Below are 121,526 nucleotides of genomic sequence, written 5' to 3'. Positions count from 1 at the left end.
AAAAAAACAGTTCTGCTTAAATCCAGCTTAGGAAATTAGACAGTTGACTAAAATTAATTGTAGAATTTCAGATGAAGGGTTACTTATAGGACCATGATAACACAAATACAGCTCTACTTCCAAGACTGTATATTATAAAACTACATTTCTGTTACATGCAGAAACCTCTATGAAACTCTTTTCTCTTCTTTGAAATGTTTATTGTTTTTATACCCTTCTCTGACAGATGTTCTCAACCTGTGAGCCATGAACACTCTAGAATAGTTGTGTATTAGATATCCTGCATATCAGCTATTTACATTTCAATTCATATCACTAACCAAATTGCAGGGATAAATTGTCTAGGTAATATTTTTATGTTTATAACTCTTCACTACAATATGAACAACTTTATTAAAGGCTCATAGCATTAGTGAAGTTTTTAACCACTATTCTGTGGGGTATTGTGTATCATATTTTAGAAGTTCCCAGGACCTATTAAGTTTTTATTACTTCTTATGTTTTATAAGCCTTACTTCTCCCTCCAGAATGCCTTCATTTCCACAGCTATAGGGTATCATTTATTCTCCAATACTTCTAATTTAATTTAATCAAGAGGTAAAATGATCCATATTTTTTAATAGAACATTTTTGCAAGGTGTGTGACAATAATCAATTTCTTTAAGTACATTAATCTAGTGGTGAGTGTCTATGAATATATATATATATATACATATATATATATATCAGTTGTTATATCTACCTTTCTGCTTATCATCTATAAAGACACTAAGTTGTCCTTAGAGTATTTAAAATAATCATTGTAGTCATCTTTTGTTACAGAGATGTATGCCTACAAATACACAATATATGTTAGACTTATCTACATCCTCAGGAAAAAAGAAACAATTTCTATTACTATGTCTCCTATAGGTTATGTTTATATCTTATTTTACAGTTTTTATGTATCTTGCAGAAAAAAGAAAGCAAAAGAAAATGAAGACTTGGAGAGGGAAAATAAGGAAAGCAGAGAAAGGGGCTGGAGAGACAGCTCTGCTGTTAAGAGCATTGGCTACCCTTCCAGAGGTCCTGAGTTAAATTCTTAGCAACTATGTGGTAGCTATTAACCATCTGTAGTGGGATCTGAGGCCTTTTCTGTATTTCTAAAAGTCTATAAACAACAACAGTGTTCTCATATACATAAAATCAATGAATCTTTAAAAAGATGTAGTTAATCTGTGAAAGGACAGAGAGAGAGAGAGAGAGAAAGACAGAGAGAGAGAGAGAGAGAGAGAGAGAGAGAGAGAGAGAGAATAGCTTCTTATTAGGCTTCTTCCTCTTTGAAATCTTTTCAAAACTGAATATGAGCCTCACAAAGAAGGGCAGACAACAAGGGGAATATGCCAGTCACCATACTTGTTTGAAGACACAACACACAAACATTAATCTATTTAAAAATATTTGCTTGTTGTAATTAGCAAAGTATCAGACAACTAGTCCTTTGTGAGTGGTTAACTATTAAAGCTAATTTTAAAGTTATACATGTTTGTGTCTGACACAATATGAAGTAGAGAAGATGACCTTAAATCCAAACTTATATAAGATTAGAGAGGCCTTTAAAGAGGAAATTAATAAACATCTTTCAAAATACAAGAAAATACACTTAAACAGGTAAAGGAAATGAACAAACCTCTCCAAGAACTAAGAATGAAAATAGTAATGATAAAGAAAACACAAACTGAAGCAATCCTGAAGATGGAAAACATAGAAAAGAAATCAGGAACTATAGACAAGAGTATAACCAACAAAATACAAGAGATGAAAGATAGAATCTCAAGCATAGAAGATACAATAGAATAAATTGATACAACAGTAAAACAAATTGCTAGATTAAAATGTTCATGACACAGAACATCCAAGAAATTTGGGACACTATGAAAAGACCTAACATAAAAATGATAGGAATAGAAGAAGATTCCCAGCTCAAAGGCCCAGAAAATGTATTCAAAATACCATAAAAAATTCTCTAATCCAATATAAGAGATAAACAAGCTGACACCACAGCTGCTGTATGGTGGGAAAAACTTTGAAACACTATGTGATTCAAAAACATGCTAGTGCCCTGAGCATACTTCTTCACTCAAGAATAATTTCATGATTGTAAATAAGAGCTAGCAACTCTATGGGCCTTTACTTTTTTTCTGATGCTTCTGAGTAAACTGTATTTTTCTGATAGTATTAGTTTAGAAAAGAAATTGGCACATAGAACTTTTTTATTGATAGTCAAGCACGGTTAGTGAGACATGCATGAAGGATAGAAGTCTAATAGCTCCATGTTCTTCCATTCTTGGTGGTGCTATGGAAAAGTCTGGAAATCACCTCCCCTTTGAGTTATTGGAAGTTGATTTCATGCTTTTGACCTTGATCAAATGCTTGCTTACAATATGTATCATTGAAATACAACTATCTTAATGTTTTAGATTTTCCAGTTGTAACTATTCCTAAACTGATGGCAACATATTAAAAGTGACTCTCTTGAAGTACCCTGCCAATTGCTGGCTGCTAACATTGGATGTGCTAGTCAGGGCAGTGCTGGAGAGCTCTTCCTGGTGGTGTGGGTGCAGGATAGTTGGTACATTGAATGGCTGGCTCACCTATATCCAGGCCCAGATCCAAGGTTTAGAGTTGGCCCACCTCAGCATCTACCCTAAGAAATGCTGGAGACTGTGAATGAATTCGTCTTACAGACCTAAAGCTATAAGGTCTCAAAGGCATAGGACAAAAGCAAGATATTCAAGATGATTCTCTAGGAGGATCCAGTATAGGTAGTGTAGTAGAAGCCAGAGGTCTATAAATAGACCAATGTTTACTTGCTTGAACATTTCCAAGTAAGGATGCATGGACAAAAGGGTATACTGTGAGACATACTCTGAGACACTACAGCTTTCATGGCGAAATTTCTTCTTATTTTTTATTCCATCCTATTTTATTTTTTCTTGGAGGGTGGCAAAGTTGCAAGGACAGAGGGCAGATTGAGAAGGGAAGGAGAGATAATTAGGATTGGGGTACACAATGAAAAATTCACAAAGATTCAAAAAGTTTAAAAAAATGTGTCACTCTCCTAAAACAATAAAATCTACTACCACTATCCATGACTGTTTCCCAGAAATCAAAGATAATTTTTTTTTTTGTGAGCCCAACTCATATGTAGGCACTAGGCATTCAGAGAATCAAGTTGAAGCTGATATAGCAGGTGTCTTCCTGAGTAACAGCTTTTCTAGTCTTCTAATATATATGTACACTGCCAAGTGAGAAAAACAATCAATAATCCCACCTACCAAGTTGTAATATGGGTAAATTATGAATTATGATACTGAGCACCCTAGCAAGATATGGCCAATGATACAGCATTGACATTTTTATCATGGAGAAAACTGTCTAATTAGACTTAGGATCCCTTAGTAATAGGAATACAAACCTGATAATATAAACCTGATGACATCTTTGAGTTTAAATGGCTTTTGGCAAAAAATATTAATGGAAATTTCATGAAGATATTATTTTATAAACAATAGGTTATTCAAATATTGATTTCTGCAGTACAAAACATTTGTCATTTGAATAATCACATTATTGCAGAATATACCATTATACTTAATGCAATACAGAAAAACAAACCTATTTTTAAGTTATAGAAATTTATAAGCAGTAAAATAGAACAGGATCAAAATTAATATTATTAATATCATTATTTCCAAAAAATTACAATATATGCTCTCATGGTTGCACATATCATGTTAGCAGAAGGAACATATATTTTTTCAGGTGTGCATAGAAAGATCACATGATTAGGTCAACAGCCCTCTAAATGCCTCTTATTTATTGTGTATTGATTAGACTCTTTTCTAAGTTTTCTTTTATTAGATTAATTGACAATCTTATGTAATGACTTAAGAGAAATTCATCTACCATATTAAAAATCATGTATATGAAATATCTCCTGATTGTCTGAGTTTTAATGACTATATTTCAATTAGCATAATTGTCTTACTGTAAGTAATGTCTTTACAGAAAACATATAAATATTATGATTCCCAGCATTATGATGTCATAACACCTATAAATACCGGGGAAGAGAAATATATCCTCTTAAAATTAAGAGTTTATAGTTCTCTTGTGGATATCTTCCAGTTGAAGATGGGTATCCATATTTCTTCTTTGACTGCATAAAATCAAAATCTAAGATTTCTAGAAGGTATAAGAAAAACTCTCAGATATCTGAATCCCATGATCAGCAGTCTGGTCTAACTTTGTGTGTCAAATGACTATTAGAAAATAAAGATTATGCTAAAAGATAATACCTCAATGACATAATCTCAACTGGGTTTTTACTAATACCATATTTGAAATTAAAATTGAGTATTTATATAAGTCAATAATGCCACAATAATGGGGTCTGAAGAAAGGATTATAACATTAGAGATGATAATATTCCCCTGATTTAGAAGAAATAATATTCTTTGTCCTAAGAAAATCATTGAGGAAAAAATCCTATGTTTGGTGGATAATCACTCTTTGTATTTCCTAGGAGTTGTTGATATTTACTGGATTTTTTCTTAACATTACTATTTATGATATCTATCTTTTTGAAATGTCATATTAATAATCTAAATCTTCAAGTATTAAATAAATCAATATCATGGATTTTTATATAGTACTTCACTCTAATTTGTATATGAATATATGTTAGTTATGTACAATCCATAAGAAACCTTGTCTTCACGTTTACCAGTTCCATTTCATGAGTGATTCATAGATGTTGAGCTATTGAATAGCTATTGAATAGTAACAAACTGTGTTGGCAGCTGTTTATTAACTGTTAGTCAAAGGTCAGTAGATTACCTTATGTTACATATAATGAAACCTTGCTTCAGGTTGTCACATATTAAATATATGAAACAGCTAATTCTAAACTCAGTGCTTTTAGTTTTCTGTAGAATATAATTAAAATATAACCTTAACAAAATTGTAAAGTCTAGTGAAAGATAAAATTGCTGCTTTGCTAGCCACATAAAAGTTTACACAATAACTGAGTGTCCATAAAATTATAAAATATGACAATTAAAGGTTTCTGATTGGACTTAGGGTTTCTCAATATGAAACACACATGGCTGGCATTGTAAACTTTCCCAACAACTTGAGGTTGAGGATCTCTCAGTCTCCAGGAATGATTCTATGACTATGATCCTGCTAAATGCACACTGTCTCAAACTCCCCTAAACTTACATCTCTACAACCACAGATTACTGTAAATTTCAGATGTCATCAGGTGTGTTGTGTGCAGTGCATAATGGTTAATGTAGGAATTCACAGCAGATAAGATGGAGAGATTAAGTCTCCGGTGACTGCTCAGCCACAAATGGAATGCCTATAACTTTCCTACCTGCTTTAAAAGCCTCTGGGATCATAGAGGAAGACATAATGGGAAAACTGTGAGATCTAAGTATATGGGAGGATCAGAACAAAGTATTATATTCTGAATATTATGAGAGTAATACACTCATAAACTCACAACGACTATTGCTGCCTGGATGTGATCAAGACAGTCATCACTCTAACAGAAGCTTGAAAGACTTTTGTGAGCAACCCACTCCTGAATAGCTCTCTGCATTGTTGCTGGTTTATGAGGGAGACAAAGTTAGTTCTCTACAGTTCCATGCCACAGTGAGCAGCATCACAGTCATGAGTATTTGCACATTGCAGATTGATAGGGATGGGTTATTGGGGTGGGGGGAGAACAAAAGTTTGAAGAAGGTGAGGTGAGAAGTAGGTATTAGAGGAAGAGTGGTAGGTGGAGGTGATAAAACATGTAAACAGAGATTCTCCAAGTATTAAACAATAATGACAGTTTTGAATGAGATTTCTTTTCAGTTTTATTTTTTTCTTTTATGGTTATATAACTGCATCTATTTTAAAGTATACAGTTCTTATATGTACCTGGAAAGTATCAGCTAGGAAAGTATACCTGCAAAGAATGAAGCCAGCAGTTCCTCTAATGTTTACATACACTATGTACAAGGGGAGATGGCACTTATTCACATATGGACCTGTCCCTAGGTTGTATTCCTAAGTTTAGTTGACTTAGGATATGCATCTAGAAGAAAATTGCAAGAGTGTGAATGCATGTATGTGTGGAGTCTCTGAAGTGAGAATTTCGATACAATAATCTGAGAGAAACTATCACAGGCTAAGTAAGTCTCAAGATATGTACTTGCTGGGACATAATGCAAAATAATATAACATAGCATTCATCTCTTACTCTTCAAATGAGAATTAAATCTGCATCCAGTGGTTTTTTTTTTTTAGTGTGTGTATGTGTACGTGTCCATTTATGTGTGCACAAATATGCAAGTGTCAAAGGATGAGTGGAAGCCCAAATCTAAAATCAATTGTCTTCCTCCATCACATGTCAATTATTTGTTGTTCTAAGGTCTCTGGTTGAGCATGAAGCTCATCATTTCCAGATGGCCAGCTTACCAGCTTGTCTTGTCTCTGATTCCAGAATGATGACATTACAGGGAAATGCCACAGCTACCAGGCTTTCATGTGATATTTAGGGATCCAAACTCTATTCTTTGAGTTAATATCCATGGAGGTACCTAACCATCCCTGATTCTGTGCTTTTTCTTTAATATGTATTTAATTTTATGTGTATGTCTCTGTGAGAGTGTATATACACACACACACATACACACACCATATTCAGACAGTGTCCCAAGGACATCAAGAAAGGTGTCTAGTCCTCTGCCTCTATACTTAGAGAAGGTTTTTGAGCTCCCATGTTGATACTGGTTATAAAACCTGGCTTCCCTACCAGAGTAGCATGTGCTCCTAAACACTTGGTTATCTCTCTCTAGACCTCATTCAGTATTGTATGTGTGTGTGTGTGTGTGTGTGTGTGTGTGTGTGTGTGTGTGTGTGTGAATAAAACATCTTGCAATAAACAGTTCTGGGTTCCTGTGGAGCAAATCAAAATTTTCCATGGGAAATTGACATTGTAACTTATGGGAAAGACAACTAACTGAATAGTAAATTTTATTATTCTGGAGCAAATGCAATAGTGCCACATTATAGCATTCTTTTTCTTGAAGCAATATTTTAACAAAGTAATTAAGCCTGATTTCGATAACTTAATCTGAAATTTCATCTCTCCATGTCAGTATTGAATTCAGTTACATTCCTGATCCCTTTGACACTTACCAGAAAAACAAAACAAAATAAAATGAGTTTAAATAAATTTCAAGAAATCAGACTTCCTTCTACCTCACCCTGTGTCTTCTGGGCTCATGGAAAACTGCTAGGCTTGTCTGGGCTGTACAGAATTTATGACGATTAGTTCATTTTTCATCCCCAAGTATGTTATTGTGTGAATTGTGCTCTGTTGGCTACAACTACCTGTTGGATCATGCTTGCATGTTGTACTAGAGCATTAAGTCATTACTTTGTGACAGACAGTAGACTCATCTGTTGCTTATCCTCTTGGTTCTTGGAAAACCTCCATACAGGGGCTCTTGGGTAGGCCCCAAGGATCATAACACCATCAGGCTACATATTTGTGAGGCACTGGCTGAAAGTTTTTCCTCTGTTTTGTAGTTGCTAACCTTTCTTTTGCCCCTGGCCACATCAGCTGCCTGTGAGTAGAGGGACTTTGTCAGATTTCACCCTCTATCCTGCTGTCAGTGGCTCCCTAAATAGCAAGTGTTTCTGAGGCACTTGAATGACTCAGTAGTTAATGATTATAGATTATCAATAAGATTTATGAGATAAAGAACTGTAATGGCAAACCCTCACTGGACTTGATTTCTATCCTTAGACTGCTTTTTCTAAGGCTTATTATTGTGTTGTGTTCCACTCATTTTACTTTTATAATAATTATTTTAGAGTTAGTTCTTAATACTGTCATAAAAAATCTTTGCAAAGTCACTCAGCTACTTTTTCTTGCCTAACACAAAAACACAACACAACACACACACACACACACACACACACACACACATTTCATTCTTGGGTAACTTAAAACAACCAAAACCACAAATGTTTCTTTTCAAAAATTATATTAACATCCCCTTCTCCCAAAAAAAACACATCTTAACAATTTGTGAAATACTTGAAATGCACTGAAGGGGAAAATTCAGCCTCAGCCCCCATTGAGTTCCCTCATCTCCAGAACTGTGCACTTTCTGCCTGTGAGCTTAGCTTTGCTTCTCTTGACAAGCCTCTGTGAAACGATGGGAAGAATAAGAACTTTTAAGATGCTGATACCTGAATTCAAATTCTACTCCACCTCTGCAGCCTCCAAGCCAGCTGGTCCTGACCACCTATCTTCTCTTTATTTTCTTTATGTGTAGGCTGAGAGATAAGGATAGAAAAATGAAGAATATGCCTGCATGATTATAAGATCTTACTAAAGATCACCGATTATAACGTATCACACATTTGAAAATTATCTAAAATATTTGGCAAGTTGTTTTAACAAAAGATAACAAAGTGCTATGTTTAAGCAATATGGAGGGGGGGTCTGCCGATGTAAAAAGATTAACACCTTAGAATTACTTTGACTCCTTTCTAGCATTTTTGCCATTCTCTCTGTTAACCAAATGTGCTGTTCCAGTGTCTGCTTCCATTCTTCCACTGATGAGTGAACAAAGACTAAAGTAGCACATACTTAATCACTTTATAGATAAGTGATAAAAGGAATCAGAACATGTCTTGTCATAAACATCAGGTTAGCCAGACACTGTTTATGTGACCTTTTCTAGCAACAAAAGCTATTATACTCAGCTGGAAGGTCACAGGACTATCCCAAATTTTGTTAGAGGAAGGATGGCTCTTGTCAGGCAATTAGCACTTTGCTTCGCTTATTTTATTACTGGTTCTATTCACTGTTTTATCACATTAATTGACAAAAAATAGCTTTGACCTAAAAGTTAGTCTTTCTTACTGTAGTATTCCTATCCTCTGTGTCCTTACTGGAGTTATGATTTGCGTGATATTTTCTTTATGTTATATGTTATGAATGTTGGCTTTACCAATAGTCAAAGACTTAAAGTAAATGGACTTAACTATTCTTAGAAAAGTTTTACACCAGTACACCTGATATAGGTCTGCCTCCGGACAATGTAATTGGCAGTAATCTGTATGTGTTGCACTTCTTAAAATAATGAGGAAACTACAGCTAATGAGCTCTCTTTAATGAATCACCACATTAATTTTTCCACTCAACAAACGAAGGAAAGAAAAATGAAATTAAAAACAAGAAAACAATTGCAGCTCAAATAATTCTTAAAGGTTCTGTCCTTCTTTTATGATTTTTAGCTTATTTTTAAATTCTAAAATGTACTTTGATAATTTGACACATATACAAAATTAATTACAATCTTATAATATTATCTACCTCTATTTTTTACCCCTTCAAATTTGATATGTTTTATTTTCTTTTAATTGAATGAGTCCACTCTGTGCCTTTCATGTACACATGAAAATGGACCCTCTTCTGGATTGTTCATGACAGATCAGAGACCACAGTCCTAATAGAAAGCTGACTTTCTCTCTCTTAGCTTCCATCTTCTCCAGTTTCTCCTCAGCTCTGAGTTGTTTCACCAGAACCCACAGTGCATAATGGAATTTTGGCTTAATTTTCTATAGGTCTTGTATACTAATAATGATATCTGTTGTGAATTATGAGAACAGAGAATTTTTGTTGAAAAGACACTTTTGAGATATAATCAGTTTTCTTGTGAGAATATGACTCATTCCTGAGTGTTGACTGGATTGCTGGTGATTTTTCCTTCTTATTTCATAGTGTCTTCCTCTTTTTTTTTTTTTTTTTGTAGGGAGACAATTTATCACAGTCTTATATTTAATATGATTATAGTTTATAAATATGTCTGATTTCAGATATTTTTTTCAAATCAGTTGCCTATAGAAAATTCATTTCCTACGACTTGAATGTACAGAAAAGTTTTGCAGCAATATCTATTTTAATCTTTATTTATCTTCATATATAAGTATAATATAATATCACTTATTTAGCTTTTTTAAAAATTCTTTTCAATCATTTTTTCTGTATTCTCCATTGTTAAAATATATATGCATCTATAACTTTAGCACTTTTGGAAGGAGACTAGTGAGATAAAGGAGCCCTCTGATTAGGCCGCTATCCCAAATACAGAGTACATGTTCAGTGACATGAGTTGTCTCAACAAACAAACAAACAACAACAACAACAACAATAAAATAAAAAACAAGGTCAAGAATGACTGTGATAGAGGCATGATATTGATCTCTTGCCTTCTCATGTACCTCTACATACGCAAAGAGAACTATATCCATGTGTGTGTATACAAATAAACATCACAAAACATACACAAACATACATACACACCAATATGATATGGTTCATTTGATCCAAATTCTGACTGTTTTTTATAGTAGAAATAATTTTATAATAATAATATAAAAGTTATATTATTTGTCTATCGATATCCTAAACCATTCTTGTAGCTTTCTGGATTTTGTCACATTCACAGAAAATCTCTTAAAGTACAGAAAATTGTATTACTTTCAGTCAAATTAAAAACAAACAAACCAACGAAAAACAAAACACAAACTTTCAGTCTAGAATGATCTCTTAGTGGGTATGAATGCAAACTGACCAACCAGAGGACATGAAGTCAGTTCACAGCACCAACATCAGATATTTCTAAATCACATGTAAATCCAGATGCAGGTACCCTGATGCCTCTGCCTCCCTAAAACTTTGCGCTGATATGCAAATAAACAACACCATGTGTATGCATATAATAAAAAAATAGGATAAATATTTCCTGTTGGTCCATGCATATATGTAACAGAGATCTGCCTTGTCTGGAATCAGTGGGTGAGAATGCACCTAATCCTACACTAGGGAGGGGGACGCTGCCAGGGGTGAGTGGGGAATGTGTGAATGAACAGAGGAACAGAGGAATGCTCTCTCAGATGCAAAGAAGTGGGAGGATGGACTGAAGAAATCAGGGAGGGGAGCTGGAAAGGGAGCCAACATTAGCAATGTAAATAAATAAAATAATTTTTTAAAAAAAGGAAAAAATGCACTTGCATAGGTTCACTTCACACACATGACTTCTGAATGAAAATTGAATAGAATTGCTAACTATAGAAAAATTTAACATTTTTTTAGACTACTGAAACTACAGGGTAAGTTTCAGTCTGGCTTGCATTCATAACCTTCTACAGGCAAATAATGATTAGTATTATTAATTTGCTGAGCACATCTGTCAGAAGAAATGTGACAAAATTTGCCGAATTTTGTTACTTTGTGTTTTCATGTATACTGAAACAACTATATATCTTTTTAATTTTTTTTTAGCTTGTACTGGGATAAATAATATAATTGGATTAAGTGTCTCAATATTGCATAGCCAAAATATGTTTTCATTAAATTACATAATGCAGTTATATATGTTAATCAAATTTAATGTGATTTTGACAACCTTTTATGTTGGATTAGGAAATGATGTTTTCTTTTTGTTTTATTTTCTTTGTTTGTTTTTGTAGATACTTTCACCTGCAATATATTTCATGTGATATCATATTAATTCTGTACTCATAGAATGAGCTCAGTAGTTCTCAATTTTCTGGAAAAATTAGAATCACTAATATTATCCTTAAAGAATTAATAAAGTCTCACAGTAAAATTTTGTCAGGCCACAGTATTAATCATCAATTAATGACTTCTAAAAGGAGAGATTCAGGCTTTTGCAGTGATGAGTCCTCTGACTGGTTAGTCAAAAAGTACACATATGAGAAACACTTAACCGACACAGCAGGTTATATGTTCATTTTTTATTTTTACACACACACATATTGGCACATACACACACACACACTATATATATATGTATATATATGTATACTAATTTATATATACATATATACATGTATATATATGTATACATATATACGTGTGTGTTATGTGTATATATTTAATATGTATATATGTATAATAAAGAAGAGGTCATACAGCTGCAATGATGTATTGGTATGAACAAGAGAAATTTCAATAGCTACTATAGACTGAAAATAATGCATGTACAGTACTCATATAAAAAAATTTCAGAAGTATAAAAACCTTTTACAGTAGTCATAATTATAAATACCTTACAAAGGGCATTCTTAGGCATTATAAAAAGACAGGGGGATAGAGTATGGAAAGATAAGGTTTGAAAGAAAATGCCCCCCATAGGCCCATAGGGAATGACACTATTAGGAAGTATGTCCTTATCTTATAGATTTGGCATTGTTGGAAAAAGGAAAACACTGGGAGTAGGCTTTGAAGTCTTAGATATTCAACCCATGTACAATGTGGAAGTCATGTCCTGGTGCCTGCGAATCCAGATGTAGAACTTTCAGCTTCTACTCCTTCACACACACACACTATATATATATATATATATATATATATATATGTATGTATATATATGTGTGTGTATGCTATGTGTATATATTTAATATGTATATATATTTAATTTTTCAGCACCATGTCTTTCTGTATGTCTCCATGTTTCCTGTCATGATGATAATGAACTAAATCTCTGAACTCTAAGTCAGACCCAGTTAAATGTTTTCCTTTATAATAGTTGCCAAGGTCATGATATATCTTTACAGGAATAAAGCACTAGCTAAGGAAGCAGCTAAAACTAGATAGGTCTCTTTCTAAAACTGAAAAAAAAAAGATAGCAAGATATAACTTCTAGGTCATTTGAAACTTGGTGGGGGAGCTGGCAGAAGAACTGGAGGAGTGGAGGGGAATTGCAACCCTATTGGAAGAACAACATAGGCTAGCCTGACAATCCAGTTCTCCCAGAAATTAGACCACCAACCAAGGAGTATACCTGTAGGGATCCATGGCTCCAGATACATATGTAGCAGTGGGTGGCCTTGCCTGACAGCAATGGGAGGGAAGGCCCTTGGTCCCAGAGAGGTTTGATGCCCCAGTGTAGGGGAATACTGGAGTGGTGGGGTAGGAGACTGTGGGTTCCTGGTGAGTACCCTTATACAGGCAAAAGGGAGGGGGAAGGCAGATGTGGGATAAGGGGTTGGTGGAAGGGTAGTGGGATATCATTCTAGATATAAATGAATGGAATATTAATAAAAAAGCAGGTAAAGTCAAGTTGGAAAAAAACATGCATAAACAAATCATTAGAACTGTCTTGCAAACTTATAAAGGAATTCATTTTATTTATTTATCTACTCACATCCCGGCCATTGCCCCCTTCTGGATTTCCCCTTCCACAGGTCCTCATTCCATTCCTCCTCCTCCTTGCCTCAGAGGGGGTGCTCCCCCTCTCCTCTTACCACCAGGCATCCCTCTTCCCTGGGGCTTCAACTCTCTCTAGGATTAGGTGCATCTCCCTCCACTGAGTCATCTTCTGCTATATATGTGCCATGGACAAGTCTGTGTATGCTGCCTGGATGGTGGCTCGTCTCTGGGAGTTACCAACAGTCCAGGATAGATGAGACTGCTAGACATCCTATAGAGTCACCCTCTCCTTCAGCTTCTACAATCCTTTCCCTAATTCAACCATAGGGGTCCTGGATTTCAGTCCATAGTTGGGTGTTAGGATCTGCATCTTCAGTCATCTGTTGGTAGGGCCTCTCAGAGGACAGCCATGCCAGGATCCTGTCTGTAAGCACATCATAGCATCAGTAATAGTGTCAGGTCCTCGTGCCCCACCCATAGAGATAGATCCCAAATTGGGCCAGTCACTGGACTGCCTGTCCTTCAGTTACTCCTCTAAATTTATTCCTGTGGTTCCTTTAGACAGGACCAGTTCTGGGCAAGAAATATTGACTGTGAGTTAGTAATCCTGTCCCTCATAGGAAATTTTTAAAGTAACCCAAAGAAAAATAAAGCTGTCCACAAAGATTCTCTCTTTTTATAGAAGCTGGCTTGAGAAAATTCGGTGAGATCTTTATGATTTTTTATTCATAATTTATTGAAAGTTTATATGATCAGAGAAAGTGAATCAGTAAGAAATTGAAGCTAGTTTTTTATAAGAACATTACCAGGGTTGTATTCTAAGAGACTAGGTAAAAATCATTTAAGGGATTATAGTTTAAGTATTATTCTTGTTGTGCTTTAAAATATCTACATTGTTCATACAGTACACATATTCTTTCAAAAGCATACTGTTTCAAATTAAAAAGTAACAGAAATGGAATTAATTGTTAAATATGAGTATCTTAAGACAGTCCATGGTTTCACAGTCTCCAAATTCCATTCAAAACATTTGTATTTTCTATTTCCATCTGTGTTTACCAAGTTTGAAAATCACATAACTTTGCTGTTTAATTATATGTATAGTCACACTTTAAATTATGAAATGCATAATGAATACATGAAATATGTATGTACTGTGGAGTAACTTGCATGCATCATTTACTACATAGTGAAGCAGATGCACTTTTAATTAAACTTTATGATGTACAATATATGAGTAGAAGAATTATGATTGGATAGCCAGTTCTATAATCAGCAATGTAGTAGACATAAATGTCCATATATAATTCATTATTTAACCTCTACAGGAAACAAAAGAGATATGTGATTTTAACATTTATTTTACAGTGCAATTTTATGTTTTTACAAAGAAATCAAATAATGTGCAAACCTTGAAGATAAATAAAAAGACACGAGTAAGCAAGGTCTTATCTACTGGCTACCACACTGGTCCTTGCAGGATGATGTGTAAGCATAAAAACTGAGAGAAATATTTTAGTCATAGATGGAAGTATTAGAAAGAGCTTCATCTGCACAGTTGTGTAGGACATCTGCTATTGGCACATTCTTGAAGAGCTACACACTCATTTCCAGGTGAGAGACAAGATGTCAACCATCAAGGCAGACTGTAGATGTTTAGCAGAACATTTTCAACCAGGAAATATATAATGACTATTCAGATTCTGCTTCAGCATGAGAACACTCCATATGAAGCTGTGAATGTTATCAGGCCAGTACGTTGATTACCGTATAAATGAAAGGTTGGCTCCGAGAGCTTATGCAAAGTTCATACTACAATGATCCACTCAGTCCCGCAACAGCAGCAAGAAGACTGAGAGGAGGTGTGAGGTAGCTCTTACGCCTCTATCTTTTCATGTGCTGCTTCTGAAAGGAAAAGTGTGCACAGCTTATGAAGGAAAATATAAGGTTCTTTATTTCGTTATAAATGTATATGTCTCGTTGCAATTTTATTTAGGAAATGCAATTGATTTCCCTTAAGCATTTACTCTCTTTATCTTTTTAGGTTCTATCATTCTCATAATAGTTCTTCAATCCAGTGAACATCATGAGTTTATTCTCAGTTTTTCCTAAGTTGTTGCTTCAAGTACATTACATACAACATCGGGGATTGTATTTTTCCAATGCAGCCCAGGTTTTTGGAGACATTTCCAAGTATTTGAATGTATATCAACGTATGTGATTTGTTATTGCAAAACCCTAGCCTGTGATATGAATGTGCTATTATTTAACAATTTATTCTACAGAAAACATATTTTTTACAGGTTTTAACTTTTGTGACTAGACTACCAAAGTAAATTTCTCAACAATGTGTCAGGTTTTTAACGAAATTGCCAACACCTTTCTAAAACAGGTGTGCAATTTGACATTTCTCCAGCAATATATGAATTTGCCAGGCATTCCATATCCTAATTTAGAATTAGAGATTTTCAGTGTGTTTCGGTCATTATTATAAGCCTGTAATGCTATTTCATTGTCCTTGCCATGATCATTTATTTGATATTGCTTATGGTAAAGGTTTATGTGTACTTGGCTTTCGTCTGTATTTCATTTTTAGTGACGTGATATTTTATGTAATTTTCTCATCTCTCTTTGGATTTTATTTGTGTTTTCTAATAACTGTAGATCATTTAATTTTGATATTAGAATTATATTTGGATATAAGAAGTATAAGTATTTTCTTTTGGTTTATAACTAATCTTTATTATATTATTTCCATGACATTTACAAAGTTATAATTCCTGATATTGTCAATACCTATTTTAGAAATCTTTAATCTTACCTGTGATGCTACTATTGCAAAGAATTCATTGTATAGGTTGAGACATTGAAAATTTTCATCTTTATTTTAATTGAAAGTTTGTTATTTAAAAAATTACTTGTAAGTCATTAATTGTTTCTTAGATAGTTTTTAACATAAAATGTAAGAGACCGTTAAGGTTTATATTTTTGAATTTCACTTATGCAAACATTGGTTGTTTATAATGACATTTTTTAAAAGGCTATGTAATCTTTTAATGATAAATCTGCATACTTGTCAAAAATAATATACTTACCTGACAAGAGTTTTTGCAGGTGATGTATGCTTCTCATTACACTGTGTATGTATTTAAGCTTCCTCTATTAATCTGTGATGATTAGGTCCATTAAAACATCTAGATAATAATATTGTACCGTATTGTTTTCTTTAAATCATATTCACGTGACATAGTAAGTGATACATCTAAGATATTCAATTTTACTTGTATTCATGTATTTTTAATTTTATGTATTCTATGATCATCTGAATATTTCTTAGTCTTTTATTTTAATATTTTATTTGTATTTTACTGCATGTATTCATTCAGTGATCAGGGTATTATATTTTATATAAATAAAGTCTTTTATTCTCCTGTCTTTGGTTTAATAAAATTTCAAACAATTCAATAGAATGAAGAGACATTTTTGCATTTTTTATTATTTTTGATTAAATGCCTGTTTATAAAACTGAACATTTATAATAGCATAAGCATCATTATAAAATTTGTTTTATTCATAAAAATAATTTAGTAACTTCAATAGAAGAACGTATACCCTATATCCCCATTAATTTGGCCTAACATGTTTTTTTTCCTCCAATTGTTGTTCTTTCACTATTCTATCTTATCTATATAGCTTCTTATCCCATATTTTACAAGATTTTTTGTTTCTCCCTCAAAATAGCCTTAATTTCTCTTCATTGCCAAAATATATAATAACCACAGCTAGTATGTTCAATCATTGCTTGAAAATAGACTCATTTCTTCATCACTATTCTTGCTCATAAAAAAATATTTGCCAGTTTAATTATTTCCTCCATATATTTCTAGAGGACACTTTCACGATTCTTTCCCTTTTGTTGGATTTTTTTAAAAGTTTAATTATGGTATGTTTTAACATACCATCTCTTATGTTACAATGTTCATATTCCTAAGGTCTATTAGGGCCTTGATCAACTAATTAAAACCATGGGCGTAGGATCTTATGCTTAAAGTTTCAGTTATTATTTCAAATAGCTTCTGGGTTCTACTGAACCTCTTTTGTCTCTCAGGGAACCAAAGGTAAAACTATTAGTGTATCTTTGATCATAGCATCACGTCTCCCTGAGGTTCCGGTTATTAGGCTATTCAGAGTGTATTTTTGACATTTTTGATGTTGATTATTGCATTTTGTATAGTTTATTTCTGATGTTATTTCATGTAATTACTATTGTACTACCCTCCATTATATTGGTCGTTTGTCCTGTCTTTTCTGTTTTTTACTTATGTTTTATGCATCTTTTCATTTTTAGCACAAAATTCTAATATACATATGTGTATATATATAAATACACACACACATATATATGATAATATCTATGTTTTGTTCCTTTTCATATCATTAAGGTCACATATATAATCAGTTACTCATAGTAATATTTTCTGAAGCCTATTTGAATATATTTGTCAGATAAGTTTCATATCTTCACAATGTCCAACAATATAGCACACTTTTTATTTATAACTGATGCCTGGGATGGGAGACACTTGTTTGAAATCCTTGTGATTAAAATTAAATGAATTTAATTTTAGCCTCATAAAGTTCCCATTTGGATATTATATTGTGACTGGGCTATGACCATGGTAGTCTTGTCCATGGTATATCATTTATAAGGAAGAAGTTCTCATATCAAAGATTTAAAATTATTTAAAATTATCAGTCTTATTTCTATGTCATTTGCTAGAGAAGACAATTAATGACTAATGTCTGAATGTTCTATGTTGGCATGTCCAGGTTAGTAGATAAAATTCAGGACATATAAGGTACAAAGCAACACATGATTGTGTTGTATTTTATGACCCTTGCTCCTCAGCTTTTCAGTAGTTCTTTCTATAGAGCTTTTAAAAATTTTCATAAGTTTATTTTTTATGTGACATCTTTTTTCTTGTCATATATAGAAGAAAAATTATGGTCAAATGCATCTATTTAGATGTATATACTTTGAGCTTGACTGTGGAATTTTTTTCCAGTTATTCAATTTACAAAATCAACCTAAGTATCTCAAAATCTACACTTAAGGAAAGGGTAAATTAGGTGTCCTTGTCTGAGGCTATAAGAAAGTTGTAAAATTTTTTATCATATTACCCAAACTTACTGTCGCTTATGATCACCAAATTATGTTTTTATTGTACAACCATTGCTCTGGTTGCTGTCAAGTACAATAGAGGCCTTAAGCAGTCTCACTGAAACAATCCATTCTATGATGAAACACACACTAACTAATACAGTCTAAATCTTTATGTATATAAAAATATTTCACATGCTATGAACATATACAATTTTGAGAACTTATTAAACTTAATTTAAATAAAGTTGATAAAAATCAAAAGAATTTAGAAAAGTATTAAGGCATGATTTTTTACTTACAAAGAATTTACAAAATTTTCTTTAAATTTGAGTACCATAGTAATGTCTAGGAGAAAAAAATGTTTTACTCTGAGCACAGAAACTAATATTAAATTAAAATTAAAAGGTGGTAGAAAGAAGAAGGGACAATTATATGGTTTGAGTAACTACTTATGAATTATATAGAAAAAAACAAAACCAAACAAAAAATTGCTGTGACCTTAAATGTCCCATGCTTCTCAGAAGACCCCTAATACCTTCAGCTCTCTAGTCAAATTAAGAAAGCCAAGATCAGAATCTGTCTTTTGCTTATACTAATATATAGTGCTTTTATATATTATCTTCTATTTTATATCTTGCCTTAGTATTAGGGCACAAGAAGACAAAAAGCCATTGATCATCATTCTCCTTAACAGTTTGTCTCTGTACTGAAGCCCACTGAATCCTTTTAACTATGATTTAATTTCAGTCAGTTTGATAATTCTGGGATAAATCAACTTCCTTGATCCCAATCAAATTGCTTTTATTTCTCCAATGTCTTGCTAGAAGGCCATTGAGATGTTCCATATTATTCTACAAATTGTAAGGGCCACAATAATTCACATTAGCTATTCTTCATAGCTATGTTTTTTCATGGAAATGTGTGTTTATCTATTAAGGGGAACTGTCAAGCACAAACTTTGAAAAGAATATTGTTCACAATTGATCTTACTTGTTAATGCTGAAACTGCTGACAAATTGATCAAAATTGACCATAATAATTGAATAGCATAATTTTTCTGAGTAAAATATTTTCAAATACAGACTACAGCCTATGATAATCTTAAAAGACGTATAATAATGGGTGTTAAGGAATATAATAAAATGATACTTAGTGAGATTATTTGACTCATCTCCACATACATTTTTCATGAAAACTTATTGATGTAAAAGTTCACATTTAATGTAATCTAAAACAAATCAATTTCTAGGAGAATTATGTTTCCTAAAATGAATCACCAGGACTCATGCATTTACAACTTTCCATCACTAGTATAATGTATCTGAGATCTGGTTATCTCCAAGATATTAATAGTATTATTTCATAATTATATATAACTTATAAAACCAGTTGTTATTCTTATTCAAGATGTACATGTGAGGACTACTGATCATTCTGCCCCCAGAATCCTGTTTAAACTTGTCTTACACTGTAAGAACTGGTAAGAGGCCTCCAGTTCACTTCTAAGCACTGGGATCTTACACTTAAGTCCTAGGAGGCAACCAAGATCAATGAGAAATTATTATTTTGTGGGTCTTGTAGATTCCCTGACTAACAATTCAAGGGGGACCATTATATATCCTAAAATTTACACTTCATTTTCTCATTGATAGTTTATGGCCTCTGAACAGAATAATTCTGTAGCTAAACACACTGCCATGTATGATAATTTCAATTAAATATACTTCTTGTATGAATTTTAGCAAAGCTTATAATATAGTAGGTTCTTGGGTATAATCAAAGGTAATTTAAGGCATGTTCAATAGGATGGAACTTATGACTGGTATTGTATCCTTACCAAGAACACATGATAAAATAGCAGAGACTGAGTAACTTTGGAATGTCTATCACAAATTAAGACACCAATAATACAACTTCTACACCCAAACTTCAGAGAAGATCTAAGAAGAGGAGGCAAAAAAATGTAAAAGCCAAAGGACTGGGTAAAATGCTGTAAAGTATGTCTTCTGTGTAGAACAGAAACGATATACTCATGAACACTCAACAGAAATGGTTTGCTCTAGATAACCTGTACTATATAATGCCAGTCAAGAGTCTGCCATAACCCCACCCCTATTGGCAAAGCCACTGGTGATCAACCACTTCTTAGTGAGTGTAAATAAACTTTTTTCAAGGACCATAAGTTGCCAATCATTATATACAGAAAACACTAAAGATGATCTAAATGTGAGAAGTGAAAAGAGTGGGTAGAAATGTAAGGAATTGAAGGAGGAAAGGAGAGGTGCGTATGGACAAATACATTTAATTCATGTATAAAGTTGTCAAAAACACATAGAAGATTTAAAAAAATAAAGCCCTAAAAATGAATGAAAATAGCTCATTGATGTTTATGTCTAAATAAACTCACCAAAAAGAGAGGAAATAACTCACCAAATTCTCAGAGTAATTTTTCATGGCTCTGAAGAAATATGGCTCAATTATTTTTTATTTTTTAATTGTTTGTCACTTATTTACTTTACGAGGCTGGAGAGATAGCTCAGCAGTTAAGAGTACTGAGTGCTCTTCCAGAGGTACTGAGTTCAGTGCCCAACAACCACATGATGTCTCACAAACATCTGTAATGGGATCCAATGCCCTCTATTGGTATGTTTGATGACACACATACTTAAAATAAATAAATAAATCTTTCAAAAATAAGAAAAAAAAAAGAACTTATTCACTTTACTTCCTGCTCATTGACCCCCTCCTGATAACTCCCTCCCAAAATATTTTCATCATGGCCCTCCTCAGAACTGATGGGTCACCCCTAGGTATCACCTGACCCTAGTACTTAAAATCTCTTTGAAGCTAGGTGCTTTCTCTCACACTGAGACAGGACAAAGCTAGAAGAACAAACAGGCCATAGCTTTTAGTAGAGGATTGCAAATTCGATCATCAATAGGAGGAGAGGACCTCTGCCCTGTGAAGGTTCTGTGCCCCACTGTAGGGGAATACCAGGGCCAGAAAGTGGGAGAGGGAGGGGTGGCAGGCATGGAGAAGGGGGAGGCAACAGGGGTTTGTTTTTGTTGTTTTTGTTTGTTTCTTTGTTTTTTGGAGGGGAAACTGGGAATGGAGAAATTTACATGTAAATAAAGAAAATATCTAAAAAAAAAAAAAAAAGAAGAAGAACAAACAGGCCATAGCTTTTGACATAGTGTCCATTCTGACCCACATGAAGTCCAAACTACACTTCTGCTACTTATGTGCAGAGAAGCCTAGATCCACCTCATGTATGTGTTTTTGGTTGGTGACTCAGTCTCTGAGATTGCAAGGGTCCAGGATAATTGGCATTTATAGTCTTTCTTTGGAGTCCCTATCACCTAAGGGGCTACAATCCTTCTCCTATTCTACCATAAGAGTCCCTAAGCTCTATCACTGTTTGGCTGTGGGTGTCTGCATATGTCTGAGTCAGGTGCTGAATGGAGCCTCTCAGAGGACAGCAATGCTAGGCTTCTGCCTGCAAGCATAACAGAGTATAACTAATAGTATCAGGGATTGGTGCCCATGGGATGGGTCTTAAATTGTTTGGCCCTTGCATGAATCTCTGCTCCATCCCCAGTGCCTATCTTTCTAGTACACAAGATAAATTTTGGGTTAAATGTTTGTGGGTAGGTTGGTGTCTCTCTCATTCCACTTGGTTTCCTGCCTGACTACAGGAAGTAGCCACTTCAGGTTCCATATTCCTAATGCTGTGAGTCATAGGTAAGGACACTCCCATTGATTCTTGGGTGCCTCCCTTATCTGAGCTCTCTCTCTCTCATCCTGAAGATGCCCCACACCTCTCCACACCTTTCAGTTGCAAATTTCCATTCATTCTCATGCTTATCTGTCAATTTCTTCTGTCCCTCTTCATACTTGAAACTGCCCCCTCCCCCATCCTTCCTTTGACCCTCTCCCTTCTAGTTGCTTTCCTGCATTTGCCTCTTATGGCTATTGTGTTCCTACTTCTAAGTGAGATTCAAGCAACCTCTCTTGTACCTTCCTTCTTGATTAGCTTCTTTGGGCCTGGGGAATGTAGCATGGGTATTCTCTATTTTATGACTAAAATATTCTTGTAAGTGAATACATACCATACATATCTTTTGGGGGGAACTGGCTTAACTCAATCAGAATGATTTCTAAAGTTTCATCCATTTGCCTGGAAAATGCATGATGTTTTTGTTTTAAATAGGTGAATAGTATTCCACTGTGTAGATGTACCTCATTTTTTTTTTTACCTTTCATTTGAGGGACATCTAGGTTCTTTGAAGTTTCTGAGTTTTACTAATAAAGCTGATATACACAAAATTGAGCAAATGTCTTTGTATGATGATAGAGCATCTTTTGTGTATATACCCAGGAGTGGTATAACTAGGTCCTGAGGTAGAACTATTCCCAAGTTTCTGAAAAACTACTAAATTGATTTCTAAAGACTCAAAAATAATAAACACTTCAGACTGATTTTTATTATATACATTGATGAAAAAAATATTCAATAAAATACTTGCTAACAAAATCCAGGAACACATCAAAGATATTATGTATCATGCTCAAGTAGGCTTCATCCCAGTGATATATCAATAATTCAATATAAAAACATCCATCAATTTAATCTACCATAAAAACAAAATGAAAGAAAAAAATCACATGATTATTTCATTAGATGCTGAAAAAACCTTTGGCAAAATTTAACACCCCTTCGTGTTAGAAGTATTAGAGAGATCAAAGATACAAAGCATAAATATATACTTAATCAGAGCTAGATACACCAAACCAAAAGCTAACATCAATGGATAAGATAAGGTTGCCCATTCTCTACTTATCTATTCAGTATAGAAATGAAGTTCTAGCCAGAGCAGTAGACAACTAATGTAGATCAAGGGGATGCCAATCTGAAAGGAAGAAGTCAAAGTACCATTATTGTAGATGACTTGATAGTATACATAGTGACCTCAAAAATTCTACAAGAGAAATTCAGTAGTTGATAAAGACCTTCAGTAAGTTTCAGTTCTTAAAGAAATGAGAATGATTAGTAATAGAGCAGCTCTATGGATAAAATAGAAATGTCTATTAAGTGGCAACTTCCAGTAGAGTGATATCTAGGGATCTTCCCTCTTGGTAAATTTCATCTCATATCATATGAGATATGGTAGAAAGAGATATAGTAAAAAGAAAACATAAACATATGTTTTATATAGTATAAGTAGAGGAAAAATAGGTTCCTTAATTATCCTTTGAAAGCTTACAAGACAAAAAATTTTTCAGACCTTCCATTAGAGTAGTACCAAGCATAGTTTCTACACACATCAATGTGTAGACACAAACACAAGACATATACAAAGAATATTGTGGCTGCCTGCAGCCACACACAAACGGGTCTTCTGGAATGGAATGGAAATAAGAGCCTGTGAAAAATTAAGAGAACCAGAATGCGGGAGGCAGTTAAAAAATGAGACCGAGGTATGGTGTGCTTTCAGTCTTCCATCATTATTGAACTCTCTTTGTTACAAGACTGTAGGTAGAGAAAAACCCCTCCCCTAAGTCCATCAGCAACTCATGGCCCAATCAGCATCTTCATCTTCAGTCTCTGGAGACAGGACTTCCAGCATAACAGGAATTTGGAGAGAGGTGTGGCTATTAGCAGGAGGTTGGAGAGAGGTGTGGCTATTTGCAGGAATTTAGAGAAAAGTGTGGCTATTTGTGGCAAGGCAAGGTCTGAAAGAACCAGTTCTTAGCTAGAGGAGGGTCACAAAATGTACTCACTCACCCATGAATAATGAACAAAAAACAGTTCTAAGTACAAATATAACCAAAGTCTAATTTGGTGAGCCAATATATTTTATTGTGGTTACTTATAAGAATATAGATGTGGAGTTGCTTATAGAAGCAGAAATGACTCAGTTATATCAAACAGAGCAAAATTTAATTCTAGCATGGGTGACAGTTCAGTTAAGCTGGAATTCTGGATGTACTACATCTAAACTCACAGGTAGCTGAACAGGTTAATTATTTTCTCTTTGACTATGACCATTCTCTCTGAGGTTTCCATTCTTGTGTGTTCTTGAAAAAATAAAAACTCTAGTGAATATGCTTAGTGTCAGGGACTTCCTAAGTAGTTCATGCTGTTTGCTTTCTGAGGTTGTTTGTTTGTTTGTTTGTTTGTTTTGGTTTTTTGAGACAGGGTTTCTCTGTATAGCACTGGCTGTCCTGGAACTCACTCTGTAGACCAAGCTGGCCTCAAACTCAGAAATCTACCTGTCTCTGCCTCCCAAGTGCTAGGATTAAAGGCATGCGCCACCACTGCCCAGCTGAGTTTTTCTACAGGATAGAACACAGAATGGTTTTACAAGTTTCAATAATAAATACAATATTATACATTCCCTTAGTGTTTTCTACTCTTTAAATATTTCTAGCACCCTGTATCTTAAATAGATTCCCTCCAAAATCAAACAAGTTTAGAGGGAACTACTACACAGCCTTCATCCCTGGTCTTATTCTGGAATATATAAATTATAGTCGTGTATACCTCTGGCATTTCTAAGGTTAGAGAAGATAGTTGCCTGCAGGACAAAAGTAATAAATTAAAAATGACCAGAGAAATCAAAAATTCATAATAATTCCCCTCATAGATAATGATTTATATATGCATTTTATAATAAAGCTTTATTAGGCCGCCAAAAAAATCCACCAAAGCCCCTTAGTAAAATTTAGACATGGCAAGGTATCTGCAACCAAAGAACTGGCACATATTAGATTCAAGCCAGTACTTTGCTATTTTATCCTAAGAGATCTGACCTGAGATAGGCAGGAATTTAGGCTTAAGTAGAGAAAATAGTGGATAGATCGTTGTAAATCTGAATGAAAAAGTGACTATCAACTATTTTTTAATGCAGGAAGAAATCAGAACTTAAGTTAAAGAAACTTAGTTTCTATCCATATGCTACTATTAGTATATTATTTAACTTAATTTTTATTAATTTAAAGTTATTTGTCTGGAAAATGTGGAGGTTAATACATCATGACTAGGTTGGAATGTATTTTTAATAATTATTACGTTACATTGCTCTGTTTTTCTGTGTGTCAAAGAAAATCCATGGAAGCATAAAGTTTCCATGACAGTGAAATTATGGGCAAAGTTATGAGTAAATAAGTTCAAAGGTCCAGGGGATAGTTAATTCAGAACTAAAATTGCATTCTTCACTTCTGATATAGTGGACTACTTGGAATTCTTCTCACAACTCTTACTCTTTTACAGCCTGTTTCCTATATTGTGAATGTCCTCTGTTCCCCAACCATTTGATTTTAGCTGTATCTAACACTGATTCATTCTTCACATTGATCCTTTAGTCTCAGTTTAAAATACTTTTATATATTTCTGTGGTATTGGAGCATAACTCCATCAGAGCAATCTCCCCAAGCTTTGTTGTAAATGGTAATCCATTTTGATTTTACACTAAACACTGCTGTGTCCCTTCTAGTGCATCTCCCACATCTAATCCAGAATGTTTTATTGCATTGACTTAGTGGAAAATAAATTTGTCCTGTCAGAAACAAATCTTTCTGTGGAACTGACCTGGGATTATTCTCCTTCATCTATACCTACAATCAGAAAATTTACCCTTTTTTTTTCTGTACTATTCCACAATTCATGAGAATTTCTATATCTTTATTGAAATAAGTTTTCAATACCTGAGTTGTCTTAGTGTTTTCATTCATCTATGTTTTGGTACCTGACACTGGTAAAATGTCCAAAAGGCCATGGTTGGATAGGTCATGGGCCTAGGGAAAAACTGAATATTATTATTCTGCTAAAGTAAGTGAGATAAAATGATTCTTAAACAAAGTATTCGAAACCAATATATCAATGCCTCACTCAGTCATCTTCTTGCAATAGGTAGTGACTAACTCAGAAACTAAAGCGAGACAATGTGTAGAGAGTGAGAGAATTTAGACCACTGAGTCTTAAATGGAATATCTTCTTCAAACACTCCCAGGGCTCAATGACCTATGTGGAAGAAGAGACAAAAAGATTGAGAGACAGAGATGATGAATGACTCTAAGGAAACTGTGTCCTAGAGACACACATGACCTCACAAAGACTGTGGAAGCACAATGGATCTGCACAGGTTCAAGTGATATGGAGTCCTAGCACTGAGAGGTGGAGATGGACATGAACTCCTAACACTTAACTACTTACAAAAGAAACATGAGTTTTCTCCGATTGAGTCTTACGGGGTATATTAACTGCACTTCAGGGTAGGTCCAATGTTTACGAAAACCTACTTAACACAAATTTAATGGTATTTTTTTTCAAAATGCCTTGTTTGGGAATGTTTTTGTGTTATTGTTTTTTTGTTGTTGTTGTTATTGTTGTTGTTATGTTGTTTTGGTTATTTTGCCAGTATGCTTTGTTTTCAGATTTTATGCTTTTCAGGGTACTCCTGTGAGGAATTTATTTTTTTCTTAATTAAACAAATTGAAATCGGAAGACTCACTTTTATCTTGGATCTTCTGAGGTAGGAAGCTCTGAAACCATACCTACTGGCAGCCTATATAAATGACATGGGAGAAAGAAGTTTGATGTCTTTTCTGTCTTGCTCTCTGTGGTGGCTTGAATATGCTTGCACCATAGGACGTGACACTGTTAGGAGATGTGGCCATGTTAGAGTAGGTGTGGCCTAGGAAGTATGGCACTGTAAAGATGGGCTTTGAGTTCTCCTCATTTGCTCAGGCTCAGCTCAGTGCAGAAGAAACTATCCTCCTGGCTGCCTATGGAAGAGAGTCTCCTGTTGCCTTTAGATGAAAATGTAGAACTCTTCACTCTTCCATGTCAGCCTGAACATTGTCATACTTTATGCCATAAAAGAATGAATTAAAACCCTGAATCTAAAGCTAGACTCAATTAAACATTTTTCTTTATAAGAGATACTTTGGTCATGGTACACAAAAATGGAAATCCTAAGACACTCTCCCTTTTGCTGGTAAGTCCATTACTTCACTCGCATTAAAGCATAACTTTTGGGGAGTTAGCATATACTGAAGACAAGCTGAGACCACCAGCCCTGTGAATTGTATAATTACCAGATCTTCAGAATTCCATCACAGAAATCCATTGTTGGACTTCTGTGGCCAGAGCATATAATCCACTCTAATAAATTATAATTAAATATTTCAGTCTGTTCCTGTCGAGAATCCTAACACAGCTACTCAGTATTGTTTGGTATCAGAGAAAGTGGATGGTTTTAATTAATTAACTACTATGTGAATGAGAAAAATGGTTGGATCTTCTACGGCTGCTACATAATATCTGCTACCTGATCTATGCATGGGATTATGTAAATAGCATGGGTGGGCTGGGATCTTGGGCACACATTCCAGAGTAAGATGCTATATAGGCTATGCAACTGAGGCTAGGCCTAAGGGTTGGGAATAATGCAAATAATTTTCTAGAGATCTGAAAGGTTGAGCAAGTTCATAAGTGTGCATTATAATCTAGGCATAGATGTTAAAAATAGGACATGTTGGGTAGGTTCCTTGGAATTCATCAGAGCAGACCAATGCACAGGAATTATGACCTAGACTAGGAATGTTGTATATGGTATGGTGGGCTATTGTCCAGAAGCCTTACTAGGCTGGGGTGATGCATAGATTTCGTGACTATGGTTAAGCCTCAAGGTAAAAAACAGCACAATAGGGACTCCCTTATTTCATACATTCAGGAATCTAAGGCTAGGTCTGGCAACTGCTAAAAATGCATCAGGTGGAAGCTTAAGTTAGGGAAATTCACCAGACTAGACTAAGGAATACAATGTACAACCTAGGATAGTCCTCCTCATGGGATATGGTACAGGCAGTGTAAAGTAAGTTTGGCTATTGCACAGAAACTTGAGCTAAGCATGGATTTTAAAAATACTACAGCAGGGCTCAAAGATTGAACCAAGTCATGGAATATGCTACCAAGATTAAGCCTGCTAGTTATCTCTATCTAATCAATTTGTAAGATGGTGTCTTATTATGTATTCCTCACTGGCCTCTAACTCATAATCCTTATACCTCATATTTCAGGTGCTGACATAATAGGGTTGTAGCATCATAAATGTTTGGAGTACTTGGAAGTAGTAAAAAATTTCTAAAATATATGAAGAATGTTAGCAAAATAGACATGTAATTATAAAAATTTACTAAATTTATGAACTATATATCTTAATGAGTATAGAATATAATTCAATAAAATAATCCAGTAAGTATTTCTAACTTGCCATTTAATCTCATATAAGGTCCAAAATTTAACTCAACATTTTAAATTGGGTACTAATAAGCAACTAGTCTTCAGAATCATATTATAATTCAATCAGCACCATGAAGAATTAGCTTTCAATTTTCCTATTTCTGAAATAAAAATATTAAAAAGCAACATTATTTTCTTCATAGCTTTCACCCAACCCATTGAGAGCTTGTTGCTAAATTTATTGTTGTAGTTGTTGTTTTGAAACTCTGGTGCAAACAGCCAACTCGGCCCTATCATTTATAATGCTATCACTTTCTGCTTTGGGCTCCCTATAGTTGTTTACTAATAGAGTAACAAAATAAACTTTTCAAATATATATCACAATATATAGTTCATGTCTCATAGCTGCAATCTCTGAACTGTGGCAATGGAAGAGGTAGAGTCAGCCTCAGATACACAGTATCTGAGGAATACTCTGAGCTCTGTCAAAGTCTGCCTGTTTCAGTGAAGAACAGAGAAAACCCTATCATATTACACATATTTTCTCCCATAAACCATCCATTGATATCTGTTTAAATAAATCAAGGAGAGAAAAGGAACGCATGCCGTACCTCCCACCCCCACATCCTACCTCCCACTCTTCGATTTTGTTTTTTACTTTGTTGACCACGAGCCCTATTCAGATACAAACAAATGCCTCTATGTTCAGATTTGTATGGATATTACTTTTTCATAAGACACCCTGAATGCACATAGTAGGGTCTCAATGACAGATTGTCAAAATGACAAGCAGATAAATATGTATTTTCCATATCACTTCTTTCATTGCTTTGCATCCAGAAGCATCATGGTCTCCCAGGAGTTATTCCAACTCAAACAGCAGCTTTGCAAGCATCAGTTGCTTTTTCAAACTAATTAGCATTACTTACAAAGGAAATGTAGAGCAGCCCAGTGCAAGTGTAAAGAAAACATTAATCAACTTGAGTGCAAAGCTTATAAAGCAGAGAGTAACAGAATCTATTTCCCTACTCCTTTAATTATTCTGGCAGCCACAAACAGAACAAAATGATGAGAAAGAACTGAACTGCTCAAGAGAGCACCACTGTGATTATGTCCCAAAGAAGTCATACATTCTCCCATTTCATCCAAGTTTTTGGCACCTCCACCTTACAGAGTTCCTCCAACTCCATATTCATCTACGTTTATAGTTCTACATCTTTGAGAAGTGAACACAATATCTCTGGAGGGGAACATGCCTGCATACTAACATTTAACAGCCTGACTTATTTCAATTAAATGAAAATAAAATTGTATTCAGTGTTTTTCAGGGAAAGAAGGCAACAAAACTGAGACAAAACAATGTAATAACTCACCTTAAAGCTTAAATTTTTTATCATCTGTCCTTCCAGTTTTTAGCATTACTGGTTGTCTACTTTCAGAGAGAGATGCATGTATTATTTCTATATAAATACAATGTGAAAACTAGTCAAGCATTTTACCCAATGTGTCCATTAAAGAAAAAAACTCAATAGATTTTTAAAATAGTGCAAAATAGAGTTTAATTCCAGACATTTGTATTCTCTCCAGGACAAAACCATTTGACTCCTGTGAGCAAGGATCATTTGCATTGTTGTAACACAAATGTTTCTACAGGTTGACTTTTATTTCAGTCATTGTTCAACTGCTAATCAAAGACAAATTTGCACAACCCAATTGACTCACATAACCCCTAGAGGACCTATTATACAATGGTAATTGTTTAGCCCATTTCCAAGTAATGGGCAATTTTTCCTGATGTTAAAAATAAAGAAATTAACACACTGAACTATAACTATGCAAGTTGAATTGGAAATGCTTTGAGCATGATAATAATTTGTACATCTATTTGATGACAGAGACTATCCCTGTAGAGGGGATCAGCCATTTAGTACCTTCTAAACCTCTACACTCCTAAAAGAAGCACCAGCATAGGGTATGGACGTGTGCTATGAGTAAGACCCAAATCAGGAACTTAGATTCTATATATAATTTCACTTATCAGCTGAATTCAAAGACTTACCTTTCAAACTCAAAGACTCTTTAAACTCAATGAACCCTCCCCTCCAAAGTCTATAAATGAAAGGGAGTCCCCTTGTTAGGAGGGTGGCTCTTTGTCTCTATCATATCCCATCTTATTCTGCTACATTTCTAAAGAGCCTGATTATCTGGAATACTTCTCACTAACTATACCATACCAACACTACTTCCAGGTTTTCCTTTCTTACTTAACAGCATTTTTATGATGCATAAAAACAAAAACAAAACAAAAACAAAACAATGTTATATATTTTCCTCTGGGTTTTTCTTTCACTAGGCTTTTTAAAAATTTACTCTCTAGGGGCACTCTTTTTTTTTTTTTTAAGTAAAACCATTTTGGTCTCTATTGTTGCTTTGAAACTACCATTTATCATCAGTCTTGACTGCAGAAATGGTGAAAAAGCAACAGGAAAAGCACCACAGTAATGTCTTATTTACATTTATTGTTTTCCATTTTTCATTTTCTTGTGTCTAAATCCTGAGTGTTCTGCTAGCAAAGAGAAACTGTCTTTCCTATTTGGCAAAGTGAACTCATTGAACAATGCCATATACATCGAGTGCTACTGTTCTTGCTGTTGCACTAAAACGTATAAACATAAATCTCTGCATTCTCAGGAGATTGCTCTTTCAATATTTTACATGCTGCTTGGCTTCCCAGTGAACATTTGGATTTTACAGTTCTTTATGTTTGCAAATTAAGACATTTTTAGAATTGCAAATATACATTCTTCCTAATGGCTTACAGAATACCTTTCTTTAACCACAAATTGTATAAAAATTTTAATTAAGTAGGAATATATATTAAGTATTACTTGTAAGCAAATTGAAAATAAAAGGTAATAAATCCTGAAATAAGTTTTGGGCATCACTATTTTTTGTTCAGTTTCTTTTTTCATCAGGCTAACTTTAACTTGCCGTCATTCCATGTCACAATGCACCAGGGACAAATTTTCAGGTGCTTTTATCCAAAAAGAAAATATTCTTAGGGCATATAAGTACACATGGCAATTCAGCCCTCAAAGAGACTGACAGATAATTTATTCTGGTGCCAAGTATGAGAGATCATGTTTTTTAATCATAGATTCATATTACCAATACTCTATTTTCTAAAGTTAAAATTGTTTTCTCAGATTTTTATAGTTATAAAATGAAAGTCATATATCAGGGCTCTTTACAAATATCTTGCTAAAAACCAGTAGATATGTTACAGAAAAACAGGGGATTCTCTGCTATTGGGTTTTGATGTTGTCTGCCTATCATCTTAGCTTTGGGGTTGATGGAAGGAAGCTGTCCTCTAATACACTTCATCTGGGAGTCAAAAGCATGTTAGGGCAAACACAGAGATGGGCCACTGATAGCTGTTAAGGATACAAAGAATGTACAAGACAAAGGTTCTTTGTCTTCAGTATTCTGGCTCTCTAAAATCACAAAGTACTAAGGAGTCAATTGGTTTCATAGGATCCTTAGGATATCATGTTTTCTCTATAAACTTCAGTTGAAAGATATCAAATTCTTCCATGATATTTTCTTATACATTCAAACAATTTAAAATGTTAGATCAAACAAATAAAAATGTTAGATGATGCCAGGTGGTGGGGGCACATGCCTTTAATCCTAGCACTTGGGAAACAGAGGCAGGAAGATTTCTGAGTTCAAGGCCAGCCTAGTCTACAGAGTGAGTTCCAGGACAGCCAGGGCTACACAGAGAAACCCTGTCTCAAACAAAACAAAACAAAACAAAAGTTAGATTATACTCCATAAGGACATAGATTCAAAACACCTACACTAGGGTCAAAAGTCATCTCTAATTGAGGCTCACATCATTTATCCCCTTTTAATTATATCTAACTCTGTTTATTTTATATTTAGTTCTTAATTGTATACTTTGTATTCAGTTCTTATGATATAATTACTGTTTCAATTTGATCCAGATAGATGTTTTTGTGTCACCGAGTAAACAGCGCATGCATTACTCCTTATTTCTTTATACACCAATAGTAGAAGATGATAATGTTGTATTTGTATCTGCAAAAGCATACTTTAAAAGTTATGGATGATAATATATACATGTTCTAGTGCAAGTAAATACAAGTGTCCTCAAAATAATAAAGCATTCCAGCTGTGAAATCTGCTGATTGCAATGTCTATGCTACATTTCCACTCTTCTATATCAAAATAACTTAAAATATTAATGACTAAATCTAAACATAAAAGAGCAATAAAATAACATACTATGCTTGACAAAGAAACCAAAACCATACAATACAGAGGGGAGAGCATCTTCAACAAATGGTGCCCAAGTAACTGGATGTCTGCTCATAGAAGAACATAAATAGATCCATATCCATCACAGTGCATAAAATTGAAGTCCACATGGATCAAAGACCTCAACATAAAACCGGACATACTGAATCTAATAGAACGGAAAGTGGGGAATAGTCTTGAACTCATCAATAGAGGAGACAATATCCTAGACAGAACTCCAATAGTTCAGGCACTAAGGTCAAGAATTCTTAAATGGGATCTCATAAAACTAAAAAGCTTCTGTATGTAAAATGACACCATCATTGTGACAAAAGGACAGCCCACAGAATGGAAAAGAGATCCTTATTAACTCTATATCGGACAGGCCTAATATCCAAAATATATAAAGAACTCAAGAAGTCAGACACTGGCTAGACAAATAACTCAATTAAAAGTGGGGTAGAGAGTTAAACAGAGAATCCTCAATAAAGGAAGCTCAAAGGGTTGAGAAGCAGCTAAAGACATTTTTTTAACATCCTTAGTTATCAGGAAAATGCAAATCAAAACTACATTGAGATTTTGCCTTATACCCATCATAATGGATAGAATTAACTATTTAAAGGATAGCACATGCTAGCAATGTTACTGAGCAAGAGAAAGCTTCCGCCAGTGCTGGTGGTAGTACTGTATACAAGTATACTACTTGTATAACCACTCTGAAATTTAGTGGTTTCACAGAAGTTTGTGAATAGTTCTACATCAAAACTAAGCTATACCATTCCTGGGCAGATATACCCTAACAACATTCCACTATCCCACCAGAAAACTTGTTCAATTATGTTCATAGCAACTCTGTTTATAGTAGCCAAAAACTAGGTATAACATAGAGGTCTCTAAACTGAAGAATGGATACAGAAACTATTGTATAGCTACACAATGGGATAGTACTTAGCCATTAAAAATAAAGACACCATGAATTTTTCAGACAAATGAATAGAACTAGAAAATATCATCCTGAGTGTGGCAACCCAGATCCAAAAGATATGCATGCTATGTACTCACTCATAAGTGGATATTAGTGTAAAGTACAGGATAACCATGCTGAAATTAAAGGTGTTTGTCAACAAGCTAGGATCTAAACTTAGACCTTTCCCCAAGGTCACCACTCTCTTAGTTCAATTTATTATCCTTGAACACAGGATTCAGCTCCTTTTCACTTCTTGTTCCCTTTTAATATTCGAACAATATGTTGTAAACTTTTCCTTTCTAAGCTTTCTACATTTTTTTAAAATGCTCTTCATGAGACTTAACTGGAGATTAAAGTCTATGATGGGCATTTCTGAGATTTTCTTTGTCAATTCAATTAATATAATTATATTCACTTTAGCCTCTGGTAGACTCTAAAGACAAGGGCCAAGTGCAGCCAAATTCTTCACCGATAGGCCACAGAAAAACAGTCTCTAAACCACTTACTGAAATTCTTCTCCTCTGAAGCCTCTTGGGACAGATCTGCACAGTTCAAATCATTCTCAGCAACTAATTCCTCCATATTGCAACTAAACTAGCCTATTAAGCTCCACATAAAGCATTCCACTGATTTCCAGATCATCGGTCCCCAAATCCATATTTTTCCAAACAAAAGTATGGTCAGTCCTATCACAGCAATGCCCCAAACCTGGAAAGGTTTTATGTAGGGAGACCAGAGGAGAAATTGGTTAGTGGGGGTGCCTTGTCTAGGACTGTCTAGAGATCTGGGATGGTGAGAGGCCCAGAAGGTCTAAGGGGGTGACTGTAGCTGAGATTACTAGCAGTGTGGTATATGGATCCTAAACTGGCCTCTTCCTTTGAAAAGATACAGACAGTAGCCACTCACATAGCCTTTGCCCAAAATATGTTATGCCTACAAGGTGTGCAGGGACACAAGTAAAGCAGAGACTGACAGACTGGCCAATCAATAACTGGTCCAACTTAAGACTCATCCCATAGGCAAGAACCAATCAATGACACTATTCATAATACTCAGTTATGTTTGCAGACAGAAACCTACCATAACTGTCCTATGAGAGGCTCCACCCAACAAGCAATGTAAAAATGGAAAGATTCACACCCAAACAGTATATGGGGCACAATAAGTCTTACAGAAAAGTTAGGAGAAAGACTGAGGGACCTGAAGAGTACTGGGATTCCAGAGGAAAACCAGCAGCTAACTCGAACCTTTGGGGCCTCCCTGAGACTGAATCACCCACCAACAAGCAAGCTCAGACTGGACCTAGACTCCCTATACATATGTAGCAGATGAACAGCTTGGATTTCATGCGGATTCCCCAAACAACTGAAACAGGGACTTTCCCTGCACCTGTTGCCTGCCTGCCTGCCTGCCTATGAATCACACATCCATAAGTGGATACCTTTTCTGGTTTTAGTGGTAGAAGATGTGCCTAGTCGTGCAGTGATTTTATGTGAGGGACTGGCCGGAGTTTAGTATTGGGGTTGCTATTTGGGGTAACACCCAGATGGTGGTATGAAGGGAGGAGGACTTGCATGAGTTGGTACTGGGAAGAAAGGGGGGCTGCTATTGGGTTGTAAAGTGAATAAATAAAATATTTTAAAAAAGGAAAAACAAAAAAAGAGAACCAAAAAATTAATACTTAGTTGTTAGAATTCCCACCCCTAAAAGATATTCTTAGAATGTAGATGGACCTGGAAAACATCATTATAGTGATAGAAAGGAGCTTACGAGGTCCCAAAGAGGCAAATACTCTATGTTCTTTCTCAGATGTGGAACTAAGCATGTTACTGTTGAATATTCATGTCAAGTTGGGAGTAATTTGGGTAAAGGCCAAGAAAAAAATCTATATGCATAGAGGGAAAGGGCTGTAAGGGGTTAATGTGGGCAAAAGAAATGAAAGTGGAGAATACCAGGTGACATAAAGTGTAATAGCAATGAAAGTGGCAGGAAGGTGACTTAGAGTAAGGAAGAACCAACTAAAATGATATACATAGGAAAATCCTATAGGAAAACATATAAGCTAATTACAAAGAATGAAAATAGAATGCTTAAATAAATAATAGTAACCAAAGGACTAATGAATAGCTAATTCTCAAAGGAAGAAGTACAAAAGGCTGATGGATATTTGAAAAAATATTCAAAGTCCATAGTCATCAAAGAAAAATGAACTAAAATGACTTTGATATTCTATTGAGTATGAGTAGAAATAACATCAAGAAAAAAGTAATAAATATAGGCAAATTTACAAAGAAAAGGTCATCTTCATACACACTGATGGGAATGTAACTGAAGAGAAAAAAATATGCAAATGATTATGTTTGTACAACAAAAACTTAACTGTAACATACACAATCCAACTACATTTAGGACACATCCAGCTAATGTTAAGTTGGTATAATATAGAGATACTTGCACTCTATTATTATTCATTATTACAACTTTTACAATAGCCTCAATAGGGAAGCAGTCTACCTGTCCATCAGTAGATGATCAGGCAAAGAAAATATGATATGCTTAAAAATGCAACTTTATCCAGAAGTAAAGGTGAGTAAAATTATGGCATTTGCAGAAAATTGAATGAGGCTGGGTTGCAGGACATGTGATAACACTATGAAACCTGGGATTATATTATTTTCTAACAACAAAAACAAACAAAAAAAAATAACTTGTTTCTACTTGTGGTGTGGCTCATCCTTAGCACACACCTTTAATTCCTCTAGCTAGAATATAGCCATGCCCTCAGCACACACCTGTAATCCCAATAAATGACAGTAAAGTTAGTTTGTAGAAGAAACCACCCATGTTTGAAGGTGATGTGTAATTGTATGGTAGACAAAGTGAAGAGTCAGAGAAAGATTTGAAAGGATAGGATAAGCCTAACTCTGAAGGCATTTGATAGGAAAAGTAAGCTACTTGAGAGAGAGTGGGGAGCAGGGTGGGAGAGAGAGAAAAACAGAGGGGGGCGAGGGAGACAGGAAAGAAGCAGTTTTAATAGAATCGCTCCACAGATTCAGTTTCAAGAGAGAACTAGGGCTGGTGAGATGGCTCAGCTTGTAAGAGCACCTATTGTTCTTCCAAAGGTCCTGAGTTCAAACCCTAGCAACCACATGGTGGCTCACAACCACCTGTAATGAGATCTGATGCCCTTTTCTGGTGTGTCTGAAGACAGCTACAGTGTACTTATTATAATAATAAATAAATCTTGGCCTGAGCAAGCGGGGTTGACCAGAGCAAGTGGGCTTGACCTGAGAGAGCAGGAGGGGTCCTAAAAGTTAATTCTCAACAACCAGATGAAGGCTCACAACTATCTGTACAGCTATAGTGTGTACTCCTATACATAAAATAAATAAATATTTTAAAAAAAGTAAAGAGAACTAGGCAGACATAGGTTAAGACAGAATGAGCTAGAACATGAGAAGGAGTCAGATTAGCACACATTGCCAGTCCCTTTAAAGCCAAGGAGAGTAATTCAGGAGAAGCCAAGAAAAGTCAAATAGACTTAGTTAGCTTGGAGAGGACTTTGAGTCAGAACAGCCAAGTTGAACTAGCCAGCTGAGGATTAGAAAGAACTAGAAAGGGTGGACTTATTCAATAGTAAGCCTCAGGCTGAAAACACTCTAGGCCTAGATTAGATTGTATGGGGCAAGTAGCTTCCAGGACTAGGTCTAGGTTAGCAGATGGAGGCAGTAAGCCTCAGAGATGACAATTAGCAATATGAGAATAAAAGACACTTGTACATAGATGAATATCATGCTAAGCAAACTAAATCCAGAATCAGGAAAACAAGTGTCATAGCCATACTTTCACAGAAACCTACCTATAAGTTTATAAACACTAATACACATGTAGGGCATGAAAGAGGAAGGAGACTATGAAAGCAGAGGAAGAGTTCTGAAACTAAGATGAAATAGGAGACAAAGGAGAGTAAAAGAAGGTATGTGCCATGAGAGCACTGTGGGGGACCATTAAGGAATAGGAAGTGGATCAGAGAGAAGTGGGGAGCACTACAGGAGAGAAATGTGTGTGAAAATGGTATGGTTAAATCCACCTCTCCCAATGACATCAAACATTACTTGAAAAGAAAAAGTTATAAGGTATTAAAAACATACTTTGACTGCCTGGAAATGGTTGAGTTAGTAAAGTGCTTTCTATAAAAGCTTGAAGACCTGATTTTGATCTCTAGTAGCGATGTGCAAAAGCTTAACACTTTGGCTCACTCCTGTAAGACCAGACCCCTGTGAGGCAGAAAAAGGCAGATTTCAGGAGTCTGATTACCCAGCAGTCAAGCTGAATGAGAGAGCTTCTGGTATAGTGGAAGACCTTGTCTGGAAAACAAAGTGGGAAACTTAGGAAAATAAGAGATGAAAGTCTCTGCTGTTCATGTTTACAAAACCGTAGATATATGTGTGCATGCATACCCACACACATGTGCACCACATGCACACACACACAAACACATATAAACACACAGGCACATACACGCAATTTACACACAAATACTAAAATTTTCTGTTAGTATAGTTAATCTTGTCTAGGTTCCTGCGCTTCATTATAACTAGTAGAAAGAGAAGTTATCACTGTCATTAATTAGAGCAAATCGAAAAGGTAAGCTCCTTTTAATTAATTATGTTTTATAAGAGGTTTCATTTTGAGGAATGAAATGTAATATTTTCCAGGAGTAATCAACTAGTTTCACTTTTGAAATAAGTAACCAATATATTATGATATCTCCATAACATGATCAAATTAAGTTAAAATGCCGCTTTTTTATGTTTGGTAGCTTTATGATTTAATTAATGAACTGACAACTGAAAGTATGTCATCATTAATGCTCCTATAGCTATTTTCATATTTATTTAAATGTTAATATAAATTGAACTGTAAAACTCAATGGGAATAGTTTTAATTGAATTTGTTTATTTGTCCTGAGATTGACCATTCTGTTTTCTGCTGTCTCCATTGAAATATTCCTAAAAAATAAAGTGAAATATAAGGGAAACTTAATAAGTACCCTGTGCAGAATTTGAATCAATGAACTTATACTTACTTCAATATTATTTAAAATTAATGTAATAGAGAAAAATCATTTGAATGACTTAATATAAAAATTTCTAAGTATGAATAATTGTATAAGAACAACAAATTTCAATAAACTAAAATTACTTAGTACAATGAATTATTTTTCTCTGAAACCAATTTACTTAACATTAGAAATAAACAAATCTTGAAGTAGAGATTTGTACTGATACATTGGTAGAATAAGAACAAATATATATATTTATGAAGATACACTGCAACAATTATTATTAATATGTTAAAATGTACTTGTTAATTCAAGATAATTATGATTTAACTCTAGTCAATCTTTGTGGAGAAATTTTCCATGACTAATTTTAACATAATTACCAAACTGAAGGTAGCTACTTTACTTCTTATTTTAATAAATAGATACCTAATTCTATTATTAATAAAATAATAGTTAAAAATCTATTCCTTTTGTAATGACCACAATATTTATTGCCCATAAATTTTCACAAGTTACCAATAATGTAATCAATTTATAAGTAGAATAACAATGCAAATTGAGTTAAAATGTTAATAATTAATTTTACCTTGCCTCTTCTAGATGATATTATGCTTCAATATTTAAATAGTTTTACAGATTTAGCTAGACAATTACATAATTTTTTGGTTATACATTCATAAAATAACAGTAATTATCAAATTAGCTGCTATGTAAGTAATTATCACTGGTGATTAGTGTTGATTCTAGTAACTGAAACTTGCACTCTCATTGGCACTCACCAAATATTGTCAATATTGAATAGTTAGTTTTGAATCACTAATGACTGAGGTGTGTATCTTGTATGCAGCAAAATGCTGAATCCTGTTTCCATATCCAGTTTGTTAGCCTGTGTCTTTTTATTGACAACTTGAGTCCATTGATACTTAAAGATATCAAAGACAGATGGTTGTTAGTTCCTGTTATTTCTGTTGCTAGAAGTAGTATTGTGTGTGTATGATTCTCTTATTTTGGTTTGTTGTGAAATAAATATTTTTATTGAGTTTTCTTGGGTGTAGTTACTCACCTTGTATTTGAGATTTCATTCTAATATGCTCTGTAGGGCTGGATTAGTAGAAAGATAGTGTTTAAATTAGGTTTTGTTGTGGAATATCTCGGTTTCTTCATCTATGGTGATTGAACTTTTTAGTGTGTTTACTATCCAGGGCTGGCCTTTGCGTTCTCTTAGGGTTAGCATGATTGCATCTTCTGCCTTTAGAGTCTGTTGAGAATAATTCTGATAGGTCTGCCTTTAGATGTTACTTCCCCTTATAGGTTTTAATGTTCTTTCTTTATTCTGTGCATTTAGTGTTTTGATTATCATGTGATTAGAGGATTTTTTTTTCTGGTCCAATCTATTTGGTGTTCTGTGGACTTCTTACACATTTACGGCTATCTCTTCCTCTAGGTTATGGAAGTTTTTTCCTATGATTTTTTGAAACATCCTAAGATGTTTCCTGGCCCTATGAACTGGGAATACTTCACCCTCTTCTATTCCTTTTAGCCTAGTATTGATATTTTCATTGTGTCTTGAATTTCCTGGATGTTTTTGGTTAGGAGCTTTTTTTATTCTTTGTAATTTTTCGAGGGATGTGTCAATATTTTCTATGGTATCTTCTACATCTGAGATTCTCTATTCTATCTCTTGTATTCTGTTGGTGATGCTTGTATCTGTAGCTCCTGATCTCTTTCCTAAGTTGTCCATTTCCATGGTTGCCTCACTTTGTGTTTTCTATATTGTTTCTATTTTCATCTTTAGTACTTGGACCATGTTGTTCAATTCCCTCACCTGCTTGATTGTATTTTTCTGTGTTTCTTTAAGGAATCTACTTGCTTCCCCTTTAAGGACTTTTACTTGTTTAACTGTGTTTTTCTGTGTTTCTTTAAGGGAGTTCTTTATATCCTCCTTAAAGGCCTCTATTATGTTTATGAGGTGGGATTTTAGGTCATTATCTTGCTTTTCAGACATTTTGGGTTATCTGGGGCTTACTGTTATGGGAGAACTGGGTTCAGGTGGTGCTGGATGGCATAGGGTATTGTCGATTATAATCTTGTGCTTACCTCTGGTCATCTGATTATCTCTGCTATTAACTTGCCTAAATGTGTCTGATTATAGCCAGCCTCCTTGGAGGCAGGCAGAGCCTGTCTCCTTGGAGGCAAGCAGTGCTGTTTCTTGTTAGGGTGGGCCTTTTGTGTATCTGGTTACAGCAGGCAACCTGGCAGACCTCCTGGGAGACAGACAGACTGTAGGATGTGAAAGGGTATTAGGCATGCTAATCTGTTACAGGTAGAGAAGTGTACCAAAAGGATGGTAGAGCTGCCAGGGTATTGGGGCCCTGTGTCATCTAGGTCCTGTGTTTTTGGTTATTGCATGTTGTAATGTGTGGGTAGATATCAAGCTGCTGATATGTCCCAGGTGGGGAATGGGACCAGAAGAAAAATGGAGCTCAGGGGGTGGAGGGGAGGATGGGTACCACATTATCTGGGCTCCATGTTTGTACCAGCTGGCATGGGTATTTTGGTAAGATTCTCACCTGTGTCTTTGAATACTGTGGATGCCCTGGGAGACATGCAGGCTACAGGTGTGGACAGCTGATATAATAGTTGACATAATAATACTTTTTATATGTCTTTTTCTTTATATGTTCAGACTTTCATCTACATTATGATGATGAAATTAATTCATAAATAAATATTTTTCTCATAATTTCACTTGAATTTCAAAAAAAAATAGGCACAAATTACTTCCTTTACTAAAAATTCTGAGAATACAACTTTGTATTTTATATATTATCCTTGAGTTTATATTGTTTTAAAATTTGGATCCTAAATATGGCTGATACTAGCTTGCAGTGTTGGTTTTGTCCATGACATGACACCACTGAAAGGTGGTGGAGGAAATGATGCCTCATTATAGTCATTGGGAGAATAGTGTTTATGGGGCCTATAGGGCCTTGGGCTTTTCTTATCCTAAACATAGAGTGAAATGCTTGCATTCATAAGCTGTAAAGGAATTTTAATCCAGCAGCATGGCTGCTCTGAAAGACAACATATCCAAAGACATTCTAGGTTTATGTGATCTTGGTAGAATGCAGATACATCCTTGATTACACTGGAATCTGGCTAGGATACAGACACACCCTTAGTACACACTTTTAGTCCCAAACAATGTAAGAAAGGATAGTTAGTAGGAGGAAGTTATCTTTGAAAGGAGTAGTAGGCATAATTATCTTTGAAAAAGATGTCTTATTGGAGCGTAGTTCAGTTTGTGGAGTTCAGATGCAGTTTTTACCTGGAGAGATTCACAGGGGAGGATTGAAGAGAGAACAAGCTAGATACAGGTGAAGACAGAACAAGGAAGAGAATGAGAAAGAACCAGAAGATGAGAACATATTGATAGAGCTAATTTGAGGCCAAGCAGAGCAAAAATTCAGAAGCTGAGGGAAGCCAGGTTGAATCAGTCAGCTCAGAGAGGTATTTGAACCAGAATAGCTGAGTTGAATCAACGAAGCAGAATTCAGAAAGAGTTATAAATGATGAGCTTATCCAGCAGTAAACTTTCAAGACAACAATTTCATCAAGAGAATAAAATTTACTTTTAAAATTTTGCTCCTGCTGTGATAATATATACTGTCTTCGCAAAGCCAAAAAGAAAAAGGGCCAGTCAAGTCCAAATGTGTCAACCTCAGATGAATTAGATTTACTGCTTCTGCTGGAGCTGCTACTTCTGTTGTTGTTGTTCTGGTTGGTAATCAGAAAGATGTCTTTCTAAAATTCTGTATCTAAGTGAAGAACAAAATGCTGACTTTGAGACTGAAATTGATATCTGAGTCATCTCTTTGCACCAGTGAGCACCACTTTTGTCATTCTCTAATAAAGTTAAGAGATAAAATATATCAACCAACATAGCTAAGGTTGATATTATCAGACATATGGACAAATATTACAGCAATTCTTTGTGTGAAGTCTTTCAAAGAGCTAAGTAACTTGAGTCACTTTGATACTACACATACTTTTTCATAAAATTCTGCCTTATAAACACAGTATATTGTTAAATCTATATAATAATTTTACCAGTCATCAATTAAGGAGAAGATAATTGTCATGCTGAGGAGAGTGCCCACATTTGGTCTTTTCCCATGTCAGCAGCAACTTGGTATCAAGCAATGTACAGTAGCTCTTACATGCATATGTTTCAAAGCATATTAAATGTGTTTATCTATGGATTGCTGTTGTTTAACTCTGAAACTTTAAACAATAGAATGTATAGTATCTTGATCTTGTGTATGGTTTTTATCCAGGCTCCAAATTTATTTTGAACATTATCTGAGTAAGTACTTCAAAAGCATATAAGACAGTGCCCATTTTTAATAAGCACTTTATAAAGTTCTCTCTTGTATTTGTGATTTGTCAACACCTTTCCTTATTTTCTCATTTTACACACACACACACACACACACATATATATATATGTATATGTATATATACAAATACAGTTTACTTAGAATTTTCAAATAGAAATTATTATTAACTGGTACTAGTCATACCACAAACATTTTTCACAGGTTTTACTGCCAAGAATCTGAGTCAAACCATTATTTCTTATTTGAATCATAAAAGTAATTTCTATCTTACTATTTTCATGACAGGCTACAGCAATTTCTTAATGTGATAGTTTCAACAATATTCGATGAATTATCATATTATTTGGAATGATATCCCAGTATTTGTAGGAGAAAGCATGAACTTTGTAATTACCTCTGGGGCTGAAGGGTTCTAGACAGAGAGAAGTACAGAGGAGACAGAATGCATGTTTGAAACAAAGTTTCTGTTAAATGATTATGAATAATGGGTGGAATGGAGACCATGTTAGCAGATGAGACTGTAGGTGCTGAAACAGTGAGCATCTGGGATAGTGCTTACATAGAAGTACAACATGACATAATCTCTAAAAGAAAGACCTATACATCTTTACTTAATCAAAAATTTAAAATCTACTATGTGGAAGACAGTGTAAACAGATCAATCAGGCTTTGAGAGAAAAAATCTCTCTACTGAGTAAAAAGAAGGAGTGCCAAGACAGAAACTGTTAAAAATTAAAGACTTTCTACAATTGAATGAAAATTAATGTGCAACACATGTAATCTTATGGGACACATGAATGTAGCTTGGAAAGACAAGTTCATAATAATGAGGGCCTAGATAAAATTATACAAAAATATATTGCTTAAGGAGAACTCCCAAAAGCTTTGAAACAAAAAGGAAAATTCACCAAAGGAGTAAATGACAAGAAATAATTTTGCTTTTTGATCATGGTGCTTTGCAGCATGCAAGAGAAACCCTAACTGAGAAAACAATTCAACAAAGAGTTATAGACCAATATTTCTTATGAATGTAGATGTAAACAATACTCAATGAAATAGTTTCAAAACAAATCCAGGAACATATCCAGAAAAATTTTCAACATTATTAATTGGGCATCATTTCAGTGACACCAGGATACTTCAACATATAAAAATGGAGAAATGTAATCATTCCGCAATATATAAACAAACTGAAAGGCAAAAAAACACATGATCACCTCATTAGATGCAGGAAAGGCTTTTGAAAAAATCCAACACCCCTTTATGATAAAAGTACTGGAGAATTTAGGGATGTAAAGGACATAGCTAAACATAATAAAGTCAATTTACATTGAGCATATAGTCAACATCAAATTAAATGTGAGAAACTCAAAGGAATTCCTTTAAAATCAAGAACAAGTGGTTTTTCACTGTCTCCCTACTTACTACATATAGTATTTTCAATGGAGGGGTGATTACAGAGATACAATTGGAAGGAGAAAAGCCCAAACATCTTTATTCGTATGTGGTATGATAGTCACCATAGGTGACTCAAAAATTCCTCCAGGAAGTTCCTGCAGCCGATAAGCACTTTTAGCAAAGTAGCTAAATAAAAAATAAGCTCACAAAATTAGATTCTAGTCTTGACATGGAAGCTTGCTCAGTAAAATAAAAGAAAAGAAAATGAACCAAATGACTAATAAAGTTTGTTTGAATAGTTGGCTGAAGCATTTGCTAAAGATAATTTCCTAAAATGAAATTGAGGAAGTTTGATAGCCTTTGCCTTAGTGTTGACAAAGAGATTTGCAATCAAGAAAATTGCAATGCTGTAGTAGCTTTACTGTATACAACGGAAAAGCACAGGTTGCATGGCCTTCACTGATCCTGTAACGGTGAAGCAGGCGTCAGCAACCTTGAAGAGCTTAGTTACCTTTTCCTTGTGCTATATATTAGAGTCTGAGCAGCTGCTGCTCACTTGGAGAAATTAAATGCAGTGGGTTTGATCGAGCTCTCAGATAGCAGGAACCACTATGCTGTTGGGCAGCACAGACAGAGCAATGCCCATAATAGCTTCAGTCATCATGGGAAGCACAGGCAAAAGGAGGTAACAGAAAAGTTTGTATTTGTATTAGGATTCATTAAGTTCAGTTTTCATTGAAGTGGAATTTATTTTACCAATGTACTACTTCTATACATCATTCATTGGAAATTTGGAAGAATTTTGTTATTTAACTCTGTATTGAATGCTTGAAAGAGAATGCGACTTCCAAATGACCACCTGAAAGTTGTGTATATATTCATTCCTTTTATTATATTTGGAAAATTACTACTATGTCATATAAATCAACTTTATCAACATAAAATATTATTTCTACTAATATTCTTCTCTATACCTTTTGAACATACTAATGAATATATCAGAGTCTAAGTACAGCCAATGCTTTTTCAGAGAAGGGCAATGGGAATAATTGGAGAATTCATCAGCAAAGGGAAGTTTTATCTATGTATATCAACTCTATTTAAACTCCACATATACTTGTGATTCTGTCTTATATTGATATATAAACATGGTTCATATATGTACATTTGTATACATACATAATAATATACTGCAACATTCATAAGAAAGAAGTTTAACACTAGAAATGCCAAAACAACAGCAAAAATTTGGATAATTTATGACTTTTATGAAGCCTGGGAAAGTAGAACAAGTGAAAATATACAGGAAGGAAAACCTCCTAATGGTCCTTTTAAATTCTGAAGTGGTTCTAATTCATAGTTTTGCATGTCTTTATACTAAAATAGAATGAAGAAACCAAACTACAATCCCAAAACAAATATTCTAACAGAAGAGAATATGCTTGATTTTTATGCTGATCTTCTTAAAATATTTTCTGGTACTTTAATCATCATGCTGATTACTTCTTTTTTTAAAAAGGATGTGCATACTTCTGCAATATTTAATGTTATGGTCTTTCTGTTATATTGTACTTATCCTTATAGGACTTACCGTACACTTTTATTAGAATGACTATGATTTTTGCTTCAGGCTCCTGCCTTGAATTCCAGTGTTGTTTTCTTTTTGTGATAGACTTTAAACTGTAACATGAAATAAACCCATCCCTCTTTTCCTCCCCAAGTTGCTTCTGTTTGTGATACAGCAGACTGGGAAAGCATGTAAATTGGACCTCTGGGTAAGCAGGATAGTACATATTATCCCAGAATTGTTTTTTTCTGAGATACATGGGAGAAGTAACTTAATGAGGTTATTAGTATAATCGTTTCAAACATCACTTTATCAGGTTATTAACCAAGGTGTACAGTGTTCAACTTCAGACAGCATTCTTATATGTCATTTACTTATTAAGCATATTGTTTATTAGGCTAAATATAAAATAGGAGAGTAAACTAGAGGAAACATTTGCTATAATATGTTGAGTGTTGATATTCCCATTGGGTATGAGAGGTCTACAGATATATAGATAGTCTCTCTTTCTCTCCTTCTTTTCATTCTCCCCTCTGTGTGCATGTGTGTGAATGTGTATGTGAGTGTGTGTATGTGTGTATGTGTGTGTGTGTTTGTGTGTGTATTTGTGTCTGTTTATGTGTGTGTTTGTGTGTATGTGTGTATGTTATTATGTCACACTGTGTAGGTGATTGTTAAAAAGAAACTAATAATAAGGCTAAGACACTGCCTCTTACACAGAAATGATGAGAAAAGAAAGAAATATCTTTGCTTTCAATAAGCAGATTCATGCAACATAATTTTGAACTTCTATGAAAAGCAATTTCTGTGAAAATTTGCTACCAATCTGTAGACAAAATAATATCTCAATTAGCACATTTAAAATTAGCTCCTTATATGAAAACTATGTTAAATTTTAGCAGCTTTCCAAATTAATTAATGCCACAACACTCTATAGTATAAGAAAATGAACATCAATAAAGAAATAATTTGGAAGAATGGATATTCTGTTTTTATGTGCTTTCTAGCTCTTTTTTCGTTTCACTGAAAAAGTTTAACATTATTAAATAGTTATTCTTTTTTATTATATTACTATATGTAATGAGTTTCAATGTGACATTTTAATACATGTAATAATACATTTTGATTCCATTTATCTTTTACCCTCTCTTATCATCTCAATGACTCTGTAAATCACGGGGATTAAACTTGGTTCCTGAGGCTTGGTAGCAACCACCTCTACCCAATGAACCATCTCACTAGCCACAGATATCTCTTAATTTGCAAAGCTCATGTCAGAGAAACTGAAATGCACAGGACCCACATGGGTGTTTCATGGGTCCTCTGCCTGTGTACCATAGCATCTAGGTTAGTTATTTATGGGATTCACGGTTGTATGAATGAGTGATTCTCAAATTCTTTTTATTTCACGACATTTTTGTTTACTCTTTGGGAAGTTCACATCATGAACCCTGATCACACTCACTTTCAGGTCCTCCCCTATTCTCCCTGCCATACACACACCAAAAAAAAAGGGGGGGGAAGGTTAAATTTGTGTTACCCATATTCTTACTGAAACATTATCAAACACCTGATAGATAGCTCCTTTTTTTTTTCTATTTTTACATTAGATGTTTTCTTTATTTACAATATCTCCTTTCCCAGGTTCCCCTCCAAAAAAAGAAAAAAAATTAAATAAAAAAACCCAAAAATAAAACAGTGCCCTGTTCCCTCCCTCATCCCGCTGCTCACCATCCAACCCCCTCCTTCTTACTGGCACTGGCATTCCCCTACAGTGGGGCATAGAACCTTCACCAGGCCAAAGTCCTCTTCTTTCATTGATGACCAACTTGGGCATCCTCTGCTATATGGATGCTGCTGGATCCATGAGTCCCACCATGTGTACTCTTTGGTTGGTAGTTTAGTCCCTGGGAGCTCTGAGAGCACTAGTTAGTTCATATTGTTGTTGGTCCTAATGGGTTGCAAACTCTTCAGCTCTTTGGGTCCTTTCTCTAGCTCCTTCATTGGGGACCCTGTACTTAGTCCAATGGATGGCTGTGAGCCTCTACTTCTGTATTAGTCGGGTACTGTCCAAGCCTCTCAGGAGACAGCTATATCAGGCTCCTGTCATCCAGGACTTGTTGGCATCCACAATAGTGTCTGGGTTTTATGATTGAACATGTAAGGATTCCCAGGTGGAGCAGTCTCTGAATTGTCCTTCCTTTAGTCTCTGCTCCATAGTTAGTCTCTAAAACTCCTTCCATGGGTATTTTGTTCCCCCTTTTAAGAAGGAACAAAGTATCCACACTTGGGTTGTTCAACATCCTTAGTCATCAGGGAAATGCAAATCAAAACAACTCTGAGATTCCACCTGACTCCAGTCAGAATGGCTAGGATAAAAAAACTCAGGTGACAGCAGATGGTGGCAAGGTTGTGGAGAAAGAGGAACACTCCTTCAATGCTGGTGGGATTGCAAGCTGGTACAACCACTCTGGAAATCTGTTTGGAGGTTCCTCCGGAAATTGGACATAGTTCTACCAGAGGACCCAGCTATACCACTCCTGGGCATATAACCAGAAGATGCTCCAAGATGTAATCAGGACACATGCTTCACTATGTTCATAACAGCCTTATCTATAATAGCCAGAAACTGGAAACAACCCAGATGTCCCTCAACAGATGGATGGATATAGAAGTTGTGGTACATCTACACAATGGAGTACTACTTAGCTATTAAAAACAATGAATTTATGAAATTCTTGGGGAAATGGATAAACCTGGAGAATATCATCCTGAGTGAGGTAACCCAATCACAAAAGAACACACATGGTATGCATTCTCTGATAAGTGGATATTAGCCTAGAAAATCAGAATACACAAAGATAGATAGGTCCTTAAAGAAAATTGTTTTTTCTTCTCTAGTATTTTTTCTTCTGTTGGTTTATCTAATCTAAACTCATTATTACAATTGTTTTTTATCTTACTATATTTTGTTACATCTTTAAAGTATGAATAATAAATAACAGTGAAAACCAAGCCGCCAAGACAAAGGTTAAGAACTCAATGCTCACTAAGTACCTCCTGAGAAAGGGAAAATCAATTTTCTATCACAGGGTGACACTGGGTATACGAAACCATAAATGGACTTCTACAAAACAAACAAACAAACAAACAAAATATCTTCCATTTTTTGTATTTTGTTTTGTTGGATTTTATTGTTTTGTTCTGTTGTTTTTGATTTTTTGGTATCTATGTGTTTTTAGTTTGTTTTCCTTTATGGGAGTAGAGGCTGGATCTTTTTTATTTGATTAGTAAGAAGATAAGTATGTGTGGTTAAGGAGGTGGAGACTATTTGGAAGGATTTGGTGGAAGGATCTCATCAAAATATACATTTAAAATAAAAACTTGCTTTAAATTATAAAAAGGGTTCTAGAATCTCCATTCACTGAACCCCTAACAATAAACTCAGCCTAATCCTGCTTTATGTTCCTTCCACTACTACCCTATACAGTTCAATTTCATTCCCATACATACTTCCCATGCTTTTATTTAAATAAATTAGCAAGCTCAGAATACCACATCATGAAATACAGTTTCCTTCTCTCATCTAGGAATTGTGTGTACAGATTTTGAGCAAAATTTTTTGTGGACCCAGAATTTCATCACTATGGTTTTTCTAGCCATCTTCTTCAAGGAATGTCATTGTTGATTTGCACACAGGAAAGAAGTGCAAGGAGTGCCAGGAGAATGAATGGAAATAAGTATCAGGGGGTGGCAAGGAACTTGGGGAATCACTAGAAAGTCCCAATTGCCAAGGATGAGAGAGCTTCCCAGGATCCAGTGAAGATCACATAAGCAGAAATGCCCAACAGCATGAAGAACCTAAAGAGACCATCTTCAGTAGAGAGACCTGGTCCCCAGGGAAAGGCTGGAGCCATCCACCCATCTCAAATTTTTTAACCCAGAATTGTCCCTGTCTAAAGAAAATCAGGGACAAATGCAGGGAGCAGAGGACAAAGGAAAGACCATCCAGAGACTGCCCCAACAGTGGGATCCATTCCATGCACAGACACTATTGCTGATGCCAAATGTGCTTGCAGACAGGAGCTTTGTATGGCTGTCCTCTGAGAGACTCTGCCAGCCCCTGACTAAGACAGATGCAGATACTCACAGCCAACCACTGGACTGAACCCTAGGACCTCAATGGAAGACTTACGGGAAGGACTGAAGGAGCTGAAGGAGATTGCAACCCCGTAGGGAGAAAAACACTATCAACCATCCAGACCCCTCAGAGCTCCCAGGGATTAAATCACCAATCAAAGAGTATCCATGGGTGAGTTCATAGCTTCTGCTACATATGTAGCAGAGGACTGCCTCATCTGACATCAGTGGGAGGGGAGGTGCTTGGTCCTGTGGAGGCTTGATGCCCTTAGAGGAGGATGGTAGAGTAGTAAGGCTGATGGGTGGGCAGGTAGAGGAGCACCCTCTTGGAGGCAGCTTTGTACGGATAGTGTTGTTAATACATTGTCTTGAGAGGATGGACAGATTATTTCCTCAGGTGAGATAAACCATTGAGATAGTCCTCAGCTGAATTATCCTTGTAGTTTCTCTAGTCTTATAATAATGGCTTCAGTTTGATTATGTTAAAATTGAGTTCTGTAGCTACTGGAGAGAAGATTCCTCTCCAGGGCACACTTAGAAATTTCTAGACTGTTTCTGTGCATCTGAGGCTGGTCAGTTTTAGCACAAAGTTAATTGTAGCCCTTCTGAGATGCTAGAAGCTAAATTTCTCATGGAGGGCATCTTTCCTTATCAAGTTATCCAGAGCTGCTAGGAGCAATGAGGCAATATCATTATTTTCTACAAATTTTCAAAATTGTATTAGAGTCACCAAGTTTGTTGCTTGTCATCATTGAATTGTGAATCATACTAACTACATGCATTTGTCTCCATAAGCTTGTGAAATAGTTGTCACAATGGAATTTTTAAAATCTCTGAGCATTTTTTGGTTTCAGTAACTGTAAATATTAGCGACTTGACCACATATTCTAAATACCTAAACATTTCATCCTGTTACTTAAGTTGCTCTAGAAATAATTTTGGCACCCAAAATCTTTATTATTCATGGTTCTCTAGAGGAAGAACTGAGTGCAACTATATAGATATAAAATAGGAATTTAATTTTAGAGTGGAATATAGGTTGTGGTTCCACTAGTCTAATAATGTTTGTCTACTAGGGCAAAGTCCAATAATCTAATAGTTGTTCAGCCCACAAGGACAGATGTCTCATTCTGTCCTTACTAAGTCCAAAAATCCCAAGGAAATAAGCTCTAATGCCAGTGAAAGAGTGGATTGGCAGTGAGAGTGAGGGCAAGCAGAAACAATAAAAGTCTTCTTCTTCCTTGACCTCTATACAGGTTGTTATCAGAGGGTAGACCCACACTTAACATGAATATTTTCACCTCAACAGATCCAAATTGAAAGTAGATCTTTGCTCTTCAAATTATTTAATTAAGAAAAAAACTCCCTCACAGGTGTACCCACATGCTTGTGTTTAGTTGCAAATGTGGTAAGGTGACAGTCAAGAATAGACATCACACATTTGTTCTGGAAAACCAAACTCAGGTCTTAATGATTGCAGAGCAATAGATTCATACAAGGAGCCCTTTCTGAACCCCCTAATTAATATTGGGTTGGCTTCATGTAAAAATGTTTCTGTAACTTTATAAAATGTGGAAGTTGATTTAGGTCTACTCATCCAAAGCATTCAAAGATATAATTACTAGATTGAAAGTTTAAATTGGCTTTTGTTGTTATCGTTGTTATTGTTGTTGTTGTTGTTGTTGTTATTGTTATGTAGGAAATCATGGTTAAGCCAATCTTAAGAGTGCCCCACAGCAGCATGAGAACAATAGCTTTTCTTTTGTTGCCAATTTATAAGTTTATTATAATAAATTCTGTCTCTCTTAAGAACAAATTATCTGAATTAGATTTCACTAATGACAATGATCTAATTTCATTATAAAAACATGAAAATATGTTATATTTATTTCCTACTAGTACTATTCTTTATGTTTATGCATATGGATGCATTTTTGGTTTTCATAAAACACTAAGGAGTTTACTGATCTCCTCAGGCTCCCACAGGTTCCTGCAATGACAGAAACCATGACCTTAAGCCCTTGCCATTTAAAAATAAATTAGACTCCTACTATATTGCTTTGGAGAAATTTTATGAGGCTCAATCTACTATGTTTACAATAAAATCAGACTGAAGTGAAGCACTTGAAATTATGTTTAAGGAATACAGAAAATGAATGTATATTTTAAACAAAACTCAGATATTCAAGGTCTGCACTTTAGCTGGGTGATCTAGTTAGTTATTTAAATCTTTATCTACTATCTACTATCTACTATCTACTTTCACTTTCTGATTTTAAGAAAAACACTTTTACAACTAAAATAATATTATTAGTTATAAACATTGAGCATAATGAATTATATTGAAATGCTTTGGTGTTTTTTATTTATTTACAAATAGAAGTACACTGGAACCTATGGAAAATGTAAATGTAGTTTTCAGTATTAAACAATACATAAAAATAAGAAGAAATTGGAGAAGAGAGGTCATCACAAATGTATATGGGCATACACACACTTGCATTTGTGAATTTGTGTGCTTGTGTGTGTGTGTGTATATATGTGCGTGTGTATGTGTGTGTGTGTATAGGAATGGATTAAGGCATTTACGGTACTTAAGAAGAATAAAATACAATGATGGAAGCCTTGATCTCAGTAAATTATGTTTTATTTTACTTATAAGCCACTTGAATTTATTCTTTCTTTCTTATTACAAAGGGGTAAACTATGTGTTAAACATACTCTTTCTATGGCTTTTTCATGATATTCACATTCAACTATTAATTATTCTTGCTTCTTTTACAAATTTGGAAAACACAATAAATGATTTTATTTTTGGATCATCTCTTCTGGAAAATTTTTAATTCACTAATCTCAAGTAGTCCTAGTGTTCCTTTTGTTTGCTTTAAGTCACTTTTCACATGCAGATAATTTATATCAATCATATTCACCTCTAATCATCTCCCTATATCTTCCATATCTGCCCTCACATCTCCATGCTCCTGAGCTCTTTGTCCTCTTTTAATTATCATTGACTTGAGAATTCATAATTTCTGCTTCCCAAATAGCTACAGATGTAGAAGCGCTCACTGGAGGTTGACTCTTTTACCATCAGCTATATCCTTGAAAATATGTCATTACCTTCTTCAGAAATGATTCACACTGAATGTTTCTTCAGTAAGGTGTAGTAAGTACATGTTGGCCTTTCCTCATACTATGTTGGCTGACTTGATCTCAACCAAGTGTTGTGCAGTGGACCACTGGGCATCCGTTCATGTCAGAACTCAGTACCTCAGTTCTGTTTTTTGTAAATTTTTCATTTTCAAATATTTTGCCCAGTCTTCTGGAATGGTTACTTAGATATTCAGGCAAGGAATGGTATAGTGTCCTATTTATGGCTAAATATACTACAAACACTTATTCTTTGAATAATGGCTAAATTTGTGTGTTTTCTCCCCTTGAATGCTGGCACTGCACAAACTAAGCTGATGAGGTCTGAGAACAGAAGTAATGTATGAGTATATAGAATTGCATTTAGGAAACAATTTGTAACTATGTCCACATTGCAAATTAATAGTTATAGGTTCACTTTCGAATGCTATGAGCTCCCCAATCATACATTAGTTCTTGAGTAGATTCACTGCCCTAAGCATATATTTTTTACTTATTTCTTTTATTTTGAAATCATTTTATTTTTAAAAATATGATAGGACAATATTTGGAATGCAAATAAGCAAAACAGGTTAAAAAAAAAAAACTATCCCATGGAGCACTGAGAGGTTTCCGACTAGGCTCATAAAATGTATTTCAAGAAAATAAAAACACTGATAGAAAAATATGTTCTATGAAATGTCAAGTACCATTTAATTTATTTTAGAGGAACATCGATAGTAAATTATTTAGCATGTATCTATTATATATCTATGTATTTCCCCAGTACATATTAACTGTCTTTTTTAATATATGATTTTTTTCCTTTCATGAATGTTATATTGGTTTTGTTCTCAAATGCTTTTTTAATGTTTTTTTATTGGATATTCTCTTTATTTACATTTCAAAGGTTATGCCTTTTCCCAGTTCCCTTCCTCTTCTCCTCCGAAAACCCCATCTCCTTCCAACAGCTTTTATGAGGGTGTTCCCCCACCCACCCACTCCTGCCTCCCCATCCTCACATTTCCCTAAACTGTTAAGTAGGATCCAATCAGAAAGATTTTGTTATTTTTATAGCATTATGAGACTATCCTAACCATGGGCACTATTTGATTGCATTGCATTCTTTGAACATACAATCTGAAAGACAATTATGCAGTAAATATATTGGTCCCTTAACAGATGTTTATTTTGTATTCGATTGATGGGTTGTATTTAGTGTAATTTTTTATTTATAATAAATGAGAACTAGTATTAAATGCATGTTAAACATTTGCACATAAATGATATCTTAAATGTAATTAAATATTTAAACTCGCTGAAAATTAACTTGGTGATATTTTCTTATAGAAAACTACTACTTTTGGGAGATAAAGTCTTTCTATATAACCCCAGCTACCTCACAATTACTGTGATCCTCCTGCCTTGGTGTCTTGATTGTTTAGATTGTAGGTGAAACAGCATAACCATTAGCCCTGATTGAAATATTATTTTTACTAGAATTTATTTTACAGTAACAATAAACTATTTATTAAGATATGTATTAAATATAAAATGAATCTTATAGTGTTACTGTTATTTTTTTACCTGACCATACAGTTTGCTCATCTCTAAAGCCTTATGGAGGTTATAGTCACCCAGCTCCACAATAGGAAAGTGAAAATGAATTAAATAATCATCTTTTTGACTATATTCTGATATCTGTGAGGAGAATGTAAGTTGAAAGACACATGGCATTTTTTATAGTCAAGTAGAGTGACACTTTATTAGTAAAACACATGAAACAGTTTCTCAAAGTTTTATACAATTAATGAATGAATATTCAACGATTTAACAGATACAAAAACTGAGTTATTCTGTGAAGGTGAAGATAAAATTAAAGTGAATATTTGAGAATATTGGATGTGTCAAAATCACAAGATAAATCATAAAATAAGAATAAGCTTGAACCAAACAGTAGAATATTCTCAGGAGGAAAATATTCTTATAGTCCTGCTGAAAGAACTACAAGACAAATGGAAAGTTCTCAGAGCCTAAACGATTCTAAGAGAATATCTTGACATCTGGCAAGTAGCAGCAAGATAGAGTGTTTGTTCAACTTGGCTATGGTTTTGCTTTGGTTCAACAATTTCTCCTCTACCCACTTTCCCCTTTGCCATGGAGGTATGTATTCTGGGTCTTGATATATTGGAAGTTTGTAGCTCCTTCCTTTATTTAATAACAATACAATAGTTAAGGCAATCAGAATCGCCTTATGTTTGAGATGAGACAAGGACTTGAACATCTGAAGTATTAGAACTATTAAAACCTATAGGGACATTTGAAGCTGTAGTACATATAGTTTGCATTTTATATGATCATGAACATAGAGGGTGAAAGATTATGAATCAAATTAATATATTTAGTATGGGATTATCGTGGTGTATAAATGTGATGGTTAAATTTGATTACCATAGGCATGAGACTTAATTCGTCAAAGAAACAAATCTCTGCATATGACTTTGAGGGTGTTTCTCAAATTGGTTATATGAGTTAAGGATATCCCACATGAATGTAAGTGGCACCTTTTTATTATCTGTGCTGTTGTCCTGAATAAAATTAGAATAGTAGTTGAGCAGAATATCTAACTGATCCCTGACAATGTATGAAATGTTTTTCTCTTATTTAAGATCTTCCTGTTATGACATACACTCTTTTATTTTTTTTCTTTTATTGGATATTTTCTTATTTTAGATTTCAAATCTTATTCTCTTTCCAGGTCTCTCTTCTGGAAACCAGTTATCCCTTCCCATTCCCCTTGCCTCTATGAGGGTGCTCCACCAGTCACCTGCTCCTGCCTTCCCATCCAGGCATTCCCCTACATTCGGGCATCGAACCCCCTCAGGCCCAAGTTTCACTCCTTCCACTGATGTCCAACAAGTCCATGACTTACATTTCTACATCCTATGATGGATACTATCTTCAAACTACAACCCAAAACAAACAATTGTCTCTCCTTCTTCTTCTTCTTCTTCTTCTTCTTCTTCTTCTTCTTCTTCTTCTTCTTCTTCTTCTTCTTCTTCTTCTTCTTCTTCTTCTTCTTTTTCTTCTTCTTCTTCTTCTTCTTCTTCTTCTTCTTCTTCTTCTTCTTCTTCTTCTTCTTCTTCTTCTTCTTCTTCTTCTTTTCAAGACAGGCTTTCTCTGTATAGCCCTGGCTGTCCTGGAACTCACTCTATAGACCAGGCTGGTCTAGCACTCAGAAATCCACCTGTCTCTGCCTCCCAAGTGCTGGTATTAAAGGCATGTGCCACCACTGCCTAGCAACAACTGTCTCTTCTTAAATTGCTTTGGTCATGTATTTTGTTCCAACAATGTGTACAGTAATTACATAGTATTGCAATTATTCAATAAAAAAAATCTAAACCCCACTTTACCATGCAAGTACTGAAGAAGACATATTAATATAGTCATTTTTATCACCTGATAAAGTATAGGAAACCAAGATTAAACTCCTGCATATAAAACAGTACTGGAGCCTTATTAAAAGGCAGATCATTTGCATGTATGAGATCCTTCAAAGTCTTCCTCCTTAATGACCTTGAAATACATAACTAATCACTAATCACATTGTCTATAGATGTCTCTTCATTTCAGAGCAGTTAAGATGCAGACAAAGCTAATATTTCATTGACAAATGAATGTGTTTAAGAAATACATGTCCTGGATTTCCAAGGATGTTTTGGGTTAGGAACTTTTTGCATTTTGCATTTTCTTTGACTATTATGTCAATGTATTCTATGATATCTTCTGCACATGGAGCAGAGACTGAAGGAAGGACAATCCAGAGACTGCTCCACCTGGGAATCCTTCCCATATTCAATCATCAAACCCAGACACTATTGTGGATGCCAGCAAGTGCTGGCTGACAGGAGGCTGATAGAGCTGGCTCCTGAGAGGCTCTGACAGTGCCCAACTAATACAGAAGGAGAGGCTCACAGCCATCCATTGGACTAAGTACAGGGTCCCCAATGAAGGAGCTAGAGAAAGGACCCAAAGAGCTGAAGAGTTTGCAACCCATTAGGACGAACAACAATATGAACTAACTAGTGCTCTCAGAGCTCCGAGGGACTAAACTATCAACCAAAGAGTACACATGGTGGGACTCATGGCTCCAGCAGCATGTATATAGCCGAGGATAGCCTGTCATCAATGGGAGGAGAGGCCCTTGGCTCTGTGAAGGTTCTATTCCCCAGTGGGAGATGATGGGTCAGTGAGCAGGGGAAGTGGGGAGGGAACAGGGTTTATTTTTGTTTTTGTTTTTGTTTTTATTTTATTTTACTTTTTTTTTTTGGAGGGGAAACTGGGAAAGGAGATATCATATGACATGTAAATAAAGAAAATATCTAATAAGAATTTAATTATTTACACACACACACAAAAAGAAATATATGGCATGCGTAGTATGACATAATTTAGTCATAAGAATGAATGAGACCTTGTCATTTGAAACTGGATATAACTGAAAAATCTTATATTAAGTGAAATTAGCTACTCACAAAAGGAAAGTGTTCTATGATCTCCATCACAACCAATGCACTTTGAATAATTTTGCAATGTAAGGTCTTTGTTTGTAATGAGATGTATGATTTAATGCCCCTTGTCTAGGGATCACACCTTAAGGAATAAGGGATTCAAACATGGGCTGTTAAAAACAGTTCTGCTTTTATAGGTACCACCTAGCTCTCAGGAAAATCCCTAGCCTCCCTTAAAATCATCCATTTGAAGGATGCTTAGACATTATGGGTAGAGGAAGGAATTGCAGAAAGCAAAGCTCTCATTTTTCCTTTCTCTGTAAGTAACAAGAAACTTCTCAGATTGTTGTGGGGGTAATATTCCACGATCTGTTATTCATGGATGGATGGCAGTGTGTTAGTTGGCAAAAGTTTTGCCTATAATTTTCCCACGCTGTGAAGACGTGCCAACATAAAGAAAATAAAACCACTCACAATGGATTGTTTGACTTACTAATACACAAAATATCTAAAGATATACTTTAGTCTTTTGGAATGCTAAAGGCTTATTTACAAATAATTTATACACAAAATAATAGTTATATTTCAGATTTGTCAGGTGTTTATCATGGATTTTTTTTTTCCACATGGATGAAATGGATTACCTAGCAAATAAATTCTAGTATGCTTGTTTGCTTTGCATGTGAATGCTCTTTTTCCACTTAAGGTACAAGGATGCACTAAAATACACCACTTCAAAGAGAACCTTATAAAAACATTTGATTTCAAATGATATTTTAATAAAACAGTCTTCCCTGTGGTATTTGTATAACCTGAATCCTAAATCCTTGAAATTAGATGTAGCCATAGGAATGTGGCCTTCCTTTTTAGCTCTTAGAAGACCAAAGCATGGTGAATCCTATTTTTCCTCTTATTCACTATGATGAAAGAATTATATTTTATTTTAAACTTTGGAAGAATAACTCAGAAAAACAGAATAATTTATAAGCCTTTATTATTAACTACAGTAGAAATAGCAGATTAAAAACTACAAAAGTTTAAAAAAACAGCAAAATAAAAAAATCATGTAGATTGAATTGTCTCTACGTGAATATTTCTACTACAAGTGTTTGTACATGGTCGCACAACTAAAATTTAAGTAATTAGTAAATTACTAATTTACAGTGTAATTTCTACTGTTAAATGAACTTACAAAAAATAGTATGTATACTATAATCAGTATTAGTACTATGATAGAATTAAGAAATTTTAAGAACAACACATCACAGTGAAACCCAGTGATACTTGAAATAAATAGAGGCTTAGACATACATTTTCACAGGAAATTATTTTCTTTTTTCTTTTTTGACCAAAAAATGAGTCTTTATTATTGTCCTCTGCTACCCAGAGGAGTTGGTGGCACCAATACAGGGCCGGCCATGCTTCTCTGCTTGTAGGTGATGGAGAACTCGCCCAGGTAGTGGCCGTGCATCTCTGGTTTGATCTCCACCTGACTGAATGTCTTGTCATTGTACACACCCACCATGCTGCCCACCATCTCGGGCAGAATGATCATGTCCCTCAGGTGCATCTTCACTACCTTGGACTTTTTTTTTTAATTAAATATTTTCTTTATTTACATGTTATACAATATCTCCTTTCCCAGTTTCCCCTCCAAAACAAAACAAAGCAAAACAAAACAACAACAACAAAACAAAAAAACAAAACAAAACAAAACAAAAACCAAAAAACAAAATACAAAAAACAACAAGAAGAACAAACTCCTGTTCCCTCCTCTCTCACCCTTCCCTTGGCCCGCCAACCCACCTTCTCCTGCTTTACCTTGGACTTCTAAATGAAGGTGCCTCCTTCTTGGCCCTTCCCAAGCGCTTGAGCAGTGAGTGCTACTTCCACCACTGGCCACATTTCAGGCATCGCTTCTGGCAGGCGCTGGACAAACTGCGTCAGCTGCTCACAGGATATGTCAGAGCAACTGGTCGAGGTCTACACCCTGGTAGGTTAACTGGCAGAAGGTCTACTTCTTCTGCTCCACGTCAGCCATCTTGGCAGTTGCTTGGAAAAAGAAGCAGGAAATCATTTTCTTAAACTTGATCAAGAACTATTTTTTTTTTTTTTAGAATTTAACGCATGAATATTGTATTTACATTATTTTCATCCCTTCAATCCTTTATGTCATTCCCTCTAAAATTCATAACCTTTTCTCTGTATCTCAGCAGTCGTGCCTTTATGATAGGTCTTTTAACGTGGGGTACAGACTTGTAAAGCTTTTCCTGTCCACCATGTGGAAACAGATATTCTAATTATCCTGGTCTTCTTGAGACTGTAGATTACAGCTTCAAACACATATATAAAATACGCTCTTGCAATAATCTTCTTGCCCCATCTTCTATAATGTTATCTGAGCCTCAGATGCAGGACTCTAGTATAGATACATAGCTGTGTTCACAGACCACAGTTATTCTCTCTCTTATTTGATTGTTTTTTTCCATTTGTAGATTTCTGTAATGCCTTATGTGTTACATACAACAATGGATTTTATTATTTGTTTCATTTAATTATTAGCTAAAACCACAATGTATGTAAGCACTCTATCACTGAGATTGATCTCTGACTCTTATTATTTTAAAGCACTAACAAATGTTGAAGTTTTTGAATTCAGATTTGTATAGGAATGTACATCCAAACTAGTCTTATTTTCACAAACTTAATTTTTTTCCATAACGTACACAATTCTGGTGTGATGAGAATGAAAAATGAGAATAAGGTACAGAGCCTGACAAATACAGAGGCAGATGCTTGCAGCCAACCTTGGAACTGATCACAGAGTCCCCAGTGGAGGAGTTAGAGAAAGGACTGAATGAGTTGAAGGGGTTTGCAACCTCCATAGGAAGAACAATATCAACCAACCAGAGCTCCCAGGGTTTAATCTACCAACCAAGGAATACACATGGAGGGACCCATGGTTCCAGTTGTATATGTAGCAGAGGATGGCCTTGTCAGGCATCAATGGGAGAAGAGGCCCTTGGTCCTGTGAAAGGTCAATGCCCCAGTGTAGGGGAATGGGATGGCCAGGAGGCCTGAGTGAGTGAGTGAGTGATTGAGTGAGTGAGTGAGTGAGTGAGTGAGTGAGTGAATGAGTGAGTGAGAAGCACCCCTATAGAAGTAGGGGGAAGTAGGATGGGATAGAGAGTTTCTGGGGGAGGGGAATTGGAAAAGGGGATAATATTTGAAATGTAAATAAATAAAATATCCAATATAAAATGACTAAGCATTAAACAAAAAGTGTGATCAAATTGCTTAGTTGGGTGTGATGGCACACACTAGCAAAACTACTATGTGGGAGGCTGAGGCAGGAGAGAAAGTGAGAAATTGAAGAGGAAGAGAGGAAGAAGCAGAGATTGTTGGGTAAATTTAAGCTCTTAAACACTTTTGAAGTAACAAAAAAATTAGTCTTTGTCCAAATAACATGGGTAAATTTTACCATTAACCATCTTCATTAGAATTTATTTTAAAGGGGCCATTAACACAGACAATGTGTTGTAATCAGATTTTGAGGGAAGCTGAATTTTAATATTATAAAGAAAGAAACATGGGTTGGAGAGATGGCTCAGTGGTTAAGAGCACTGATTGCTCTTCAAGAGGTCCTGAGTTCAATTCTTAGCAAGCATATGGTGGCTCACGACCATCTGTAATGGGATCTGATGCCCTCTTCTGGTGTATCTGAAGACCATACAATGCACCCATAAATACAATAAACAAATCTTTAAAAAGAAAAAACGAAAAGAAAAGATGAGAAAAAAGTAATATAGAGAAGGAGAATACGGTATGAGGAGTGATTTAATGGGTAAGAAATAGCAAGTGATGAAGAAAAGATCTCTAAGAATTTACAAGACTGTTACAGTGTAGAAATGGCCCAGATAACTGAGTTTTCCATAATAGTGGACAACGTACACCTGGCTGTCTAACAAACCAATTTAAAGTATGCTTTTCAATTGAATTGTTTAATTTTGTGAGCTTTTTCTATAATCGAACATGTAAATAAACCAGTTTTAAAATACAAAAAAAAAAAAGAATAAGAAAATTCTGAATGTAACTAATTGTTAACTTTTCAAATAATATGTCTATTGAAGGTTTTAACAATATAGTCTCTTGTTGCAGGAAATATCTAGAGCTAGCCCCTGAGCCAGGTGATCTCAATTGCTAGGTCTCTAGGCCAGACAACTTGCCAGCCCTGCTAGGCCACATGACTCCCACCAGGCCATCTCTTGGTCAGGGCTCCCTGAGTTCCTCTTACTTTCATGCAACACCCCACACACCCCTGGTTAGCCATCTCAACACCTAATTACCCAGTAGAATAGACTCTTAATGCTTAATTGGCCAATCAGATTTATGTATTAATAGTAACACAATTTCCAAGATGCCAATAGAATAATTTCAGAGCCAAATGATAATGATAAAGCTTTATCACAATTTTTCTAACCTTTTGATAACACCACCATCAACATCCATTTTGGTTCTCCCTCTCCTCCTCAGACCTCTCTCTCTGTTTGTCTATCTCTGTCAGTCTCTGTCTCTGTCACTCTATCTCTCTGTCTCTGTCTCTCCCTCTCCTTCTCCCCTCCTCTCTGTCTCTGTCTCTGTCTGTCTATGTCTCTGTCTCTCTCTCTCCCTCCCTCTCTCTGTCTTCTCAACTGCTGCTCCCCCTCCCTTCTCCTATCCCTAATGTCTCCCTCTGCCCTAATGTGATTGGACAGAGAAAATCATGAGAAAGTCTCTACTTTTCCATATTGATGTTCTTTAAAGTGCTGAATTGGATAAATGTTTTAAATAGTCCCATTGTGTATTCAGAAAGATTGCTAGTAGATTAGGATTGAAGTTCCTGATCCTAAAATTGTGAATTTAGTTTTTGTAAAGCTGACTCAGATACACAAGTATAGTTTTTTGCCTTGTATTACATTACAGCCAGTTATTGTAAATGGCTGGACAAAATTCTTATGACAGATCCAGAGATAGCATTATGATTAATAATCTCATATTAACCATCATGATCATCATCATCTTGTTCAGAACTGAGATAGTTAGAGTTGGTCATGTAGTTATGACCATAATTTTTCAATTCCATTCATAATAGTGTAACTGAATGTTCTATAAAAGACAAGGAGACGCTGACCTCCATGCTCTTTTCTATCAGAAAATATCTAACAACTCACAAGTATTACAGTGACTTAATTGTAGGGAAATAATTCATTCCTTGACAGTTTTCATAGCAAGTTATTGGTCATCCTTTATTCCATACACTGTCCTCGCATAAAACTACCTTATTTTACTCTCACTACTGAAGAAGAATGTCAGAGTAACACATGTTCTTATTGTTAATACAGTATTTCCTTTTAAAGGGATATCATTTTGTAACACATCTTAAATTACAACATTAATGTCAGTGAGTGTGAATATGGATTTGTGCTGTTGACTGCATAATGAGTGTAGAAGAGGAAAAGATTCAGGGAAAATTTGAATACATAAGAGTTTTGTCCCAGTTTTTTGTTAAAGAATATAAAATATATTCAGTATTCTGTTGCTTCACAATCAATTTGTTCTCTGCATTAGTTCTCCAATTACATATGGAGTACTGCTGTTTCTTTAAAGTCTCTTTTGTTAAATCAGCCTCTCACCTCCCTATTCAATTCTGGAGATATATCGCTGAGAGAGCACTTTAAAAGTTTTAAAGCATAAGCCTATATGTTGAAGTAAATATCAATATATTAATCATATAATACTTCAAAATGGAAAAACCAAAGTGTGACATTTTGTTATTTAAAGAAAATAATAACAAATACAAATTCTCAATCTATAAAGAACATACTTTTAAGAATATTTTGAAAAAGTATCTGTTATAACCACTAACATTGAATACTACTAGTAAGCTAATCTCTTCCCTTTTTTATAGTAGCACACATGCATATGCATATATACATATATAACATATTATGACTTTGATGTCTAGTATTCACTGGATTATGTTTTATCCTACTTAGTTCCACTATGAAATAGCTATACATATCTATATCTATAAAGATATTGACAGATATAGAAAGATATAGGTAGATGATACAGTAATAATTTAAGCAATATTTGTACATTACAAAACAGAATGAACCAAAATGTATTATTAGTAAATTCAACCAGCCATCTAAGGTAAAAATTATTTCCAATTCTCCATAGTAGAGAACAGAATAAATTGTCTCAAACATATTAGTTGAAACTAAACATACATTTTCCCTCTTATTTAAAAAATAAGTGCTTGAAATATGTGTCTTTTGTTTAAGATTTATTTATTATTATATATAATTACTCTGTAGCTGTCTTCAGATGCACCAGAAGAGGGTGTCAGATCTCATTACGGGTGGTTGTGGTTTCAGGGATTTGAACTCAGGACCTTCGGAAGAGCAGTCAGTGGTCTTATCCACTGAGCCATCTCACCAGCCACTGTGAAATACTTCTTAACCACTGTATTGCTTACTGAAAAACCATGGGGACGGTTGGATCCCACAGCTCATGTGTGAAAGCATGCTTCTTGAAAACACCTGTAACTCTAGCTCTGATGAATCTGACACCTTGTTCTTTCCAGCTCTGAGTTGGACACACAGGCATGCACAGCCACACATACACATGTACATACAAACATTGGTGTAGACATGTCCATTAATAAAATATGTTGAAAATACAAAAAAGAAAGCTATAACCTAGCATCTTTCACAAATGTCTTAACAAAATATTAGTAAGTAGATTTCCCCAAGGTATAAAATGAATTATATAACAGAACAAGTGAGATTATTCCAAATGGCCCAGGTTGATCTCACTTCTAAAAATACTAGTGTAATTTTATTACATGATAAAAACTTTGTAAAACTAAAAGTAAAATTCCAATTTCTCATTTTTATAAAGCATTCCACAAAAAACTCTAGCTAATATCATAATTAGTTGGTGAAACTCTAATGTTTCATATTAAGGCTAGGTAAAATATAAAGGTGATAATTCTCACATTATATAAAAGTTTTATATGAATAAAATGACAGTACTTGGTTAGAAAATAATAATGAAGAGTTAAGAAAATGAACAGCTAGATATCCTATATACATATATAGAAACAATCAATATCTAAATAGCTAGTTCTAAGTTGATGTATAGACTTAATAAAAGAGCAATCAAATCTCATAAGTAGTTTGGTGCATACTAATAAATATATGATTTTTTTGATGCATAGGAGCAAGACCCAGGACTCTTCTCTGAAGGGCAAAATTGGTAGACTGATACTCTGTAATGTTAAGATTGATTTTAATAATACAATAACTGAGATAGGAAATAATGGGAATGGGTTGACGCAAACAAAAGCAGAGACCCCAAACAAAATCATGCACCTAGGATCAACTGTTCTTCAACCATACAACAATGGTCTTGTAATGCAAGACAGTCAATCTTTTCGATAATAAGTATTGAAACAACTGGGCATCCAAATAAAGATAATTTTTCTATAGAGTGAAAGATAACAGTGAAGCTGTTGATACTATGACACTACGTCATGAAGCCCCAAGAGAGATCTGCAGGGAAGCAGGCAGGAAAATAAGGAAGCAAAATCCTGCTAGACATACATTTAAAGCTAAGCTCCCAGGTCTTTGAATATACTACACAGGTCTTCTGGCCTGCCTAATAATACTGTGCAGGAGCCAGCAGTAGGAATTGTAAGGGATAGGGTAGTAATAGACCTTTTCTGTGTAATCAGAAAAGACTATTATGGAGTGCTCCAAGGAAAATGACTTATAGCTCCCCTTCCAAAACTACAGAACCCAAGAACATCAAGGCTGCAAAGTCACAGCTTCCATTCTTCACTACACAGCATCACATGGGGATTGGTAAAGCTAGAGGAACCCGAGCTTCCCCTTCCAATTCAGCACAGCTGTGCCATTCATGCATCCCTTAACCATTCTTTATTTTTAGAGATTTAAGTTTTAATGGATGAGTGTGTGTTTACATATCTGTAAGTGAAAAAAACCGAGGATACTCTCAGAGGCTGTAGCCATCACCACCTCTGACTTTGGACACACAGGAGCTTGAGTCACCTGATCAGATGCCGGAAAAAAAAAAAATCATCCTTTATGAAAGCACGACATGTTTTTAACTACTGAGCCATCTGTTGGCCCCATCAAAACTCTTTTATTAATCCCCATTATTATTTAATCTCCAGTAGTTCTAATATAATTTTTAAGTTCTGCATTTATTTCAATATATCTCAAGTAGTTTTAGGACTGCTGCTTACAGCTGACTAGCCTGCTTACTGAATGGCATTTAATATACTCTCCAGCCACCTCTCATGTATCATCCCTCTTATTCCAAGTGCGTTTTCTATTTCTTATTCTTACCACTCACACTTTTTACTTCTTAATTATAGCTTCCCTAGCTTTAAGTGTCTAAAATTTGTGTGCCTGCGAAAATGTCCTCATTTTCATCTCTTACCTTTCTACCCACCTCAATATTTTAATAATAAGCCATATCTTTACTCATTATACTTCCCTGAACTCCTAACATTATAAATTAAATCTGAGTATACTTTATCTTCCAACAGTTCTTTAATGCCAACAAGCCACTCCTATAAGTTGGCTAAACTTACAATTTCATAGGGGTAACACTGAATACTTCCTGTTGCTTTCCAGGTTAACACTTGACTCAAGAATTAATACCGTGCAATAACTGGAAGCAATTACCCTGAGCTCCTGTCTGAGGTATTATTTTCATAACTGCACACTTAGTACTGTCATATCCAAAACCTACTCAGAGTAGTATTATAACTACTCTGAATAAAAAATAGCAGCGGTATAATAAAACAAATCAAACTTAGCTAAAAATCAAGATATTTAAACCCAAATATGTTGATGTGGTAAATAAGAAAAAGACAATATAAAGACTTCCAAAATGTACTAACCTTACAGAAAGATCATTCTGTAAGGATGCGTTGATGAAAATGCAGAGGGAGAAAACATCAAATACTAATTCTAAGAATGTTTAAATACACAGCAGCTGGATGAAATTTGTAAGGTGTTAGATAATACGCTAGGAGCAGTTGAACAAAGACACAAGCGAATGAGTATAAAGGAGGGTATCCTCAGATAAACACGATACTTGAAAAAGACAAATTTTAGGGACACCATGCTCAGTGTAGTGGTTGGCTAATAACACCTGCCTCTGTATATGTAAGGCTCTGGCAGGGCCTCTCAGGAGACAGCCATATCAGTCTCCTTTTAACAAGCACTTCTTGGCAGCCGAAAGAGTGTCTGGGTTTGGCAACTGTATATGGGATGAATCCCAAGTTGGGGCAGTCTCTGGGTGGCCTTTCCTATAGTCTCTGCTTCATATTTGTTTCTGTGAGACTTTTGTTCTCCTTCTAAGAAAGATGGAAGCACCCACACTTTGGTCTTCCTTCTTCTTGAGCTTTATGTGGTCTATGAATTGTATCCTGGTTATTTGGAGCTTTTGGGATAATATCCACTTATCAGTGAGTGCATACTATGTGTTTTCTTTCTGATTGGGTTACCTCACTCAGGATGATATTCTCCAGATCCACCCATTTGCCTAAGAATTTCATGAATTCATTGTTTTTAATAGCTGAGTAGCATTCCATTGTATAAATGTACCACATTTTCTGTATTCATTCCTCTGTTGAAGTACATCTGGGTTCTTTCCAGTTCCTGGCTATTATAAATAAGGCTATTCTGAACATAATGGAGCATGTGTCCTTATTACATGCTGAAGAATCTTCTGGCTATATGCCCAGAAATGGTAGTGTTTGGTCCTCAGGTAGTAATATGTCCAATTTTCTGAGAAACCACCAAACTGATTTACAGAGTAATAGTACCAGCTTGCAATGGAGGAGTGTTCATTTATCTCCACAACCTAGCCAGCATCAGCTGTCACTTGAGTTTTTGATCTTAGCCATTCTGATTAAGGTGAAATCTCAGGATTGTTTTGATTTGCATTTTTCTGATGACTAAGGATGTTGAACATTTGTTTAGGTACTTCTCAGCCATTTGATATTCCTCAGTTGAAAATTTGTTGGTTAGCTCTGGACCCCATTTTTAAATAGGGTTATTTGGTTCTCTGTTGTCTAACTTCTTGAGTTCTTTGTATATATTGGATATTAACCCTCTGTCAGATGTAGGATTGGTAGAGATCTTTTCTCAATCTGTTGGTTTCCATTTTGTCTTATTGACAGTGTCCTTTGCCTTACAGAAGCTTTGCAATTTTATGCTCATAATACAGACATGAGCTACCATCTCTGACTTGATTGTATTTTACATGTACTAAGAACTCTTATTTAAGTTTCTTTTCAAAATAAATTTAAATTTGCAAAAAAAGACAAATTTTAAAGGTTATGGCACTGAAGGAAAATCATCTCATCCCATAAGTACAGAGACATAAACTAAAGAGTCGTAGCAGACATTTTTCTTAGTTTGTGTATGAGATGATATTTCAATGTAAAAACAAATCAGAATACCAGAAATAAGTCTTCCTTTGTGATTTTACAATTAAAACCCTGAAGATACAGGACAAATAAAATATATTGAAGTTGGCACAAGAAATACTCCAGCGAAAATATAAAGAAAGGCCCATCAGAATAACAGGAAACTATTGAGCTGACAATTTCAAAGCCTGTAGAACTTGGAGTAAGCTTTAAAGACAGCAGCTGCCAACAGAATATTATTCCTAACAAAGTATTCTTTTATTAAAAAGAAAAATTAATATTTTTCAGAAAAAGTTCTACTTAAGCAATTTATTGTCACAAATTAATCTCTGATTTACATAATAAAATACTTTATGTAATATTCCACAGTGGAGGAGTCAATAAATCTATGAGACCACAAGAAATATAAACTACATTAGAGCATCACTAATTATTATGTCCCCTTTCATTCAGCTTTCCTTTTTCATGGGAAGATAACATGGTGAGGTGTTTAGATCATCACAAGAGAAGGTTTTAGACACAACAACTTTTTGAAACATGTCACTGTGTGACCTGTTTTAACAACTGTCAAGTTACTAGGTCTATTTGGGACCTACATTCTATTTTCTAGGAACCAAACACATCTTTATTATTATTTCTAAATATTTCTTTCACCATTCATGCTCCTCAGATGGTCACTTTTAGCCTTTTACAATTCCAAATGCTTTATTTTGTAGTGTGTGGTGCTGCGACCTAAACACAGGTCCTTGACACTTGTAAGTTTTTTCACTGTTCCACAGAAATGCTGTGGAAGTCACATACCAATGTAACTTACGCATTTGAAGATGCTTTCCTTAACTTTCATTTTTCATTTATTTTTATAAGTTTAAAGACTAATGTTGCTCCAATTTAAAAATCAGACTTCTTAGTTCATATTCCAAGTAGAAAATGCAGGAAAAAGAGAGGCTATAGCTTTCAAGCATTTAAAACCCCTTGTAGATTGTGCAGCCTGAATTCTCAAATGCACAAATGTTTAATTAATGAGACACAGCATTATGACTCTGGAGACAGCAGAGAGAGAAGCACTCACTAGTCATTTAAAATGCTGTTCACTACTTTGAAAGTATAAATTAGCAAAAATGCTTTAAAGAGTACTATGTCAATTTATGTCAAAAATTATTTAAAATTTCGCTCTCATTTTGACACTAATACTACATAAGGAGATTTATTTTTGAAAGGTAATGTGTCTAAGAACAGATTTGTTTCCCTAGGTATGTGTACTATGCATAACTTGTATGATAATGAAATTATAAGATTATTAGTTAAAACACTGCAGTAATAACTGCATAATCATTCAGTAAAGCACTATGTGGCCATTAAAGCAATATTTTACAAAATGTTTTACAATATATATGATTTTGCTAATCTTGAGATAAAAATTAGAAACATGCATTATTTTCTTATCTTTTTTTGATATTTTCTTTATTTATAATTCAAATGTTTTCCCTTTTCCAGGTGTCTCCTTCAGAAACCCCCTATCTCATCCACTCTCCTCCAGCCTCTTTTAAAGACATGATATATATTTTAACCAAAACCTTGTAAGTAGTTTTAGATCATTATATCTTTCCATTAATATAATTTTGTTTAAAATAATGTGCATATTATGTCGTTTATGTTTATATATAATGTATTATCATCTTATTCATTCAGTGCCATTGTTAAATAAACATACATAGAATAGTATGGAATATAAACAGCATTTATTTGAAATTTTATAACAGTGAAAGTCTTTTTCACATTCAGGATGTTGACTTTTTCTAGTAAACTATCTTTTTTTTTAGTTACATAATTATACACAAAACAAGTGTCCTAATTTGATTTATATTATAGTAATAAACACCAGAACCAAAACCATTTTGGGGATGAGAGGATTTATTTCATTTTACCGCTCACAGTTCATCATGAAAAGATGTGACAGGATCTCAAGCCATAAACCTGAAAGCAAAGGGCATAGAGTAACTCTGCTTTTGCTCCACTTAGGGTGTTAAGCCTGCTTTCTTCACAACCTTAGACCAACCGTGGTAGTTCACACATGGACTGGTTCTTTCACTTCATCCACTAACTAAGAAAATCCCCCCACAGTCGTGACATAGAGGCAATCTAATGGAAGAATCTTTTTCGGTAGAGGCTCCTCTTATCAGATGACACTAGTTTATGTCAAGCTGAACAAAAATTAACAAAAAAAAAAATAGGTATCACAAAATCCATTCAAATCCTATTTTTACTTAGAAAATGTAATAGCAGATGACCATCTCAACATGATATATAAATTTGAATTTGTATCTTCAACAATTAAATTGTTAAGAATTTTTCCATTCTGAAAAGGGTAATTAGCATTATTATGTTACTTGAATTTCTTCATTGCTGAATTTTCAAAGGTGGGGACTTACAAATTCGTATCATTAAAATGCTTACTATTTAAAGTCAGCAGAATATTGATGGGGATTGCGTTCAATCTGTAGGTTGCTTTCAGCAAGATGGGCATTTTCACTATATTAATCCTACCAATCCACGAGCATAGGAGATCTTTACATCTTCTGAGACCTTCTTCGATTTCTTTCTTCAGAGACTTGAAGTTCTTGTTATACAGATCTTTCACTTGCTTACTTAGAGTCACACCAAGATATTTTATATTATTTGTGACTACTGTGAAAAGTTTTGTTTCCCTCATTTCTTTCTCCTTTGAGTAGAGGAAGGCTACTGATTTGTTTGAATTAATTTTACATCCAGCCATTTTGCTGAAGTGGTTCATCAGGTTTAAGTGTTCTCTGGTAGAATTTATTGGGTCCCTTAAGTATGCTATTATATCATCTGCAAAGAGAGATATTTTGACTTCTTTGTTTCCATTTTGTATATCTTTGATCTCCTTTTGTTGTCTAATTGCTCTGGCTAGGATTTCACGTACAATATTGAACAGGTAGGGAGAGTGGGCAGCCCTCTCTATTCCTTGAATTTAGTTGGATTGCTTCACATTTATCTTCACTTACTTTGATACTGGCTATTGGTTTGCTGTATATTTCTTTTAGTATGTTTAGGTATGGACCTTGAACTCCTGATCTTTCCAAGACTTTTATCATGAAGGGGTGTTGGATTTTGTCAAATGCTTTCTCAGTATCTAATGAAATTATCATGTGGTTTTTTTCTTTGATTTTGTTAATGTAGTGAATTACATTGATAGATTTTTATATATTGAACCACTCCTGCATCCCTGAGATGAAGCTGACTTGATCATGAAGGATGGTCGTTTTTATGTGTTCTTGAATCCAGTTTGCAAGAATTTTATTGAGTATCTTTGCACTGATATTCATAAAGGAAATTGGTCTGACGTTCTCTTTCTTTGTAGGTTCTTTGTGTGGTTTATGTATCAGAGTAATTATGGTTTCAAGGGAATGAATTGGGTAGTGTTCCTTCTGTTTCTATTTTGTGGAATAGTTTGAAGAGTATTGGTATTAGTTCTTCTTTGAAGGTCTGATAAAAGTCTGCATTAAACCCATCTGGTCCTAGGCTTTTATTGGTTGGGAGACTATTAATGACTGCTTCTATTTCTTTCCATAGAGCTAGAAAGAGCAATTTCAAAATTCATCTGAAATAAACAATAAAAACAGGATAGCAAAAACTATTCTTAACAATAAAAGAACTTCTGGGGGATCACCATCCCTGATCTCAAGCTGTATTACAGAGCAATAATGATAAAAACTGTAGGGTATTGGTACAGTTATAGGCAGTAGAACAGTGGAATAGAATTGAAGACCCAGAAATGAGCCCACAAACCTATGGTCAATTGATCTTTGACAAAAGAGCTAAAACGATCCAGTGGAAAAAAGACAGCATTTCAAACAAATTGTGTTGGCCAGGCGTGGTGGCACACGCCTTTAATCCCAGCACTTGGGAGGCAGAGAGAGGTGGATTTGAGTTCGAGGCCAGCCTGGTCTACAGAGTGAGCTCCAGGACAGCCAGGGCTATACAGAGGAACCTTGTCTCGAATAACGAAAAAAATTAAAAAATAAACAAACAAAAAAAATTGTTCCATTCTTATCTCCTTGTATAAAGCTCAAGTCCAAAAGGACCAAAGACCTCCACATAAAACCAAATACACTGAAACTAATAGAAAAGAAAGTGGGGAAGAGCCTTGAGCACTTGAGCACAGGGGAAAATTTCCTGAACAGAACACCAAGAGCTTATGCTCTAAGATCAAGAATTAACAAAAGGGACCTGTAAAAATTGCAAAGCTTCTGTAAGGCAAAGGACACTGTCAATAGGCCAAAACAAAGATCTTTACCAACTCTACATCTGATATCAGTCTAATATCCAATATACACAAAGAACTCAAGAAGTTACACTCCAGAGAATAAATAACCCTATTAAAAGTGGGACACAGATCTAAACAAAGAATTTCAGCTGAAGAATATCAAATGGCCAAAAAGCACCTAAAGAAATGTTCAACATCCTTAATCATCAGGGAAATGCAAATCAAAACAACCCTGAGATTGCAACCCTCTGGAATTCAGTTTGGCTGTTCTTCAGAAGTACTATGTTCTTGGGCATAGTACTACCTGCGGACCCAGCTATACCTCCCCTGGGCATGTACCCAAAAGATGTTCCAACATATAACAAGGACACATGCTCCACTATGTTCATAGCAGCCTTATTTGTAATAGCCAGAAGCTGGAAAAACCCAGATGTCCATCAACAGAAGAATGGATACAAAAACATGTGGTACATTTACACAATGGAGTACTACTCAGCTATTAAAAACAATGACTTCATCAAATTCTTATGCAAATGGATGGAACTAGAAAATATCCTGAGTATGGTAACACAATCACAAAATAAGACACATGGTATGAATTCACTGATAATTGGATAATAGCCTAGATGCTTGAAATACCCAAGATACAATTCACAGATGACTTGAAGCTCAAGAAGAGGGAAGACCACAGTGTGGATACTTCGGTCCTTATTAAAGAAGGGGGAATCATAACACCCATTGGAAGCAATACAGAGACTCCGTGTGGAAAAGAGACTGAAGGAAAGGCTGTCCAGAGACTGACCCACCAGGGAATCCATCCCATATACAATCACCAAACCCAGACACTATTGTGGATGCCAATAAGTGCTTGCTGACAGGAGCCTGATATAGCTGTCTTCTAAGAGGCTCTGGCAGTTCCTGACAAATACAGAAGTAGATGCTCACAGCCATCCAATGGACTGAACACAGAGTCTCCAATGGAGGAGCTAAAGAAAGGACCCAAGTGCTGAAGGGGTTTGCAACTCCATAAGAGGAACAACAATATGAAACAACCAGTACCCTCTGACCTCTCAGGGACAAAACCACCAACCAAAGAATATACAAGCAGGGACTCAAGGCTTCAGCTTCATACATAACAGAGGATGGCCTTGTGGGACATCAGTGAGAGGAGAGGCCCTTGGTCTTGTGAAGGCCATATGCCTCAGTTTACAGTAATGCCAAAACAGGGAAGCAGGAGTGAATGGGTTAGTGAGCAGGGGGAGGGGGAATGAGATAGGATGTTTTCAGAGGGGAATTGAGGAAGGGGATAAAATTTGAAATGTAAATAAAGAAAATGTTCAATAAAAAAATAGAAAAAAAATAGTCAACAGTAACCTTCAATCTCATATCCCAAGTATAACATCTGTAAGCTCATGTGCTGAAGATAATGATTCCAATTATGCTGTGTTTCTTGAATACTGCTGATATATGCAATGCTTAGTTATCTTTTGGTGATGTTCCAGAGTACAGTTTCCCAGGATAACACTACATGTTTTAATGACAGACAAAATAAAAGATAATTCTTAAATATGAAACCTTATTTTAATAAGCATTGTTTTATATAAAATTAGACAATATCATATATATATCTAAGATCCTGACACTCAGGAGGGAAAGGAAGATTCCAAAAAATTGGAGACTACCCTCATCTGTAGTGATATCTATGAGTGACAGGGCTGTAGGGTGAGAACATTATCTTGTTTTAGAAAATAAATAAATAAATAAATAAATAAATAAATAAATAAATAAGTAAATTAGCAGAAGAAAGCAGAAAGAAAAGAGATGAAAGAAAGAAGAAAGAAAAGGAAAATTAATGGATGGAATGAAGGAGGGAAGGAAGGAATGAACACTGAAAAAAAGGAAGGAAGGTAGGTAGGACTAAGGCAGTAAAATACGATTTTGTTTGAGATTGTTTGAGTATAATCAAGAATATTCATAACTTTTAGAATCAGGAATTTTTATATATCCAAGACAGTTATACTAATATGCAAACCACACTTATTCTTCTCAGTATGTCCTTAGCTTTGGCTGATCTGTCCTATGGAGCCTATAATTTTGATGAAGCAGAAGTGCTTTACCCTCAAATAAAAAAAAAATGCTATTTTTATGTATTCATTTTTTATATTTTCTCTGTGTGTGTGTGTGTGTATGTGTGTGTGTGTGTGTGTGTATGAGTGATATCATGTATGTGGATATGAGAGACAGCTGATTAGATTAGGTTCTTTACTTCTACTATATGAGCTTCAGGGATGAATTTGTGTCTTAATTTAGGCATTGAGTACCTTTACACACTGACTTATCTTATTCTCCCAATAAATGCATTTTTTTCCTCATGCATTGCGCTATATGATATTTAATTAATTTGGTTGGAATAATAAGATTTTATGTACATAGCTTTGTTTCCTCCATTTGGGTTGATAACCAATGCAAATGCAAGGATGGATGATTTCTTGCATTTCTATAGTTACAAATACTGATTTTCTGTTGCCTCCAAGATCCAGAAGCACCCTTCTGTTATTACAATCAACTATATTCATCTTTTGACAACTGTTTCCTACAGTAGGGAAGTATCTTGTTACTACACATAATCATGTCATGAAAATTAAAAAAAAATTATAGCATCAGAATATGAAGTGGGATTGAGCTTAGTTGGTATTCATTTCAAACTCTCAGAGACATTAGAGTGTATGTGGTCTTAGTTTCAGTCACCTTACTGAGTTATTTGGGTAATATTGCTCCTAAAGCAGCTTGTACTCCATCTGCACATTTTCATTCTTCCCACTGATAATGTATTTCATCGTAAGTAAATCATTTCAGGAGGCTATACCGAGGTGAGAGCATAAAAGTCCCCACTGTTACACACTATGATGCTCCCTACAGGGACTCCCTCACCAGTGTCTCATATTATGCATCAGCAAAGGTTTGTGAGGAATTTCTATATTACCCATGGACTTAATAAAGTTAATATTCATTAATATTTTACTTTAAGTTACAGCTTGAAAACATTCAATAGCTTTAATTTCTTAAGTAAGGATGGAAAGAGCAATAAACTTTTTACTCAACATTGAGAAAGTTATTGTAATTTTCTATTACTTAAATATGAAACTAGTTTTATTGGAAGAACATTACCCATGAAATCTATTTAAATAATCATATCATTGAGTTTTACATTTTAGCACTCAGCTTTCCATTGAAATGTTGTATATTTCTTCAAAACATCTTGGCTTGGCTGTTTCTCCTCCTTGGGTATATTTAACAATACTGAGCTTCAGGGAAAATGATACTTTTTTTTTCTTTGCAAAATAAACAATCAAAAAATAAGTTAACATTTGATTCAGATCCCTTTTCATAAATAAATTATAGTTTAAATTAAAATAGAACTTGATTACAATGTATCCATCTAGTAATAAAAAAAAACTTGAGGCATTATACTTGATAAAAACCTGTTGACTTTGGTGTAACCATAAAGTCAGCCAGTTGATGATGTGTTTATCAATAGCATGCTAAAAGATGAAATGTTAGTAAATAGCACAGTCCCACAGAGAGATTGATATTAAGTATAGAAGGGAGAGTACTCAGAAATTAGAGTATTTGTATAAATATTATAGAATATCTTGTACACATATGAACTGTATCAGAGAAGCTAATAACACTAAGGAACATGCTCAGTGAATAATAATATGCATAAGATTTGGAACACCAAGAATATTTAGAAATTTCTAATGCTGGATAGGGGTTATCTTCCTTTTCTTTAATTTTTCATTAAATCTCCTATGCATTTCTTCTTAAGAATTAATATAACTTTGTCAAGCTCAGCTATCAAACATATTTTCTTTAAGAAATGTAATCTTACAATGGCCAATCATAGATGAAGAGCTACAGACAACCAACATCTGCTAAGGGGGATAATCTATTTTGCTTTTTCTTTCTTTTTCTTTTTTGGACATACTCTATGATAAACTGTAAAATACAAAATGGTCACATGCACATACAACCAATATTGAATGGACTCAATAGATATCCATGATAGAAAAAAAGATCACATTTCTTTTATGGCTCTAATATCTAAAGCTGTCTATATTAAGAACTATAGTAGGAATTTATACCAGTAGAACACAGATTACTAAGGTGACCACATAACCTACAATCAACCCCTGAGTTTCTTACTTACGTGTGGTACCTAAGCTAGAATTTGATGACTAGGGAGGGAACTTCATTAAGTACATGGTTAGGCAGCTGTATCTGCTAGTGTAGGCAGATGCTTCTCTGTCAGGTGGGGATACTGAGAATGTAAAGTATTTTCATGATGATCCATAACACAAACAGTCTTAGAACTTGAATCAAACCCCCAAAGAAAAACATCTTGGCAGTTAAAATAAAATAGTCTTGAAGGATAATTAAGCATTGATACACATCTGGCACCGATTATTTTCTGGAGTTTTTATCTTAACTCACACACTGTGAAGCATGTCATGTTGACATGGACTTTTTGACTAAGAAGGTGGATCTACTTTGACTTTGATTGGAATAAATATACTTGTCATTTTTACAATGACATTTTAATAAATCATGAATTTTTAAATAACATTGTGCTTTCAGCTGAAACTTCAGCAAGTGAATTCATTATATTGAATAGTAACATAACTTTATATCCAACGAAGCAGCAAATAAAGTAGAAAGATAATTGTTACATATAAATACATCACTAAAAACATCTGAGGTCTTGTTCATACCAGCTAAATTACTCCCTAAAAATATAAACCCATAATTACAGCACACTATGTTTTGGAAGCTCAAAGATGGGATTTTGAGTGTTTTCAGAAGTTTGAAGTGATGGATAAGTTCACCCTGTCTCAAAAAATGTTATACAATATTACATATATCAAAGCATCTAAAGGTTCATTAAAAATATGTACAGATTTCATGCTTTTTTCTACCAGTTAATGTTTAAATTAATATATGCACATACATATTATCATAAACTTCAGCATGTTTGTGAATTTGTCAGTTGTCCATATCCAGAGAAGCTAGTTATAGTTTACAGAGTCAAAGAAACAGAGACAAGCTGAAGCTAGACAAGCTTTCGGTTTCTATTTTTCATAGCTCATCTTATCTTCTTGAGCCTTTTCTGTGTGCTTGGCCTTGTACTATTATTTTAGACCTTAGTATGCCTAAGCTGAATGGACACTAAATGGAGGAAATTTAGAAAAAGAACTGTACACTTTGATTTTTTTATATTTAAAGTATTATAGAAATCTTATCTTTAATAAAACTGATTAATCAAGGAGTTATAGTTAGACTGCTACATACTGAGGAATAAATGTATCCTGCAGAGTACATGTGTGTGCACACATGTGGGCAAGCACACATACACACACACACACACACACACACACACACCACATACTAACACACACACAAACACCACCACATACAAACACAAACACATACCACATACTAACATACACACACACAAACACCATGTACTAACACACACACACACACACACACACACACACACACAAACACCACATACTAACATACACACATACACACACACGCAAACATGCACACTGACACACACACACACACCACAGTTTTTTGCATTGAAATATGTGCTTCCCACCTGCTGTATATGTGGGACCCTGAACTCCTTTTTCCCTTTCTAATTCAGAGAGCACAAGGATAATTGCTGAATTTATTTCTTTCTTCCTTCTTTTCTTTCTTTCTTTTTATTTTTTATTTTTATTATTTATTTTATTCCACTAAAGCTTAACTTCAAAGGAGTAAATTAAATGCACCAACAGCATTGTCTCAATGTAATTGGCATTTGCCATACTTTTGGGACATGTGTCATGATGTAGTACTTTCTGTGTATTTGGGAGTTATCCTAAGAGAAATATAGAAACTCATTCTTTTGCCAAGACGTGTATTTGAGTGAGGTGCCAAAAAATAATCCATGCATAAACCTCCTGTCTAGATTCCAGACACATAGATGAGTAAACATGCAGAATTCACTACTGGAACTTGTGTAGTAGCAGGAGTGCTTTATAGTCAGGGTTAGATTGGCAATGAATTCAACAACAGGGCCTGAAGCCACCTTATGCATGATGAGCTGTGGTGTCTCCTCTGGAACTCTCTGGCATCAGTATGTTTCTCTGGGAACTATATTTTGGTGTTTTTGTTTTCTTTTTTCTTTTTATTTATTTATTTATTTTCGAGACAAGATTTCTTTGTATAGTTGTGGCTGTCCTGGAACTCACGCTGTAGACCAGGCAGTTATCTAACTCAGAAATCCACCTGCCTCTGCCTCCCAAGTGCTGGGATTAAAGGCCTGCGCCACCACTTCCTGACTTTGGTGCATTTTTTAAATGATCCCAATTTACTATCTACAAAGCACAATCTTCAAACATACCTCAAGCTACGGGTGACTCCATAAAGCTTTGTTAAATACTTCCTCTAAAAACAATTTAAAAGTACTTTGGGTTGTTTGCAATGAGCACTGTAGTTTACATACTCTAGTATCACTTTCAAACAATATACAATCATTATTTGCTTTGTATTTAAAATAAGTGACAGAAAACATATCTTGATGACTTCTGAGCATAGAAGCACTTCCAAACAGTATTCCTGTTCACAGATTTAGAGAATGAATGGATATGCACACTTCGAAAGAATCGTCATGCAACAAAATGATGTCATTTTGGAGAAAAATGTTCTGGAGAGATGGGCGTCTGTGTTCTCAGTTTTCTCTATGCACACATACTGTACAGACATTTCTTCAGTAAAATGTCCAGACAAACTGAATCTTCAACACCCAAAGTTGGTGAGAATCAATTTGTTATTTTTTTACATTAGAGTTTGACACATATTAGTTATTAATATATTATATAACCTAGATGATTTGAAAATAAGTACAGTATACTTTATTATTAATATGGTCTGGACAATTCAGTGAAATTTTTACTTTTAAGTCTAGATAATAAATAAAACACAATATTTCATTATTAATTTCAAGTATTTCATTATGAAATTAATTGTGCTATAAAAGTAAATAGTTCTCATTTGGATATATTATGCAAATTTATTACTGACAAATTGCTTACCATAACTTAATTAATTGACAGCAATGTATTATTTAATTTTCATATAAAATGTGAGATAAAAATATTGAAACTGATGCCGGGCAGTGGTGGCGCACGCCTTTAATCCCAGCACTTGGGAAGCAGAGGCAGGCGGATTTCTGAGTTCGAGGCCAGCCTGGTCTACAGAGTGAGTTCCAGGACAGCCAGGGCTACACAGAGGAACCCTGTCTTGAAAAACCAAAAAAAAAAAAAAAAAAAAAAAAAAAAAAAAATATTGAAACTGAAAAAAATATTGAAACTGTCTGTCTAGTTGTTTTACCCAGCACATTTCTAAACTAAACATGTGTACTATACATGTTTTTTAAGAGGTAGACGTTTATTCAGGCACTTTTGCATACAGTTCAAAAGATATACTATTACTCTGAAAATGTTTACAGATTGAAATTCCAATTATGGTATATAAATAATTTTTACTGTTACTCTAAAAGAAGATGGTAAACAAATGTTGTCTACCATTGCCAGTAACAAGCATGGTTTAGAATTCTGTCACCTTTTGACCATACTTTTGAAATGTATGGTCACCTTCAAAAATATTTTCTCAGTCCATTTGAAGTATTATAGTAAATTACTACATACTAGATACTGTAAAATAGAACAGAAATTTAGTTTCTTTTTGTTTGGGGAGTTTTGATTTTCAAGACTCAGTTTGGTGTCTGAATTTATTCATAAGGTTTTGCCTCTCAAGAGCCCCTTACCCTCAGGTGATAGAAGAGGAAAAGTAGGATTTAAGGGTTTTTTTTTTTAATTTTGTTTTTGTTTTTTATGTTTGTTTGTTTTGGTTTTGGTTTTTAGTACTAAAATCTAACCACTCCCTAAAAGGCATGGTCTCCCAAACCATCATGTGACTATCAAGAACTTTCACAATAAAATTTGAAGGAAGAAAACAAAAGTAATGAGGCCAAAGAAAGTTGTTTATTCTCCTTCTTCAACTTACTTGAATATATGATAAGTTCTACCAAATGCAGAATGAAATGGAAAAAGTATCTCTGGTTCTCTCTCTCTCTCTATCTTTCTCTCTCTCTCTCCCTCTGTATGTATATGTATGTATGTTCATTAGTATAAATGTTTTGTTTTAAAGTACTGAATAATATCAGATTTCTGTTATATTCATGATGGTTTGTTGGCCGCCTGCGCCAATGTTAAAGAAAGGATTCTTCTGGAAATAGGAGTTAGAAATAGATAGGAAAAGATAGAAGGAGATATGGCCACCGAAATACCTACCCATGTGTGGAAGGGTAAAAATTATACAGCAGAGTTTACTGTTCAGCCATCTTGAATTTAATGCCTCCCTTTGTTCCCCCAACAGCTAAAATACCTGGAGCATAAACCACTCCCCCCAAAATACGTCCATGTGATAGTCCAATCAGTGACTTCCTTGTTACTCTGTGGGGGTGGAGCTTTCGAATGTAACTAGAACCCGGTTGGAGGCGTGTCGAATAGCAGGAGATGGGCAGAGAGGTGTGGCTATCAGAGGCAGGTCTCAAACCAGGAGGGTTACAATGGTTTAAACCTAAAAACTCACTGTCAGAAGATCCTGAAGAATTTGCACACACATAGTATGTTGAATCATACTGAAGCTGTTCTGCAATAGCTTTCTCAGTTACCTTGACTAAACAGTTCTGATAGAACAAAAGTGTAATGCCCTTGGAATTTCATGTGGTAAAGAATGAAATAAAGAGAAGCAGAAGCAGAAGGTAAAACAGAAGAGAGGAAGGGAAAAGGAGGTGGTACTGGGGTAAAGGGGAAAAGAGACATGTGGTAAGGAGAGAAGAAACACAGCTGGATCTCTGGAGGTGCTCTCTTTAATTCAGAGTTGTTCTGTTCTCCAGAACCTTATGGTTGTCTCTGATTAAATAACTTGAATTCATATCATCATCCAATTTCTCCCTGGTTCTGAAAACACTCCAAGCTGGTTTTTTGTTTTTGTTTTTTAAATCTTTAATTAACTACAGTGTCAGATCATTTTAACTTTAGAGGTGACAGCTCTAAGTACTGGGGTGCTACTCAAGAAATCTTATCTATGCTTTACTTATGAGGTACATTTTCCTCAACACCTTAATATTTATTTTCTCCTCTGTCATTTTCCCCACTTTTTCTGTGAGTATCTGACACCATCTCTTCTATCAGATCTATCAGAATGGATGTAGACCCCATCCCTTCTGTGGCTATCAGTGATAGGATAATTAGTGGTTTCTCTGCATCTCTCATAGCTCCATGTCATGTTGGTTACAAGTGATAATTTAGTTTTACCTCATATTACTTTATTTATTTACTTACTATTCATTGTTAGACATGAACAACATTTATCATTTAAAAAGTAAGGGCTCAGGAAATATATTTCAAATGAATAGGAAATTTGTTATATTAATAATATCATGAATTAAAATACAAGTATCTTCAGAAGTTCTTATTGAGAGACATATATCTATACGTATCATACACATATTCAGAAGGAAATATATTTGGTTCTTTGCTTCAGTATTTATAATTTAGTTTTATCAGTTTTCTGTATATGGACTACTTTTGTGTGGAAGGTAGAGTCAGGTTGATGAATAATATTTTTATTGTTGTTATTTGCTTTTAAAGTATCTTTGTCAATTTGTTCATGTGATCATGTGTGTGAAGGACACATTCTCATGTACGTGACTATGCATGGGAAGGACAGATGTCAAAAAGTAATGCCTCCCCTGATTTTTGAACTTTGTTTTTGAAAATGGACTTATTACTATACTCAATGATGACTTGTCAAGTGAATTAGGTGACCTGTTAGGTGTTAGAATCCTCCTGTCTCTGCCACCCCAATGCAGGGCGAATTCATGCTGTCACATAAGGTTTTGGTTTCCATGTTGCGTCTAAAATATTTTAACTATTATTCAAATTATTTTCTTGGATACCCCAGATTGTTGATTTAAAAACAAATTAGAAGCGAAGCAGACAAAAGCTTCTCAAAAAATTTCAAACTATTATTTAAAAATTACAACTTCTACTAATAACTCACAACTTTTAATAATTCACAGATTCCTCAGAATCCATGCAGTTACTACTGTCATTCATCAGGAATCATTTTAAATCTTTCACTTCAAAGTTTTCAAATAATATTAGACAGTTGAGATTAAACCATTATGCATTTTTCTACACATCCAAGACTAGAAATCATATATTAATTTTTATGCAAAATTCTTATGTAAGGATAATATAATTGCTTGATTTATTCAGAAAGAGTTAACTATACATAAATTTCCCTAAATTTAATTTTAAATAAGAAAATTGAATGAAATTACTAGCTATCCATATTCACTATGTTAGGATGTTAACATTAGTCATGGGAATTAAGGTCGTTTTTAACTTTGCTTAATGGATTTTATGCCATCCTTTTTGCTTTATTATCCTGGGAAAATGTTTTGAGATCTTCATTTATTCACTTGTCTGAGTCCTCATCTTACCTCACTCAAAGATCTAATCAATCTTGTGCAATTTTCTCAACTGTTATAGGAGACTTTGAAATTCTTTATTGACATAAGTATACTGTTGCCATATTCTAGTCATTATAAATTTCTACTACCTTTGGACACCCAAGTTCCCATATATTTGGGAGCCAAGATAAACACTAATAATTAAATTGATCAAAACCTTTTAAATATAAGAGTAGTTGCTGAAAAACATGAATTTATAGGAGTAAAAGCTTATTTCAAAATATTAAAGATGTGGCTTTTTAGAAGCAAATGTGTCCTGAAAGTGGGAATTGATGTTTTGAACATACAAACCAGGCCCGGTCTCTTTCTATTTCTCTACCTCCAACTTTTAGATGATATGTAAGCTACTGATCCAGCAGCATGCCTGCCCATTTCCCAAATTACTCCCCATAATGATGTTTGTGAATTCATCGCATAAAGCTGTAAGCAAGTTCCCAACTAAATACTCATTATAAAAGTTGCCATACAATAGAAGAGCAATTTAAACATTAAATAATAATTGACTTTCATTCAATTATTTTTATTTTATGTATATATGCATATATATATACATACATATATATAATAGGTATAGGATAATTTACTATCTATATATTAGGACATATAGATTATAATATTTACATATTAATATTTCTGGATCATTTTTCTTATATTCCTGTGGCCCACATAGTTAAAAGGAATTGTAATATACATTTATATGCTTCAGTATACAGTAAATTTGAAACCTAGTTTCACAAGATTCTTTCTTTCTTTCTTCCTTTCTTCCTTCCTTTCTTTCTTCCTTCCTTCCTTTCTTCCTTTCTTTCTTTCTTTCTTTCTTTCTTTCTTTCTTTCTTTCTTTCTTTTTTTCTCTTGGTTTTGTGAAACAGGGTTTCTCTGTGTAGCCCTGGCTGTCCTGGAACTCACTCTGTAGACCAGGCTGGCCTTGAACTCAGAAATCCACCTGCCTCTGCTTCCCAAGTGCTAGGATTAAAGGCACATGCCACCACTGCCCGGTATTTCACAAGATTCTTTTGCAGAGTATTTTATTTTAAAAGTTGGACACGATTATAATAGTTTTCACTGCGTAAAATTTCATAGAATAATGTATTGTAGATACAGTAAACTAAGATATTTTACTCGTTTTCCTATAATCCATAAGGAAAATAACAACAAAAATAATTTTTATAATTTTCAGTCATTCAGAAGTTTTGATCTTTTTGTTATATATGTGTCTTAGATTAGAACCTTCAATATATTGCTCTGAGTGTGGAATCATTTAGAGTATATCCTTCTATAAATAGGTTATTGGTGGAATGAATTATGACCATAGCTAAGGTAGTCTTTCTAAATTACTAAAATTAATTCAACCAATAGGAAAGTCAAATATTTCTTTTAAGTACATATCTATGAAATTTCTTGGGTTTGACTTAAATAGCCAGGTTACATTTTTGCTATTTAAGATTCCGATAACTTTTCTTAGTTTCTTACATTTCTAGTTGTTGGCTCCCTCCCTCCTGCCTCAGTCAGCTAGCAGCATCAGAGCTGACAGAGCTGACAGCCTGAGACTGTCAGCTCACACCTGCTGGACCTAAAACAATGGCCCACTACACTGAGCTTTGCCTTGGAGGATTTCGGAAGAAGCTACACCTGGTTGCTGACACACCCACTGCCTGAGGACAGTGCTGAATGTAAACAAACTAGACTGACTGAGAACTGAATCTGCAGAGACCTTGACATCTCCACATCAGAGAACTGTGTTTACGTTATAGATATACTTTGTGCCTAGAGATTTTCGGTTTCATTTTGTGCCTGCCTATAAAAGCTCAAAACACCCCCAAGTAAATTGATGCCTTGATAGAACTCTACTTGGCCTCTGTGTCTCTTTTGTTCTCCCTTTGACTTCGCAGGTCCTGTCTAATCTCTGGTCTGAAGAGACTGACTGACCCAAGTGTAACCGCAGGCAGGTTTCCACATCTAATTATGTTTATGCTAGTTCTTCAGTTAGCCTTAATGTTGTATACTTAAGGTACAGAATTAAGCATGTAACAAAAATACTATGAAATGAATGAGTACTATCTAATATTAAGATTATAAGATTCTTTGAGATTTATTAATAAGCAATAGAGAAATAACAGAAATATGTAAAAGCAATAATCGTTGTAATTATCTGAGGATAAGAGTCAAATAATTTCACTAAGAACAATGATAATCTTTATAAGACAAAAAATAAATATATTTTTATTGTGCTATTTTTAATCTTCTATTTATCCCAAGATTTCTTTATCATTAGGTGGAGGTGTTCTGCTTGAATAAAACACATAATATTAAGTCCATGCAGTCATTTGGAATGATATAAACACTAAAGCATATATACACAAAACCACAACAACTATACACAATAGAAGTATTGATTTTTCTAAAAAGTAATGACTGCTTTAACATAATAATCATTAATAATCAGTAATTAAAATTCACTAACAGGAAATACTTGTAGAATGAAGAGCTTCATTAATATCTTCTGAAGTATAGTAAAATCTTGTATTGTAAAATAGAATCTAAGTCTAAGGCTTTATTTACTAAAGTAATAGAGTAAGATGCTAGACATGTTCTGCTTACTGAGGTTTAGCATCATGACATGAAGCACTATGAGGCTGGAATGGACACAGAGTGAGGGCAAGATGAAGAAAAGGAGTGAGAGATGTCTTACTGAATTACTGTTGGTCTCTCACCTCACTAAGTATGACAACATTATATTTTACCATCATGTTTTCAAACTTTTCCTATTTTTTAACTGAATATGCTTTACTGGCATATATTCATGTTTCATAGTACTGAGTAATAAAATGAACAATTTCATTACAGCATATATCATCTACTTTATTCTACAAATAGTATCCTTGAGCTTTATTCTACCAATAGCATCCTTGCTATCCTTCCTTCCCACCTCCTGATTCTATTGATTTCCTTTATTTAACAATTTCATATCCCCTTAAAAACATATAATATATAATATATATAAGATATATATTATATAAAAATATATAATATACATATATACATACATTTATAAACACACACAAATATACACACACATATATACACACACATATATATGTATACACATACCTGCAAAACTTCATGTATCTATGTAAAATCAAAGAATCAAATAATAGAAAAAATTTGTTATATAAATTTTGAGTATGATTTAATTAGTTTAAGATCATAATTTCTACTTGACTTTCTTACAAACTCATTTTTTTATGACTTGATAATAAACTTCTATTGGATATATAGACTGCAATTTGTTTGTTTATTTTTTGTTTGTTTTATTGTGTCTTGTGTGATGTACACAGAGACTGGTTCCTTAACTCACTCTTGTGATTACTGATGCAATACATTTGTATATACAAGTATCTCTTTTATAGCTTGTCTTATCATGATGCTGGGAGTGTGTAGCTCTGAGTTAGGTGGTTGATTTCTGTTTACCTCTTTGTATTTCTTGTTATTTGTTTTCATAATGGCTGCCATTCTGACAAGTATGAAGTATAATTTCAATGTTTTTAAATTTACACTTCTCCAATGGCTAGTAATGTTAATTTTTTTCTTTAAAAATCATAAAAGCCAGAGAACCAGGAAGTCAGTAGGAGATTTTATCTGATCAATATCAACACCAATAGACTTGCAAATGTGGTTGGGACCCCATCCTTAGGGGGAAAAACATCAAAACAAAACTAACCTACTGGCGCCTAAAACATGTTGACCAGAGAGCAAGAATTAATCAATTACTCTTCCTAGGGATAAGATATTTTTTAGTTAGCCAATACCAAATGGTCTACCTTGAAATTATACATTTTCAAACAATAATAGATGGACCAAGTAGCTAACATTTTTATATTTATTCATGTGCATCGTGCATATGTGCATGTGTGTGTGTAAAAATAATCAAAAATGAAGAAGACAAGGTGAGAGGAAGTGAAGTAAAGGAATAGGAGGCAAGGTAAATGGAAAGGTTGAAAGGAGAGATGGGAAAGGAGAAAATGATGTTACATTTTATTTTTACTTATTTAATTTTTATTAATCACTCCATTTGTTTTCATCTCAAACAATATCGCTATTCCAGTTTACCCTTCCACAAAGGGCTCATCCCACATTCACCCTCTCTCCCCTGCCCTCTACCTATATAAGGGAGCTCCCCCACCCACTCACACTCTCCTGTTCCAGGACAACAGCATCCCCTTATGCTGAGACATCAAATCTCCACAGGACCAAGGACTTCCCTCCCATTGCTGTCCGGCAAGCCAATCCGCTAATACATATGTACCTGGAGTCATGGATCCCTCCCTATACACTCCTTGGTTGGTGGTCTAGTCTCTGAGAGCACTGGTTGGTCCTGCCAGCTGATGTTGTTCTTCCTATAGGTTTGCAATCCCCCTCAGCTCCTCCAGTCCTTCTGCCAGCTCCCCTACGGGGTCCCTGAGCTCAGTCTAAGAGCAGCACATAAAATTGGAAATTTGTTTTAAATGTGAAATCTATTGAAAGGCTGGAGAATCGTAGAATGTATAATGTATAACTTTTACCTAAAAGCAGGCATGGAAAATCTCTGCCACAAGCAAAAAGAAAAAAAGGTAGAGTAGCTAGTTCCAGGAACTTAAAAAAACACCTTTCTTGTCCTGAGATAACCACAGAATGGCTTTCCTGGAATGACCACAGGGTGCCCTGAGATAACCACAGGATGGCTTTCCTGGAATGACCACAGGGTGCCCTAACGCCCTCTATGGAATGTCACAAGGCCCTGGCTGGTGTGACAATGGGTTAAGAGGTTGCCGGAAAAACCTATACATGACTCTTTGCTAGGTGATAAATCTATGGTTTGGAATTTACCCCATTTCCTCTCCCCCCGGTTTGTGGTTTCTGCCTTTATAAGCCTTGTAAAACCCCAGGTCGGGGTCGGACCCCTCTATGAGTCTAGACCCCAGCATGCTGGCCTGAGCTCTTGTCCTGTCTTGCTTGTAATAAAACTTCCTCATGTGATTGCAGCAAGTTCGGTCTATCGTGAGTCATTGGGTGGTCGCGTCGTCCCGAGACTTGAGTAAGGATCTCCCCAGTTCCGGGGGTCTTTCACTATCATGTTGAATATCTACTAAGAATAATTACTTTTATCCAATATAAATATTAACTGTCTTAAATGTTTTCATAACAATGGATAGATAATGTGGTGATTTTAATAAAAATGACTTGTAGGCTCAAAAATATTTGAATTCTTAATCATCAGGCAGCAGTGCCACTTGAGAAGGATTAGGAAGGATGGCTATGTTGGAGTAGGTGTGTGTGGCCTTGTTGAAGGATATGTGTCACTGGGGGTGTGCTTTTATGTTCCAGAAACTCAAGCCATGTCCAGTGGCTCTTTTTTTTTCTCCTGCCAGCAGATCTATATACAGACTTCACAGTCAATTGTACAGGATCATCTCATCCTTCCTATTACCATTTCTCCCTACCACAATGATAATGAAATAACCATCTAAAACTGTAAATAAGTCCAATTAAATATTTTCTTTTATAATTCACCATAGTCAAGGCATGTCTTTACATCAATAGGGCACTGATTAAGGCAATAACAAAATTTATTGTGATTTCATATTTCTTAATCACTTTATATTTTCTCCAATGTTGTTAATAATATATAAAACATTTGAAAAATAAAAGAGTCAAAATATGTATTGAAACTCGAAGATTCCAGAGGAAAAAACTCATTAGTAATGTGTAGTATTCATTGTTGAGAAGGCATGGCAATAATAAATATGGTCACTTGTGTCCCACAGAAATCATGTGGCTCACTTGCATTAGGCTATCAATTGGTACCTTATTAAAACAACAGGAGCATGGAAAAAACAAAAGTAATATTTTAATAAAATTGTTTGCCTGAGTAAATCTAAAAACTCAGAATTTGAAAGTAAAAATATCAGTGTCAAGTATGAGTTTACCCTACAATGTTTATTTTTCCAAAGAGAGCAAGCTATAAGAGCAATGTATTTAAAATACTAACACTGGGTATGGAAAAGCATACAGAAGCATGAATTGTCTTTGCAGTGGACTCAAAATCAAGCCCCTGAGTAACTGAGATTTGAAAGTTGAATCCCCACTGTTTACAGAAACTCAGGAGCCCTCAGGTAAAGATTTGATTTACATAAATTAGATCAATAAACAAAGGATAAACACGGGAAATGAATCAAAATACATTCACAGATAGAGTCATGCTCTTAAGGTTTGTTTAGTTGAATTCTTCATGAAAGATAAGCAAGGAACCTATTGTGTTTTTCAAACTCAAGTGTTTAAGCTACTATACTAATAATGCCAGAAGGAATTTGAGTACCTGTCTTAGGAAATTCACTTACATTAAAGAAACTATTCATCTACTTTCTCCAAATTAACTCTATATATTTATGTATCAAATATTAAGAAAAATCAGTAATGTTTTACTATGAGACTTATTATTAATGTTGTATGGAATATTTGTAGCTCTTATGAGTTGAGATACTATAATTTTACTTAAAATTCTTGTCTTTCACTATAAACTGCTTGCTAAAAAGGGCTAATTACTAAGATTCTTTAAATAGCTGTTCCTGACATTTTTTTTTACTAAAAATCAATTAATCTATAAATAAATTCTCTTTTCAAAATTCTTATGTTATAAAATGAATATTTTTTTAGGGTCTTTATTTTAACCCAAACTTATGACAATGAAAAATAAAATTATTTCAGCATACTGCCGTATTAAAGATTTCATTGACATGAAAGAAATAAAGGTATGACTAAGCTGAGCATAAACTCAGAGACTTGCATGCCTCTGTCTCCTGAGTACTTGGATTAAAGGCCTGTACCACCACACTTAGACCTAAGTTTTTTTAAAAATTCTTTTCCACAAGTTTGAACCTTGCCTGTTTGGGGTTCTCCCTTGAGGTCACCTCTCATATTTTTCTACTTAGCACCCAGCTTTTCTTGAATTTGTTTATCTCCTTGAGAACAGAATTTAGCTCCATTCTTCCTAGTGCTCCTTTTTGATGATAGAGCCTAATATGCATGGACATTAATAACAATAAGACATGGTTCAAACTAGGCTGTTTTGAAACCTCCTTTTCTAATTCAATTAATCTAAAAGTCTTCAATGTAGCCCAGGCATACATTTTTTTTTGATAAGGGCATAAAGCAGCCATATTCTTCACTAAAATATCACAGAAATGATTACTAGGTAACATACTAAAATTGACCCCCTCTGAAACATTCTGAGCCAAGCCCCTGCAGTTCAAATAATCCTCCATACCATTGACTTCCATGTTTTTAAAATTATGGCCCACTATGCCCCACTTAAAGCATTCAACTGTTTTCTAATCCATACTTCTAAAGTCTACATCCCTTCAAGCAAAAGCATGGTCAAGACCTATCACAGCAGTACAGAAATCACAATCCTTGGCACCAACATCTGACCTTGGTAGGGTGTTACTGCTATGAAGACACTACAACCATGCCAAATCTTATAAAGGAAAACACTTAATTGGGGATGGTTAAAATTTTGAGAAACTCAGTCCATTATCATTATAGTAGGAAACATGGTGAATTGCAGGCAGGCGGGAAGCTGTAGAAGAAGCTGAGAGTTCTACATCCTGTTTCACAGACAGCAGATACCGACTGTCACTGGATGTAGTTTGAAGAAAGGAGACCTCAGAGCTCACCCAACACTGACACTCTTTCTCCAACAAGTTCATACCTACTCCAACAAGGCTATACCCACCTAATAGAGCCACTTGGTATGGGTCAAAGCATTCAAACAAATGAGTCTATGAATATGGTCATACATATTCAAAACATCACACTACATTTTATATAAGTTGTCCTAAGGAATGACTTAATGTTGCAAATGATAGAAAAAGAATCTCATAATCATCTCAGCCTGACACTTCCTAACTAACATACAGATAGATGCTCAGAGTATCAACTTTATACATGAGGACTTTTGTTTTCTGCATTAAAAGAGATTTCTCTAGGACATGTCTAACACATAGCTCCAGCAAGAAAAACAGTAGTAGCTTTTATAACCAATTGTCTGCATATATGTAGAAGCCCATGTATGCCTCTGTTTCGTAGGGTTGGTGGAGTCCTGTCACATGCAATGAGTATTTCTTGCTCCAACCCCAGACCTATTTAACTTGTTCTAGTTTAGATAAAGGGTATACACTTGTTAAGGGCAGTAAGCAGATATTTCAAGACTTTAACTGAAATTAATGGCATCTGTAACCCTGTGTTTTTTCACCCATTCGCTTTTTTCCCCTGAAATAATGACGTTGAGACTTCTGATATATGAGTACATACCTAAGACAAATAGCTTTGTCTCTATTCCCCAACTGCCTCATATCTCAGGAATATAGCTTATTCTCTTCTAAGTGTGCCACATGGCTGCTTCCTGTATCTGTATCCTTCTCAGTTTTTGGAGAAAATGTCTAGCACTTGACTGTCTCACAGATCCCTCTCTCTGTAGGAACTTCTTTCTCCCTATTTCTTGCCTAAGCTTATAGGCCAACAGAATTTTTTTTTTTGATGGGTGATGCTTCCATATCATACAAGAGAGTCTTTTTATACATTACCAATCACCTTTTGTTACTAGACAGGTCTGAAACCATATTTGTATTTTAATGACTGTATTTGATACCTTTTCTCTTCCTCAAGAAGATTCATTGTTCCTTGCTTCTTAACATACAGGAAGCATTGCATCAATTCCTATATAATAAACTGCTTTTATAAATGGTCTTCTGGTACCAATGGAGCAAGTACAGAAGTATATCTGTCAAACATATTTATTTGTGTATTTATTTGTTTACTTAATTAATTTAATTTGTATCTCTGAGAAAGTACTGTCCTTGAAAAAACAAATTAAGATTTTATCTATCTTAATACCATACAATACCTCCATTTCCACAGCAAAAATATGAGCATGTTTTAGTATTTATCTTGAAGCATTCATTAAACATGGTTATCAGAGTGTAACTGAATCTGAAGTATTTGTTAGAATTTTCAATTTTAGCTTTGAAGCTCCTGGACAAGAAATAAAAAGTTCTGTAGCCTTAATGTCTAATGAAATATCAAGGATTCTGGGGAAAATCTTTATTCATGGGCCATTTACTCTAGCATCATTTTGAATGGTTATCACATACTATATATTATATAATTTTGAGGTTATAATAGAAAAATATCAAAAATAAAAATAATAGAATTAAAACAGGGATTGTCTTTATGAGTGGTACTTGAATTTACTTGTACATATTTTTAATATAAAATATTATCTTATACCTGTGGTTTTCTTGTCTGCTCGTATTTCTGGGTACCAAGTGCATACCTGTGTGCTCACAAATTGCAGAAAAGAATATCAGACCTCCTGAAACTACATTTACAGATGGTATAGATTTAGCAGCTGTTTGCTGGGAATTGAACTAGAATCTTCTGGAAAAAGAGTCAGTGTTCTTAACAACTGAGCTATCTCTCCAGGTTGAAGTTCAAAATGAGATAGATGAACAAGTGTAACAAGAGTATCAGTCAGAAGCTGTCTGAAGAAAGAGAATCTGAGATGTCTTGTGGGTAGAACTCACATCCTCATTTCAGGAGTGCATAACTAAGGAGCTAGAGATTTAAGATTCTTCTCTCATAAATTAAAAGAAGGAATCTCATAGATGAATGAAGGGTAATTATAAAAATATATCTTATTGTTATAAATTAAAGTCTCCTATGCTGTATCTAGCAGAGTGTGGAAAACAAGCAAAGCTTAAGATGTTGTTCCAAGAAAGAAAAAAAAAGTATATTGAGAATGTTATTTAGATACTTTTCAAAGAGCTTATACCAGAAATCAACATGGACTGAAATAAACTATATGTAATCGGTTGACTCCCTGAATATACTCAAATATACTCATGCTCAAAGCAGGAGCAGACCGGAAAGCACTAGGTGCTATGCTTTCTCTCCAGAGTCAGCCAATGAGATGATCTCACACTATTGTAAGCCAGCAATAGCAAGATAATGTGACAATATTCAGTGAGAAAGACATGTACATACATCAAGCCTAAGTTTTAAATGAAATAAAATATGATGAATTCTATGTAGTAGGCACATCTTTGTACAACAGTACTGAGGAATAGATATTTATTTATTACAGAGAAAACAAGAAGATGCAAAGCGGACACAGTGGTTTTATACTCGATAGCCTGTGTGGCAAAGAGTGGAGGAAATGAGAACAGGTGCTTTGGAGTTTTCAGCCGAGGAAGGCAGGGAATCTTCCAACAGCTGACATGCAAGTGTGAGCTTGAGACTTCTGAGATAATGATTTCTCAGGGGTTTATGCCAATGCAGGCTCAAATGGCTTTTAAAGTTCTGCCAGGTATGAGCCCCAATACAAGCAAAACATGTTGATGATACACACATAGTGTTGGAAGCTACTCTTCATTTCCATAACCTCCATGCAAATTGAAACCTGCTTCTGGCCATTACTCTTTTTTTTTTTTAATTTTTATTGCATTATGATGAGAAAAGTTACATGATTTCATTTTATCTGAATTTGTTAACATTTAAAAACATATTTTAAGAGAATTAAATCACATTCTTGTTTCCCTTTGTAACCCAACTCCTCCCAGAGACCTCCCTTCAATACCTACAATATCTTTTTTTGTCCTATTCCTTAAAATTCATAAAATATTATAACTAACAATAAAAATAAGTATTATAAAAGTTGTTTGATAAAAAACAACAATTTAACAGTCTTATGTAGACGCTTGTCTACAGCAATACTGAAAATACATATGTTTTTCTCAATATAAATTTTAAATAACTCCAAACATATTAACTGTATATTTCAAAATAAAGTCTTTTTGTTGTTTGTTTGTTTTGTATTTAGTAGAGTTTAAAATCTTGGCTCTTACTATGGTACAAGCCCGAAATAAGAACAATTTTTAGCCATTGGAGTTCATTGTAATAAGGCTGTATACTTCAATGCCCCTCACATCACCAAAGGCTTTTACCTCCATCTTAGCTAAGCTGAGAGTTGACAGTTCTGCTGCACCAAGGAATGAATTGTAGCATGATTTTGGATACAGACTTCCTGTTATGGTCAAAATTATTTGACTTGAGTGAGTGACTTTATTCTCAGCCCACAGAAAACAGGTCATATTCATTTAAGAAATGGTGTGTGTGTTAAGATGGTCTGTCCATAAAGTCATTCACCAACTGTTTCAATGAACTATGGTTCTGCTTGGAGGGTGGCACAGACATTAGGTGAGGATAAGAATTTGGTTCATTAGCTGTGATAATTTGGAAAAGCATTCATCTCAGAGAAAGAGTAACTTATAAAGTCTTCTTCAAAATTGATACAAGAGTTACAAATGTCAAGCAAAGCATTCAGTCTCATTCTTTGTTCTCTTAAACGCCACCTCCCAAGTTAATTGTCTATGTTTCTTTTGGCCATTACTCTTACCTCCCTTTTAATCACACTGCCTTATCCTAATAAGACAGCAGATATGTGATAGATACACTTAAACACACCTGACATATATTTGACCCAATTAAGGACACCATTAATTCTGTACAGGTCAGCCACTGATTCCTTTCTCATTATAAACAAAGTTTCAGGCTGATGTCACCTTCTATGTTACCTTCTATACAATTTTGCTTTCATTTTAACAATTTATGGTCAGATTAAATTAATCACCACTCTTTTCCTTCACTCTCATCAGAAAAGTAGGAAGCACCACTGAAGTAGGTGTGTTTAATGAATATGTGAAAAATCATTATTTTAATTCTATTTATAATTTAGTGTTTTAAATATTTTAGCTGATTAGATTTTTGTTCTAGTCAGATGATTACATATCACATTCAAATAAAACATTCCATACAGTATGATAAAATTGCAAAGTGATATATATATATATATATATATATATATATATATATTTACAGAAATAAATAAATTAAACCTTCTTGGTCCATATAATGTTGTCTGTCTGTATGTGATGTAGGGCTGAGTACTTGGTATTGGATGTGTTCACTGTTCCTGTCTATTAGGAAAAGGCAAATCAAAACAACTTTTCAATTGTATGTTATCCCATTCAGAACAGCAAAGATTCACAAAATAGCTAGCAACAAATGCTAGTGAGGATGTAGGAAGAAAGAGGCCTTCATTTATTGATGCTTGGAAACACACTCTGATCCAGTCATTTTGAAAATCAGTTCGGAGAATCCTCAAAAACTAAATCTACCACATGAGCCAACTCTAGTTCTAGCACCCTTTGGCATATTCCCAAAGTACATAACATTGCAATCCCTGGATATTTTCTTAGCTGTGTACTTTGACACTACTCACTAAAGCTAGTAAATGGAAACCACTGAAATATCCTTTAACTGTTGAAAGGAAAATAAAATATATTATACATGTACATTGTAGAATGCTAGTCATTTGAAAGAAAAAGGTGAAATCATGACATTTGCAGGTAAATGGGTAGAAATAGAAAAGATCATATTGAATGTTGTAACCCATATCCAGGAAGGAAAGCTTCATATGATCTCTCTCATGTGAGATTCCAAGTTCCAAATCTTCAGATCTGAGTCTAGACCCTGGAGTAGTCTCAGAAAAAGACAGTAAAAAAAAAAGAACCATGGAGTGGGCTTCAAGAGGAGAAGATTAACAAGGTGTCCATGATTTGAATGGGAAATAGGATACAGGGGGTGAAGACAGGTTTTAATTAGAGAGCAGGATGGTGATAAAACCAGAAAGAGGCAGTAGAGCAAAGGAATAGTAAGCAAGTCTGAAGGAGTCACAAGGCTTATTTATAGTGATTACTTTTAAGGAATATAATGTTTTAAATTAGAGACATCTCTTCTTTTACCTTATTGGCATTTCCTGGATATTTTGTGCATTTAGAAAAAGTCACTGGTTTAAGTCATCCTAGAAAACCATCCAGAGGCGTGCTTTGATGTTTGCTCTGAATTAAGTATTTATATATAATAGTTTTCTCTTTTCTTTCTCAAACTAGTGTTTTAGTTGCATTACATTCAAGAATTTATCTGAAACCCACCTAAATTATTCAGCATCTCATGCATAATAAACACAGACTTTTATAACCCTTATAATAAATGTTCGTCTGAGCAGATGGTTTCTCACCATGATCTGCACTGTAACCTGTGATTCATGGGTTACATGCCTCGGGGGAAAAAGTTTATAAACACTAGATTAACAGCATAATTACATTTAGTTTGGAGGAAAAAGTGACATTATTGAAGTAAAAGCAAACCTATAAGCAGGAAAAGTAGCAATCTGGAGATTCAGTTTTACACACAAAGCCATGAACTTGTACAATGAATTCCACAAAGCCACAAGAGCAGTTTTTATCTTTGTCTTCTTTTACAAATACATAAATTTAATTAGTAATGTGTGCTGATGACATTTTTATCCCCTTAGTACCTAATAAAGCTATTGTATTCTACGACAACATATTACAATTTCTTTGTCATAGATACATTTCCAGGTGTAGGATCTGGCAGGAAAGTAGAGGAGACAGTCTAAAACACTACAAGAACATGTGAGGCACAGAGAGGCACAGATCTGCTGAGTCTGGGAAACTGTGGCATTTCTCAAATGGAGGAGGTGATGGATAAATTATTTCTGATAGTACAAGAGAATGAAAGCTAAAGAGGCTTTCAGCACCTGCTCTGGAAGGACGAGGATCATAGGTCACTATCTCAGCTTTATCTTTCCCTTTCACATTCTGATGTGCATACTTGGGTGATATTAATTTCTGGTCCTTTTATACTCTGGTCCTCTGGTAGTTTTATGCTGATGAAGCCAAGGCATGCATATGTTTATAACTAACCTCACATAGTTCAGTCCTCTAAGGGAGAACATACTGCATTTTTCCAAATAATACTAAATGGAGAAAGTAAGAAATTCTTAAATGTCAGGGGATACTACAGAGGAATATCCCTTAGGTACCTTTAGTTGAGATATTTATCATTTAAAAACCTACAAGGATTGTGAAAATATCAAGTTTTGATATTTAATCCAACATTTTACACTTCTGCCAGTATCAAACACCTCTTACACGCAAGGATGTTAGTTCATGAAACAATGTGCTTGCTTATGAAATTACATATCTTGGATCTGGACTGACTAATAAATAGAAGATTTTGGAAAATAAAAGATGGCTGAGTTCCTCTCTAAGCAGATCCTATTATGAATCACATATTAACTAAATCAAATGGAAGCCAAACATTTTATTCTAAAATTATATAGGACATTACTCTTTTCAAAATGTGCTTCAGGCATATCCTCAAGTATGCAGGGAAAATTGCTCAGCCATGCTCATTAATGCTCTATTCATAATAGAAGTTGAAAGCACATTAGATGCCCATCAACAGAAGAATGGATACAGAAAATATCCTCCATTTGTATAATGGAGTATTGCTTAGCTGTTAAAACAATGACATCATGACATTTGCAGACACATAAATGAAACTAGAAATAAATTGTACTGGGTGAGATAGTTCAGATTCAGATAGAGTAATATGGTATATATTAGCTTACAAGTGGATAGCAGCTGTGGGGAACAATGATGACCATGTTAAAATCCATAAAACTACAGGAGAAAAGTATTACATAAGAACAGATAGAACTCATTAGGAAAGAGAAATAAATAAAGGTATGGAGTAATGGGTAAAGGCTGGAATGGTAGGATTATGTGGGAATTTACAACTACTGGGAGATAGAAAACCAATTTCTGAAGTGACAGTGGGTGTTTTAACTACTTTAGGTCAAGCCTCAAACAAAGGAATAGTTAACAAACTAATATTGGACTCCAATACATTGGATTTTTATTGTTGGTGGGTTTGTTTTGTTTCGTTTTGTGTGTATGTGTGTGTAAAAATAATCAAAAGTGAAGAAGACAAGTTGAGAGTCAGTGAGGTGAAGGAGTAAAAGGCAATGTAGATGGAAAAGTTGAAAGAAGAAATGAGAAAGGGGAAAATGTTATATTTAAATGAACAAATAAATAGAAACGTAAGAGCAGCATACACAATTAGAAATTTGCTTTAAATGTCACTCTATCATGTTAAATATCTACACATATTTATTTTTATCTAATGTAAGTATTAACTACCTTAAATAAATGTTTTCATGACAGTGGATAGATAATGTGGTGGTTTTAATAAGAATGACTTGTATGCTCAAATATTTGAATGCTTAGTCATCACAAAGCAGCACCACCTGAGAAGGGTTAGGAAGGATTTCTATGTTGGAGTTGGTGTGGCCTTGTTGGAGGAAATGTGTCACTGAGGGCTTAGTTTTATATTCCAGAAACTCAAGTCATACCCGTGGTTCTTTTTTTTTCTTTTTTCTGCTGCCAGCAGATCTATATATAGACTTCTCAGTGACTTGTACAGGGTCATCTCTTCCTTCCTACTGCCATTCTCCCTACCATGATGATAATGAAATAAACACTTGAAACTATAAATAAGCCCAATTCAATGACTTCTTTTGAGTCAACAAAATCATGGCATGTCTTTACATCGATAGAGCACTGACAAATGCAATAACAAAATTTATTGGGATTTCTTCTTTATCTATTTGTATTTTCTCCCATGTTGTTAATAATATAAAAACATTTTAAAAATACAAGAGTCAAAATATGTATTGAAAGTAGAAGATTCCAGAGGAAAGAAGTTATTAGGTATGTGTAGGTATTCATTCTTGAGAAAGTATGGCAATTATAAAAATGGCCATTTGTGTCCCACAGAAGTCATGTGGCTCACTTGCATTATGCTGTCAATTGGTACTGAAGGGCTGGAGAATTTTAGAATTTTAAAATAAGAGCATTTAATAGAAATGTATCAGTAGGAATATATAATGTATAACCTTTACCTAAAAGGGCATGGAAAACCTCTGTAACGAGCCAAGAATGTAGACTAGCCAGTTTCAGGAACCTGTTGGCCACAAAGGCTCCCCCACCCCAGTTAGGTCCAAGAACAAAAAGCAGGATATGAGCCATCTGGGTGGTTCCAGGGAACGGTCAGCCATAAAGTGAATAGCATTGAACAAACCACACTCTTGTGACTAATGAGTGTGCAGGATGTTTTCCTTATGACCCTGACTCAGTCAGGGGTTGGGTCCCTTTAGAATTTTCCACTGTCTTTTGTTATGTTTTTTTTGGTAACCTCCTCACCCCTATACTTTATGATTTTTCCCTTTAAGTACCCCTCACTTCTTGTGCTTGGGGTCAAGCTCCTCTGCCCTGCATGAGTAATGAACTCGGCCCCAGTATACTGGCTTCCCCCCAAATAAACCTCGTGTGCTTGCAGCATGATCAGTCTTTCGTGAGTTACTGGGTGGTCGTGTCATCCTGAGACTTGAGTGAGGGTCTCCTGAGCTCCGGGGGTCTTTCAGTACATTACTAAAACAAAGGAAGCATGGAAAAATCAAAAGTAATATTTTAATACACATGTGCTTTTATTGGATTTGTTTTCTATGTGTGTTTATTTTGGGGTGTTGTTTTTTTCTTTTACTTGTGGAGAGGTATGTTGGGTGCTCTTGCATTTGTTTTTTTTTGTTTTGTTTTGTTTTGTTTTTTAATTTTTTTGAGAAAAATCTTAAAGTCTGATGGATAAGGAGATGAGAGCATCTGGACAGACTAAGGGGAGGGGAAGAATAAGATCAATATATAGTTAAATGAAAGAAGTGCTTTAATTAGTTTTTCTGGAAGATGTAGTATTTATTTTCATTTTAGCATTTGTAAATATTAAGGAGGATATGACCCAGCTTACATATGACACTGATTGGTACTTCATTTTTTACTATTAACACTACAAAGAAATTAAAATACTAAGGAATTCTATACATTTATTATTCATCTTGATGTCTGTTTAGATTCTGGCTTTTGTCTCTTTGTACGGTCTTACTCTATAAGCAATATAAGAAAAATGTCACCATCTAGTCTATGTATAAATCATCCTTAATCTATTTTCTCACATACATCTTAATTGGTCTCACAAAAGCAATGAACACCAGCCTAGTCGTTTTATATAGCAAACTCTTTCAGTCCTCTTATTTCAAGATCTTTAAGGCTGAGATAAAGTGAAATGTAAGAATTTGGTCTTCAAAGATTAATATCAATCTGGCCCCAAATTATTTCACTTTTAATTACTCTTAAATATGAGCAATTCATTTCAGATATGAGTTTACCTCACTACAGACTCATTTCTCAGTAGAGAGTGCATATTTAATATATACATAATTTTTTTTGATAACAATATACATTCATAGAATGAATCTTGGTAGCTTTCACCCGATCTGTTCTGTCTCTCACTCTCTCCTTCTAACAAAACAGTTCTAATGTAATCTTCCTTTTCCTTTCTTATGACTTTGTTTTCATATGACCCAATGAATATAATTAAAGCTTCTTGCCTAAGCATAGGTGAAAAGTTTAATTACCTGAACAAATGTTCTATCACTGAATAGGGTTTTAGAACACTTGCCTCTTTTTACCAAACCATCTTTCAAATATTTTTATCATTTGATACTCAATTTGTTTCCCATACTTCAGAGACAACTCTATAACCTATTTCATGAAATATTTTAAGGCTTCTATAAGATAACAGGATCTTTATTTTGATTTCTAAAATACTTTATGTTTTTATTTCAGTGGGGAAAACCATTATGATTTGAAACACCAATTGATTTTGTAAATCTTCTTGATAATTTCATTTTGTGTGTATTTAAGGGAGTTTAATACACTATGATATTTTGTCTAATTTCATCATTTCCTCACCAACTCCCTTTTCTGTAACTTTAAACTAGATAGAAAAAGTAATTAATTTTGAAATTCAAATATTCAACTTTCTTTCTCAAAACAATGTCTTACTCAAAACAAGCAATATTTCCAAAATTTATTAACATCAATATTTTTAAATGAAGTGGGCAATTATGGATGCATATTTTTATATCATTATCTTTGTGTTCACAAAGATTAGTATAGTAACTTGTTCAAGTGGAGCTCTTCTGCTTTTCATGTAATCATCTGACTTACGAAAATCTCTATTGCTCTTATAATGTCAGAATATTTTGACACCAGCATCTTCTTATTCTCTTTTATGCTGCTGTAATCTGAATAATCTGTAATAATTGAAATTTTATTTTTTCACAGTTCTAGAGTTTGTGAAGCCTAAGTTATGAAGCCAGCATCCGACTTCAGCTTGTGTGTGTGCTGAAGAACAAAGAGAAAAGTGAGACCAAGTGGCTAATCACACAACACAGGGCCTTTTTATAGTGATAACTCAGCAACCTTTATATCATAGACACTTGCCACCCTCTCCTTTTCTCCAACGCTCTAACACTTCAGGCTAACCTTATAATGCCTGGTTTGTAGAATACACATCTAACCTGTTATGTTTAGTATCTTAGAACATTTGCATCTTGCCAGACACTTCATAACACAATTTTAAATGTCAAGTAGGAAACAAAAAAAGCAGAGTGTATGACAGATGGGGACATAAAGAGGCCTCTCCTAGCATACCTCACCTTATGGCATTTGAAAAATTGACTAATTGGGCTATAAATTAGATCATCAGTTAGATTATGTGAAATGAAAATTCCAAGGAGCAGTCTTCATGTAATTATTTTGTCACATTTGAGATCAGATTGAAATCATTGCAAATAAAATCTGATCCTCCACAAACCTTCATTATGGATTTTCTCATTAAATATCATTTAATCCCCATTTGCTATAATCATCATGGTTTTCTCTAATTAAACGCTAAATCCTTAGAGAAATATAAATACCTTAAAATGTGGTAATTAAAGAGATGAAAATTTTCTTATCTGAGTCATTATGTTCTAATTCTTTACATACTGAATTCAAAGGAAATGATAATATGAAATCTGATATAGACACAAAGAATGAAGCTCTATGTCATAAAGGAGTAATAATTACATCCATTGTTATCCTTAGTACTTTGTCTCGAATAATGTTTTAAACCATTTACTCATTAGGTGATGATGCATTCAATTTATTGTGCTCACACAATCTTGCCAACTAGCGTTGCAGAGTCTGATTCAAATTTAAGAACTGAAAACCTAATTGTGATTTAGCTATCATTTTTTTGATATTAGAAGTAATAATTATAATGAAGTAAAGTAGACCCATGCATTCCTAGTTACTCTCATGGTGTATTATTCATGTAGTTATCTGTAAATTCAGCAGTTTCTTTTCAGCTATAACTTTGATACTTATATGTGTAAATCATTCAATGTTTATTACCAGCACAGTTATAATTTTAAGGGAATCCCCTTTCTTGTCTTAGCGTGGTGGTATATTGTAAAACATTGCATTGTTTATGTTGAGGTGTCTGCGCTTCTGTGAGCTCCTTTGATGTTTAGTATGTTATAATTTTATAATAAAATTTGGATTTGGGGGCCTGAACATTAAAAAAAGTTGTTTTTATTTCCTTAATATTTTTTGTCTTAATGTTTAAGAGCACATGGTTTAAAAAGAGTAAAATGAAGAACATTGGTTTTACTTTGGGTTGTTATTAATAATTACTTTTTTCCAAATTATAAAAGTATATATTTTATTTTTAAAATATTAAAGACACCTCCATTAGAAGCACAGTCATTTTGTGAACATAACTCAAAAAATATATACTTGTTAATTTTGTGTCTCTTTAACACTCTACAACCTTGGATAATGCTCAAGTAGATTCTGCAGCATGGCTTGTCAAGAATGGAAATCAGGGTTTACACTCCTCATGGACTGAAAATGTGGAAAGTGACAACTGAGTCTGAAACAGATAACAACATATTGGTAATCATCTCTACAGTTTTATTTATAAATCATAATCTGTGTTCTTTGCTTTTGTAGTTTTTATTATATTACTAGAACCAAACAGAAGGTTTTACAAATGGTAAGGAAGCCCAATTTATTGACATAAATTCCCATCTCTCATGGTTTTCCCAAAAGAAAAATGCCAACTGACTAACAAAGCCACAAATAGAAATGACTTCTGATCCTAGTCCTTTTGTCTCCTGTTGAGCAAGCCATAGTGTCGGGGGAAAGAGAAGGCCATGAAAATTGGAAAGTATATACTAACCTGATGGGAATAATCAACCCTGATGGGAGCAAGAAAATGCATATTATCCACAATCCTAGCTTAGATATTCAGCTTCTTATATTTCACATCATAAACAAATTCAAAGAATATTTTTTTAGCTCTACCATATGTGTACTCCATGTTATTTCATGAAATGCCCAACATACCTGTGAGTTGGTCTGGGTCCAGACTCAATATTTTAGTTTTAGGTTCAGAAGTTTAGTCAAAGTTCAGAAAAAACAACTTCAAGGACACATATTATGAAGGATTCAGTTCCAAATATCAAAATTAATCCAAAGAAACCTGAATTATTTGTTATAGAAACCATAATTTGGGGGATGGATGTTAAAATTTATCTGTGAAACTATAGAAATCATCTATAGATAGATTATGTTAATCACTGTAGATAGTTTGTGTGCATACATTCTGAAATGAAATCTTAGAAGAAAGACGGTGATAGTAGAACAGGCAGATTGTCATTGCTTACTTTACAGAACTTGTTTTGAACACATGTAATCAGTTAAACAAAACCTAATCCTGCCTCCTGATCCCAAGGATAAAATATGTTTTCCAATTTTGAATAGCTACTTTTCATTCTCAACATTTGCAGTAGTCCTTCATTGCTTTCTGATGGGGTAAAATTGAAAGGAAACTGAAAGAAGTCACCTCCATGTTAGAGGAGCAATCAGCTTGACTCTATGCTTTCTTCTCATTCTTACATAAAATATTTCCTATAGAACTGCTTTTACTGCATCCCCAGACTCCAACTGGAAAACACTTGAACAATATATATCATTAATATATGAATCTTAAAATATGAAGAGTCCTGATTTCATTCTCACAGAGCAAAAGCTACTGTGTGTAACGTCATAAGAAAGTAGTTGATAGTGTCTTGGTATTAATTGGCATTTATTGTGAGCCTCATATATATAAATGCTTTGAGGCAATCAATTGATTTACTCATTAGAAAAGCACATGCTTTTCTTTGAATTATTTATAAGGAAAGCACAATTTAAACAGGGGAAATTAAAGATGACAAAGCAGCAATATAAGGCGTAGATAGGAGCAGTTATCTCATTTTGGCCTTGACATTCTAGTACCCAAAATTGATTCCTCTTTTAAAACAATGCTGCCAATGACAGTTTTATATGCTTCTTCCACTAAAGGAGCCAGGGGAATTTTCTTCTAAGTGACTGTTTTCCAAGTTACATGAACAAGTAAAAAAATATATGTTTATGAATGATGACTATGTGTTTGCATATTTGCTACATACTCAACCAATAATAAATCTCTCGTCCACAAAAAGACTCCAGTATATGCAATGTTCCATGATAAGTAGAACATGTTTCCTCTCTAAGTTGGTAATTTGGTTTACAAGAAGATAAAAAACAATCTATACATTTATTTTTACTATAAAAATTATTATGTATTGTTTATAAGTTACTATTAATCTTATTCATGAATTTTTATCACAGTACTAAGATTTAAAGAGTTAAGTGGTGACATTGATCTTAGTTCCAATTCACTTATTTTTCCAAATAATAACTAATTTGCAGTGGACTATAGAAATGAGAGAAAAATTATATGTCAGGCAACCAAAGAAATTATGTCATTCCATGAGGCTGCCTTAATCCTCTTAATTTTAATTGTGTTTTCTTCTACATGCTGAAAAATTTGTAAAATTTTGTAATCTAAAAATTGTCCTCACAGTGGCTACTTCAGTGGCCAGGTTTCTTTCTACATATTTTTAAAGCTGACCTCTCAAACAGCAATCTTCCAAGTCAGTGGAAGCCTTGAGCCTACAATCACTAAGCAAGCATAAAGAATGCAGTGGAACCAAATTGCACCCATGGCAACTAAATGCATAATTAGCCACTAGGACTTCATGCCAAAAGTACAAATTTGACACTCTATTGCACCTGTACTTTGTCACCTGCAGGCTCAATTAAACACATACATAGATTTGTCTGGACAATACATTTCTACTAAAAAAGAGCCAACTTAACTGTTATTTCTGTCAAAGGACATTTGGCCTTTCAGATCCTCTCAACAACTGAACTCTAGGCTATATCCTTATTCTCATTTTTTTTTCTTCTCTCAGGCAGTATCTTCCAAATAGTTTTAAAATGGAATTTATCTCCACATTGTGTCTTCTTCTGTGACTTATTGAGTTTGGTTTACCACACAAGGTTTTAAAATATTACGATTATGTAACATTGAAATGCTTTTTTTGTGTTTACATTTCTGTTTTTATGGACCTATACATGTAACCCTTCAGCACAGACAAACCTATAAATGATCATCCTTGTTTAATCATGTGGCACTGAGCTATTCTCACCACAATGGATTATCATGAGAATTTCAATTATTCTCAAGACACTACTTTTTATTTTAATGAGAAAAATTAAGGAAGATGGCATAAATGAATGATACTTTTGATTTTTTTATTGGATTTTAAATTATGTTTTCAGAATATTTGTTGGAAGGGTGCCTTTTTGCTTATTTCTGTGATGAAATCACCTTTTTAAAGGTTTGCAAAAAAGTAAATCTAATAGAGTAAGAAATTATTAAGCCCGACAGGAGTGGTGCATGCCTTTATCCCAACATTTGGGAGGCAGATGCAGGTGGATTTCTGAGTTTGAGGCCAGCCTGGTCTACAGAGTGAGTTCCAGGACAGCCAGGGCTATGCAGAGAAACCCAGTCTGGAAAAAACAACAACAACAAAAATATTGGTTTCTCATGTTAAATATGTAAAGACCCTATCCCAAAAGGCAATAAGTTAGCTGTATGAGATCATATGTCTATGCATTCCTATGAAGAAAATTGGTATGGAAACAATGCCCAACCTGAAAACGTGCAAAAAGATAACTTACTAGTCCTACATTAATCAGTTTTAGTGTCCATTGGATTTATTTGATATGCTCAATCGATTATGATATAGCACAGATCTGGAAGGAAAGCAATTAATATGAAGGAAACTAAGATGCACGATATTAATACCAAGTCTCTTTTTTTATTTCTGTAAAGATGCAAATGACTTATATCATTAACCTAAAGCCTTATGGTTTTATGACTTTAAAATATGGTTTTCTGCCTTTCAATGAAGTTATCATTTTGATATTCAATTATTTCTTCAAGACTGAGTTTTTCCATCTTTCTCTTTGACACAAGCTTTCCACATTGCTGAAGTTTTCTTTAATAAACAAAGCAGATATGTCACAACTCATTTATGCTTTTTAAAAAAAAATGTTGTAGAGAATCACTATTTAAAATAGAAGTTGCATATCTTGATTGCTATATGCAGAGAAATCAAAATGGAACTGAGCAGGAAGCTTCCTCTCTGCTGACTACTTCATAAAGCTTGGAGACAGGATGCAGGCCCTATGGGGAAAAACAAGCCACCTATTGTTTGACCTAGCAGCAAACTATACCAATTATAATACCACCTCACTGGCAACATGGTCCCAGTTCTGCAATAGTGGCACCAATTTTATGGAAGGATTGAACTGCTTTCTGAAAGCAGGAGGGAATCCATTGTTGGTATTGTGAATTCCAGGCATAAAAACATGTTTCAGGAAGGAACGAGGACCAAGTAGGAACTACTAATATTATAACCCATATGCTATTCAACTACATTCTAGTTATTTATGTTTTCTCAAAAACAAATGTCAGTCCTGGCCGCATTCGGAGAAATTTTCTCTGAAAAGTGGTGGATGAAGAGACACATTATTGTTCAAAGTTTTGAGAATAAATAAGATATGAATACTCATCAATGGATAGCACTCCTCTGGGGGTTAGTGAACATTATGAAAAATTGTTACCTGGAAAAAGGCTATGGAATTCTTCTCCTGGGCACAGTATGCTCATTTTAATAGTGCTTGTCTGCACTGAACCTAAAATGACTGAGGACATCCATAGTTATTCATGGTTAGAAGAAGAACATTTGGCCACTGATGCTTTCTCAGAAATGGGGAGTCATTGCTGTGAGTTGGGTAACTGAGTAGTGACCCCATAAGGCCTCAGTGGAGTGTTAGAAACCTACATTCACACAGATGGCCCTCATTGAATTCATCGGGTTTCAAAACAAAGCAAAGCCACATGGATGTGGAAAGGAGTTTGTAGGGAGGGAATTGTAAAGGCAGGAAAAACACAAGAGCAGTGAGAGTATAATCAGAGTAAAAAGTGAGCATAAAAGAAAATGTCATAGAACACAGGTAGGAAATTATCTAAAATAGATTTTAATTCATGAAAAGACCAGAAGATAGGACCAAAAAACTGTTCAATATCCCTTGGTAGTCTTAGAACAGTAAGCTGTATTTATCAAAATTAATTAACTGTTTCTTAGTCAGGATTAACTAAAATTTATCTTTTCTTTGGCATTTCTTTTCTTCCCTACAATGTTCTTCCTCTGCTCCAGAGCCTCGTATTGAATACAATGACATTTAGCTTTTATATTTTCCAAGATTTTCAATTTTTTTGAGACAGTCTTTGTTTATATTACACTTGGTAATTATGTGGAGCTTAGTCTTCACTTGCATTGTTTAGAATTTCTTCTTTTTCCTCCCAAGCTCACAGGAAGGTCAGCATCTTCTGACTCAGGATGTTACTGAGGCAAATGGTTTCCTGTCAATATTCATGTATAGACCAAGAACCAATTTACCAACACACTTCTGAACACTTATCAGTATATGGCCTGCTTCACATCTCCTCCACGTTTTTTACATATAAGATATTTTGGAAAGATGAAAACCACATGTGCAAAGTAGAAGGTGTTGTCTCCTTTTTTGCCAGAAAATATCAACTAAAATTGTTTTGATTTCTCTTGTACATCTTTGTCTATTTCTTTTCATTTGACTGCTTATTCATACATACCTGTGTATGATTACAGGTAGATAAATATTTGCTTTATATCTTGAGATAAATTAAAATAATATTTTTATATGGATAAAATTCTGTTTAGAATTGGTGTTGCTTTTATCATATTCTCTTTTACACTATGTGTGTGTGTGTGTGTGTGCATGCGTGTGCCTCTGTGTGTATGTGTGTGTGTTTGTTTATATGTGTATGTGTGTCCCTGTGTGTGTGTTTGTGACATTTTTTATTTTTGGCATATAAAAAAGAGACTCTGTGCACCACACATATTACTTTCTACATCTAAAGCAACCATTGCATTTCTCTGAAAAATACAGCTAGAGAGCAGACCTAGGCAATTGCTGGAGAGCTATAATTATTCTATTATTTTCTAATTTATATAGTGGTAAATTAAGTAAATTTAATTGAGATTACACAGTATTGGAAGTTTTGCTATTCCAAACCTAAAGATATTATTATTTTCAATAGAGAGCACATTTGCTTAGGTGGAGATAAAACTAAATTGTGAGCCAGGTTCAATGGCATGCTCCTCATATTACCTACATGCTTTATAACAAAAGAGAAATGTAACAATTTAGCAAATATACCATAGAAATAGGTATGCCTACTCACGCATCATTCATTGACATTTTATTTTGAATAAAAGATAATAATTCAGACAATGCCACATTGGCAATTTGAAGGAAAAAATAACTATATGATCTACAGTCATTAAAGTATTACATTTAACACACTATCTGAGTCTTATCTTTCAGTTCATATTCATTTGCTGATAAAACTTTCAATAGAATCAACTGTAAATCTCTATTTCAAGGATGTCCTTGTTATTGTGCATTGAATAGTTGTCCTCATCCATCAGTGATGAGGACATTTGCAAGAAAGATTCATTGAGTTAGAATAAGACTGCTATTTTCTAATACTTTTAATATATATATATGTATAGGTACATACATATATATACATATATATATACATATATATATAGCTATTTACTACATACTTTATTCTATAAAGACATCTGCTTCTGCTTTGACAGAAACAAATTTTTTACTTAAATGAATTAAGTATCTGCATACCAAGATGATATGCATAAGTCTATTCACACAACTGATTGTTCAGATGTCATGACCAAATATCAGTAAAAAGTAGATATAAGACACTATTTTTCATTTTAAAAAGCACAACACATGTATGCATTTATTTTGCAAAAAGTAATCTCTTTCTGATCCAAATTGGTATGTAATGAAAATCAATGGTTTTTAACTTCACAGTATATAGTTTAAAATACCAGAAAGTATCATCCTTATAATTTTTCTTTATATGCATTTCTGAAATGTATGTACAAGAGCTTCATATTTAAAACAATATATTCCCCAGACAAGTTTCCGGTTTGTAAGTCACAAAATAGAAGCATCCAACTTCAGGATTATTTGATTCATTTTTCACGACCTTATTTTCAGGGAAATTCTGTGCCAGGCTTTTGGTGAAGAATATAGCGAATAGTCTCAGCATTATTTGTCGCTTGTTGTAAAAATTTAATAGCCTAGCTCATTGTGTTATTAAAAAATAGAGACTACACTTCAACTTTCTTTAAGAAAATGGATAGCTTTCAACCACTTGGAATTTACTTAACGCCCATCATGTGCTGTCAGGACCCTTTAAAAGACAAGGTTGTTGTGGAATCAGTTCTCTTTCTTCTAGACAGAAACTTGAAAATAAGCAGTTTTATCTTCATTGGCTCACACAGCATCTGGCCCCTTTGTAATGGCAACTTCGAGATGCACAGTGCCAGCTTACTCGTGCCTCTTCACAGTGCAGCTTTCCTGCAGTACTAGATGCATTCTCATGGGTTCTGTCAGTCCCAGAAGCTCAGTACAGCTTGTTAGATGTACTGTCCTAGAGAAGATGCTTAATTAGGTCAAAACCATTCAAATTAAAAAAAAAATGATGTCTTCTTTTTTATTTTTTCAATTTTCTGATGTTTTTCCCAAGTATATTTGATACTTTAAAAGTATCTTTCCCTTCTTTTTTGAAGAGACCAAATTTTTGAAGGGTTCAGTTTATTTCGGGAATAAAACATCTAGCTTATAGATACAGAATAATGATCTTGTCTTATAAGTACTTTGAAAACCCACAGACACCCTGCCGACATCTTGAAAGCTCATTCTGCACATGCTAGAAAGTAAACATCATTTTCAAAGCTTTGACTTTTACTTCCTTTCCTGCTCTACACTTTCATTATTCCTCGGAGTTCTTCGGAATAAATAAAATAAGCTTATGTTTATTAATGTGCAAACTTCTTTCTTCGTTTTGTTTCTTATATATCTCTATGGGATTTTCTAGTAAAATTATAGAAATTACAGCACATAAGTATAATACATAAGCATAGTGTATGTGGTCATATTGAGGGACACTAATTCTTTAAATTTTGTTAATACTGTATACCAAATATGTACACTTATATCTTATTTGGTAGCAAGAAAACATTTTAAAATAAAAAACTGTCTAAAGATGTAGAAGGGCCAAAACAGGACTACATACTTGAAATATTGTCATTGCTTCAACTAGACAGCAGAGAGCAGTAGAAAGCTAGCCCTATGCAAAAATTAAATCATCTTAGGTTTCATTAATTACTAGCACAAAACAAACTTAGAAAATGTCTAAGACCAACATTTCTCCCTTGCATAATGATTTATTTTGTCCCTATTTTGCAGGTAAAGGAGAATAGTAAATAAAAGGATTAAAAATTAGATGTAAACTTTTAATTTTTCTTAGGAAATTACCACCAGCATGGGATAGACATTTTTTAGTGAACTAATTAGTGGAAATAGTTTTCCTCTTACATAATTGTAAAATTCTTGTTCTTTTTATCTGTTTCTGAGGGACTATATGTAAGTTTCATCACTAGAATTTCTATCTACTAGTTAAATAATTTAAGTATTTGACCAACCAGATCATTTACACTATGTCTTTGGATGTCTTTCACTTCTACCAGTTTCAGTTTGAAGTTTTATTTTACTGAATATCTTAAGTTTTCTCTTCTGTGAAATGCATCCTTATTAAAGTTCTAAAATGTCTGAAAATCACAAGGATCTACTTTCCCCTGAGTGCAATTTCTTTGGAGGAGTGACGACTATTCTTAAGGTTAGCTAAGATGAGGTGCTTCAAAATTCATTTAGTGTTGTTTTAGTTCGATTTCTCATAAACACTCCAAACACGTAAGAGGAATAGACCTTATCATGTGAAATAAAGTGTTAGGTTGACCCATGCGTGACGTCTGTAACTGAAACTCATTTGTTCGGAGTCTTGATAATTTGATTCCTTTGAGTTACTATTTGGCTCTGTTTTGTTTTATCTCACTTTAGCTTTTTCAGATTCTTAGAAATTCCATTATCTGGGGAATTACTACATCTAGCATTATTGGACTTCAAATAGACACGATAAAACAAACACAAATAAGGCATGGGGACAGGAAGAAAGCAGGTTAAGTTTCTCTCTCTATTAAGAATTATTTCACATTCAAATTCTCCTATTTACTTTCAAACTGTACTATTTTAGCCCAAGATGAAGTGGCAAATATGATGTTGATCTTCACCATCTGTTTGACTAGATTTAGAAGCACTGTGCAAATGTATCTCTCAGCATGTCTGTCAAAGCTGCTTCAGCAAGGGTCAAGTGAGGGAGACCACGTGACTGGTACTGCTCAATGAAATGGAGCCTAAGAGTGAATAAAAGAGAAAAAGGGATAAGTGAACCAGAATTCATCCCCAGGCTTTGTCACTACAGATAAAATATGATCTGCCCCTCTATGTCTGCTTTCATGCCCTCCCTGCTGTGTTGACCAGTATTCTCTTCAGGGGTTTTGCCGCCCTGTGGGGGTAGCAACAGTATCAACCGACCAGAACCTCCAGAGCTCCCAGGCACTGAACCACCAACCAAAGAGTACAGATGGAAGGACCCATGGCTCTGGCAGCATATGTGGCAGAGGATGGCCTTGTTGGACATCAGTGGGATGAGGGGCCCTTCTGAGGCAGTTCTATGACCCAGTGTAGGTGAATGCCAGGTCAGGAAGATGGGAATGGATGGGAGAGGGGAGGAGCACCCTCATAGAGGCAGGAGGAAGGGGGGTGGGATAGAGGGTTTCTGGAGGGGAGGCCTGGAAAGGGGATAAGATTTGAAATCTAAATAAAGAAAATATCCAATAAAGGAAATAAAAGAATATAAGTCATAACAAGATCTTAAATAAGAGAAAAACATTTCATACTTTGTTAGGGATCAGTTAGATAACATGCTCAACTACTATTCTAAGTTTATTCAGGACAACAGCATCGATAATAAAAAGATGCCACTTATATGTGGATATCCTTAACTCAATTAACATCCTCAAAGTCATATACAGAGGTTTGTTTCTTTGATGATTCTAAGTCTCATGCATCTGGTAATCAAATATAACCATAACATTTACACACCATGATAATCCCACACTAAGTATATTAATTTTGATTCATAACGTTTCATCTTTCACCCTTTTAAGTTCATGATCATATAAAATACAGACTATATGTATTACAGCTTTCAATGTCCTTATAGGTTTTAATAGTTCTAATACTTCAAATGTTCAAATCCTTTTCTCCTCTGAAACATAGGTAATTCTTATTGCCTTAACTATTGTATTGTTATTAAATAAAGGAAGGAGCTACAAACTTCCATTATACCAATACCCAGAGTACATACCTGCTTGGTAAAAGGGAAAGTGGGTAGAGGAGAAATTGTTGAACCAAAGCAAGACCATAACCAAGTTGAACAAACACTCTATCTTGGTGCTACATGCCAGATATCAAGGAACTCTCTGAGAATCATTTAGGCTCTGAGAACTTTCCATTTGTCCTGCAGTTATTTCGGCAGGAGTATAAGAATATTTTCCCCTTGAGAATGTTCTACTCTTTGGTTCAATCTTATTCTTATTTTATGATTTATCTTATGATTTGGACACATCCAATATTCTCAAGTATCCACTTTAACTGTATTTTCACCTTCACAGAATAACTCAGTTTTTGTATCTGTGAAACTCATTGAATTTAATTTTAATTGCATAAAATTTTGAGGAGCTGTTTCATGTGTTTTACTAATAAACTATCACTCTATATGGCTATAAGAAATGCAATTCAAGCTGGGCAGTGGTGATGCACACCTTTAATCCCAGCACTTGGGAGGCCGAAGCAGGCAGATTTCTGAGTTTGAGGCTAGCCTAGTCTACAGAGTGAGTTCCAAGACAGCCAGGGCTACACAGAGAAACCCTGTCTTAAAAAAAGTAAACAAACAAAAACACAAAAAACAAAAAATCAAAACAAGAAATGGCATTCATCTTTCAACTTGCATTCTTCTCACAGATCTCACAATACAGTCAAAGATGATTATATAATTCATTTTCCTTTTCCTTTTGTGGAGCTGGGTGACTATAACCTCCACTAGGCCATAGAGATGAGCAAACTGTATGGTCAGATAAAATAACAGTAACACTATAAGATTCATTTTATTTTTAATAAATGTCTCAAAAAACAGTTTAATGTTCCTGTAAAATAAATTCTAGTAAAATCAATATTTCAAGCAAAGCTAATGGTTATACTGTTTCACTTACAATATAAGTAATCCAGATACTAAGGCAGGAGAATCACAGTAATTGTGAGGTAGCTAGGATTATATAGAAAACTTTATCTCCCAAAAGTAGCCATTTTTTTAAAAGAAAATATCACCAACTGAATTAACCTTCAGTGTGTTTAAATATTTAATTACTTTAAAAATATTATTTATGTGCAAATGTTAACATGCATTTAATACTAGTTCTAATTTATTATAAATAAAAAAATTATATTAAATATAGCCCATCAATAGAATTCAAAATATCCATTAAGGGACCACTGTATTTACTGCATAATTGTTTTTCAGGATTGTAAGCATGTTCAGAGAATGCCATACAATCAAAGGTGTCCATGTTTAGGATAGGTACATAATGCTAAGTATATTAATTATACTTATACAAATACTTTCTGATTGGATCCCACTTACCAGTGTAGGGGAGTGCAAGGACAGGAAGGCAAGAGTGGGTGGGTGGGGGAACACCCTCATAGAGGCAGGGGAAGGAGGAATGGGATAGGGGGTTTCTGGAGGGGAGACCTGGAAAGGGGATATTATTTGAAATGTAGATAAAGAAAATATCCAATAAAAGAAAGAAAGAAAAAAAAAACATTTGTCAAAATGGACCTTTTCCCTATTTCTCTTTAAGTTGCTTTTATTACATATTTGATTATAGCAACAAGAACTATGAATAATACAGGAAGCTTATGTTTGGATCTGAGGTACCTCCAAAGGTCATTTGATAAATGTTTTGTCTCCTGCTTTAGCATTATTGGAAAGTGTTATAAACCTCATGGATCGGGGACTAGTTAAAATAGGTAGATCACTGGAGGCAAGTTCTTAGAGGATACATTTTTACATGTTAATCATACTTCTACTGTTTTCTTCTACCACACCATCTTCACCATGACTTTCCACAGGTCTGGAAACTATGAAACTTTCAAATAGTTGTCTGAAACCCATGGATCTCACAAGGAAAATAAGCCCCTCCCCTCTCAAATCTATCCTTATCATATATGTTATCAAACCCATGGAAAAACCTACTTAGACAGAAAGCCCAAAACTTGACAAGTCAAATAAGTATCTGAAAAAGCATGATAAAGGATAGTGGCAGATTTCATCAGTGCATGCAACTGTACTCTCAGAATTTGATTCAGTTTACAGAGACTTCAAATGATTTTTCAGAAAGTAGAAGAGAATTTTACTCTCCCCATTCTCTGGCAATATGATATAGTTGTGAGAAGATGGGTTTTTAATTGATAAATAGGTTGTGTCCTTTTAAACTGAAGGTCAAGTATTTACTGTCACCTCACTCTTCATGTTCTCTCATTAGAATGAGGAAATGGATACTTATTCTAGAAAGATATCTCTGTAATTTTGAATGGTGAGAAGGCTTAGCAGGTAAAGGCATTTATGGCGAAGCATGAGAAAGAACAACCTATATTAAAAATAACAATTTACACATGATGGGCAAAAAAACAAACATTACCTTTTTCTACTTTATTTTTTAACCAAAATAAATTGTAATAGAATAAAAGAGTCAGCATCCCATCAGTGTTGAACAATGCAAACCAACAGTGGGAAAAGAGCCCAAGATGAGGTACAAGTGGTAGAGAGAGCCACTCTACTACTACACATTCGGGAATCCCACAAAAACACTAAAATCCAGCCACAGCATGGACACCGAGGCCCTGCTGCAGACCTGGGCAGGTCTATGTTCCATGCTCTCTGTGTCCCTATTTCCTTCGCTTAGTTTATTTAGAGGAAATTTCTCCTGCCTTCCTCCATCCCCTTTAGCTCTTACACTCTTTCCACCATCTCTTTTGCAGGATTTCCTGAGTTCTGTATGGGAGGGATTTGATGATTACATCCCAGTTAGAGCTGGTTCAAACACTAGCATGATTAATATTTTGAATGTATAAAGCTCCATCTGTGCATGAATGGTTCAGACATAGGCGTTGGGGAGAGTTGATGAGCTTCCAGGTTGAATCTGGAATAAATAGGTAGAAAGGTAGAAACGGTACACATACACACACTGGGAATATATGTGCATGTATAAGTAATAAGAAAACATAGCATTATTTAAAGGACAAACTTGGGCATTTTTAATCAGTAATGGTTTGTTAGTTCTTGAAAAGATAAAACTGAATAATTAAAGATATCTCTGTAAGTAGATCCTGTATTCTATTGTCACCAATATTCTATAATTAATTTAAAAACATATTTTTCTCTCTAATTCTTTAAACTTGCAAACACTCAAGATATGTTACAGGTCTTATTTTAAGTCATAGTCAAACACTGATCTTCTCTACTTCTTTGTTTTCCTTGTTACAAAAGCATCCAAAGATCAAAGAAAAATTGGCTTAAATAATCGACTATAATTAATGCTGTTTATGTCTTGCTGTTTTATTTTTATCTGTGTAGGTTTGGAGTTCATTTCCTTAAGACCCATGAGCCAAAGCCACAAAGCCTAATTCATTAAAAATGTCATTTGTAGCTTGTAAACCCTATTCACTTTTAAACATTATGGCTTTGCATAATCAATGCTCAGTTCAAGATGAAATATGGATAGAATTCTTCATAATTCAACACCTTTTTATATGTTTAAAAATCAATAAGACTTTACTCAGCCAAATTGCATAATCTCTCTTGTACTTCTCCAGCAAGTACAAGAATCACAAATCACAGGCAAGTTAGTCATCATGGATTTTGAAAAGAGTGAAACTAAAAACAGAGAAAAGAAAATGCTGTTTATAGAACTAAATACTGGTTTTATTTTTTCTGTAATTTTTTTTTAGAATGATACTGATATTTTGTATTTAAATGTCATAGCTGACAATACAAAATTTTATAATTGAAGAAAATTTTAATTCAAACTAATACAGCAAAGGAAAATATTTAATAAAATAATAAAGTAGGAAACAAAATAAATAATTTTATATAAAGACATGAATATAAAAAAGATACAGTCAGTAGAATAAAATCAAAAAAATAAAGACATAAATGCTTTAAATTACAATCATGTTGCAATATTTACTCATTCATGTATGTTCTATGTCTTGATATTTGTGCATGTACTCCATACTAAAGATTTATTTCTATGCATTTTAAATAATATCTTGTTTATGTAAGAGCTCCTTTCAAACAAGTGGCAATAAAATTTTATAGCACCTCATACTGACACATTTAATTTATCTCTTCGTTTCTTTCCATTTTTTTTGAAACCAAATAAATCAACACAGAAACAATAAGGTCACTGATAGAACTTCAAAGAACAGATTTAATTCAGTACACTTAACTGGAAAACTATCAAAGTACTTAGGAGATGAAGTAATATACAGCAGTATCTCTTGATAGAGAATTACTACTACTTAATATCTTACTCATGAAATATTTCTCACTCATGGGATTTATAGAACACACTTCAACCACTGTATGCATTCCACTAAATTACAGTGGCAAATTTATTCCTAAGAGAGAGACTAGCAATGGTGGTAAAAACTGGGCTTTGCAGTAAGATCTCTGGAGAGCAGAGCCAAGTCTGATCCCCATCCTCTATAGTTTTTCATTATTTAGCAATTGCTTCACTTTGACAATTGGATGACCTGAGAGGATTGTAAGTAATGGGTCAGACTTCCCATAGAAGCTTGGATTCATCTGCCTTTCCTTATCACCACCCATAAGTGTCCTCTTTCTCAGTTTAGTCCTTGTCGATAAATTTGACTCATTTCTAATATCCATAGACTAGGTTAAAAAACCAGAATGCATTTCTCAAAGACCTGAACAGTAAGGGTCCAAGAATAGGAAGGCTACAGATTGATTATCTGGGTAGGGCAAGCATTATGGCTTGTGGATAACTATCTTCTGTTGTAGTGTTAGCTGACAGGAAGAGGGTTATGGTCAATATATGTGTTTATTTTCCTATGATGGCATTGCTCACATTCTGAAGTTTCTAAACTCATAACCTAAATTACATTCAGTGGTTCACTTCGTCATGCCATAAGGATTTTGACATTGACTTTAGGGAATACTCAGCTCATAAAATTAGTCTATAGTAATTCTTGAAAATTTCATTCATATCTCTGTGATCTTCTTAGCTTAATTTTCTTTGTTTCTCTGTATGTGACAGAGAATGATTTTTGAGTGAATAAATGAAAGAAAGAAAGAAAGAAAGGAAGAAAGAAAGGAAGAAAGAAAGGAAGAAAGAAAGGAAGAATGAAAGGAAGAATGAAAGGAAGAAAGAATATGGTCACTCAGGCCATGGTGCTCATGTAGAAACAGATACTAACTGTTGAGAATTTATTCCTTCCCTCTACCATGGTATCTAGGAATAAAAGGTGGGTCACAAATCTTGTGTAGCAAGTAATTTTACCTAAGGAGATATTCATTCATTCATTCATTCATTTTTTTTACAATTACTGCATGTAATATATGTACATACTAGTGAAAAGTATTTAACCTATATTTATTTTATTATATTTGTGAGAATGATATATGAGTGTGAATGAATGTCATACTGCAGTGGTACATTTGTAGTTGTCAGAAAATAACTTTGTGAATTTGGTTATTTCCTTCTATTTTTACATGGGTTCTAGGAATAAGACTCGGTCATCCAGGTTTCCATACAAAGCACGAGCTGTTACATCATGAACTTTTGCACCAGCCATGTATTCCAATCATTTAATTCCTCTAATCTAGTTCAGAATTTGCCATTTAATATATATATGTATATGTATATATATACACACATATATATGTATATATATACACATACATATATATTAGTAAATATATATGTATATATATGCATATATAATATTTATATTATTTAAAAGAAAAATGCAGCTTTTGTCTGATTTAGGATTACCATCCACTTGAAGTCCCAATTCATTACTCAGTAAGAAAATTCAAGGCTTCTTTAATGAGTAATGAATTCTTTAGAAATGGAAAATTAATCTGATGGCTTAAAAGCTATATCTCAAAAACGTTTACATGGCTATCATAACTATAGAATAAGAAGTGGTTCAATAAATTTTCATGGAGAAATCCAAATGGAAATGTTAAACAACATAATGAGTATTATACATTAGATTATACTGAACAATTTATTAAGTATTTATGCAAATAATTGTTACAAAAATCACTAAAAATATTTCCTCTTTCATAAGAATAAGATATGTGAATCCTTTGTAGTGGACAATATGTTCTAAGTTTAAAGAATAACATAGAAATAGAAATACAACATGCACATAAAAAACACACACAACATTCATACACAAATCTTTTAGTACTGTATATATATATACATATATATGTATGTGTATATATATATACATATGTATGTATATATGTTTGCATAGAATTGCTACAAAATTTTCTCTTTGTGTTTTGACAATGACTAAAATGAACCTTTTTCTGTGAAGTTTTATAATATCTGTCTTATTGATCTTTCATATCAGCGCTGACAGAATTTTTTTTTAATTTTAGTAATAAAAGAAACTGAAAAAGAGGTGAATAATCACATTGTTGTTTACTTGGGAGTATTAGCTAGGGGAAAAGGTTTTTTGTTTGTTGTTTTTGTTTTTTTTCATTTGTTTGTTTGCTTTGTTTTGTTCTTTTTGCCAGTCTTGTATTAAAGAGTAAAAGCCACAACAAAATGAAAAGGAAGAATTAAGACTCTGTGCTGTGTATTGGAATAGATTTTTAGGATCTACAAAGTGAATTCCTCCAGTTTTATCCATGAAGGAATGATATTTGAAAGCATCACTTTGGGTAGATTGTGAAAGTATGGAAATCATGCTGCCCAAATGTGGCATTTAGGAAGAGGGAATTGATCACTTTGATTATAGGTGCTTCCTCCAAGCTTGATGATTTGAGTTTGTTTCATGAAACCCATACGGTAGAAGGAAATAATTCCCAAAAGTTGTCACCTTACCTCTAGAAATATAACATATAGAAAATAAAATGTACTAAAGAAATAATAGAAGATTACAAGAAAAAACAATGTCTCCCAAAACATTGTTGCAATTTAAACAGCCGTCAGTGGAGTTCCAATGTAACTATTGACATCTATTTTTCTACTATCCTTTACTCTTGCATATTTATAACTCTTTGGTTAGGATTTACCCAAATTTCTAGTATTGTTATCTTATCTCAAGCATTTTATTTCCAGATTTCTATCTTCCTGTATTTGGTTTGGAAACATCTTTATCTACTCCTTTAAGGGTGATTTTAGGGGAAACATAATTGACCTGTAGATAAGTTTAGTTTTTTATATTAATAAACACTTTTTTTTTCCTGCATGTATTAGTTACTTTGCTGTTGTGATAAAACACCATGATCAAGCTCCCAGGGACTAAATCACCAACCAAAGAGTACACATGGTGAGACCCATGGCTCCAGCTGCATATATAACAGAGAATGGTCTTGTTGGTCATCTACAGGGGGACAGGCCTTTGCTCCTGTGAAGGATCTATGCCCCGGTGTAGAGGAATGCCAGGAACAGGAAGCAGGAGAGGGTGGGTTGGTGAGCAGGGGGGAGGAGGGAATAGGGGGGTTTTCAGAGGGAAAATCAGGAAAGGTGATAACAATTAAAATGTAAAAAAAAGGAAATATCTAATAAAAATAAAAATAAAAAACTGAATACTTGACAACACCCAGAGGAAGCTGCACTCCCAGGTGCTCTGATACACCCAGGATTAGAGGTAAGCAGGAACCAACATCTGTCCCAACACTGGGAGTAACTGGGTCCAGCTGGACCAGGTACACAGGAACTCCACCAGCCCAGTGACTCTGGTTCCTTCTGGTCTGTCTGGGCTGGAGTCCAGAGCAGACCTTGGGCACAAGCTCCACAGCCAGTCCCACAACACCCAGAGGAATCTCCACTCCCAGGCACTCTGACACACCCCGGATCAAAGGTAAGCAGGAACCAACATCTGTCCCAACACTGGGAGTAACTGGGTCCAGCTGGACCAGTCACACAGGAACTCTACCAGCCCAATGACTCTGGTTCCTTCTGGTCTGTCTGGGTTAGTGTTCTGAGCAGACCTTGAGTACAAGCTCTGCAGCCAGTCCACAACTCACAGAGAAAGCCACACTCCCAGGTGCTTTAACATGCCTAGGATCCAAGGATCCCAGAATCACAAGATCACAGAGTCAGCTTGATTCTGAGGACTTCTGACACAACCAGGATCACAGGAAGGACAGGCTCCAG

General features: G+C 34.5%; 1 long non-coding RNA gene across 2 annotated transcripts; it reads left to right on the top strand.

Annotated features, from left to right (window-relative positions):
* Positions 1 to 26,591: 26,591 nt before the first annotated feature.
* On the top strand, positions 26,592 to 85,512 carry LOC116086454. 2 transcript variants are annotated; one of them, XR_004116937.1, is made up of 5 exons: positions 26,592 to 26,735; positions 66,916 to 66,984; positions 70,215 to 70,297; positions 79,688 to 79,873; positions 85,144 to 85,512. It is a non-coding gene; the product is annotated as an uncharacterized LOC116086454 (long non-coding RNA). The 2 variants fall into 2 exon arrangements; XR_004116938.1 differs by having other exon boundaries at positions 85,128 to 85,512.
* The last annotated feature ends 36,014 nt before the right edge of the window (positions 85,513 to 121,526 follow it).

This window comes from Mastomys coucha, unplaced genomic scaffold (genome assembly GCF_008632895.1).
Source record: "Mastomys coucha isolate ucsf_1 unplaced genomic scaffold, UCSF_Mcou_1 pScaffold12, whole genome shotgun sequence".
NCBI lineage: Eukaryota > Metazoa > Chordata > Mammalia > Rodentia > Muridae > Mastomys > Mastomys coucha.
Note: the sequence above shows the minus strand (reverse complement) of the source record. Positions and strands in the feature narration are given on the sequence as shown.